General features: G+C 37.7%; 2 protein-coding genes across 3 annotated transcripts; both read left to right on the top strand.

Moving 5' to 3' along the window:
- Window positions 1-72,819: 72,819 nt before the first annotated feature.
- On the top strand, window positions 72,820-103,750 carry Prps2 (phosphoribosyl pyrophosphate synthetase 2). Of its 2 annotated transcripts, none has more exons than XM_005315967.5 (7): window positions 72,820-73,075; window positions 79,550-79,733; window positions 87,668-87,766; window positions 88,610-88,734; window positions 97,497-97,670; window positions 98,503-98,662; window positions 101,154-103,750. In XM_005315967.5, the coding sequence occupies exons 1-7, from the start codon at window positions 72,954-72,956 to the stop codon at window positions 101,244-101,246; spliced, it is 957 nt and encodes a 318-aa protein (XP_005316024.1). In that variant the 5' UTR covers window positions 72,820-72,953; the 3' UTR covers window positions 101,247-103,750. The 2 variants fall into 2 exon arrangements, with proteins under 2 accessions (XP_005316024.1, XP_077891246.1); XM_078035120.1 differs by lacking the exon at window positions 72,820-73,075 and adding an exon at window positions 73,248-73,437.
- A 16,543-nt stretch (window positions 103,751-120,293) lies between these two features.
- Window positions 120,294-138,277, top strand: Tlr7 (toll like receptor 7). The gene is made up of 3 exons (XM_013356282.4): window positions 120,294-120,473; window positions 120,785-120,885; window positions 134,325-138,277. The coding sequence occupies exons 2-3, from the start codon at window positions 120,883-120,885 to the stop codon at window positions 137,463-137,465; spliced, it is 3,144 nt and encodes a 1,047-aa protein (XP_013211736.1). The 5' UTR covers window positions 120,294-120,473; window positions 120,785-120,882; the 3' UTR covers window positions 137,466-138,277.
- The last annotated feature ends 5,902 nt before the right edge of the window (window positions 138,278-144,179 follow it).

The following is a 144,179-nucleotide window of genomic DNA, read 5'->3' as shown; positions in this document are numbered from 1 at the left end:
CAACAGAGCATTCTGTTTCCTAAAACACTTCCTTCCTAACACTGTCTGAAACCACAACAGGCCCTAATTCAGGGCCTTAGCTTTGCTCTGCTCTGTCTTCCTCTTTCTACCTGTTCTTGGACCCAACTTATTCTTGGTTGAATTTCAAAACTACTCCCAAGTTGTTCATTCAGGTGTGGACCAATACATTCTGCCTGATGTCTGTGTGTGAGTGTGTGTGTGTGTGTGTGTGTGTGTGTGTGTGTGTGTGTGTGTGTGTAGTATAAGGGAGACCCAGGGCCTCATAAGGTAGCAACTAATGTTTTGGTTGGGCTGTATTTCCATCCGAAGTCTTGGCTTAGGATGAATCTGCTTCCAAGTTTATTCATGTTTTTGGAAGAACTTATTTCCTTGCAACTATATGACTGAGTTCATGGCATTTTGCTGGTTGGAGACTGGAGGCTGCCCATATTTCTCTAAGGCATGTCCACTATGGCTGCTTATTTTATCAAGCCCAGAAGGAGAATCTGATCTCAAAGAGGATCCCTCCTTTTAAGGATTTTCATCTGATCAAGTCAGGTGCACCTAGGATAATCTTCCTTTAGATTATCTAAAAATTAACAGATTTGAGACTTTAAATGTATCTTCAAAATTTCTTCTCCTTTGCCATACTGATATTGTTTAGAAGCACATCACAAGTCCTGCCCACCCTCAGAAAGAGAGAATTGTCTAGGACATGAACACCACAGGGAAAGAATCATGAAAACCACTTTGGGGTCTATTTGCCATTCCCACCAAGATCTTTCCCTCAACTACAAACTCAACAGATCATATATTCCTTTGGACAAAAGAAATTGTGGTGACATTGCTTCTGTGTAGTGAGTCATTAAAGGCCACGTGGGAAGCCTTTGTCTGTCCTGGTCCAAGCCCATTCTCTAGATATATTTCTCTTTTAATATGCCATGTTGCTCTGGGAATGGAAATGCCAATAGTTATGATGTACTGATCTGTGTAAGTCAGGATTTTATTAGTGCCAAATCCATTGGTAAGCTTTTTGTGGTAAGACCACTTTTTTCATTATACTCATTTTAGAGTTAACTTCAGGATCAGGTTAAACTGAATAATACAACTGGCAGATTAATTGCTAGAGATGATGACCTTTAACCAGCATTACTTATCACCTTTTCTTCTTCTTACCTTTCTGAAGTATTTATGGGCAGGAGAATAAGGATAACTCAGGTCACTTGCTCCTAAGCTATCCATCTGTCAACAGAGCCTGTGCATTCAAGTTCAACTCCCCAATAGGCCCCACTTGGAACTCCTGGCCACATACCTTAAAAAGTTGCTGTTGCCTTCATGCATCATCCAGCAAAGATGTATATGGAATAGAAATCATTTCTTTATAGATTTCATGCTCCTTTATTCTCTCCATTTATTTTCCAAAGCTATAAAAACTGTATTATTGAATCAGATTTACTGGAGTACCCCTTCTTTAGGATTTCTGAGAAAGGGACAGTAAGGCAAACACAACCCCCATACACATAGTTGTACAAGATGTAAACAAATATAGAATATTGCATCACCCAGAAATACATGTAGGGACCACATTTGTTTTCCTGCCCCCATTCTGCCTATGCCTCCCACTCCTGTGAATTCAATCTCCAATCTGTTATCAGTGTGGTTATGATAACAGCAGCAGCAGTAACAGTAGTAATAGTAGTCAACATTTATTCAGGTACTGTACTAAATGCATAATTACTGCACCTATTTCATAGAAGAATCTATAAGAAACTACTATTATCTTCCTACTTTTTAAGAAAGGAAATTGAGGTTAGAGACTCCAAATCACTTGCCCAAAATCACAGATGCTAGTCAAACTCAAGATTTGAACTCATGAGTTGCAATACGTGAATTGCAAATTTGTTCAGTAGCTTTTAGTCAAGTAGCTGGCTTTACTGCTTTTAATCAAAAGAATACACGCATGTCTTTTTTAAAAAATCAAATTCCACCGGAAGAACTTACAACAAAAAGCTACCATCTCCCACCCCAAGCTTCTCACCCTTAGTTCCAGTTCCAGGTGATAAACCTGTTCGATCATGTTTGTTGTTGTTGTTGTTGTTTTGGTGGTGCTGGGATTAAACTCAGGGTCTCCTCTTCTGATGCTAGTGGGTACTCTACCAATGGGCCTCAGCCCTGGCTTTTGTTTTTAGTTTTCTAGTGGTTTTGTCCATAGTTGTGATTAATCCAATATTTTGACTTGCTAACTTTGTATATAATGGTTTTTATCAACTACCACTTGAAAATAAGGAATTCACTTACATATGTTACTCATCACATTTCCTTCTCCTTCCCTAACCAATGTTTGATAGGGATATTATTAAGTTCTATTGTTGGCATTTATTTAGCTTTAAATATTATAAATACATTGCTATTTCTGGTTCAATCATATTTAGACAGTCTCCTTGACTCCCCACCTATAAGAAGTGAAGTTCTTTGTGCCCCCAGCCTTTCCTTCCCTCCACCCTATCACTTCTTTACTTACTCCTCTATCTTAGGCCATCAGAATCTTCCCATCTACATAATTAATAGTGTTATTAAAAGCAATATTTTCCATGGTGTTTAAGGATCAAAACTTTGTAAACCACTGCAGCCTGGAGATACAGCATGGTCAACTACTTTCTCAAAGCTCTGGAGGAAGTTATCCAGAGCTCTTCTAGAGGGTAAAACAAAAACAAAAACCCTAGGCATGGAAGAAGAAAAAATTCACTGTGAATTCAGTATATCTTAAGTTGGTTATTCTCAAAACATGGCCCTTGGACAGAGAATATCAGCATCTCTTAGAAACTTGGTAGAAATGCAACTTCCAGACCTACTTAATCAGACACTCTGGAGTGGAGGCCAGCAATCTGTGGTTTAAAAAGTCATACAGGGGTTTTAAATCACACTCAAGTTTAAGTACTACTGTGTTGAATGATTAACAATGAATACAATTTAAGCACCATGACTTTCTTGCATTGAATATTGTCTTATAACTGAAATTGGTTAAAACATGCTATAAAAATCAAAATCCATTCAGATGGACGATGATTAACATTTCTAAAAGAAATTACTACAGGCTACATACATATTTAAGAGAGCTCCTATGATATTGGAATTTTATCATCATAAGACATCAAGGGAAAAAGTTTCACAAGACAAAAGTAAGTAGAGAGAACACAATTTGAATCACATCTACTCTGAAGAAATACTTTATAGGTTGTTTAATTTTTTTTTCCTGGAGTTTCTCCAGGTTTTTCTTTCTTTTTACTGACAAAATTCAAAGATGCTGTTCTGCATATGTACTGCATTAAAAACCACCCCAGGGGGCTGAGGGTGTAGCTCAGTGGTACAGCATTTACCCAGTATTCTAAAGGACCTGTATTTCATCTCCAGAACCATAAAAACAACAAAAATAAATAAAGACCACCCCAAAGTATAGAAACATAAAGAATTATTTGATATCATCTCTTCTGGGTTCAGGAATGGGCTCAGCTGGGTGGTTCTTACTTGCAGTCCTTTACACAGTTATTATCAAAGGATGACTGAGTCCACTTAAAGATTGACTGGGTTTCAACAGGACTTCTCATGTAGGTAGTAATTATTAGGGAAGGAAACCCAGCTGAGGTTGATAAGCCTAGTCTTACAGGTGACCTCCATGAGGCTTGTGCTTCTTCCAGCATGGTTTTCTGGAGCACTTCTTACATGTTTACTGGCTTCTAAGCATAAGCATTCCAAGGCAACCAGGCAAAAACTGTGAGACTTATTCTAACCTAGATTGGAAAGGCATTCATAGTGACTCTCCACTTGTCACCTGAGTCACCAGGCCAGACCCAATTCAAGAAGAAGAGAGTGGACACAGAAGATAGTGCAGTAGAGAAAAGCTGCATTCCAAGCTACACTGTTGCATGGGACCAAAACAGCTGGTGTACAGCTTCTGAGAGAGGTGAGTGAAAGAGGGAATTCACTAAAACTTAATATTGTACACTCAGGGACTCAGAAATTTGGGTACAATAAAGAAGAGAGAAGATGCTGGTGCTGACATGGAGGCCCCACAGGCACCACTAATGCAGATTCACCACACACAGAGAAAGAGGAACACAGTGATGATGCAGACAAAGCCAAGTTCAAAAATACTCCCCAATATTAGCTGATCTAGAGGCTGCACTGAGTGTTGGTGCTTGAAAAACACACTCTGTATCTCAATTGGCAACAAAGAACTGAGGCAAGAGCACCACTACAGTGACATGGGGCAAGTACACGAAAGAAAGAAAGAAAGAAAGAAAGAAAGAAAGAAAGAAAGAAAGAAAGAAGAAGAAGGAAGGAAGGAAGGAAGGAAGGAAGGAAGGAAGGAAGGAAGGAAGGAAGGAAGGAAGGAAGGAAGGAAGGAAGGAAGGAAGGAAGGGAGGGAAAGAGAAAGAAGAAAAAGAAAGAAAGAAAGAGAAAGAAAGAAAGAAATAAGGGGGGGAGGGAGGAAGGAAGGAAGGAAGGAAGGAAGGAAGGAAGGAAGGAAGGAAGGAAGAAAAAACATGGCCACAATATTCCAGCAGGCACCTATCAAGTGACCTAGGCTGTGCCTGGAGGAACATGAGTGAAATAGGTTCATAGTAGACTGTATTCAGGGGAATTTCAGTTGGAAGGGCAAACTTCACCTTTTTGTCTAGCAGCTCACGTGGTGACCAGGTTAAGCAGACAGGGAGTCTGAGTGGGCTGGGTGAATATACTAAGGGACTAAGCCCAGGAAGGCTGTGTTCTTGGCAGCAGTGAATGCAAGACCAGCCCCACTGACCAACTTTGACTTTCCTGGGAGGCTCCTGAGAAACAAACCCACAGAAGAAATCAGCTACTGTCTACCCCTAGAGGTGGTTCAATCAAGTCTCTCCAAAGAAGGCCCAAACCAACAAAGCCTGATTAGACCTGTGGCCTCATTAGACCTCATTCCCACTTGCTGGAAGTCCCCTCACAGAAACTTGCAGCATTGGTATCCTGGGGGTACACCAAACTGATCCTAATGGACAATATGCCAACTAAGAATATATCATAACCCATCCCACTTCATATAAGTGAGAAGGGAAGCTGACTGAGTCTTATATGAAACAGCTTCAACCTTAGGCTACTCCAACTGGCAGCTCAGAGAACAACACACAAACAAGAAGTGGTTAACAACCACCACCCCTTGCTCTTTCTATTAGTACATAACTCAAGAATTGGAAAGTCTGTTGAACATAGAAAGTGACCACCAATCAGGTCAACTATTCTGACCACCTCAGTGGAGAAGATTCCTTCATTCTTCACTAAGATTTTGAATGTTTCTAGTATTTTTTTATTTATTTTTATTTATTTTTTTCTCTGTGTAAGTATATGGGGCAGAGTATGCATGTAATTTGTGTGAATTCTTGCTGTGTTGATTGGTTTAAGGCCACACACACATACACACACACAACACACACACACACAACACACACACACACACAACACACACACACTTATTTGTTTCTTTTTCTCTCGTTTTTAGCATTTTTAATGTAATTATTTTTCCTAGTATTGTCTTTTGAGGGTTCAGGTTTTTGGATGGCATATTTTGGTTTAGTTTGGTATTATTGTCATTTGTTTATTTCTCATCCTTCTCTTTCTCTCTTCTCTTCTCTTACAAATGGCCAAATGCTATTACCCTCTCTCCCTCTGTTCCAATACCTTGCTTCTTCAATTTTCCCCCTCCCTTCATATAAACATTACTTGCTTGATACTTTCTTCTACGTTGTCTCTATTCATGTTTCATAATTGTAAAGTCTTTTCTAATTCCCCAACCCATTTCCTTTTTCCCTAATTAACTGTATTTTTACCATCTGTTATGGTTTGGATGTGAAATGTCCCCAAAAAAGCTCATGTGTGAGACAATGTAAGAAGGATTAGAGGAAAAATGATTGGGTTGTGAGAGTCTTAATCCAATTAGTCAATTAATCACCTGATAGGGATTAACTAAGTGATAATTGAAGACAGGTGGGGTGTGGCTGAAGGAGGTGGGAATTGAGGCTTTGGGGTATATATTTGTATCTGGCAGGTCGAGACCCCTTTCTCTCTGCTTCCTGATCCCTCTGCCACACTCTTCTGCCATGATGTTCTTTGTAACCTGAAAAATGGAGCCTGCTGTCTATGGACTGAGACCTCTGAAACCATGAGTCCTCAAATAAACTTTTCCTCCCTCTACAATTGTTCTGGTTGGGTCCTTAAGTTACAGCAGTGAAAAACCTGACTAAAACACCATCTTTCAGGACTAATTGGTTTAATAACTATTGCCCCCACCATTAATGGTAATACAATCATTATTGCAATGGATGATATAGTTGCCACCTGCTGTTTGCTTTAAAGCCAGATCTAGCTCATGGTTATTGTTTTACTGTTGACAATTGCTGATCCCACCATTCCAGTAAGACTTCAAGTAGGAACTTTGTGTTGTTTGTTGTTTTCAGTGGTTGTTGCTGTTGGCTAATTTGCCCCATTCTGTGAGGTGCTAGAAACCTACAGGGACACTAAAAGTCACAGGTTAGAGACTCTGCTGATGAACTAAAGATTCCCTGATGTTACTCCAACCCAAAGTGAGACAAAAGCCCCAAACCAACAACAAGGATGCAAGGAGGAACCATTCAAAGAGGGAACACAGGTCCTATCCCTTAGCATCTACTCATACATCAAAAACAGAGAAGTCCCAGAACAAATAAGATAATTAGACACAAAAAGTATAAATGCAAAATAAAAAAGGAGGTTGGGGAATCCACCTCAATTGATGTATAAGTCCAAGACCTCTGAAAAACATGATGAAACAGGCAAACAAATCTCTGCCCCAAATTCACAATCCCCCAACAAAGGATCCTACTGATAGTGAGGTGGATGAAAACCCAAAGAAATATTATTTTAAAAAATTATTAAAGCATTCAGTGAACTAAGACTAGCAACACCACTCTGGAAAGCAGTGTGGAGATTCCTCAAAAATCTGGGGATGGAACTACCATATGGCCTAGCTATTCCACTCCTTAGTGTTTTCCCCAAAAATCTAAAATCGGCATAGTATAGTGATACATCACCTCAATGTTTATAGCAGCACAATTCACAATAGCTAAATTATGGAATCAACCCAGATGTCTATCAATAAATGAATGGATTAAGAAATTGTTGTGTATACACACACACACACACACACACACACACTCATAAAATGTAGTTCTACTGAACCACCAAAATAAATTATGGTAGTTGCCAGTAAATGGATGGAAATGAAGAATAAGTGAAGTGAGCCAAACTCAGAAACTCAAAGCTTGAATGTTTTCTCTCATATATGGAAGCTAGAATAAAATAAAGGAAAGGGGAAGAGAAGGACAGGATAACATAAAGAACCAATTCAATATAAATTACTAGACTGAGTTTTGTTCATGTATTAGAAAAGAGGAAGGTGAATGGGAGAGGAGATTGAGGATGGGAGAGAGAATGAAAGGTAAAAAGGGGAGGGAAAAGGGGGTGAGTCATGAACTTTAAGTCAAGTTCTGTGCATGTATGAGTTTCTCAGGAAACTCGGTATAATGTAAAGCTCTTTAAGAAAAAGACTCTGAAATTATGACATTTTCAGGGAAATGGATTGAACTTGTGAACATTATGTTAAGCAAAATAAGCAAAACTCAGAAGGTTAAGTGTTGTATAATTTTTTCTCATACGTGGAACTTAGGTAAAAGGAAAGAAGTATGGTGGTGGGGGGGGGGGGAATAAAAGGAGAGCAATAGAATAGAGGAAAGAGGACAGGACAGGAAGGAGGAAAGGGAAAGGATAAATAGTGGGGAGTGATATTGGCCAAATTGTTACATGTTGTGCATGTATAAATATGTAACAACAAATCCCACCATGATGTACAACTGTAATGTACCAATAAAGATGTAGAAAAATACTGAATTGTATTATCTTTTAAATGTAAAATTAATTAAATTAGATTTAAAACAAAATTTAAAATTCAAAAAAAAAGGGAAAAACAGGAGAACTACTCTCCATCTCTCATGGGTAAGAAAAAGAATTACATGGGTGAGAAAAAAACCTTTAGCCATCTTTAATGGGTCACTTGTGCTTCCCCCAAAGCCTCAACATGATCCAGCATCTCAGGTGTTTTATATACTTTAAGAAATCAGCTCTGCAAATGAAGACAAAAGTCATGAAAGTGTATGGGTTTCACTAGGCCACCAACATTGGGAAAAGGTGCTGCTTTAGAATGTGGGGTAAATTGAGCAGTTAAAGCCCTTCACTAATCAAGTACTGACACAAACATTCTTCCTATATACTAATTTTTGTATAATAAATTATTTTTTCCCAGGCGGGAAGAAGAAATCAGCTCTTCCTGGAGACAGTCATCCCTGCCAAAGCCTTTTGACTTCCTTTTCCAGTATGAACCTGTTTTTGTCTGTATAAATACCATCCTAGGACTTCCCTTCCCAGCTTTCTCAGAATAAACCTCACAGTTTCCTGTACCTAGTACTATATAGAGGAATTTTCTCATAAAGATTATGTAGAATGTAACATTTCTAAGTTATTGCATATCTGAAAATTACTTTACCCATATGTTTTAATTGATAATTTGGCTGCATGTGGGATTCCAGATTCAAAATCACATGCCTTGAGAACATGGATGTCATTACCCAGAATATATTAGTAGCAATTTGTTAAGTTTTTCTTGTTTCATTAGAGCCCCCTGTAAAAGATGCACTTCTGTTTATGCATAATCTTAATTTCACAAGGTTGTGTATAATTCTGGAATTTTCTCTCATTCTTTCTGCCTGGAATTTAATGGATTGTTTCCTTCTGAAGTTTATCTTTCTTCATTTCTAGATTGCTTTCCTTCTATTATAGCTTTTTCTGTTTACTCAGTAGCCATTATCTAGTATTCATTTAAGACAGCAAACCATTAGGCAGATAATCACAGATAGTGGTTCAGAGATATCAGCTATGTTATTTTCATTTAAAAAATCCTATTTAGCACATGCAGAGCTGTGGTTTGTTATTTTTATGATTTTAGTTATGATGTGACCAGTGGAATTTATGCAAGTATCCTATCATGATATAAACATACATAAACAGGTAACTTTCTTCCTATCTCTACTTTAGCAAGTATTCTGTTGATATTGTGATTTTAATGTGGCACAGTTGAAGCATATATTATTCTCTATAATATTCTAAAATAAATTCTCGTGTACCTACTACCCAGCTTTGTCAGATCCTAGCAACTAACCATATTGCTTTGGATCCTAGTTTTTCAGAAATGCACAGAGACAGAGTTAGAATACCCTCCCCACTACAACATTCCTCTTTCCCTCCTCAGAAATCATCAACCTGTTTTGGTTGTTTTGGTTTTGTTTCTGCTTTTGTTATTGTTTTGTTTTTTGTTTTTGTTTTTGCTGTTGTTGTTTTTGTAGTTCCAAGCTGTTCTGCAAATATATACTACATAATTACATGTTCCTTACAATGTATAATATTGTTAGGCATGTTTTAATACTTTATCTAAATGATATACTGTACATATCCTTCTAAGATTTCATTATTCAATATTAGTTTTTCAAGATTTTTACCTTTGATAGGTATAGCTCACATTCATTTATTTTCATTGATTGACAATAGTGTATTGCATATTAAATTTACCTTCTATTAATAGACATATAAGCTATTCACAATGTTTTACTATTTTTAATACTGTAGTGAATGTTCTTGTACCTGGCCTTTTGTATACATATGTGAATGCCTTTAGAGTGTATGCCTAAGTTTGGAATTTGAAAAATAGATAGATCTTCTTTAACTTTGCTAGATATTATTCCCCTCAACTGGTCAGACCCAAACTTTTACAAGAGCAGTGAAAGTAATCCAAGCAGGTTGCCTACATTGCTCTGAATGTTCTTCCTCTGGTAGTCAGTTTCTTGGTATCTAAGTTGTCCTTCCAAGCAGGCTACTGAAGCAAGTAGGCTAATTATATATATATATATATATATATATATATATACAGAGAGAAGTCAAGAGATGTAGATATAGAGGGGCAGAGGAATCCAATGATTGATTTCTCTCTGAAACAAATTATATATGGCACTCTCCAATACTAACCAAACCCAAGTACCCATAAGAATTTCCAAGTACCTAGGCTTATGTTGAATTTTTTTAAAAAATATTTATTTATTTATTTTAGTTTCAGGTGGGCACAATACCTTTATTTTATTTTTATGTGGTGCTGAGGATCGAATCCAGTGCCTCACATGTGCCAGGCGAGTGTGCTACCACTTGAGCCACAACCCCAGCCCCAAGGAACTTATTTGTTATTTATTTTTATGTGGTGCCAGAGATTGAACCCAGTGCCTCATGCATGCTAGACAAGTGCTCTACCACTGAGCCACAACCCTGGCCCCTTGAATTTTTTAAAGAAGTCATTTTGTTCCTGTTAGGGTATCTGGCACAAATATCCATGAGAGAGACATCTCTGAGTTCAAGCAAAAGTTTATTGAATAAAATATCTGCCAGGCTGCCCTTCTGCAAGGCACAGCAGCCTGCTGGACAAAACCTCTTAACTATATAGTCAAGTACAATGGAGTAGTTAAAAAATAACCAATCTGGTCCTGTGATTGTTAGTTGTTATCTTTGCTGTGGTTTTGGTAATTAGGGACTCTTTCAGGGTGGGCCTAATGGGAAGGTCATGCCTGGGTGAGCAGGTGCTGATTTTCAAAATGGAGTTATTTTGGCCTAGGAACCTAACAGTTCCTCTTCATGACAACATGACTACAGTATAAATAAATGTTTGTAGTGGCTTTATACTAATATATACAAGACCTGGATAATTCAAACAAAGAGATGCAAGAGGGGAGTGGAGAGAAAGGAAGAAAGGGGAATGGAAGGGAAGAAATTAGGTGATCAACTCAGGAGATCCATCATCTGAAAATAACACAGCTTTGAAGAAAACTGTATTACACTTTTGTGTGCATAGAACATAATGTACATGGTACCATATGATAGATCCTGTTCTAATTGTTGTGTGTTTTTGTGTATAGAATTATATTAGTTGTAGGTGGACACAGTACCTTTATTTTATTTTTATGTGGTGCTGAGGATTGAACAAACCCTAACCCTCATGCATGCTAGGCGAGTGTCTACCACTTGAGCCACAATCCCAGCCCTATAGTTATATTTTTTTATCTTTGCATTGTTATTAGTGGAAAATAGGTTCCCTATTACTCTGTAGACTCTATGATCAGATCTTGGTTACCAATGACTTTATAAATTCCATAGCATGTGTTCCTGCCTTTATTTGTTTCTCATGAGTGGGATACCTAGATGATCTTCAACTCCTGCAATAATTCTTAAGTGAACATCCTCATACACACTCCTATAAAACACACACACACACACACACACACACACACACAATCACTCACACTCATAGATACTGAATCACAAGGTATATGCGTACCTTGTCTACACTCTCATAGGGTGTTAATTTATGTAGATCACCAAAAATCCACATCATACAAATTTCTGACTTTGTCTATTGATGGATTTATATTTCTTTATTGTTTTAATTTTCATTATTGCCAAATGGGTCCTATTTTTATATGGTCATTGACTATTTGGATCTTTCTTGTAATTATATTTAATGTCCTTTTCCAAATTTTCAATTGAATTTTCTATTTTTCTATGTTGATTTGTAAGCTTTCGTGCTTACACTCACTGATTGGGGTATTGCAAATATCTACTCCCATTCCATCATTTGTAAACTTTGTATATAATTTCCTTTATAAAATAGAAAGTGTTAGTATGAAAATAAGAATAATAAGTCAGAAGGTTAATGATTGGTACATTTATTTTCATGTGAGTTTTGTTTAAAAGGCATTTTCAATTCTTCATGAGAAATATATTCTCTCACATTCTCTTTTATTTACTTTAGAGTTTCACCATTCATACATAGATCTTTATTAGGTAGAATCTACTCTTATTTATGAACATAGGTATTGGCAATTTCTTCAAAATGGAATCTCTTGTCAGATCCTATGGGACAAACAGCACCTGTAGAGACTTAGATGTTAAAGGGTGACAGACTGGGGTTGGGGATTTGCATCACTTCTAGGTTATATAATTTGGTCTTTGGCCCACTTCGGACTCTAGAGGGCATGCTCCTGATCATGACACTGTGATGATTGTGGACATTATGAAAGGCAGAGGTGCTCTCTGCCATCTCATAGGGTAGAGATCACAAGGATAAACTGAGGCAGAAGAACATGGTGGGTGTCATGCCTTCTAGGCAAACTGTTGGTGAACTCATATGAGACACTATCAAGAACTCCCAGGAAAACCCAAGACATTAATGAAAAAGAAAAATCCTACATTACCAGTTGGGCACATAAGGAGCCCAATTATGGTTAATTACTATTAAGTTCATCCCTCTATAACCAGAACTGATGAGGGTCAAAGGAAATAAAACAATGCATGTCAACTGCATTCACTAATGTTTGATGGTATGAAACTACCATTTTATTTTCAGATTCTTTACATAAGAATTATAATTCTGGGACTAAATTGTAATTCTAAAAGAGAAACCTAGCCTGTATATATCACCCATTCATGTTGTTATGAGTAAAGGATTACTCTATACAATTATTTTTCTATTAGTTAATATTCATACTATTAAAGCAAATGGATATGAAACAAGATGTTATAATTATACAGTTAAACATGTAAACCTATTACTAAATCACACTTGAAAGTATCTTAAATAAAATGGCACAAGGGAAAGAATAACTGAACCCAGAAAGGCATTTTTATCTGTCTTTGAAAATATCGTACAGAAGGCAGAGTAGAGTTCCTAAGTGCCTGTGGCAACACATAAATCAGCGCAAATTAAAAGTATCATAATGATTGAAATTTGATCAATGCATCTTGAATTTGTAATTATAATTTTAAATGAGTTTTTCCAGGAAAATTGCTAAATTTCTCAGAAAGTTTCTCATATCACTCATTGTACGCAGAATGCATTCAGTTCAAAACACATCAAAGTTCAGTCTCACAAAACTTAATTTTCAGATTTAATTTGATGTAGCTACACATAAAATTATAGCTGATGATTTTATAATCCCTTGAGTCATTTTATTAATTAGTCCAATTGGCCAAATACAACAACTATTAGAGAACAAACAGTCAAGCTAATGAGACAAGGCCCCATAATACTTAGTCAAAATTACTTCAAGAATCTTATAAAACTGAATATAGATATATTGTTAACAATCCAGAAAGTTAAAAAAAATTATGTAGATGCTAACATGTAAGCCTAATGTCATCATAAAAGGGCCAAAAGGTCTTCCCAGAAGCACAAGAGACCTTCATTCAGACACCTCAGCTTCTTAACATGTCACAGGAAATAATTTAAGCATGTATCAGGTTTTAAGGATGTGTCAGCAAAGAGGAATAGCTTTATTAGATATTATAAGGAGAAGATGCATGCATTCTCATAGCAGAATACTGTCTATGTGAAGAATGAGAAATACTTTTTGTTTCATAGGCTCTTTTAAAATAAATTTGCGGGGGTTGGGCATGGGAAGGCATGTGGGAACAGCATCAGCCTGCTGAACTCAGTTGTTTGAACTCTAAATCCAGACCTTGATGGTGGTATGGTGGTATGAAGATCTTTCAGGATCTTCAGGTTAACATTGTCTCTTCTATATACATGATGTTTAGAATGTGCCTATATTATAGGTTTCTTTTTTAAAAAATGTTTTATTCTTTTTAGTTATATGTGACAGTAGAATATATTTTGACATACATACATGGAGTAAGTTTCTTAAAATACATCTCCCTTTGCTTCATCTAATCTAAAACACATTGTTTGGGCTAACAGTGTACTTAAGCTTTAACCAAAATGAGATAATTTTCACAGATGAGTGGATTCACAGTAATAATAAGATTTGTAGATTTCTCCAAAATTTTGGAGTGACAGGCCTGGGGGGAATAAAAAACAGGTCTTGGGGAAAACAAGTCTAATTAGGGGGTTTCAGATTTGTGACTATTCCCTTTAACCTGTTCTGCCTATTTCTTCTTTCCTAACTCACTATCACTCTGGGTAATAACTATTATGAACAATTTGGCATAATCAAAGCACTGACACTGAAATATTTCATATCTCTGTGTGATCATTTCTATCCAAAACCCTATAATTGAAGTAGAAGGAATAAAAAAATAGTAGAGAGGAGACATAAAGGAAGACAAGGAAAAAATTTTTAATTCAGAAGTTCTGTATAGTATCCCAGGCCTGTCTCTTCCCAAGCCTGTCTACCTTATAGACCTGTTACTCCCCAAATTCCTGGGAAATCTATAAGTATACCTATGCCCTATTAATTAATGCCCCAGCAAATAGATTAAGCAAAAATAAATATGATATTGTGAGGAACCCAGAATTTACGAGACTTGCCAGCACCATATATTGCTCAGATAATAAAGGCCATGTCAATCTGAGGGTCTTGAGAATGAGACTGAGCAGACCACCAGAACCCATCTTTTGAGATCACCAGACTAATATCCTTCCTACCATTATGCTTTGAATATTGATGTATCCTGCCAATGCTCCTGTTAATATGGGAATATTCAGAGGTTAAACTATTGTATTATGATAGTTGTAACCTAATTAGTCTATTCTAATTTAAATGGACTAAGTGATAATTGTAGGTAGGTAGGGCATGGCTAGAGTAGGTGGGTCACAGGAGTGTGCTCTGGAAGGGTGCAATGCTTCTTTGGCCCCTTCCCCTCCCTTTTCTTTTATCTGCTTCCTGACCCCACCATGAGCTGAACAACTTTGCTCTGCTGGGCTCTTCACCTATGATGTGCTGTCATACCTTGTACCTTAAGTATTGGAGTCAAGGGTCCATGTACTGAGACTGCTAAACCAAGAACCTCCAAGTAAACTTTTCCTCCCATAAGTTGCTTTTGTCAGTTATTTTGGTCATAGGAATAATAATTCTGACTACAACAGAAACTTGTACCAAGAAATGGGGTTGGTACTGTGACTAATCTGAATATTGGTTCAGAAGCCTTTGGAACTGAATTTTAGGAGGAATTTTGAAAAGTTTAGATATAAAAGCTGGAAAAGCATAATAATGTTGGATGCACAGCTTAATTTTCTGTGAGGCTTTTTTTAAAGGTGATGTACTAATCAATCTGGCAGAGGAAATTTTAAGGCAGCACAGAATTCAGGCAATGTCATGAATATTGCTGGCAGCTTTTAGCCATATTTACTGTGATAATCAGGAACAGAAATCAGAACAGATAGATTTGAAAAACTTGCAATTTACCCAGAAAAGTACATAAAATTAGGGACTAGGAATCTGTGGTTGTTGAAGTGATTACAGCCACTAAAGAGATGCTAATTGTTTTACACAAAACAAAGGGAAAGATGGCTAGAGAGCATCTCAGGAATTGGCAAGAACATGTCCATGCCAGGCTCCAAGGTTTAAAAGTACTAATTCCTTTAAGAAGAGACTATAAGGAAGAATAGCACTTTTTTTCATTGTCCTCAGCTGCTTAGGCACTCAGAGGCTGCTACAGCCATAGTCCCAGGAGTCTTGGATATTGCTCAAGATATTGGTAGACCTTGGCATCATCCATGTGGTGCTCGTTCTGCAGAAATGCAGGAGTTAGGGGATCATGGAGGCTTCCACCAAGATATCAGCCAGGTAAAGTGTAGCAGGTTTGTAGCCCCTGTGAGCTTCCCCTGAGAAGGCAATGTGTGAAACTGATAGAGAAGGCAAAACTGTAATGGAGATCTCAGGAACTGAGATGCCATTAATGTGGACTGTCCGGCAAGAAAAGCTGCTGGCTGCAGAGAAGTTCAGACAAAAAAAAAAAAAAAAAAGTCCATGTGCACTGCAACTGGCCAGGCTAAAGGGGCAGGGCTTCCCAAGCCATTTGGAGAGCACATTTCACAGCCATATGTCCTAGATGCTATACATGGAGTTAGGAGACCTGTTTGCTTGGCTGGGTTTGGTCTTGTTTTGGCCCCATCCCTTATTTCTATATGCCTATTCCTCCCTTTTGGAAATGTTTACTCTGTGCCACTCTTTATTGGAGATATATATGGAGATATATTGAAAAACCAGCCTCTATCTCAGAGCAAAGCCTGTCCTTGGAAAGACCCACAGAGCACTCCTAAGCACATTCCCACCCTGCTAAGTTGTTTATCTACAAATAACAGGAGAGATATGCTGCGACAGGTGTCCCTGACTCAGTCAGGCTAGGTGGGGAACCATAGCAGCCCCCTAGCAGCCACCAATCAGCATGAGACAGGGAAATACCTGGGATGCCAGATGACCCTCCCAGTAGTTTATGGTGGTTGATAACGTGTTGGGAAACCGTGTAGTTCAGCATGTACACCCCTCTTGGCTTAAACCAATCAGTTCAAATGAATCGCCCTCTTGTACTGACCAATCACCCCTAGCCAACTTGTTCCCGCCAGTGAATGTGCTAATCATGTTTTAGAGTTGTTATTTGATTTCCCGCGGTGTGTGATGATTTGCTAAGAGATGCTATGATGTATGTGGGGGTCCCTGCCTTCTCCAAAGAGTGTATAAAACTGCTGCAAACCCTGGGCTTGGAGCAAGCTAGCTTGCAATAAACACCTCTTTGCTGTTTACATGGATCTTGGTCTCTGGTAGTCTTTGGGGGTCCTGAATTCGAGTATAACATAAGCAAAAGAGTTGACCCTTACAAAAAGGGTAAAGGGATTAAAATTGGGCTTCTGGGCAGAAGGGAGGAGGCACAATCTGTGGATGCTTGGGGGAAAATATGCACAGTAAGCAAGGTCTGTCTTATTATGCAGATGAAGTATCTCTTGCAACACCCACCTGTGGTTATCTCTGGCTGAGCTGTCAACCCTCAATCTCTTCTTTGCGTCAAAGGATCCACCCAGGCTGAAGGAAGGTGGAGAGGACAGAGGCTCATCTTCTCTATCTGCATTTGCTGTTTACTTATGTTGATAGATGTAGATTTCTTTTTACGAAAGAACACCTTTACAGAACCATTGCCTTGTCTGCCTAGGTTTTTGTTCTCTCTGCTTAATAACTAGAAAGAGGCCCTGTGGCCTTAAGAGACCTTCCAAATATCTTTCTTATTTCCAGTGGAATAGTCCAATCAGACTGGTAAACTGCTTTAATCTTTTTGTTGAAAGGTGTCAGCATGATATGGGGGGGGGGGCGGGGAGACTGGGAGATAAGATGAGCTGAGAGGGAAAGTGGCAGCAGAGAATTCCTGGAGAGCTCCAGCACAGATCTTGACAAGTACCACATTCCCTTAGGAGTATGGTCTTCACCAGGCTAGAGCTAAGGAAACCCACTACTGATAGTCTTTTCTGTTGACCTGGGAAAAGCTGTCCAAGTCTGTTCATGATAGTGGATCCAGTTTTAGAGGCCTGAAACTTATACAGTTGGTGGGGTCCTCTGAATAAAAATGATTGAAAACAGAAAAAACAAAAGTAGCTGGGTGCAGTGGTACAGGTCTGTAATCCCAACTACTTGAGAGGCAATTAGCAGGAATTTGTTTTAAAATAAAATTAAAAGGGTTGGAGATGTAGGTAAATGATAAGAGCACCCCTGCATTCAATCCTCAGTACTGAAGAGAGGGAGAGGGAGGGAGGGAGGGAAGGAAGGAAGGAAGGAAGAGGGAAGAGGAGAGAGAAAAAGAAGCAAGCATGCATTATTTATGTTATTTATGATGAGAAATAAATTATAACAAAAACCAGTTAAGAAGTTGACAAATAAGATAAACATAAAAATTCATAAAATGTCAGTTATTTGTGTTAAATAACTCCTAGATTAATTGGTAATAATGCCTATTTGTCCATTGTGTTTATATTCTTTAATTGCCTCTCCATAGCTTAGGAAAACTTCTTTCAGACATGCAACACATCACTATTAAGGTCAAGTGAATTTTTAGAATTGTGAACTTCGGGAAAACTTCTATCAAGGTTTTTCAGCTATAAACTAAGATTTGAGGGTATTTTGAGAATTCTTATGCAGTGACTAATATTAAATGTTTTGCACTGACAACATTCATTAACTGGTTAGTGGTTAATGTCTTCATTGTGGTAGCATATTATGAATTTTATTGTTTCCTTGTCAATATTTCAAGTCAGATCACTGAGAAATAAAATTGTAAAGTATAGAGTTTATTTGTGACAGGAAGGAATTTCTATTTTGAGTAGTTAAAAATGAGAACCATTTCTCCTGCTTAAATTTTTACACATTGGAATAATTAGAAGAATTTTTCCGGACTAGCTTCTGGCTATTTCAAGCTGGTATTTTAAGCTTTTTATCTCTACTATTCATATACTTTGGGTTCTGGTTTCAATAGGACATATCTATATTGAGATAAAGCTACAATTTCTTGTCAAGTCAACTCAGTGGGTGATAGAAGTAAAATAGTAAGGGACCATAACAGGACAAAATGGTGGATAAACTCTGGGGCCTTAATTCATAATCTGTTACTAAAGGTCTTTTCCCACTCCCCTACTCTAACAATGTATGTAATGTGCCTTTCCTAACTCTCCTATTCTTAATTGAGGAAGCATAAACACCAGGTGTAGGGTGATTCCAGAGATATCATTAACTCTTGGGCCTTAATTCATTATCCCTACTTTCCAAAGTCTTTTCCTACTTCCTCACTCTCTTTATGTTGGGAAGATGCCTTTCTCACCCTCCTGTTCCTAATCAGATCAACCATAAACACAAGCTACAGGATGGCAATAATAGCTTTCCATGAGAAATTCCTTTAGAAAATGCTACAAAAAAATATTAGACCCTTTCACACCCTAACTGCTCATTAAAAGACTATATCCTTTCTTTGTTGGGGGAGGTCATCTTGAATTTTCTTCTCCTCAGTTCTATCTCCCCTCTCCTGGAGGTAAAACTCCCAATTAAAGCTTTGTGTGTGTTCATATTCTTAGGCTTGCTTTCATTCCTATTACCAGGGATGGGAACTTTTGACCCATGATATCAGAGACATTCCTCAGCGCTCTTCCCACACTATGGTGACAAGCAATAACTGAACAGCCCGTAGAAGCAATCATGTAAATATATCCCACTATGTCTAGACTAAGTATATTCCTGATTTATCTTCCACTTAAACATTTCTCAAAAAATGTTTACAGTAGAAAAGAGGGAAAGAGTAACAGAGGGGATGTCAGAAAGGAAACAGATAGCTATATTTTAACCAAATCCTGTTGAAATATATTCTTCTTGTAATTTTTTATAAAAAATCCATGACCTTTCAAACACATAACTAAGATTCTTTACAAGGGCTTAGGAATAGACCTATGGAAACAAGGGTTCCTGAAGCATAAGCTTTCTTAACTTCACAAAGAAAAAGGCAATGTCATCTCTGTCCTAGTGTTATGGCTTGAGTGTGTCCTGCAGAGCTGGTATATTGGAAACTTGACCTCCAATCCTGAGATGTTTAGAGGTGGGATTTTAAGAAAAGTTTAGGTCATGATAGTTCTGCCCTCATTAATGAATTAATGTTTATTAATTAGGATGAATTTGTTACTAGAGTCCTAGGCCCAGAGCCTCACTTTGGGTGTCTCAACAGACCAGATTCAGCCACTTACACCAATTACTGAAATAAGAGAAAAGTGGAGGTGAATGTAAAAAATAAATTTATCTAGTGTGGTCCCACTGGGAATCGGTGAGAGTAACACACTAAGCTCTGTTTCAGGTCACTGACAAGAGTTCTGGGTTCTGTAGGGGAAGAATTAGGGAAGGGCTCACAAGCAGTAGTCAAGCAGTCTTGGTCAAACTGTGGTTACTTTGATTAGTATTTTAGGTCTGCTTCTGGCAGGTTCTGCTGGCAGTGGGAATTTGTTGTTGCTTGAGCAGGCAATTTGGTTTTCTTCAGGAGATGATTGCTCCCACTTGGGAAGCAGCCTCCATTTAGTCATAGGGTATAAGTCTGCAGGGCTCATTGTTTCTGAAATCTGAGATAAGGTGAGAAGGAGGAAAGTGACTCAGAAAGACAAAAAGGCAGAGACAAAGACAGAGATCAAGTCAGAGAGGCAAAATGGAGATAGCTAAGATGAGGGCTCGATTCTTCTTCAGAGTCATTATATTAGGAGTGGGTTCTTTATAAAAGGAGAAGTTCTGCCCCCTCCTTTTCCTTTCTTGCTCTGCTTTTTGCCATGTGATGATGCAGTAGGTAGGTCCTCACCAAATTTTTGTTCTCATTATAAATGACCCAGTCTCAGGTATTCTGTTATTGCATCGGAAAACAAACAAAAACACATAGTCTTAGCAGTTGTATACCATCAATTCAACTGTGTTCTTTTGGGTTCATGGACCAACCCTGATATAGTACCAATGAGACATACATAAAGGCATGACTTTTAGGAGGCAAGTCATGGAAAGTCATCTTGTAACCTGGGTACCACACTGAATGATCTTGAACTAGTGAATCAAAATTTTGAGCTCTCTTTCATTTGCTATTATTATTGTAGGTTATTTTATCCAAAATCAATTCTTATGAAGTTAAGAGTCTTGTTGATTCTTATAGATGAGCCAACAAGGGAAGTTGGACTAGGAATTAGGTAGTCCCCAAGTTAAATGTTCAGACTCTCCAGGATTCTGATCCTTGAAAGACTCTTCTACAGCAGATACCTAAAGGAGAATGTTTTTAAAAATATTTCACAATGACTACCAAGAGCTCCTTATGGGCAACCTGAGCATATCAAAGTGAGGAGAGTGGTAAAATCACAACTACACTTACGAATGAGATTACCAGAATGGTTGAATGGTGCAATTAGTGAGTAAGTGAGTGAGTGAGTGAGAGAGAGAGAGAGAGAGAGAGAGATCGATATTGATTGATGCACGGTGGGAAGTGCAATCTGGCAATTAAAAACTAGGCCTCTGAAACCAGACTGCCTGGGTCTGAACCTTGTCTCTTCAGCTGATTGGCTATGTGACTGCAAGACTTTGAGCACTAATTAACCTCTCTGCAACTTACTTCTGAATCAGCAAGAAGTTCCACTGGTTCCTAAGACTTCTATACAAGGTTCTTCAACACCCATACCTAAACACACACCCCTATGTGGACTTTCTCACATGAAGCAATATACACACAGCCAGCTACCTGAGCATTAGAGAAGGTATTCTGTCCTAGGATTCAGCCACAAAAAAGCCAGAATTGGGGCACTTGTAAATAATCTGCTAAGAGAAAGGAGAAATAAAGATGTCATATACAGTGTTGTTTACAATATCATCATTGAATCCTTTGATATATTGCTTATATTTAATATTCAGTTGAATGAGTCAGACACATAGGAAGGCTGACTTGGCCCACTGATTCACTTGGTTCTATCAAACTCATTAAGCCTGTCTACTGCTCTTCTCACATCTTCAATCCACTCTTATAGGTTTTTACCAACCAGACTCTGCCCATCCCAGGGGCAGTGCTCCCCTCTGGGTTAGTTAGAAAGACACAGCAAGAATTGTCACTTAGGGCTGGGGATGTGGCTCAAGTGGTAGCGTGCTCGCCTGGCATGCGTGCGGCCCGGGTTCCATCCTCAGCACCACATACAAAGATGTTGTGTCCGCCGAGAACTAAAAAATAAATATTAAAAAAATTCTCTCTCTCTCTCTCTCTCTCTCTCTCTCTCTCTCTCTCTCTCTCTCTCTCTCTCTCTCTCTCACTCTCTCTTTAAAAAAAAAAAAAAAGAATTGTCACTTAGAAATCCTTAGCCAAGACTTTCTGTCAACTAGAGGCAGTCTTGCCCACCAGGAGCAACTTTGGCAATATCTAGAGATATTATTTATTGCCATGAACTGAGGAGATGCCACTGATATCTAGTGGGTAAAGGCCAGGAATACTGCTAAGAATCTTAAAATCCAGACGGTGCCCACCCCAAAATTATCTAACCCAAAATGTCAGTACAACTGTCATTGAGAAACCCATTACTCAAATCCCTTTATAGGCCTACAGTACCCTTAACACTCAACACATATTTTGCCTTTTTCATATACACAAATGTGATTAGCAAACTGAGACTTTCTAATAAGTTCTGCCAAGATCTGTATGCATATTTTCTTTTTTAAAATATTTTTTAGTTGTAGAAGGACATAATGCCTTTATTATCTTTATATGGTGCCAAGGATCAAACCCAGTACCTTACCTGTGCTAGGTGAGTGCTCTACTACTGAGCCACAACCCCAGCCCCTGTATGCATCTTTTCTAGAAGACAATTTATATATATTATACATGTTTTGCAATTTATACAGACATACATATTCTGCAAGCATCACACATTCTGTGAGAAATCTCTCTAGAAATTGCTCCTGCTTGCTGTTTTAATGATGAAATTAGGAAGTAGATGGAGACTTTCCCATAAATGTTCTGTAAATGAGATAATAGTTATAGCTGGATGTCTGTTGCTGATCTTGTTTGCCTTGGGGAGATAATAAAACCAGTCGACTTCTTGTGTCCAAGGAGCTTGTCTAAAGCTTATGGGCAGATCCTTCTTAGGGAAAGTGGCAAGGAAGAGTAAAGGAATGTGGGGGTTTCATTCCAGAGTTAGTGAAACATCCTAAAATAGATGTGGTTGTAGATGCACAACTCTATAAAAATACTAAAAATGATCAAATCGTATACTTTAACTGTATGGCATGTGAATTATATCTCAAAAACAGTTATATTTTTTAAATCCACTTACAGATTTTTGTGAAAGCATAGTGAAAGGGAAAAGTTTCTAAGCTGCAAAGCCTGAGTTAAAATGTAAAGGACCAGGTATTGTTAAGTTCCTATGCTACACTCAAAACCTGAAATTCCTGTAGCTGTTAGGACAATTCCCGGGACTGCCCAGTAGATATTCCCCCTGACCAATTAGTTGTTTAATAACCTAGGACCCTGTGCAGCTTGGCACGTAGGCATCTCAGGGCCCAAACCAATCAGTTTAAATGTACCCCCCTTCTTAGGACTGACCTATCACTCCCGCCCGACCTGTTCCTGCCAATGAATGGACTAATCATGTTTGAGAGTTGTTGTTCAATTTTCCCGCGCCTCATGATGATTTGCTCTGATGTATGTAAAGTCCCTGCCTTCCCTAAAAAATTGTACTTAAGCACTGCTCAACCCCTGCTCAGGGCTCTTGGCTGCTCTCCCATCTTGAGTGAGCCTGGAACCCCAGCGTGCTGGATTGGATACTCAATAAACCCCTTTTGCTGTTGCATGAGTCGGTCTCTTGGTGGTCTCTTCCTCCGACGTTCGCCAGACCCTTACAATAGTTTTTAAAAATTCAAAAATAAAAAATAATTCTCTCTTTCTTCCTACCTCCTTCCAGGCTTCCATCATCTGCTTGTCAGAAAGAAGGAAGTACCTTTTCTGGTAGAAGCAAGGTGGTCTTCTTTCTACTGTGCAAGGAACCCAGATTTTGTGGGTGATGTCACTGCATCAAAGTGATCTTTCTGAAATGCAAACTTGACTGCACTTCCCGTGCTTAAAACTCTTCTTCAGTTCTCATGGAACACTCCAAATTGTTTTCTGTCTCTGTGTCTTTCATCAAAGGAGCCCCTCTATCAGGTATGCCCTTCCACCCTTTGTTTAACTAATGAAGTCCTCTTCATTTTTTAAAAAAAAATATTTTTAGTTGTAAATGAATCTTTTATTTTATTTATTCATATGCAGTGCTGAGGATTGAATCCAGTGCCTCACACATGTCAGGCAAGAGTTCTACCACTGAGCCACAACCCCAGCCTCAGTTCTATTCATTTTTTAAATCACCCCTCATAGGTCACCTCCCCAGGTAGCCCTCCACCACTTTTCTCATCATACCTACCCTTAGGTAACCACTAATCTATTTTCTGTCTCTATAGATTTCCCTGTTCTAGTCAGTTTATGTAAAAGGAGTAATGCAATGTGTGACCTTTTGTTACTCACTTCTTTGACTTAGCATCATATTTTCTAGGGCTGTTAAATTTTAGATCTGAGGTCTCCCCCAACTGCTCATGTTAGACAATGCAAGAAAGTTTAGAGGTGAAATGAGTGAGTTATGAAAGCCTTTACATAATCAATGCATTAATTCACTAATAGGGATTAACTGGGTGGTAATTATAAGCAGGTACATGTGTCTGGAGAAGCTGGGTCATTGGGGGGGGGTGCCTTTGGATTTTTTGTTTGTTTGTTTGTTTTGTCCTTGGTGAGTAGAGCAGTCTGTCTCTGCTTCCTGGTTGTCATGACTTGAGCTGTTCTCCTCCTTCACACCCATCCACCATGATGTTCTGCTTCAGAGCAAGGGAGTCGACCATCTGTGGGCTGAGACCTCTGAAACTATGAGTGCCAAATAAACATTTTCCCTTCTAAAGTTGTTCTTTCTGGGTCCTTTGGTTATAGCAAAGAAAGAGCTAACTAAAACAAGGATCATCCTTGTCCTCGCATGAATCAGAAGTTTAGTTTACTCCATTTGATTACTGAATAATACTCTATTGTATGTTTAGACCATGGCTATGGTCTCCAACCCCATTCAAAAGCAAACTTTCCCCCGTGAGCTGTCTTGTTAATGTTTCTGTTACAGTCTTAATTTGGAGATTTTGGTGGTGGTGTTGCTGTTTATCTGTTCTGCTTCATAGAGTATCTGCATCTAATTTATGTTTGTATTCCTGAAGCTTAGGATAATAACTGGCATACAGCAAGCACTAAAGTAAGTGTATTTTAAAAAAAACTGGACTTGAAATTCTAAGCACTTGGGTTTTTTCCCATTTTTGTTAGTTAGTTTGTTTCTGATAATGGGGATTGAACCCAGGGCACTTTACCCCTGAAATATATCCCCAGCCCATTTTATTTTTTTAATTTTGAAACAGGTCCTCACTAAATTGCCCAGGCCTGAAACTTGCTATATTCCTGTCTCAACCTCCCCAGTCACTGGGATTGCAGGAATGAACCACTGTGCCTGGCCCTAGGATTTTCTTTATGTATTGACATAGTGATGAAACAACCTTTGTAGGGGGATTATATTTTTTAAAACATTTAATATAACTAGATCTGTGACCAAATTGAAACTGACAGGAATATAGAACTTGAACTTTGGAATTAGATGTTATCTAGTCCAATGCATCTCCAACTTTAATGTGCATATAACTTGTATGTGTGTGTGTGTGCGTGTGTGTGTGTGTGTGTGTGTGTGTGTGTGTGTGTGTGTGTATGTATGAAAATTCAGATTCTGATCCACAAGGTCAGGGGTAAACCTGAGACCATGAATTTTTCAGAAGCTCCCAAATAATGTGGTACTTTTGGTCCATCAATCACATGTGGAGTAGCAAGAGCCTAGTACCCCCTGCCTAGTACCCCCTGCCAAACGCATGAATTATAGCTACAACATCTGAGCACCTGCACAACAAGCAAGCAAATGTGAAAGTTACACTTTCTCAATTTCTCTAAGACAGCAGTTCTCAAAATTGACCTCCATCAGAATTACCTGAAGAGCTGTGTTGAAGCACAGTTGGTGATATCCTTGCCAAGTGTTCCTGGAATGGAGCTGGGGATTCTGCATTGCTGCAAGTTCTCAGGTAAAGCTGCCACTGCTGCCAGCACCACACAATTGGAATCTCCACTGTACCTATCATACTGAAACCACCACAATCAATGATCAATTTACCCAAACATTTGCACATGAACACATCAGAGTATCTTGGAACCATCTGTCATCTGAAAGTCAGTTAGTGACCCATTATATTAAGAATCTTCCAACACTGTAAAGAGAAAAGGGCTCTGGAACAGAAGCACAAAGATCTGACTTCTAATCCTGAATCTTGAACTTGGAATTTACACCCACTAGGAAGTTACTGAACCTCCCCAACCTCAGTTTCTCCATATCCTCAATATCTGTACTTCAAGATTCAGCCAAATAGGCTCTGCTCCGTGGACCTAGCAGAGCTCATCACCAGGCCTCAGGCAACTCTGAGCTCCTATCTTATAGGAACTTTACTCCTGAGTGATACAATGCCCCTTGAGGGCAGGGATGAGTCTTAATTATGTTTATTCTCAAACAATAAGAGATACCCCTAGTAAATAGCAAATGGCAAAACACTCATTAAATGTTACTGTTGAATGAACAAAAGTAATATCTGGGCTCCAATAGTTCTTTAGGTCCTGAATTTATGCTAATTTGATCACTTTAGCTGCTTTGAAGTAACATTAGAATAGAACACCCACCCAAGTAGTGTTGGGAATGAAAGATACATAATTCAATGCTTAATATGACTCTCCAGAGAGCAATACATTGGTTGGGCTGCTGAGCTGTGAATGATTTTTTTTTAATTTTCAGATTTAATGAAATGTAGAATTAATTATGCAGGTAAATATTTTTACTACTGCTCTTTAGCACAAGTTTTCTTAAGTACAGTGTTCCGAACAGAGTCTTGCTTTTATAAATAAAGCAAGTCTTTTATTATTGTAAGTTTTCATTAATAAATGAAACCTTTTGAGCTTAGATGTTTGTTTTTAGATTCTATTTGCTTTTTTGATATTTTGTTTATTTAGTTGTAGTTGGACCCAATACGTTTGTTTTATTTTTATGTGGTGCTGAGGATCGAACCTAGGGCCTTGCATGTGCTAGGCAAGCACTCTACCACTGAGCCACAACCCCAGCCCTAGATTTTATTTTTTAGTTAGAATCATTTTGCTGGTTAGTATAATAATAAATATCTATTTGTCCTTTTCCCAGTTCTGCTGAGTCATAGCTGTGACTTGGGTGAGGCACCTAATGTTTAGGTACCTCATCTTCCTTTATCTGAAATCTAGGGATATTATAATTTTTACTTTATAGTTTTCACATGACATATTAATTAATAGATGTGTTTCAAAGAATTTCTGATATATAAGCCCTAATAAATAAAAAGAAATTGTTATTTTCAGGGTTTATAAAATAAACATATTTGCAGACGCTGTGACAGTTTATCACCAAAGGGAAGTTTGCTCTTACCCAGGTCATAAGCCAGGCAAAAGGCTTGTTGGGGTGGTTTTCATGAACACTTAGGAAAAAAAAGAGGGGGCTCCCTAAGTCATTCCTTTGTTCTTGGCTTCAAAGTGAACAGACTTCTTCACTTCTTGTTCTTTCCCTGAAATTTACTAGTCTTTAAAGATTTTCAGGGATTACACAGTGTTTTCATTTCAATGTCTTCCTTAAGTTCTCTGAAGAATTCTATGGATAGCCCACTTCCCATCTGAAGAAATGACTCTACAGATCAGAGAGGATTGTGAACCTGCCCAGGGGCCCAAGAAAAGGGAAGCAGTAGACACAAAAACATGCCTCTGGTCTTTGACCTAAGGATATGGGGGAGGTATGAAGGACAGAAATTCATCTTTTTCCACCAGAAAAATTCAAGTTTTGACTAATATCCCTCACTAGAATCCACCAAAAATTCCTCTGCTCACCTCCTTGCTTACTACATCATAGAGAGGCCACAAGCCTCTCACAGCTGTCTCCAGAATGAGGAATATGCAGAGAGGAAGAAGGAATGGAAAAGTCTGCAAGCCAAGCTGTAGATTGTAGGAATGTAGGGTTAATGAGGGTACTTCCAATTACCCCAATGAGTCAACTGAACCCCAGGAACTAAGAGGAAGTAGTTGGCCTTGATAGTCTGTGGGGTGGGGTTTCGCCACTCGGTCTGCATAGGCAGAGTTGGTGACTGTTAGGAACACTGCCTCCTTGTTGATGCATTGCATAAGGCCAGAAGCAGTTGCCAAAAGGTTCAAAGGCTGACAAAGGAAGGAAAACCAGCTAGAACCATAGATTAGCTAAAGATGTGGTACCAGCAAGTCAGATCTGTTTTTCAGATCTGTGGGATTTTCACAAGGATAACTGAGGTAATGAAGTAATGAAGCGAATGGAAAAATAGGGCTGGAGGCCCAGAAAAGAGAGGTGACCATGGAGAAGGCTGGCCCTCAAACTCCATAGTTAGGAAACATGAAATTTCAGACCAACCTGCCAGAAGAGATGAGACTTGGCCCATTTGCCTTTGAAAGCTTACCTGATAATGGCTCAACTGACCTGCAGCTAGCCACAACCAAATGAGGGGATCCTATGGAAACCAGGACTGCCTAGTCAAGCTCAGATTACACTGCTGATCTAAATAATCTCTGCCAAGGCCAATGTCTCGGCTTGGCACCAGAAAATGCCAAGGCCAATGTCTCGGCTTGGCACCAGAATCACGAGGCACTCACAGCTTTGTAGGTTCAAACAGCAATTCTTTATTCCTGCTCTCACACCGCCTCCACACAGGTCCAGGGGCAAACGCGTTCTGCTGTCTCCCGCACCAACCACCTACTCCACGAGGCTCTCTCCAAATCCCATTTTAATCTCACGAGAACTCAATGGGAACAAGCAGCAGGAACACCCTAATCCCAGCAATAATCTTCAACTTCCAACTTCCTTAAAACCCATTATCTTAAACTGGCAACGCCTTAAACTCAAGGAGCCGGTTACTTCCTCAAACCTGATCAGCTCTAAACCCGGATCTGCCTTATTCCTTGAGCAAGGTCACCTCATTAAAGCATGCATGCAATGTCCCATCAAATGTCCTCTAAGCAGCATGGGGTACGCTTGGCAAGGAAATTTCGATGCGTCATTCCTACTTGGTAATGGCCCTCAGCAAATCTCCATATAAGTACATAGTTGGTGCATGGAGGTGCAAAATTTTTAGAATGTTTTTACACAGCAAAAGACAACTGATACAAGAAACAATTATTGAGCTTCAGATATGGACTATATATTATATCATATCTGGCCATTATTAATTTTCTTCAGTGTGATAATATTATTGTGATTATATAAAATATGTCCTTATTAAGAGACAAGGGGTGACATAATGTCTACAACTTTCAAAAGTTTCGGCAAAAAAAAAATGTAGAAAAGTATTGATAGATGGCTTGACAAACATAAAGTAAATCTGACAAAATGTTATTAATTTTTCAATAATGGTAATATTTGTATGGGGGATTGTTATGTAAGGGTCCGGCGAAATGTTGGAGGAAGAGACCACAAGAGACCAGCTTCATGCAACATGCATAAGGGGATTTTTATTGAAGAGGATCCTAATTCAGCACGCTGAGGCTCTAGGCTCACTCAGGAAGGGAAAACAGCCCAGAGCCCAGAGCAGAGGTCAAGCAGAGCTTAAGTACACTTTTTGGGGAGGGCGGGGGGCTTTGCATACATCAGAACAAATCATCATGAGGCACAGGAAAATTGAACAACAACTCTGAGAGATGATTAGTACATTCATTGGCGGAAACAGGCTGGGCAGGGGTGATTGGTCACTTCTAAGCGGGGTACACATTCAAACTGATTGGTTTTAGGGCCTAAAGGACTATGTGACAAACTACACAGAGTCCCAGGTTATTAGACAACCAGGGAGTCAGTGGGAATATTTACTGGGCACTTCCGGTATTGTCCTAACAGAGGATTTTAACAATACCTGGTCCTTCACTTTTTAACTCAGGCCCTGCAGCTTGGAAACTTTACAATGCCCTGTCTTTTACACGTTAACTCAGGCTTTGCAGCTTAGAATCAGCTTAGAAATTTTACCATTACAGTTATGGTATGGACCTTTAATGGGCCATGAAAAGCTCCTGTGTTCAAGCAGTTCAGAGCTGAAATGATTAGATTTTGAGAGCTGTAACCTCATCAGTGGATTGATTAATGGGTTAATAATTTTAATGAATTACTTGATAGTAACTGTAGGCAGGTAACTGTAGACTGGAGGAAGTAGCTCACTGGGGACATGGCCTGGACTATATATATCTATGATTCCCCTCACCACTGCTTCCTGGCCACCATGAGCCGAGAAGCTTTCTTTTGCTATGCCTTTCCACCATGATCTTCTGCCTCTCAGGCCCAGAGCAATGTAGTCACCAAACATGGACCAAATCTCTGAAACCATGAGCCAAAAATAAACTGTTCTTCTAAGTTCTTGTCAGGTATTTTGACCATATCTATCAAAAGCTGACTAACTCTGGGATCATGGTACCCATCTTTCAACTTTGCTATATGTTCAAAATTTTTCATAGTTAGTAAAATGTGTAAGTTTTTAAAAATCACCTATATCCCACATTAAATATACATTTATATTTTATTGTTTAAATGTTTTGTTAGTGCATTATAGTTATACATAATATTGGGAATCATTTTGACAGAATCTACATGCATTAAATATAATTTGCTACACTTCAGTCCCCAGTGCTCCTTCTTTCACTTCCTCATCCCTCCCCCTATTCTCTTTTCCCTACTCTTCTGGTCTTTCTTCCATTTATTTATAGTTTTTTTTTTATTGGTGCTTCATGTTTTAAAATGAAATGTATTTCATGTGTGTGCACGCGTGTGTGTGTGTGTGTGTGTGTGTGTGTGTGTGTGTGTGTGTGTTTTGGGGGGTACTGGGGATTTAAACCAGAGGCACTTAATCAATGATCAATAAGCCACATTTCTACCCTTTTTTATATTTTTGAGACAGGGTCTTGCTAAGTTCCTTAAGGCCTTTCTTCTTTTAAATTTTTTTGTTTTAATTAGCTATACATGACAATAGAATACATTTAAGCACTTTGATATATTATACACAGATGGGATATAATTTCTCATTTTTCAGAGTATACATGTTGCAGAATCATATTGGTCATGTAGTCACACATATACATACAGTAATAATGTCTGTTTCCTTCTACTATCTTTCCTATCCCCACATCCCCTCCTCTCCCCTCCCATCACTTCCTTCTACCTAATCTAAGGAAATGCTATTCTTCCCTAGGGCTCCCCCACCTTATTGTAAATTAGTATCTTCATATTAGAGAAAACATTTGGCCTTGGTTTTGTGGGATTGGCTTATTGTGCTTAGCATAATATTCTCCAACCCTAACCATTTACTGGCAAGTGCCATGATTTAGTCTTTTTTAAAGCTGAGTAATATTCCATTGAGTATATCTACCACATTTTCTTTATTCATTCATCTATTGATGGATACCTAAGTTGGTACCATGGTCTAGCTATTGTTAATTGAGCTGCTATAAATACTGATGTGGCTACATCACAGTAGTATGCGGATTTTAAGTTCTTTGGGTATAAACCAAGGAGTGGGATAGCTGGGTCAAATGGTGGTTCCATTCCCAGTTTTCTGAGGAATCTCCACACTGCTTTCCATATTGGCTGCATCAATTTGCAGTCCCACCAGCAATGTATGAGTGTGCCTTTTTCCCCACATCCTTGCCAACATTTATTGTTGCCTGTATTCTTGATGATTGCCAGGAGTAAGATGAAATCTTGGAGTAGTTTTGATTTGCATTTCTCCAGTCAAATACATAGAAATTTCTATGCAATTTATGAATTTTTGGATGCCAAAAGTATGTTTAACAAATTTAGAAATACTTGAAGCTGGCATACTAAATCTTGTGGTGACTTAATTGGACTATAATTTTTTATTAAAGTTTTATACTTGTACATATTAGTTCTATGTGGTATACATACTATGTAGTTTATCATGCCAACAAACTCATATATGCATGGAAATCTATTTCAGTTCATAACCTCCTCATTTTTCCCTCCCCTCTTTCCATCCATCCTCCCTGCCCTCTCCCATTCTCCTTCCTCTACTAGACTTTTGTTTGCTCATCAATTTATCTATATTTTTTTAAAGAGAGAGGGAGAGAGGGAGAGAGGGAGAGAGAGAGAGAGAGAGAGAGAGAGAGAGAGAGAGAGAGAGAGAATTTTAACATTTATTTTTTAGTTATCGTCAGACACAACATCTTTGTTGGTATGTGGTGCTGAGGATCAAACCCGGGCCGCATGCATGCCAGGCGAGTGCGCTACTACTTGAGCCACATCCCCAGCCCAATTTATCTATATTTGATCGGTTCATTATACTATCCTATCCTTCCTTCCCCCTTTCCTTTATTTTACAATAGCTTCCACATATGACAGAGAACTTTGAACCTTTCAGTTTCTGAGTTTGGCAAAATTCACTTAGCATAATATTCTTCATTGCTATCCATTTACTGGCAAATGCCATAATTTTATTCTTTTATATGGCTGAATGTAAATATATATATGATCACAATTTCTTAAACTGTTCATCTATTGATGGGCATCTGGGTTAATTCCATATTTTAGCTATTGTGAATTGTGCTGCTATGAACATTGAGGTAGCTACATTACTGTAGTATGCTGATTTTAGATCTTTTGGGAAAATACCAAAGAGTGGGATAACTGGGTCATATGGTAGCTCCATTCTAAGATTTTGAGGAATTTTCATACTGCTTTCTGGAGTGGTGTTACTAGTCTGCAGTCCAATGAACAATGTGCAAGTGTATCTTTTTCCACACAATCTAACCAGCATTGATGGTTGTTTGTATTCTTCTTCTTCTTCTTCTTCTTTTGGTACCAGGGATTGAACCCAGGGGCTCTTAACCACCAGGGCACCTCCCCAGCCCTTTTTGTATTTTTAAAAATTTCCAGACAGTGTCTCACTGAGCTGCTTAGCACCTTACCTTGTTGAGGCTGGTTTTGAATTCATAATCCTCCTACCTCAGCCTCCTGAGCCACTGAGATTACAGGCATGTGCCACCGCATCTGGCCAGTTGTTCATATTCTTGATCATTGCCATCCTGATTGGAGTGAAGTGAAATTTTAGTGTAGTTTTGATTTGCATTTCCCTGATTGCTAGAGATCTGGAACATTTTTCATATATTTTTTAGCCAATTTATGTTTCTTCTTTTGAGAAGTTTCTGCTTAGTTCTTTTCCCCATTTGTTGATTGAGTTATTTGGTTTTGCTGTGTATGTGCATGCTAGGTTTTTGAGTTTTTGTATATTCTGCATATTAATTTCCTATCAGAGGAGTATCTGGACAAGATTTTCTCCCATTCTGTAGGCTCTATCTTCATTCTCTTAATCATTTATTTTGTGTGAAGAAGCTTTTTAGTTTGATGGTATCCCACTTATTAATTCTTGGTTTTGTCTTATACTTTGGGGTCTTGTTACAGAAGTTGGTTACCAGCACCTATATAATGGTGTTGACCCTATGTTTTCTTCTAGCAGTTGAAAAGTTTCTGGTCTAATTCTTATATCTTTGATCCATTTCTATTTGAGTTTTGTGCAGAGTGAGAGAGAAGGATTGATTTCATTTTTCTTTTTTTAATTTATATTTTTATTCTAATTTGTTCTATATGAGAGCAGAATACATTACAATTCGTATTACACATATAGAGCACAATTTTTCATATCTCTGGCTGTGCACAAAGTAGAGTCACACCATTCTTGTCTTCATACATGTACTTTGGATAATGATGTCCATCTCATTCCACCATCTTTCCTATCCCCATGCCTTTTTCCTTCCCCTTCTTCCTCTCTGACCTATCTAGAGTTCATCTAATCCTCCCATGCTCCTCCAACCCCATTATGAATCAGTATCCTTAAATCAGAGAAAACATTTGGCATTTAGTTTTGGGGGATTGGCTAACTTCACTTAGCATTATATTCTCCAACTCCATTCATTTACCTGCAAATGTCACTTTATTCTCTTTTAATGCTGAGTAATATTCCATTGTATATATATACATTTATACATTTATATATATATTATATTTATATACATTTATCCATTCATCTACTGAAGGTCATCTAGGTTGGTTCCCCAGTTTAGCTATTGTGAATTGTGCTGCTATAAACATCGATGTGGCTGTGTACCTGTAGTATGCTGTTTTTAAGTCCTTTGGGTATAGACTAAGGAGTGGGATAGCTGGGTCAAATGGTGATTTCACTTCCAGTTTGCCAAGGACTCTCCATACTGCTTTCCAGATTGGCTGTACCATTGGTCTACCAGTCTGTTTTGGTGCCAATACCATGCTGTTTTTGTTACTATTGCTCTGTAGTATAGTTTAAGGTCTGGTATAGTGATGCCACCTGCTTCACTCTTCTTGCTAAGGATTGTTTTGCCTATTCTGGGTCTCTTATTTTTCCAGATGAATTTCATGATTGCTTTTTCTACTTCTATGAGGAATGTCATTGGAATTTTGATTGAAGTTGCATTAAATCTGTATAGTGCTTTTGGTAATATTGACAATAATGATTCTACCTATACAAGAACAAGGGAGATCTTCCCATCTTCTAAGGTCTTCTTCAATTTCTTTCTTTAGTGTTCTGTAGTTTTTGATGTAGAGGTCTTTCACCTCTTTTGTTAAGTTTATTCCCATTTTTTTTAGGCTATTGTAAATGGGGTGGTTTTCCTAGTTTCTTTTTTCAGAGGATTTTTCACTGATATACATAAATGCCTTTGATTTATGGGTATTGATTTTATATCCTGCTACTTTGCTGAATTTATTAGTTATAAAAGTTTTCTGGTGGAATTTTTTGGATCCTCTAGGTATACAAACATGTCGTCTACAAATAACGATAATTTGAGTTCTTCTTTTCCTAATTATATCCCTTTAATTTTTTTCATCTGTCTAATTGCTCTGGCCAGTGTTTCAAGAACTATGTTAAATAGAATTGGTGAAAGAGGGTATCCCTGTCTTGTTCCAGTTTTTAGAGGAAATGCTTTCAATTTTTCTCCATTTAGAATAATGTGGGCCTGGGACTCAGCCTAGACAGCTTTTACAATGTTGAGGTATGTTCCTGTTATCTCTAGTTTTTCTAGTGTTTTGAACATAAAGGGGTGCTGTATTTTGTCAAATGCTTTCTCTGAGTCTATTGAGATGATCGTATGGTTCTTTAAGTTTATTGATGTGATGGATTACATTTATTGATTTCCATATGTTGAACCAAACTTGCATTCTGAAATGAACCCCACTTGATTGTGGTTCACTATCTTTTTGATACTTTTTTGTATTCTATTTGCCAGAATTTTATTGAGAATTTTTGCATCTATGTTCATTAGCAATATTGGTCTGAAGTTTTTTTTCTTTGTTTCTTTGTCTGGTTTTGGAATCAGAGTGATATTGGCCTTAGAGAATGAGTTTGGATAGAATAGAATGAGTGTTCCCTCTTTCTATTTCATGAAATAATTTGGAGAGTATTGGTATTAGTTCTTCTTTGAAGATCTTGTAGAACTCAACTGTGTATTCACCTGGTCTTGAGTTTTTCTTGGTTGGTAGGCTTCTGATGCCATCTTTTATTTAATTGTTTGAAATTGATCTGTTTAACTTGTGTCTATCATCCTGACACAGTTTGGGCAAATTATATGACTCTAGAAATTTTTTGATGCCTTTAATATTTTCTATTTTATTGGAGTACAAATTTTCAAAGTAATTTCTAATTATCTTCTGTATTTCTGTAGTGTTCATCATGATATTTCCTTTTTCATCACAGATGTTAGTTTCAATTTTCTCTCTCCTTTTCTTTGTAGACATGGCTTAGGACTTATCAATTTTATTTATTTTTTCAAAGAATCAACTTTTTGTTTTGTCAATTTTTCCACTTGTTTCTTTTGTTTCAATTTCATTGATTTCAGCTCTGATTTTAATTATTTCCTGTCTTCTGCTACTTTTGGTGTTGGTTTGTTCTTCTTTTTCTAGGGCCTTGAGATGTAATGTTAGATCATTTATTTGTTGGCTTTTTCTTCTTTTAAGGAATGAACTCCATGCAATGAATTTTCCTCTTAGTACTGACTTCAGAGTGTCCCAGAGATTTTGACATGTTGTGTCAGTGTTCTCATTTACCTCTAAGAATTTTTTACTCTCTTCTTTCATGTCTTCTGCAACCCATTGTTCATTCAATAGTATATTATTTAGTCTCCAGTTGGAGTAGCTTCTATTTTTTTATTTTATCGTTGATTTATAATTTCACTCCATTATGATCTGATAAAATGCAGGTTAGTATCTCTACTTTTATGTATTTGCTAAGAGTTGCTTTGTGGCATAGTATATGGTCTATTTTAGAGAAGGAACCATGTGCTGCTGAGAAGAAAGTGTATTCATTTGTTGATGGATGAAATATTCTATATATGTCTATTAAGTCTAAGTTATTGATTGTATTATTAAGTTCTACAGTTTCTTTGTTTAGCTGTTGTTTGGAAGATCTACCCAGTGTTAACAGAGGTGTATTAAAGTCACCTAAAATTATTGTGTTGTGGTCTATTTGATTCTTGAGCTTGAAAAGTGTTTATTTGATGAATGTAGATGCTCCATTGTTCAGAGCATACATATTTATAATTGTTATATCTTGTTGATTATAGTTCCCTTGAGCAGTATGAAATGTTCTCCTTTATCCCTTTTGATTAGCTTTGGCTTGAAGTCTACTTTATTTGGTATGAGGATGGAAACCCCTGCTTGTTTCTACAGTTCATGTGAGTGGTATGTTTTTCACCTTCAGCTTGTGGATGTGTTTTCCTATGAGATGAGTCTCTTGAAAGCAGCATAATTGTTTTTTGTTGTTGTTGTTGTTGTTCCATTTTGCCAGTCTGTGTCTTTTGATTGGAGGGTTTAGGCCATTAACAATCAGAGTTATTATTGAGACATGATTTGTGTTCCTGGTCATTTTTGTTTATTTCTCCTTATTTAACTTAAGTTGGTTTCTCTTTTGATTGTTTTTCCTTTAGTGTAATACCTCCCCTTGCTGATTTTCATTTCCTCCTCATGGAATATTTTGCCAAGGATATTCTATAGTGCAGGCTTTCTAGTTGTAAATTCTTTTAACTTTTTTTTACCATTGAAGGTTTTTATTTTATCATCAAATCTAAAGCTTAATTTTTCTGGATATAAGATTCTTGGTTGGCATCCATTTTTTTTTCAGAGCTTGGTATATGTTGTTCCAGGATCTTCTAGCTTTCAGGGTCTAGGTTGAAAAATCTGCAGAGATCCTAATTGGTTCCCCTCTATAATCAGATTCCTTTCTCTTGTGGCTTTTAAATTTTTATCCTTATTCTGTATGCTAGGCATTTTCATTATAATGTGTCTTGGTGTAGATCTGTTGTAATTTTGTACAGTTGGTGTCCTATAAGCTGCTAGTATTTGATTTTCTAATTCATTCTTCATGTTTGGGAAATCTTCTAATATTATTTCATTGAAGAGATTATGCAGGATTCCACCTTTTGGGTCCCCTTCTTCCTCCGGGAGAAGTCTTTTCTTCTGTCCTTTAATAAATTTCTACTCTCTACTCTGGCCTTGCCTCGGCGTGCTTCTTTGGTGTTATTCTGCACCGAGGTAAGCGCCTCTCTACGCACCCCATGTCTGTTTGAGGTGCATCTTTCTCTTTCTTTCTGGAGGGTAAAGTGGGCACCCGTCGGCTACTTAAACGCAACTAGTGCAGCCGCCACTCTAAACAACCACACTTCCACGGATTCCACCTTTTGGGTCCCCTTCTTCCTCCGGGAGAAGTCTTTTCTTCTGTCCTTTAATAAATTTCTACTCTCTACTCTGAAAAAAAAAAAAAGAGATTATGCATTCCTTTGGTTTGAATCTCTGTGCCTTCCTCTATCCCAATAAATCTTATATTTGGTTTTTTTTATGTTATCCCATAATTCTTGGATATTCTTTTCATGGTTTTTTACCATCTTCACTGTGTGGTCAACTTTATTTTCAAGATTGTATATTTTGTCTTCATTATCTGATGTTTGGTCTTCCAAGTGATTTAGTCTGTTGGTGATGCTTTCTTTTGAGGGTTTTTTTAAATTTCATTTGTCATTTCCTTCATTTCAAGGATTTCTGATTTTTTTTAGAATCTCTATTCTCTTTCTTGAAGTAATCTTTTGCTACCTATATTTGCTCCTTTTTCTCTTTCTAGGTGTGATCAATGGTTCCCTGTATTTGCTCCCTTATCTTTTTGTTGGAGTGACCAATGTTGCATGTATTTGCTCACTTAGGTAATTCTTTAATTCATAGATCATTTTAATTATGCACATTCTGAACTCCTTCTATGACATTTCATCAACTGCACTGTCCATGGATTCTATGATTGTGGTATCTTGGATTTTGGGGGGTACTTTCCTCTCTTGTTTTTTCATATTGTCTATATATCTTCCTTTCTTGCAGTGTGTATCTGAGGTATTACAATTTCTACCTTTTAATCTTACAGTGTCCCTACAGGTTACCTGTACCTCACCTTGGTATTGGGCTTCCATACCCTAGATGGTGTCCCATGATAAATGCAACTAAAGGTGGTGATGGCAGTAGTGGAGATAACTCAAAATAGCAGTGGGGGTGTTCCAGGATGGATGCAAACACTTTCAAAGATGAGGCTGAATGGGTGGGCTGTCTGTTCAGAGATGCAGCTGCCTCTAACTCCTATCTGTTGATCCAAGGTGGAGGCTATTGCATGGGAGGGCTATGGCAATGATAGCAGTGTCCCAAGATGGAGGTAGGGTAGGCCTGGCTTCAGAGTGGATCTGCCAGTCATTGGCAGGGCAGTCCTGGGGCTGGGGCTGGGGTCTGACTTGGGTCTGCCAGTCAGTGGGGCAGTCCTGGGCTGGGGCCTGGGTTCTGGCAGCCAGTTCTGCTTCTTAATAAACTACAAGAACCCTAACACTTCAGTTGGCAGAGTGGTTAGAGTTGTTCCTTGTCAGGGACCAGTGAGCTCTAACACTGTTCTCGGGAACCATAGAGACTTGGGATCAAATCCCACATATGCTATTTTCAAGAGACCACTTAACAACTCTGAGCCCTAGATTCCTTAGGTTTAATGAAGATCAAAATGACCATGTGCTTTGATTTTCATGATGCAAATTGAGAATACATGATTGAATTGATAAGATTGAAAAGAAAGTGGGAATCATGTAAGAGCTGCACATCACACCTGGTGCCTTATGATTTTTACTTTCTAGAAACTGAGTGATTGCAAAGGAGGAAAAGAAGGAATACATCTGGCAGAGTTCTCAGCTCAGCTCTAGATGGGATTGGAGGGCTTTTAATGGAGTCTTGAAGAAGCATGTACAGTTTTGCCTTCTACATAAAGCAGGGACAACACAATAGAACAGTGGGCAAGCACCACAGAGTACCTCAATAAATAGTTGTCAAGTAAATTAATAGGACTTGTCATAACACTGCTTAGAGGGAATATTGCATTTGGAGGGTGTTCCAGGAACAAAGGCTTAGAAGTTGATAGCAGAAGTAGCCAGAACATAACCACTTAAATAACCCTGTCACTACTAGACTGCCATTAGTCCAAATGACACTTTTGTGAAAAGCAGATAAAGCTCTGTCTTCCTACATTATTTAGTGTGTTGGAACGTTGCTGAAATATCACAAATTATTTTAGGCCAATTTATTATTGTCTGGTAGGTAATTGTTATAATAAATACACAAATTAATTACATATGCCTAAATTATAGATATAAATGTTGCTTACTTTTGTGGCAATGCCTAGATATTCAAATTTGGAAAATATATAAATACACACACACTGCCATAGTCAAGACCAACAGTGTAATATCATTCATGTTCATGATTTTCCTGAGCAGCTGGGAAAGTGTAAAAATCTTAATCTCAGTAAAATTTAAGATTTGTAGTGCTAAACCCAGAAAGAAGAAAAAGCAAAATCAAAGAAAAAACGTACCTTATACCTGTCATAAAATTATTTCTTCTCAGACTTTTTTGGACCCAGACCAACATTTGTTTCCTGTTTTATTTTTAACTTCCTGAAAAAAAAAATGCAGCTTGGATTCATTCCTATTAAGCTGTGAGCATTTGCAAAAGTGAACAAAAACAACCTAGTCTAGTCCAGCAGTTTCTCAAAATAGCTAAACACCATAATCACCAAAAAAGTTATTTTAAAAAGGAAGGAAGGAAGGAAGGAAGGCAGACACAGGCCTGTTTCTCACTTCAACAAGCTTTGGAACACTTTGAGCTAAGCTAATAAGTGGACTATGAAGAAATAAGATGATGGTGTCAACTGGAGACCCTGAGTACCTTGTTTTCCCATTACCCATTCAATTTCCTCTCTGGAACTTTCTGGCATGCTGACAGAGCCTGAGAGCATCCAAGGTGTCAGATTGGGCAGGGACCTCTAAGCTAGTGGTCTGCAAAGTGGGGTACAAGCTCCCTAGGGGCATTGCAAGACAATTTAATGGAGTAAAAGAAAACTGGGCTTTTTTCCCATATTTTTATAACCCAGTCCCTATATTAATAAAGTGGCCCATTTATGCAATTTACATGTAAATATATGTGATATATTAGATATATTGGTGGAATGGTACAAATATATAATTTATAAGCACACTCATTCTTTCATTTCAGAGTGATTTTTCAACCTATTTTTAATCATTAATTTATTTATTCTAATTAGATATATGACATCAGAATGCATTTTGATTCATTATACACAATTGCAGCATAACTTTTCATTTCTCTGTTTATACACAATGTAGCATTGCCCCATATACCTCCGGTAATGATGTCTATCTCATTCCACCATCTTTCCTGCCCTCATGCCCCTCCCCTCCTTTTTCTTCCCTCCCCATTTAAAATCAGCATACTATAGTAACTCAGCCACATCAGTGTTCATAGCAACTCAATTCACAACAGTTAAACTGTGGAAGCAACCTAGGTGCCCTCCAATAGATAAATGGATAAAGAAACTGTGGTATATATACAAAATGGAATATTATTCAGCATAAAAACAAAATAAAATTATGGCATTTGCAGGTAAATGGATGGAGTTGGAGAATGTCATGCTGATTGAAGTTAGCCAGTCCCCAAAAACCAAAGGCTGAATGTTCTCTCTGATAAGTGGATACTGACCCACAATGGGGCGGGGGTGGGGAATGGGAAAAATAGAGAAACTTCAACCTATTTTTTAAAGGGGGGGAGAATCTGCTGTCCTAGAGGAAACATTATTTTCTAATTGGACCAAGAAGCAGAAGATGAAGCTGCCTGACCAAAAACAGAATTTCAATTCTCTGGAGAGAATTGTGTTAGGTATCATTTTGTAGAGCCACGGCATCAGTGAAATGTGTAAATATATACAAAAAGGTTTATTATGAGGAATTGTCCCATATGATTATAGAGGTTGGCAAGCCAAAATCAGCAGTCAATGTACCAGTTTGAATTCAAAAGCCATTAGGTAGGGTGCTATAGAACAAGAAAAGAGTTGATATCCAATTTGAAGACTGTCAGGTGGTAGAATTACCTATGGAAGGAGGGTCAGCCTTTTTATTCTATTGAGGTCTTCAACTAATTGAATGTGGCTCACCCACATTATGGAGGGTATTCTGACTTACTCAGTCTACCCATTTAAATATCTACTTTATACAAAAAAAAGTATACCCCAAATATCTGGGCACCCTGTGGCCAAGTGTCATTGACATACAAAATTAAACATCATAGGATGCTGCAAGTACACACAAAACCCTTCCAGTGGAGGCCCCTCTGATTATGCCACTTCCAGTTACAACACTTCCATTCCCGGTTGCTAAATTAAAACTTGTGTGGTAGCTGTTTTTAATAACTTCTAACATTGCTTTTTCTATCCATTTCCTACCCCACAAGTGGCTATGGTTCAAATATCACCCCCCCCAACCCAAAAATGTGAGACTAGAAGAACTTGTACGTATAAAACAGGTTAAATTTTGAAAATCACCAAAAGGTTTCAGTTTTGGAGCAAGCTTTGCAAACATTTCATACATATTTTCTTTAACAGGAATGGAATGTACACAATATATTCTAATAAGCAGTGTAGAAGTAATATAGGGGCTAAATATTCTGGAGTTGCTGATGCATGAATCCCTTTTGGGAAGTGTGTTATCTTCCTGTGCATGTATTAACCTAGGAGGCCACTGATACTTTCTGCTCCCCAAAAGTCAGTGGGTGCTCAAGTAGGCCTAGTTACTCCTATCCCTGAGATGAAGATAATAAATAAATAATAAACAAAAAGGCTATAAACAGTGGCAACTGGGAAGAGCAGTGTGTTGCTGATGGGAACCTAAAATCCTGTAGCCACTGTGGGAAATACTATGGAAGTTCCTAAAAACATTATACATAGAATTACCTTATTCAGCAATTCCACTTCTCAGTATATGCCCCCAAAATTAAAGTCAGAGATTTTTAACATCATATACTAATATTCATAGCAGCATTCTTTTTTTTCATCTTTATTGAGGTAAAATTGAAGTACAATAAAATGCACATGTTTGAGCTGGGCACAGTGGCACACACTTGTGATCCCAGCAGCTTGGGAGGCTGAGGCTGGAGTATCATGAGTTCAAAGCCAGCCTCAGCAACTTAATGGGGCTCTAAGCAACTCAGTATAGACCCTGTCTCTCATAAAATACAAAAAGGAGTTGGGGATGTGTCTCAGTGATTAAGTGCCCCTGGGTTCAATTCTCACCAAAAAAAAGCGCACATATTTGAAGTATGCAATTTGATCAGTTTTGGCATATGTAACCAATAAAATCAATATAAAAAGCATTCCCATTACGTTTTAAAAAAATTAAATCTGTTTTCTGCATGATTTATTACATTAGAAATCAATCACCTTAACACAAATAGAACCCTACCCCCACATATCAACTATTTCAAAATTAAAAGGCACACTTATAAATATCTTGCAGGTCAAGAAAGAAAGCACAAGAAAAGTAAATGAAAAGTGCTTTGAAATAAATGATAATAAAAGCTTAAAATATCAGGATCCCTGGCTTGGGATGTGGCTCAGTGGTGGAGTGCTCACTTAGCACTTGTGAGGCCATGGGTTTGATCCTCAGCACCATGTAAAAAAAGGGGGCTGAGGCTGTGGCTCAGTGGTAAAGTGCTTGCCTCGCATGTGTGAGGCACTGGCTCAATCCTCAGCACTACATAAAAATAAATAAAAATACTGTGTGTTCATCTACAACTAAATAAATATTAAATAAATAAAATAAAGGCATTGTGTTGAATTACAAGTAAAAAACATTTAAAAAATAAAATACCAGGTTCTCTGGGATGGAATAGTACTCATGAACATTAATAGCTTAAAAACTTTTATCAGAAAAAACTAGAATAACAATCAAATTATTTTCAAATTATGTAGTAGAAAGGAAAAAATAAGAGTAGGAGCAGAAATATATAAAATAGAAAAGATATAATGTAGCTAAAATTTGATAAAAATCAAGTCTAATCAAGGAAAAAGCAAGAACACAAAACTTAAAATCTATGGAAAGGGACCTATCAAAATAACCCTACAGATGCTAAAAAATATATGAAGGAAATACTATAATCGTATGCTCACATATGTGATAACTTACATAACATGATCTATATTCGAGAAGGATCTGTGTGCTGCTGAGAAGAAAGTGTATTCAGACATTGATGGATGAAATGTTCTATACATGTCTGTTTAAGTCTAAATTATCAATTGTATTTTTTCCTTCTGTAGCTTCTGTATTTAGTTTTTGTTTGGAGGATCCATCCAGTGGTGGCAGAGGCATGTTAAAGTTACCCAGTATTATTGTATAGTGGTCTATTTGATTCTTGAAATCATAACAGCATTCTTTACAACAAGCAAAAGGTGGAAATAACGAATGTCCATTGACAGATCAAAGAATAAATATGATCTATAATATCCATACTGTAGAATGTTATTTAGCCTGAAAAACAAATGGGGTTCTAACACATGCTACTACATGGATGAAACCTGAAGACATTATTTTAAATGAAATAAGCCTGACACAAAAGATTACATATTGTATAATTCTACTTTTATGAATAATTTTGAGTACTCAAATTTATAGAGACAGAAAGTAGGAGGGTAGAGTAGGAGGATGGTTTTCAAGGGCTGGGGTAAAGGGTGAATTGTCTAATAGGTACAGAGTTTCAGTTTGGCAAGATGAAAAAGTTCTGGGAAAAGGATGTCAAAACAGAATTTATGAGGAACAAGATGAAATACATGAAGAAAGATTGGGAGGACCTAAAATGTAAGTTACTTAGTTTACTCTTAAATAACAGGAATAAAGAACCATAGTGAAGTAGAAAATTAAAGAAATAATGGAAAAAATGATTTTCCTGGGCTGAAGAAAAAGAAGTTTTCAGATTGAAAGGACTCAGTCTAGATGGGATTAAGAAAAATCAAAGGCACTTGCCTAGCAGCATTTTGATTATATTCCTGAGCTCCAGGGGCATAGAGAGACTCTTTCAAGCATTATTGGGAAAGAAATAATATTTTACAAAGGCAGAAAAAATCACAATTTTCATAAACAATACTAAACACTAAAGGGAATAAGAAAATGAAATAACATCCATAAACTACTAAGAACAAAGAATTGCAGATGAAAACTCCAATATCCACCCAAGGTGGCATTGACCTATCTGGGTAAAATATAATATTCAAAGTGATGATATTGAGCACTTACTATGTTCCATGTATTCTGCTATGGGCACATAAATAAAACCCTCAGCCTCACAACAGTCACACTAGGTCAATACTTTTATTATGATCCTAATAGGAAACTGTAGCACAGAAATTAAATTGCTTAAAAATTTAAGTAATCACACAGTTCAGAAGAAACAGAGCCAAAATGCAAATTCTGGCATTTCAAGTCTTACACCATTCTGCTGTTCCTAGAATTTTTGCCTTTATGAGGGATGGGGATAGGTCAGAAGGATAGTTTGGAGAGTAGGGAGGATTGGGGATAGAAGAAAAAAAGATATTGAAGAAAATACATAGTACAATGTACACAGGAAATACCAAACATAAAATATTTTATTGTAGCTGAGTTGGGGATGTAGCCCAGTGGTAGAGTGCTTGCCTAACATGTGCAAGGCCTGGGTTCAATCCCAAGCACTGTAAAAACAAAATACATTTTATTGAAAATATACATATATTTAATGTATTATTGACAAGAACTCAAATGTGATTGGACATATGGAAGTGTAAATTTGATCCTGATATCTACAAGCAAATTGACCCTTAGATTCCGGTTATTTCAATATATTGTCTGCAATTAAAGAGTGCAAGAAGAACAGAGTTTCAACTTTGGAGACTACCTGCCTAGATTCCAATTCTCATTCTAGTAGTGTAGTAGCAGAATACTCTTGGGGATTTCTGGGGTATTTATTTAACCTTCAAGTTTGTTCCATTTTGAGGAAAAGGAGTCTATTCATTTCTTCTTCTGCCTCCATCAATCATTCCGTAGCTGCAGCTTCCCAAGGAAGATGTATGCTGTGATGGATCTTGCTGTCTGGCTACTATAACTCCAGTGGCAGACCTCAAAGGAAGACCACAGACATGAACAGTAAGAAGCAATGTGAATCAAAACTAGAGAAGTAGCCAGGTGTGGTGTCACATGCTTGTAATCCCAGCATCTCAGGAAGCTGAGGCACGAGGATCACAGGTTCAAAGCCAGCCTCAGCAACTTAGTGATGCTGTAAGCAATCTAGTGAGACACTGTCTGAAACTTTAATAAATAAATAAATAGGTCTGGGGATGTGGCTCAGTGGTTAAGTGCCCCCAGGGTTCAATCCCCAGTCCCCTACTACCACCAAAAATAAAAAGAAAGAAACTAGAGAAGTAACCCTCAGAACCCATAAAGCATATTCAAGGAAATTTGGGCAGAATGCTGTGGTGGCCATATGGGATTTATTTTTCTCCCATAGCAAAAAAGACAGAAGGAAGCGGTTGGAAGAGTTAGATAAGGGGGATGATAATGTTGTTGAGAAACAAAGCTCTTCCTATCTTGCAGCTCCTGCATCCTTAGCAAGTTGGCTCTTTGCCTTAGGGGTTGAGATGCTGAGCAACCTCCAGGCATAACATCCATATTTCAAGCAGGAACAAGTGGGAATGGGTGACAGTCCAAAAGTATTCTTGACAGAGCTTTTGAAAAAAGTTTAAAGCTCTTTATATTAGAAAGGAAACTCCTAAGCAAACTTCTTTCATCTCATTAGCCAGAACTGGAATAAATGCTTACCCCAAAGTAATTAATGGTTGGGTTTTTTTTTATTTTTTTATTTTTGTACTGGGGATTGAACCCAAGGGCACTTAACCACTGAGCCACATCCTAGTCCCCCCGCCCTTTTTTTTGTATTTTTATCTAGAGACAGGGTCTCACTGAGTTGCTTAGGGCTTCACTGAGTTGCTTAGGGCCTCACTGAGTTGCTGAGGCAACTTTTGATCCTCCTGTCTTAGTCTCCTGAGCTGCTGGGATTATAGGCATATGAAACCAAGCCTAGCTAATGGTTGATTTTTGACTAACCCTGATTCAGGTCATGGGACTGGGGCAAAAGCCTACCTTCCTGGATATCAAGGGCTGTGATCAGTGACCTTAATAAGCCAGTGTTCATCAGTAGCATCAATAGCTGTTGATGGGCTAATGGGATCTACCCTATCCTTTACACTGATAGAGAGCATAAGAGTAATGAGAAATATGTGAGCCAATGAAAGGATGAAGATATAGAAAGAGAAGAGGATAGATGGCTGTTATCTATTATTGCATAGCAAACCACACCAAGGTTGGTCCTCAATATTTCTATCTCATGGCTTGGGGCGCTGGCTGGCTCAGCTGGGTGATCCTTTTTTATGTTTCTCATGTGGCTGTAGCTGGATCAAAGGATTCTCACTCTCACATTTGTTGGAGTTAGGAAGGCCCAAACTGATGGAGCTTGGACAAGATGAGCATCCTCAAACATCCCACTCTCTCTCTTTGTGGTCTTTCTACATGATCTCTGTCTCATGATAGCCAAACCTCTTATGGCTTCCAAAGACGTGTGATCCAAGGAGAGAGCCAGGTGATTCTTGCGCCACCTTTGATGACTAGCTTCAGAAATCACCAAGTATCACCTCCTACTACATTCTCACTAGAACCCAGGGATGAAGAAGTTCATCTCCAAAAGCTCTTGATGGGCCCCAAGGCATAGTTTCTGGATGTGTTCCGTAACTCTTATTTTATCCTGCTGATTGGTTAGCACAACCAGAATGGTACATAATTGCTAGAAAAGTGCTAGCAGTCCCAGACCAAGGATATGAGTCCCTTTTAATGTTGCTATAGGAAATAAAGAACCCGCAAGTCATCTACTCACAGAAGGGGCCCAGTCTCATGCCCAACTGGAGAGACAAGCTTCACTAAGCTTTATAGTCTCCCATGTTTTCTGGCTGATAAAAGAGAGGAGCACATCAGATCTTTCCAGAAGCTCATGTTTACCATTCCCTCAATGTTGTTTTTCCCCCTACTCTTAAGCCCCCATCTCACCAAATATTTTGGAGTCTTTCCAACCTGCTCTCAATGCAATTCACTGATATCAGCCCCTGCACACTGCATTCTCCTCAGTGTTTACTCCAAACAATGATCAAAGGTCACTTCTCTAATCATGGTTTCTGCTAGCTGGCCCTGCCCTCCAGGCTGCCTGCCACCCTTGGTGCACTTTATTATCTAAAATCTATACCTTGCCTGTTTCCAAGGGCTTTGAGGCCACTCACACAATCAAGCAAAAGGCACAATGAGGTAATTAGAGAATAAAGAGACCCATGTGGAGAGGACAAAGGGGGCAGAGAATTATTGTACAACTTTAAATTTCCTGACAGTGAAACCAAAAGGGCAAATGTTGGATTATAATTTTTTAAAATTCTTCAGAGACACATTTTTCTTAAGAGTAAGCTAATTTATCACAACAGAGCACTATATAAAGGATACTTGCTTGCAAAGGTGACACAGTGCCTTTAACTACAGTTGTGCAAGAGTCATCAGCTATCTGCATGATGGAGTCTTCTATTGATCCCTTATAAAGATTAAAGATATATTATGCCCAATCAGCTGGATCTTCCACTATCATGTGTCTTAAGTGACTATTTCTTACGTTCCTTCTCTGAAAAATTTATTGTATGTCTTCAATATGTCAGATAACTATACCAGGTTCTGAAATAGCCAATCTATCCCAGAGTCCTCTAAAATAGAATTTGTCCAACTTGAGTGTGTGACATGATCCCCTGGAGAGTTTGTTAAAACTTTGGGACCCTTCCCCAGAGTTGCTGATTCTCTAGGTGAATTTGCATTTCTAACAAGTTCCCTGATGGTGCTGATGCTGTTGTCCAGGAGCCAGACTTTGAGAATCACTGCTCTAGGAGTATTCTGCAGAAGTAATGTTCCTAAAGGATGATGTTAGGTATTATGCATGGTTTGGATGTGAGATTTGGGAGGGAAAGTGGTAAAATATATACATGCATCTGAGAAAGATTAAGAGTCAGGTTTATTTTCAGCTAGACAGAATACCATTTCACTTCATGAAAAGTGTAAGAAATAGTGGGGCTCGTTAAAGTATGAGCAGTATTTTTCTCAGCCAAGAATTTGGGGTCTTTTTGAAAAATGTGAAAGGCCCTAAAATTACTGTCAAATAGCATGTGATACTGTGATAATATAAAGAGATGATATTTGGGCTGAAAGATCATTTGAAACACCTGTTTCCTTCTTATAGCTTAGTCCATAAAAGAACCTCGGTATTGCCTCTGGGAATATTTTATCTTTATGAAGACCATCATCTTGATGAACTTGTGAGAATGGATTTAAGTTCAAAATGCACTCCCCATAGGCTAGGATGAATTGAGCATTTAAATGGAGGTTAAAACACCCAACATTTTCTTGCCACATGTTCTCCAGATAATTACTATGAGTCCCTTTCATCACTTTCTATATAGATTGCAATAAAGATCATTCAAATACAGTGATTTTGTGCTAATTCAAAAATATTCTGTTATATTTCTTTTAAATACTTAAAGAATACTGAATATTATAGCTAATTTGACTCACTTTCAAAGGATACTATGTAAATTTGAAAAATCTGATTTTCCAATTTTTAATTTCTTTCAGTCTCAGTTAAAACACACAAATACCAATTTAATAACCAGGACTTCCAGTGAAATGTGGGCCATTAAAATCCAGTAGTTATTTCTTCTCCATTCAAAAGTCCCCTCAAGCAAAGGATTTGTGATGTATTTTTAAGGTATACACTCACAGACAAAGGAAATGGAAGAAGAGAATATAATATCACAGTGTTGGAGGTGGGAAGGCAGGAGGTCAAGTGGGAACTGACTTGGTAACTGGAGATAGACAAATTCTAATCCTGTAAGGGAAGAAACCATGAAACAATGATAATTTTCCTGTTTCCTACAGGTCCCCCAAAAGGCTCAGAAATAGGTCACCCCATTTATCTTTAGAAGTGGAGATAAAAGTGGTGTTAAGGGCTGAATTTTGTCCTCTCTCCCAAAATTCAAACATTGAAAATCCTCAGATTGTCACCATATTTAGAGTAAGGTTCTTAAAGAGGTAATTCATGTAGGATTGCTGATCAGGGTGGGCCCTAATCCAGTAAAACTGGTGTCCTTTAAGAAGAGGAAATTTGAACAGACATGGACAGGGTGAAGACATTGAGAAGACACAAGAAGGTAGTTATCAGGAAGCTAAGAAGAGAAGCCTAGAACAGAGTTCTCCCTCAGGGCCCTCAGAAGGAACCAAGTCTAGAAGCACCTTTATGTCAGATTTCTAGGCTCCAGAACTGTGAGAAAATAAATTTCCATCAGGTAAGCCACCAAGTCTGTGATACTGTATTACAACAGCTCTAGCAAACTAATTTAAGATAGAATTTTACAAAAAAAAGTGGTTGAAACAATTGATGCTACAGATCCTCTCCTTCAATTACAGAGGCTGGAAATGTCCTTTCTCCTACTCTGGGGGACAAGTCAGGTTCTGTGCTATTGAAAATATATAATAGAGGTTCCTACCCTTAGATAAAGCAGCTATGGTTAAGGGTAAGGGGACTGTGATGACAACAGGAGCCTTAAGTTAAATCCATATATGCATGCAGTCAGGAGATTGGAGAATTCTTCTCTGGAAAATTCTACCCACTCAAGTGAAATGATAATGGGGCTTTTGTGACAGAGTGTGTCATGTATTAGTTCCTACTGCTGGAAAAATTACCACAAACTGAGTGGTTTCAAATAACACAAATTTATTGTTTTATAGTTTTAGAGGTCAGAAGTTCGAAATGGATCTTTCTGGGATAAAATGAAGATGTCATTAGGGCTGTGTTCCTTCTCAAGGCTCTAGAAAAGTGTCATGACCTGTTTGATTATGGTGTGTCCCCCAAAGGCTCTTCTGCAGGAAGCTTCCCCACCCCCCATTGTGGCAACATTGAAAGATGGTAGAACTTTTAAGGGCCTGGACATGTTGGGAGGTAATTAGGACTTTTGTTCCTTTTGCAGAACTGGAGAAGGAACCCAAGGCCTTGAGCTAGGCAAGCCCTCTACCATTGAGCAACATCCCCAGCCAAAGGAGGTGATGATTAGTTCTGTAAGTAGAAGTAATACTTTTTTCATGGGAGTATCTTCTTGCTCTTGCAGAAAGTCCTATGAGAGCAAGTTATTTTAGAGAGAACTTGGCCTTTCCCAGTCTCTTGCTACCTATGTTGCCATGTGATCTCTTCCACATGCAATCCTGCCCTTGCCATGCTGTTTGCTAAGTGGCCCTCACCAGAGCAGATCAGATGCCAGTGCCATGCTCTTGAACTTCTAGGACCATGAGCTAAATAATCTGTTTTATTTTATAAAGCTCCCAGCTTTAGATGTTTTGTTATAACAGTACAAAATTGACACAGATATGAAGAATCTTTTTTCCTTTCCCAGATTCTAGAGACTGCCTCAGCTCATGGCCCCACATCACCCCAACCTCTGCTTTGATTATCATCTTGTCTCTGATTCTTACTCTTCTGGCTGCCCCTGTCACTTACAAGGACCCATTGATCACATAGGGCTCACTTGAGTGATCCAGAATACTCTCCCCATCTCAAATTCCTAATTACATGTGCAAAGTCCCCTTTTAACTTGTGAAGCAACATATTCACAGATTCCAGAGATTATGGTGTAGGCATCTTTGGGGCTATTATTCTGAGAACCCAGGAAGCTCCATAACTCTCAGTGAAACCTGTAGTTGACTAGCCCCACTTACTGGCACAGAGCTTCTGTTCCTCTGTTTGGTGTGGCATCTTATATATTGACAGACAACTTAGATATCTGAACCTCCATTTCCTCATATCTCAAGCAGCCCCTACCACACAGGATTGTTGCTAAGATGAAATAAGTTTATACACATAAAGCATTTAAAAGAGTTTCTAACAGACAATAAGCACTACAAAAATGTCTGGTATATTATTGATATTATCATCATCTGAGGAAAACTTCTAATATGAAAGGCAGAGAACAAAACAATTATGTAGTAAAACACAACTGAGAAGAAAGACATCATAGGAAGATGAAAATGTACAAAACATCTGCCATTAATATATTCTCAGAGAGATCAGAGAAGATATTACTTCCGATGAAGTTAGAACTAAATGCTATCAAAATGGGGGAAAAATCAGAAAACATGAGTGTTACAGTTTAGATATGAGGTGTTTCCCCAAAAAGCTCGTGTGGCGATGCAGGAATGTTCACAGGCAAAATGTTTAGATTATGAGAGCTGTAACCTAATTAGTAAATTAATTCATTTGATGGATTAATAATTTGAACGGATTACTAGGCAGGTAAGGTATTTAAACTGAGCAGCTTTCCTCCACCGTGGTCCTCCACCATACTGTTCTTTTTCACCTCAAGCCAAATCAATGGAGCCTACCAAATGTGGACTGAAACCTCTGGAAGACATGAGTTTAAATAAATTTTTCCTCCTCTAAGTTGTTGTTGTCAAGTATTTTAGTCACAGTGATGAAAAGTTGACTAACACAATGAGCAGCTTTTACAAATTAAAAATATCAGTCTGATGCACAAAAAATTTGCCAATTTTGAAGATTTAAAATCATCAAACATTGCCAATTTCATATGGTTAAATTTAATATGAACACAAATGGAAAAACTCAATAGAGTAAAAAGTTGGGGAAATTTCTCAGATAGTAACGGAAAGACAAAAATAAATGAAACACAGAAAAAAATATAAGAAGTATCATTCCAGGAGGCCCAAAAACTAGATGGGAGAAGTTCCAGAAAGAGAAAACAGGAAAGAAAATGAAGGGAAAGAAATCCCAGAAGTAATTCGAGAACCTAGCCCAATTTTGAACAGCATGATTAGTAAGGTTCCTTGGGTGACTAATATAATGAAGGCAAATAGAACCACATGCCACAACAAAAGAGGATCTCACAGATGACCCCATAGAGTAAAAGTGGGGAAAAACACAATCTCACATAGGATTTGAAATTTTGTCCTTTTGAACAGAAACAATAGAAGCAACAAGCCTACATTTTTGAAGGAAAACAATTTCCAATCAGTAAGTCTACTACCCACTAAATTTTAAGTGTGAAAGTACACTTAAGTCATTTTCAGATGTGCAAAACCTCCAAATGTATTTCCTGTGCACCAGTAGTTTCCTGTGCATCAGGAAACTACTGCCCCCCCCCCCGCCCTCCCACAAACAAGGGAGTCTAAAAGAAAGAGGAAGACACGGTTGCAGATAAATTCCGGAAATGATGATAAAATCAGGGCTAGTAACGAAAGTACAGGGCTCAAGAGAAAAGCAAACATATATTTAAATAATACCTTAAACATATATTTTAAAATATATTTACAATAATGTAACAGAGAAAATCCTCTGAAATATGTTTCTCAAACTTGAATGAGTCACTAGGAAGTCTTGTTAAACCAGAGTAAGCTTTCTAGGTATAAATCGTATCATTGAGAGATATAAAGCTTAATTAAGAAAAAAATTAAAAAGTTGAAAGTAGTTATATCCAGGGAAGAAAAAGAGAAGATGCAGGGAGTAGGGGTGGGAAGGTACAGTATAGGAAACTATCAACAATAACCACAATAGTTCCTTACAAGAAAGATATTTGGTCTTTTAGATGAGATATCAGAAAATTATGCCCAGAAAAAGCCAGCTGCCTATGTTTGTAAATTAAGTTTTATTAACAGGCAGATATTCCCTCCCCCTTTGTTTTTGTTTTTTTTTTGTGTGTGTGTGTGGGGGGGGGTGCTGGGGATTGAACCTGGAGCCTCATGCATGCTAAACATGCACTGTACTACTGAGTTACACCTTCATCCCTATTTATACCCATTTATTTATCTATCTTATCTATGGCTGCTTTCCCACTGGAATGGCAGAGTTAAGCAGTTGCCACAGAGTCTGCATGGCCCACAAAGCCTCATATATTTACTATCTGGTCCTTTAGAGAAAAAAATTCACCAACTCGTTTTAAACTATTAATGTGTAATATGTAGAAATAAAACATAAATTTTGAAAAAGAAAAAACAAAAAAGAATAACTATAAAGTCATAAAATGTGGGCTTGGGGTGGGCTCATTGGTACAATGCTTGCCTAACATGTGCAAGGCCCTGTGGTTCCATTCCCAGCAATACAAAACAAATCATTAATATGTTAGGGTGGGTGGAATGAGATGGACATCAGTATTCCAGGTACATGTATGACTGCCCATATGGTGTGACGCTGCATCATGTACAACCATAGAAATGTAAAGTTGTGCTGCAATTATGTACAATGAATCAAAATGCATTCTGTTGTCATATATACCTAATTAAAATAAATTAATTAATTTTTAAAAATGTAACTATAGGGGCTGGGGTTGTGGCTCAGTGGTAGAACGCTTGCCTAGCATGTGTGAGGTACTGGGTTCAATTCTCAGCACTGCATATAAATAAACAAAACAAAGGTCCACTGACAACTAAAAAATATTTAAAAGGAAAAATAGGGTGGAAAAGAGCATCTCCAATTGTGTTGTTTTACAAGTAAGAAAACTTGGGTTTAGGAAGATGATATAGTTTATCCACTACCTAGGAATAGTGGGAAGTCCAGCAGTATAACCCAGTCCATTCATTCTGGCTCAGATCCACGTCAACCACCATGTTGCTATCTCTCAATAATCTATGATCAAATTTAAATAACTTTCCATCTAGTCAGTCATACAAAGTTACTAAAGTAAAGTATTCATGAATTAAAATTCACCTGTGACTAGAGTACACTGAAAATTCTAATTAAGCATTCTACAATGAAATCCATGAACCATAAAACCTTTATGCAGCTGAAATTCTCAGACTTATCAAAAACAGTGTTTTGAGTCTGTTGTGAGTGTGCGATGTTGACTTAAATGTGATTTTCAATTGCTTTCAGTTGTAAAATGTGACTCTACCTTATTATCAGTCATCAACCCTAGTATGTAATATTTGCTGATTAGGGGCCCATAATTTCCCCCAAGGTAGGATTTAAGGTACCTAAGATTTATTTGAATATGAGTTGTCCATATCTTTTGTTATAACCTAAACTGCTGTAATAGTAGAACCAAGGGGCTGATGATATAGCTTAGTTGGTAGAGTGCTTGCCTTGCATGCCCAAGGCCCTAGGTTCGATCCCCAGCCCACAAAAAAAAAAAAAAAAAAAAAAAAGAGTAGAACCAAAAATGTAATGGTTCACACCGCTTCTGATTTACATAACACTTTGAAGTGAAAAAAGTGGGGGAGGATGCAAGTTGGGGGAGGGATGAGAGAGGCTCTGGTCCTTGTGATCATTCAGAGGCATAGCCTGATGGAGGCAGTTCTATCATATTCAACATTCGACATCCAAGAAAACTGCTGTCATTATTCCAGCTGACAGGAACTAGAAGGGCCATGCAGGGATATGTGACTTTTAATGCTACTTTTCCTCAAGTTCCACTGACTAGAACTCAAACAGTGACACCTAACTGACTAAGTGTGAAGATAATTGGGAGATTTACTAGTAACATGCTCAATAACTTTCATCAACTTCTAAACACTTTTTCATGTGTGGCCACGGGCCTGGGAAGGAGTACATGGATTTTGGTAATCTTTGCCATTCTTACTGCTATAAGGGTTTATGGCCAAAAATGCTTGCAAAGTAGCATTCCATTGTTATCATTTCAATCTGATTGTTTCTCCATTGGAAAGTATAAATGAGACAGATGGGTTTGCAATGGGGGGGGGGTCTTTTGTTCCACTAAACTGTATCAAAAAACTGAGTCATTGCTACTGATGAGCAATTACAATTAATAACTTGATTGACCAAAAGTTAGAAGAGGGGATTTTGGTTGAGACCCAGAAAGTGAGTGGTCTCCCCAAGGACTCAGGCTTATGGAGAGAGTCTACATGCCCTGAAGCTAAAAATTAATTTTGAAAGAAACCGTAAGAAGTCATATTCACCTGCAAGCACAGACAGGTAATAGTCAAGAATGATTCTAAATAACTTTATCTTACATCTCTATAATTGTTTAAACCTGGAAACAACTCTAATCCCAGGTAATGTTGTCTGTATACCCCAAGCCAGCACACTTACTGGATGAAGGTGGCACAGATCCATGGCTTCCTTCTCTGATCAGGTTGGCATAACTCATAAATCCTCCAGCAGCACACCTCTCTTTTCCTCCTGGTTCTACTAGTTGTATTGCTGCCTGGAAGAAGCTATGGATTGAGAAAAGGTACAAACTCACTCTGTCTTGTATAAATTGATCTGGAATTGGCATAATCCAGGTGTTCTGTCATTTGATTTCCTCTCCCAGGCCTTCCTGGTTACAGGGAGAGTTGGAATTCTCAGAGGAACTAGTGGAACAGAGAGCGTATGTGCCAAAGTGGAGTTGGTGGTCCTAATAGCAATAGAGTCTCCCAAGTGGAGGGAAGACAAAGAAACCCGACAGTCATCAAATATCAACTGCATCTCCCTTAAAATATGACCTCAGCCCATCCCACTGTCACCTAGAAGTCAGTTATTTGATTTTGTAGTAAGAATGTTTGGATTTATTATGGACTTTGGTTTATGTTCATTTTAATTTACAAATTCCTGCCATCTAGTGGCCAAATTAATAACATTTCCTTTGAACATTCTAGTATTTGCCCAACTCAAATCTCTTACTCTTGTAATTTGAGTTTTTAAAGATGCTTAATGCAAAGCATATGTACAAAGATATTTGATGCAAAAGTGACATGTAGTTCAACCAAAAGTTTCAGGATATGGAATATGACACCCCAAAAATGAAAAATAACCATATCTGACAATATTTGTTGATAAATTCTTTTGTCAATGCATTGTAATTCAGTATGGATCTCTCCTAAGAAAAATCATAGAAGAGCAAGAATAGCAAATTATTCTATGGACGCTATCTTCACCATCATCATCATCACCATCAACATCATCACCATCCTTATCCAGACAAAAAGGACCAACAACAGGCTTGCCTTGAGAAAAAGGGGAGAAATGGACTATAAGGGTGATTCCAAAATCTGCATATTATAATCACCCAGGGATCTTTGAAACATTCTAAAACCCAGGCCACGTTTCAGACCAATGAAATCACAATCTCTGGGAGTGGCCCATGCATCAGTATTTTGAAGCTCCTGAATGATTCTAATGCTCAGCCACATATAGGGATCATGGATTCTGAGTTTTTAGCATTTACATCATGCAGTGATATCATATATGAGCATGGCACTTCACAGTTTACGAGAGCATTTTGGCATGGAATATCTCAGCTAAATCTTGTGCAGTAAGTATAATTCCTAAATAATAAGTACAATGGTCTCCTTGGTGGTTCTAAATTTCTGTAGAAGGATAGCAAATTGGTAACCCAAAAGCTTGGGGAATGGTCTAAAAGCTAAGTTTGTATAGCAAGCCTGCTCCTCTTTCCTATATTATATGGTTTCTTGGGGTACTGGGGTAAGAAAACTGATGAAGGATGTGGCAGCCTAAAGATTCCCCTCTATGGTCTCCTAAATGATTTACTATCTGTACTTTTTAAGAGATGGAGGCTGTCCTTAAAGATGCAAAAAAGTATTCAACAGAGGCAACCCTATGACCTAGATTGAAGTTTCCTGAGAACTCTTCAGATGCTACTGGTTCTTTTCACTCACAGAGCTGGGATCTACACCTTGTAGTGATCTTCATTTAAAGCAAATTGGATGTAGAAAATACAAATTGTTCCAATTACATGAGGTTATTACTTTGTGAAAGTTGTTTTCTCTTTATGAAAAAGCAATTGTCATAGAATTTCTTAGGATAACAACTCCCTGTCTATATTTTAAATTATTCCATTTAAAAGTTCAGTTCTACATTCATCTTTTCTAGTAATCATTTTTGGATTGAGGCTAAGCATGCCCAAATATTTGTTTATGTCATTGACTCTACATTTTTATACTTGTCTGTCCAACACACAGTACCACAGAAAGAGAAACTTTCCAGAAACCAAAGAGCTGACCTTCTCTCAGGGTTGATGTTATGGGTGTGTAGATTGTGTACTGCAGAACCCCAGAGGGCACACATCATGTGAACAGTGATGTGAGTCAGATTTCCTCATTTGTGTGATAAAGTATGGCTGCTATGATGTTAGGTATTGCTGAAGAAATAGAGGTGCCTGCCTTGTTGTGTGTTTCTATTCTGAATGCTGGTGATGCACCAGCTCAGTCTGGGAAGACCCCACAGCCAGACCTAATGGTTATCCCTTTAAATCCAGTGCTGAATCTCCTGGAGAGGCTTCATGTTGGTCCTATGTCATATCTCCAGTCATGTAAAGAGCATTTCTTCTGGTATTTAAAAGAATTTCTCTGAGAACATTTATTTTTAAAGATTTGTCCCAGCTCATCTATATTCAAGAGAACTTCAGGCCTTTTACCCTAAACCTGAAAAGCTCAGTTAACAGAAAGAACATAGTGTCCCCTCTGCCAAACATATACCATGGCCCCTTACCGACCCTCAGTGCCATACTTGCCATTGTTGTTTTGCGCAAACACTGATTCCCCTTGTATTCAAATACAATTTTCACCTCTTCTGAAGCATCTGATGAATTCTGTTTCTCTGCAGTTTGCTTGCCTATGAGGGTAAGCTTCCCCACAGTGGGGTCCCCAGCAGCTTCTGGAAGGGGAAGGGCAGATCTTGGAAGGCTTGTTCTCCTATTCAATACAAAGCTCACAAAAATGAATGTGTTAGGGCTGGTTGTAGCTCAGTGGCAGAGCGCTTGCCTAGCACATGTGAGACACTGAGTTCAATCCTCAGCACTACATAAAAATAAATAAATAAAATAAAGGTATTGTGTCCGTCTACAAAAAAAAGTTTAAAAACAATGTGTTAAGAACTGAGGGGCTAAACTCATCATGGCCTATGGTCCTTTCATTTCTTCATACAACCAGATCTGCAGTCAATGCCAAAGCCATCTTTGGAATCCTTAAGTCTGAGGGCTATTCTCTGCACCATCACCAGGAATCATAAAGACCACATTTCCTTCTTAGCCTCCCTTGGTTGCCTGGAAGTTCAGAGAGGTTTAGAGCTTCAAATTTTCTCCTCTAACGTGGCTTTCTAATGTGATTCATCCAAATTCATTTGGTCATTTTAATCTTGCATTAGTATGTTCGATTTGCTTATTTTGGTGATTTTTATCTTGAGGCTGACTCAAATTCCTCTAGGAAGATCAATAGAACTTTTAAAACACATATATTGAGCTGCAGATGTAGCTCAATCATAGAGCACTTGCCTAGCATATGTGACAGCCTGGGTCCCATTCTTAGTATCATAAAAACAAAACAAAGTGAACAACCACACACATTGAAAATATGCAGTTCTATCTCCAAGCCTTTCAGATTAGGTCAGAAGGCAGGAGACCCCTGAACACTGCTTCCTGGTCATGACAATGGCAGGAGTGGTTAGAGAAAGGAATGTACTTTTTCCTATTTTCTTAAATACATAGGAATCATGGGTTATAAATCCATAGCAATAAGCAGGGGCAGCGTGTGCAGTAATTCACTTGATAGGATTGGGAGGTCAAACCCACCTGATTTCAAATCACATCTCCGCCACTTACCACTCCTTGATCAAGTTACTTTTTCCTCTCTGCCCTTCAGTTGATTAATCTGTAAAATGGGGGTATTAATTCATACCTCTTCAGCTTTTGTGAAAATTAATTGAAATAATGCAAACTCTTAACACATTGCTTAGAGTATGTATAATATGGGCTTAATATATGTAATAGGCATATATAATGAGTATAGTTTAATAATTGTTTTTTTCCAGGAGAACCTGGGTAACAATTATATGCAATTATATGACTGGGTTTATTGTTAGTCATCATTCTAAATAACAGGCACAATTGAAATTGTTCTTTATAAAAAGGTTCAGGGGCTATGGAAGAAAAATTTCTAGAAATAACTTTTTTCCCTTTGCAAAATTTTTCCCAGTTTATGTGTGTGTGTGTATATATATATATATACACACATATACACATATTCCTTTGAAATAATATGCATTTGAAATAATATGCATATCTTTTAAGTGTAACTGCCCTTAAACACTAATTAGGACAGTTGAATGTTTCATTTGCATACAGTAATCTTTGATTCAAGACTACAAAACACCATTCCTTTGGGGTTTGTTTCTGAAAATAAACATTAAAAATACATGATCTCAGTGCACATTCATTAAAATAACCAAGAAATAATATATTCTTAAATTTCATTCACTTTTAGAAAAACAAGTTCACTGGAAGATTCTCTTTTGGATAATTAAAATACTGAGTCAATAGCTTAACCAGGAATGCCACATACTTTCCATACTTTAATTTCTTCAAATTCTTGAGGAAAAAATACAATAAGATCAAAATTTTACCAAAACAATAATGATACAACAAACCTTTTTCTGGAAAAAAATGAAAATATATTTCTAAAATAAATATTTTTTTAGAAGTTAAGCTAACCCTGCAAATCTCAAGCTACATGGTTATAAGTCATATTGCTAACCAACAGCTTCTGACACATAAATTTGAATTTTGACATTTCCAATATTACCTGTTTTCTTAGGTTGCATTATTCATTTTAAAGTTGATTTTTTTTTCTTCTCTAAATGTACAAAGAAGGCAGCAGATGCTTTGCCACGAGGAGGAGCACAAGTCCTTTGACCATTTAGATCTCTGTCCCCTATCTGCAATGCTCTGTTGAGGCTAGTTCAGAAACAAGAGCATAAGAATAGCCTCCATGTTAAGAACATTTTACCAGACCTATCTGATATGCAGTGTGTGTGTGTGTGTGTGTGTGTGTGTGTGTGTGTGTGTGTGTGTGTATTTCCTACAACAGTGAAAGCACACTCTCTCTACAGCAGGATAATTAAATTTCTCCAGCCTCATGCACGTCCTGAGCTGCATTACAGGCCCAGGATAATTGGAGACAGGCAGCTATTTGCCCTCTAATTTAAACAAGTCCTAAGGCTTAGAAGCACACAAGCAAAACCAGACACTTGGAGGAGTCTGGATCCATGGAGAGGGGTGACTATGAGATGGCAACACACAAACACAGGCATGACAAAAGAGTGCAATTGACACATGACCTCCATGGGGCTAAAATAGAGATTGCTGGGGTAGATGGCAGAGGCAGAATGATGCCCAGGTCAAAGATATCAGACCAGGTTCAGGGACAGAGGACTGTGGCTATTGGGAAAAGCAGGATTGGTGTTACCAGATCATCTGATTTTTTAAGTTAAGTCAAAGGTCTGGTAGTGAACATTTGAAAGTGAACATCTCATTCAAATTAAAGGCTGCAACACAACCACAGCACTATGCAGACCAAAGAAAATAGAACTGCTGGACACTGGTTTCCCAATTTTGGCTTTGAGTATGTTTTCCAAAGGCTTGCAATATTCCTTGAAATATACATTGAGACAAATGCCATTCTTTTAAAAACTCTTCTCTGATGACAATATTAAAGAAAAAATCTTGCATTCTGGATTGGACCCTGCAAAAGAAAAAAGCCCATAGTCATAAGGAGCAAAATCCAAATCAAGTCTAGAGATGTTTAGAATCCCACTGGTTCCCTAAGGACAAATTGCCTTATCCAACATTGAAGAGTGAGTGATTATCATCTGTGTTTCAAATTTTTAAAACATCCAGCTTACAAACAAACAATGGAGACAAGACTTCCAATTCTTGTCCCCCCTTACTTGCTAGGTAACCTATGAGGCTCAGTTTCCTTATCTGTACTAATGGAGCAATACCCAACAGGGTTATTGTCAGAGTTAATGTGACTCTCTGAGAAGGAACTTGACCTATAATAAGGGAGTCATGATCCTTTCTTGGGGTCTCATCAATGAATGAGTCAACAAGCAAACTTCTTCTATATTAAATTGATATGATTTATTGTTATTTGGGTTTCATACAATACTGGTGTTTGTTAAATATATTGTATTGACTTCATTTAAAGCAATCTGGAACTGAAGGTCTAAGTAGCAGAGAGAAGTGTACAAGAACTAAAATTCCTGATGGTGACTGGCCAGTCCTTCTCTCACCTATGACAGTGTGACCTTGAAACCATGCCAAGAAAGTTAATCATTTACTAAGCATGGCTTTTTCCCTAAAGACGCTTGAGCTGAGGCTTTTTCAAGCCTGAATAAAGTCACATTATTTATTCTTTTAAAAGATTAAGAAAATCACATCATGCTTTTGAAAATCAATGTGGAGATAGTTGTTATCATGTGTTGGCATTTGTGGAATTTTTTTTTAATAAACTGTGGTTGTGAATCAGATTATTATATATGCTAAGTCTTCAGAAAATACATACAAAATTCTTACCTCCTTTACAGCTGTAATTTGGAGGGGAAAATGTTTTCAACAATTATTCATTTTCTCTTATTCTAAATAAATACTTGTTTAAATGAGCTACATAAAAAATATTGAGAAAGCTTTGATTTCGATGTTTCCCCATGACCATGGCTAAATTAATTAGGCAGGATAAATAATTTACATCTTCTTAGCTGACACTCCCAATACCTGAGAAGCAAAAGATACTGAACATGGGAGAAGGAGAAATAATGTCAGAATCATAGCCCTGATAACCTGATTGGGGAACAGCAGAGTTTGATGGTCTAAAGATCTACATAATAAATAAAACAACGACAAAGAAGGCAAACACCGTTAAATTCGGTGCTATTCTTCCAATGAAAGGAGGCTTAATATTCTGAGGGGAAAGAAGAAGAGAACAAGCCATTTCAGAATCTAGAAACACAAGAAACTGAGGGGAGAATTGGAAAGGTGGTGGTGGTTGTTATTGGGGTGTGTGTGTGTGTGTGTGTGTGTGTGTGTGTGTGTGTGTGTTCCTTATTATATAATGATCGGAAAGACATGCTTTCTTGGAGTTATTTCTCATTGCTCTAAGAAGTTTCTAGAGGTCACTGGATGCTAATTCCTATCTTATAGCTAGATTATTTCTGAGCGTATCTATGTGAGTGCAGCATAAAGAGACATGGGTTTTCAGAAAGATGCCAAATGCTGAACAGTTTTTTGTTGTTGTTGCTGTCTACCTTGATCACATCAATTGCAAAATAATCACATTTCCAATTAACTGTGCACTGTGCCTTCTCTGAGAACAAATTTAAGGAGCATTTGTTGGAGAGCACTTCTAGTTTTTTAAAGTTTTTGCCTGCATCCCTCCTTTATATTTTATGATTTTTGTATGAGAATCTGCCAAACAATATGCTAGATGAAGGATTGGCAAACTGCTTATGGCCTGCTGGCCAAATCCTGCCTGCTCCATTTCTATACAGCCGTCAAGCTAAGAATGTTTTTTATATCTCTAAGTGGTTGAAGGAAAGAAACCACAAAAGAATAATAATAAATAAGAATAAAATAATAATGAGAAGCAGAATATTTCATAGCACATTAAAATTAAATGAAATTTAAATTTCAGTATCCATAAATAAGGTTTTACTGGAACACAGCCACATCCATTCATTTGTTTGTGCTACGGCTGCAGACTTGAATCTTTGGAACAGAGATCCTATGGCCTGCAAAGCTGAGTATATTTACTCTCTGGCCAAACATGCTTATGGGCTTAGGATGTAACTGTGATCAAGACTGACCCAATCCCTGGCCTAGTGTTGCTGATTTTCTAGTCACTAATGGGAAAAGACAGTCAATATTCAACAAAAGACAACAAAGAGATAAATGAAGATAAATGGTATAAAGGCAACCAGCACACAGAACAATGTGATAGAGAAAAGCTAGAGTGGGAATGGGGAGGAAAGGGAGTGATTATATATAGGGAGGTTCAAGAAGTGATATTTATAAACTGACTCAAAGAACAAAAGAGCTGAGGCTATGATGTAGAAGCCATGGAAAGAGCTTCTCAAGAGAGGAAGGTCAGGTGTAGAGGGCCCATATCCAGAGAGATTTTATATGTTTTAGAAAGGGGTTGAGAGGACCTGAAGGTCAGTCAGAAAGGTCACATGAAGTTGGAGTGCAGGAATGATGATTCACTTACTCTGATTGTTAAAAACAAAAACAAAACCAAAAAACAGCATTGTGATTGTTGTGTAGAAAGAGGTGGGAGGGAGGCAAAGATCCTGGGAAGAATGCCCTGAGGAGGCCCCTGTAAGGGCTGACTGATAGCCATGGAGATGGAAGAAGGTAGGGAGACTTGAGGTCCAAACTTGGCAAATAAAACCAACAGTCTTGGAATTGGAAGGGTGAGAGTCAAGTCATAGTCAAGAGTAATTCACACATTTTGGACTTGACCAGGTGGATGATGGTGGCACCATGTATTCAGGAAAGAGCACATTATTGGGAGATGGAGCATCTTGCTTCCCATTGGAGAAGTTCAGCTTTTCCTTGAAATGACCAAATACTAATGTGTATTCAGAAGGCCAGTGTCTCAACCACAACCCTTCAACTCTGGGTGGCACAAGAGCAGACACAGACAATATGTAAATGAATGAGTGTATAAATATGTAAAAATTGATTTATAAAAACACGTTGTAGACATGATTTAGACCCTGGGCCAGAGATTGCCAGCCCCTGGAGTATGTTTATTTAACTCTGACCCTTACTGGAGAAGTCTAAGCTTCTATAAGTAAGTGTTCAAGATTGTCACTGGCCTTGATGACATCAAGGAGGACATATAAAAAGAGTGAAGGTAAGAAAGTCCAGGATCCAGAACTGGGATGTAGCTCAGTGGTAGAGCTCTTGCCTAGTATGTGTGAGTCCCTAGATTGCATCCCCAGGATTGGAAAGAAAAAAAAAAGAAAGGAAAAGAAGGAAGGAAGGGAGGGAGAGTGGGAGGGAAAGAAAGAAAGAAAAAAGGAAAGAAGTAAGGGAAGGAGGGAAAGGAAGGAAGGGAGAGCATAAGAAAGAAACAAAAAGAAAGCAAGCCCAAGGACATACATGGAGGAATTCCAATTTTTTTGGCTTGATGGAATAATCTTTATCAAAATTGCATTACTGGAATTATTTAGAAGAAGAAAGCATTATCAGAAGGAAGGAGAGGTACTCTTTATACACCACATTAATCTAAAATTGAAATTCTTTTCAACCACATTCATTTACATGGTGGAGTGAAGTAGAAGGCAAGAGAGAGCCATAACAAAGAACTGTCTGGCTCGTGTTGACTTGGGCAGGTTACCCAATATGTCTGTTCCTCAGTTTCTCTACACATGTGAGATGAGATTGATCATAATGAGACTGATCTCATAAGATTATTTTGAATGTTTTCTGTATAGTAAATACTATATACATATGCAAAATTATTATTTCTTCTCTTAAAAGCTACCTTATTCTAGAAGATTTGCTGAAACTTGCTTTTATTGGTCCTTACTTAAGACTCTCCAATTTTTCATCAGATTGGTTCATGCTAATGTTAAGCTCAGTCCAATTTCAATGACTTTATATTGTTCCTCTCATCAGAATATTACCCTGCCTCCTTCCTGAAAATCCACCTATCCATGAATTAGTCTGCTTTTAATTTGCTATGATAAAACACCTAAGTCTGGATAACTTTGTAAAGAAAATAGGTTTATTTCATTCCCAGTTTTGGAGTCTGAAAGTCCAAAGAGTGTGTCACTGGTTTGGGCAACGGTTCTGCTGGTTGCATTACCTCATGCAGATGACATCATTATGGGGCGTATATGAGTGATCATGTTGCCAGATAGGAAGCCAAAGCACACAGAGAGTGGCCAGGTTCATTCTTTTATAACAACCTTCTTATACATCCTCAATGACCATCCACTAGGCCTCACCTCTTGTGTGTGTGTGTGTGTGTGTGTGTGTGTGTGTGCATGCGTGTGTGTGTGTGTGTGTAGCAGGTATGCTGGTGATTGAACCTAAGGGTGCTATACCACTGAGCTATATACTTTGCTCTTTTTTACATTTTTAAATTTTGAGACAGGGTCTCACTAAGTTGCGTAGAGCCTCACTAAGTTTCTGAGGCTGGCTAAAGGGTAGTTCTGTACTGAACAATTTCAGCTAATCTTTTTAGACAGGAAGGATTGATAGAATTAGAAGTTTCCCATTTTTCAAAGGTAAAAAAAAAAAAAAACAGCCTTTTAAATGGAGGAATCAGAAAATCATCTTAAACCAGCGATCAATCTCAATATCACTAATAGCAGAATAATTTGACATGTTAATGTTGGATGTGATCATGATATTGGAGTCATAAAGAAAAATGTCCTAGTTCCCTTCACATCCATTCTTGCCCCAGATCTCGAATCAGCCAAATCAGCCAATGATGCTTGTGTGCTTTCTGTGGAAGATAGTACTACAGTTTGGATCTGGAGTGGCTCCCAAAGGCTCATGTGTTGAAGTCTTGGTCTCCAATGCAATGATGTTTAGAAAAAATAAAAGTTTTATTTAGATTTAAATCACATACCATGCAATTCACCCATTTAAAGTGTCAGATTTGATGGCTGTTAATATATCCACAGAGTTGTACAACCATCACCACAATCAATTTTATAACATTTTCATTACCTCCCTAAAAGAAATTTCTCACTCCTTAACCTTCACCCACCCAATATTCCTCCATCCTCTCATGCTCCAAACATAAGCACCCTTTAATTTACTCTATACATTTGCTTGTCATAGACATTTTATATAAATGAGCTCATGCAATATGTGTTGTTTTGTGTAGAATTTTTTTTTTACTTCACATAATGTTTTCAGGATTCATCCATGTAGTATTATGTATTCGAACTCCATTTCTTTTTATTACTGAATAATATTCTATTGAATGTATATACCATATTGTGTTTATTCAATCATTAGTTGACGGACATCTGTGTTGTTTTCTCAGCTTTTGACTGTTGTGAATAATGCTGCTGAGAACTTCTTGTAAACTATTTGAGTACCAGTTTTCAGTTTTTTAGGGAATATACCTCTGAGCGAAACTGTTGGCTCATATGGTAACTCCATGTTACCTGCTTGAGGTAGTTTTTCAGAGCACCTCAACATGTTACCTTCCTGTCACCAATGTAGCAGGCTTCAGCTTTTCCACATTCTCACAACCATTTGGCAATATCTGTCTTTTTGATTATTACCATCATGGTGAATGTGTAGTGGTAGTTCATTGTGGTTTTGATTGGCCTGAGGGCCAATATGGCTGCCAGCATTTCATTTATTAGCCATTTGTATATCTTTTATTTATTTATTTATTTTGGTACCAGGGATTGAACTCAGGGGCACTCAACCATTGAGCCACATCCCCAGCCCTATTTTGTATTTTATTTTGAGACAGAGTCTCACTGAGTTGCTTAGTACCTTGCCATTGATGAGGCTGGCTTTGAACTCACAATCCTCCTGCCTCAGCCTTCCTAGCCACTGGGATTACAGGCATGAGCCACTGCACCTGGCCCATTTGTATATCCTTTGGGAGACATGTCTGTTCACATTCGTTGCCCACATTTTTTTTTCATTGTTTAATAGACCTTTACTTTTTAGAGAAGTTTTAGATTCATGCCAAAATGAGTAGAAAGTACAGAGTTTCCACAACCCCCCTGATCTTAGACCTGCTCAGCTCCACCATATCAATATTCCACATCAGAGTAGTACATAGGCTACAATGAATTTTCATTGACTCTCATTATCATCCAACACCCAAAGTTTATATTATGGTTCACTCTTGGTGTTGTGCATTCTATTGTTTTTGACGAATGTATAATGTGTATCCACCAATAATAGTGGCATGCAGAACAGTTTCACTGCATTAAAAATCCTCTATGTACTACTGATTCATCCTTCCTTCCCCTCAAATCCTGGGCAACCACTGATATTTTTAGTGTCTCTGTAGTTTTGCCTTTTCCAGAATCTTATACTTGGAATCATACAATATGAACGGAGCTGTCTCAGGTTTACTTCTTTCACTTAGTAATATGTTTTTAAGTTTCCTCCATGTCTTTTCATGGCTTGATAGATCATTTCTTCTTAGTGCTGAATGGTATTCCTTTGTATCTATGTATTACTGTTTCCTTACCCAGTCAGCTACTAAAGGACACCTTGGTTGCATCCAAGTTTTGACAATTATGAATAAAGTTGCTGTCAACATCCATGTGCAGCCTCCTTTGCCAATTTTTAAATTGGGTTATTTGATTTTATATTATTGAATTGTCATTTTTTAATGTAATACAAGTCCATTATGAGATATATGATCAGTAAACATTTTCTCCCATTCTTTGTGTTGTCTTTCACTTTCTTGATGGTATCCTTTGAAGCACAATATTTTTTAAAATTTTGATGTACAGTTTATATATGTTTATGTGGCTTCTACTTGTGCTTTTGATGTTATATTTTTGAAAGCATTGCCTAATCCAAAGTCATGAAGAGTTGTACCTATGTTTTTCTCCAAGTGTTATATAGTTTTAGTTCTTACATTTAGATCTTTGATCAATTGTAAATAAATTTTTGTTTATACTATGATGCCCTTATACAGATATAGGCTGAAGAGTATAAAGGTGAATATATGACATCTTCAATTTACTTTAAAATATTTCCCAAAAAATAAATGAAGTAATTTTGGCAAAATTTTTGATGGTTGCAAAATCTATGTGATGGTTGTATGGGTGTTCATATACTCTCCTCCCTGATTCTGAATTTTTCTTTAAGCAATAGAAGTTAAAAAGGTAAGATATATAATTAAAAATCAGAAAAAAACTATTTGATTATGTGTGAAAGTGTCACTAATAACGGAGTAACATTGAGTCCACTTAAACTTATTTTTAAAGTGATTTGTTTATAAGCTTTAGCATTTTATAATTAGTCACAAATTATTTGCCATATCCCTGGTAGAATTACATAAGAGAATGAATGTGTTGGGGCATCTTGGCATAAGTCTTGGAAACCAGTGTTCTAGAGCTTCTACCTCTAATAGAGCAACTACTCGACATATGTGGCTGTTGAGCACTTCAAATATGGCAAGACCAAAGTACAATGTGCTATATGTGTAAAATATACATCAGATTTGATGCCAAAAAAAGAATGCAAAATATCTCTTTAATATTTTATATCTATTACATGTTGGATTCATGTGTTAGATTAAATAATGTGGATTATTAAAATCACCTGCACCTGTTTCATTACACTCTTTTTAAAATGTGCACTCAGAAAAATGAGAAATTATACCTCATTTGATTCAAATGTATGATATGTCAAGATCATTGTACTGTCATGTGTAACTAATTAAAACAAATTAAAAAATAAAAAATAAAAATAAAAATGTGGCTATTAACAATATAAAATACAAATGTTGCTTGCATTAGATGCCTTTTGGATAGCACTGTTCTATAGAGGAAAAGACCAAGCTAGAAGACCTGCAGCCTAATTTTTTGCTGCTTTTCAATAGCTGTGTGACTTTGGGCCTTTTCTTCCACTTTGTAGCCCTAGTAAAGAGTAAATTCATTCAGCAAATATTTAGAGCTCTTACTACATGGAAAGAACTTGCCTAAATGAAATGAGAAGTTCAAGATGTGAAACTGCCCACAAATTTAAATCATTGTTTTCCCATTTCATGCCTATACATGAAGACAGACATCAACAATGGAAATTATTTCATCACTTCATTCTTTTCCACATTTTATCTAAAAGAATGAAAATTGTATAAGATGCTCAAAATCAGAGATCCCATATACCCAGAGTATATGTTCTTTTTCTCCTCTGAGTCTTGAGTTTTGAGTACATGTTCCAGTTTTCCCAGAGCTCCCACAGCTCCACATTTACTTCAAAAATAAGTGCACTGTGGCAGACCTTTAGTGGACCTCATATTTGTGCTTTTATGTTGTCCCATAACACAATGACTCAGATCTTAGCTAATATGAATTACTTTGGCCAGTAAGATTTTTTTTTCAAGAGAGCTTGTCTGTTTTTAATGTGACAGATATTAATCTTATAGTTCATTGTGAGTCCTTCCCACCCCTGTCTCAGCTCCTAGGAAGCTCAAAGTCAAATTTACAGGCGATCTTTTTCTTAGTAGAGCATTATAGTTATACACAGTAGTTTAGTTCATCTTGACAAATTCATACATGCATGGAATTTGATTTCAGTTCATGTTCCCCCTGATTTTCCCTTCCTCTTCAATCCCCCCCCCACTCTCTTTCCTCTACTCTACTTATCTTCCTTTTGCTCATTTTTTATTTTTGATTGGTTCTTTCTACTAATGCATAAAGGTAAAATTCCCTGTGGTATATTTATATATGCACATATCATGATTTTTAAAAATTTATTCTGCATTTCCTCCCCTTACCGACTCCTCCTCTCTCCCTCTGGATCTCCTTCCTCTACTCTACTGATTGTCCCTATATCTTTATGATATCTGATCCTCCCCTCCATCCTTTCTTTATTTTGCTGTTGCTTCCATATATGAGAGAAATATTTGACCCTTGACTTTCTGAGACTGGCTTAGCACTTAGCACTTAGCATGATGTTCTCCATTTCCATCCATTAACCAGCAAATCCTATAATTAAATTTTTCATTATGACTGAGTAAAACTCCATTGTGTATATATACTACAATTTCTTAATCCATTCATCTATTGATGAACATCTGGGTTGATTCCAGAATTTGGCTATTGTAAATTGTGTTGCTCTAAGCATTGAGGTGAATTCATCACTATATTGTGCTGATATTAAATCCTTTGGATAAATACCAAGGAGTGGAATAGCTGAGTCATGTGGTGGTTTCATTCATAGTTTTTTGAGGAATATCCATAATGCTTTCCAGAGTGCTTGCAACAGTCTGCTGTCCTACCAGCAATATATGAGAGTATCTTTTCCCCCCACATCCTTGCCAGTGTTCATTATTGTTTTTGTTCCTGAAAAATGGTACTCTAACTGGACTGAGATGAAATCTTAGTGTACTTTTGATTTGCATTTCCTTGATTGCCAGAGATGTTGAACATTTTTTTCATATATTTGTTTGGCCAGTGGTATATTTAACACACAAGATAAAAGTAGAAGGCTGATAAGCACTTGTTCTCTGAAAATTATCTTTTTGAAACACTTCTTGGACCCCCACAGCTATGCTGTGAGGAATCTCAATCAGTCCCTTGGGAAGGTCCACTTGGAAGAGGAAATAGCTGGGGGTTCATTCACACAAATGATTCTTAGCCTGGAGTGATTTTTCCCCCTGGGAAATATTGGACAATGTTTGGGAATACTTAGGATTCTAAAATTGGTGGAGAGGTACTACTGGCATTTCATAGAAACCAGGGACGCTGCTAAGCTTCCTTCAAAGTACTGGACAGCCCTACAACAAAGAATTATCCAGCCTATCAGCTGTGCTGAAATTGTGAAATCCACCCAGCTCAAGGTTTCTGCACAATCTGGCTCCTGTGAATCAAGGAAAAAGAGGCTTAGGAAAGAAGGTATTCATGCAGAATCTTCTAAAGCTACTCTTTTGAGCATGTACATTTCCCAATGATGGCTTTCTCTACAGTCCGTTACTCATGTTGATTTTTGATGATCCCGATTAGTATTCTCTATTGCAATGGTGTATTTTCCCTTGTTTACATTCAGAACTTAAGCATAGTAAGTCATAAAACCATTGAAACAAAAACCACGTTTTTAGTTACCCCAACTCAGATATTGCTTCAACCTGGTGTTATCAAGGTCATGGGATGGGTGAGTCACAATTCAATGCTGGCATCCAAATCCCAATCCATTAAGCAGCCCAGTGACCAGGGGCTTTAATTTAAAATCCACTGGCCTTGTCATCAAAGAACCATGTCCCTACTATACTAACAGAAAGTCACTTTCCCTCTGAGTAGAACACATATATATTTAGAAGAATTCCATTATTAATCAATTTTGTTCATAAGTGAAACTTTAAAAACGAAAATTACAGTAATATTGCTGAGTAGTAAACTTTATTGGCAGAGTTTAAATATAATTACATTAACAGTCTCATTCAATAAACATTTTAGACATATGGTTGAGTATAAGTATAAATCTCATTGATATGGTAATTTAGTATGCAAATTTAATTTAATCTGATTTATTATGATACATAGTCATGTGTCATTTAACGTCTGGAATGTGCTCTTAGAAATACATCATTAGGCGATTTCATCCTTGTGTGAGCATCATAGAGTGTAAAGGAACTAACAGTTACAACAGCACTAAGCAATATAATCTTTTGTGACTACCTTTGTATTTATGGTCCATCATTGAACAAAACATGGTTATGTGCTGCCTTACTGTGCATAGATTATAAAACACAGCAGGTAGGTTTTTTTCTTAATATAACAAGGCATATAACAAGCAGAATAAAAAGGGGCAGAAATGCTACTGGAAATGGTGCTTGGGGCAACTTTTTGGTAAGCAGGAACATTCAGATGTTTAAAAGAATCACTGTATGTGTAAGGCATTCCACTTTGCAAAGTGATATGATAATTGCAATAATCTCCTAAATCCCAATAATATGAAGTTGAGTTAGACAACAGCTCAACTACAGGTGGCTTTCACTATGGGTAGAAAGCCAATTCTTGCCAAAGTTTGTAAAACCCAGCCATTTCTCTATCAGACTTAATAATCTACAGTGAATTGTTAAAACTGTGACCACCATCACTAGTGCCCATGCCTCCATGGAAACAGGACACATTTCTTCCCCTACACTTGATTTATGCCCAAAGGTTGGCTCTGGTACTGCATTAGCTTTTTGAGAAAACATTCTGGCTGGTTTCTGCCTGGAGAGAAGTGAGGGAGGTGCTGATTCCAGGGACGTCAAGAGACTGAGGCTGGGGGCCTATCTGGGTGGTTGGTGATCCTGGGATCAGGTTCTTGAGAATCCAAACGGCAGGAGGTCCTGATAGCTGGCCCAAGGACACCCACATTTACCTAAAAACGAGGTATCTGAGGGGATTTGCTTTGATCCAAGGCAAATCTTTCCACCTCCACCTGTGGTCAGGGTTCAAATAGTGGCCGGATATCGCTGGTTTTTGAGGACATGGAGCAACTCTATAGTTCAAGGATCAACATTTAACTATTAAGGACAGGAAGGTAAATATTTAAAGTCTTGTGAACCAAGAGGCAAAAGGGAAGATATTTTACAGGTACTTTTAAGAGACAGAAAACCAATTTTCAGTTTTATTGATAAAACCCAAAGTATAATAATATCTGAGTACTATTTTTGTAGTGAACATCTACTAATGAGAGAAAGGAATTCTTTCTATGAGGAAACATTTCTTTTAAATTGGGATTCAAAGGTGGTGAATGCTACCATCAGATAACGTGCAAAAGTGCTTAGCTCTCTGGTACAAACATAGGCAGCTCTGAGGGTTCGTCCCTCTGGCCAGAGTGTGCATATTCCTGCTAGAGAAGAACACCAGTGTTCTGCACTGGGTTTGGGGCGCACCACACTGGGAGGTCGCTCTTTGCTCCGCGGCACCTCCGTGGCCCCTTCTCTCATTTTCTCTGTGCCCTGTTAGTCCGGTTCTTCGGATTTCCCCTGTGAGGCAGGTCAGAGAGGTCAAGTGTCGGGTGGGAGTTCTCTCACGGAGCCAGAGCGCCTTATTGGTTCAGGACCACCCAGGGCTTCACAACCTGCCGCCTGGCCCAGTGGGCAGTCGCAGCTTCCCGGCACCCTCCAGCTGCCCTGCCACGCCCGCTCCTTCTCTCTCTCTCCCGCGTCCCCGGCTCCTCCTCCAGCTCCGCCCCTTTGCTCCGCCCCTCTTTTGGGTCCAGCCGCCGTGCTTTCCCGCTCCCGCAGCAGCAGCCGTCTTGTCGCTGAAGTTGTCGCTGTCGCTCTTGCTGCGCGCCCCTCGGATCCCACGCCTCACCATGCCCAACATCGTGCTTTTCAGCGGCAGCTCGCACCAGGACCTGTCCCAGCGTGTGGCCGACCGCCTGGGCCTGGAGCTGGGCAAGGTGGTCACCAAGAAGTTCAGTAACCAGGAGACCAGGTGGGGAACGCGCTCTGGCGGGCGCTCCGAGCGCGGCTGCGGTCCGGGACAGGGACCGACGCGTGCCCCAGCCACCTCCCCGGGCGCCGCGCTCCCCCTTCCGGGGCGGGACGGCGGCAACGCGGCCTCTGAGCCATAGCGGCTGCGCCCAGGGAGAGAAGTCTAGGAGGGGCACACGCAGCCACCCGGGCGTCCCTGCGTACGTCCGGGCTATCCCTCCGCTGGCCCGGTCTCGGGCCCCGCGACCCGTCGACCCCCAAGACTTTAGGGTCCTTCCAGTCACGCTGCTCAGCCTGATTCCCCAGTCCGGAAGGGCGACATCGCGGGGTCACAGACCATCGGAGAGAGAATGGACACAATCGGTGGGAACTGTATCTGTGTTGGGCTAGGAGGAGGGATGTCCCTGGGTCTGCCTGTCCTGGTTTCTGTGACCCTGCAAGGCTGAACTACAGACCGGTGCGTGGAGAGGTTCCCCTCACGTCCGGTGCCCTGGCTGGTTTTACCTGGAGACCTTTCAAACGCTGTTTCCCGGGCCTGCCCCAGAGGTTCCAATCCAATGGGTGGACTGAGGATCCGTGTTTTTCCAAGTCCCCAGGTGACTCTCACTAGCAGCTAGGGTGCTTAGCACTTCGTTATCCAGAATCAGGTGAAGTTGTGCTGCGAAAGACTGTAAGAACTCCAGGACGCACGTGCTGGGCTCCCCTAGGCTTCCTCTAACTTGGCTGCCTTTGAGATGATGGACTTTCATCTTCTTTGTCGTTCTGAAATCTGCTGTGTAAAGCAGCAAGGCCCTAGTTCGGTATAAATTCCATCCATTTTTCAAGTCCACAAGTGGTCACCTCTGCTCATTTTGGTCAGGTGGTGTCCCTCCTCAGAAACTGGGCTGAGGGACTCCTTTTTTCATTTTGCCTGAGTCAACAAAGTGTTTTCACTAATTTCAAATTGGTCTCATTTCCCCCTCCCTCCTCAAATGTCTAGTACAGTTAGTTAACTGTACACAGTTACAGATAACTTTTATATCTGGCAGAGTTCCACTTCCAATTCAACCTTTTAAGAAAAGGTGCTGAAACAGTTGGACAGCCAGATGAACAAAAAAGGAACCTCCATTTATACTTTCCATTAAATTTAATTCTATTAAATTAACTTGGAATGGATCATAGAACTCTAAAGCTTTAAAATTTCTAGAAGAGAGTATGGGAGAAAATCTTGATGACTTTTTGTTCAGCGAAAATTTCTTATTGAAGAGTGACATTAATATTGATGGCAAAGATGCTTTTATTTGATTTTTAGGATATGTGAATCCTTTGTGACTTTATCCAGGTGGTGAATTCCAGTTACATGGCTCTGACAGTAATATAAGTGAATAGACTTTGTAGTTAGTGAGTGGCCTGTGGTATTACTGCCCAGAAAGCTCTGGCTAAATAATTCCACTTTGCAGAGTTTAGTGCACATGACCTGGAAGATGGTCAAGGGCTGTGGAGGACAAAGCTGGGTTTTAGTATTGCAATATTTGCCAGTCCTGTTCACGTTTCAGTAGTTCTGAGAACACCAAGAGTAATAGTTTTTGTTCACAAAGTGTTGTCATATAAATAAATGAGAAATTTCTGGATGAAGTGGGTTTTGAGAGCAATTATGTTGCCTTTCTGTGTTATCTCAGAACAGCACAATCCTTTGCTAAAGAGCGGAGTTAATCTATATCAGTTCATTGCTAAGTCAATGTTGTATTTCTGCTAAAAATATTTAATGACTGTTGGGTGAGACTCACTCAGACATTCAAGTATGATTGTTCATGCATTTGTTTTAAATATAAAGCAGACTCAATTTTTATTTGATTTTGAGTGCCATTAAACCACTGCTTGATAATTAGAAATCATAAGGTCTCAAAACCCACTCAACATGAAGACTCTGAGAATTGCTTGTATAGCTACATTTTATGTTTTTATTTTTTAAATTTTTATTTTTTAATTGTATACAATACCTTTATTTTATTTATTTTATGTGGTGCTGAGGATCGAACCCAGGGCCTCACACGTGCTAGGCAAGCACTCTACCGCTGAGCTACAACCCCAGCCCCATTTTATGTTTTAATATGTAGAATATATAAAAAATAAATTTCTGAGTTTTCTATTTCCCACAAACTGTATAGGTACAGAGGTTGATTTTTACCAATAGCCCTCTCAGTGCCAGGTGCTATACTAGTGATCTGGATTTCACAGTGGTTCTAGCAATGAGAAACAGAAGGGCAAAACGAAGAGAAATTTGATTCCATTCCCATAAGAAACCTTTTCCCACATCTCTCACTGATCCAGGACCAGAAATCTGATGTGCAGGGAGGTCTACTCCAGCCACACTGTAGACCACAACACCCTTCAATGACTTCCAGGACAACATTCATGGTTCTAGAGTCTCTATTGTACTTTTTACCCTAGTCAGGTAAAAATGTGCTAGCTGTATTGTGGGATGCTTAGCTGTATTGTGGGACCCAATGTTCTGGTTACCATGTAACAGATCACCCCCAGAAATTAAGGAGTTAAACCAGTAATTGTTTATTTGGCTCACAAATCTATAGTTTGGGCAGGGTTCAGCAAGGAAAGCTTGTTTCTGTTTCATATGGTGGCAACTAGAGTAGCTATGAGGGCTGGAGGCCATTTCCAAGGTAGCTGATTCACACGGCTAATAATTCACACTAGCTTTTGTCTGGAAGCTTAGAAACCTAAGTTCCTCTTCCTATTAACCTCTTCACAGGGACACTTGAGCTCCCTTCTAGCATGGAAGTTAGATGGCAAGAGGAGGTGTTTCAAAGGACAGGAAGTGGTAGCTACCAGTCTGTTAAGTCCTGGTCTTGCAAGTTGGTACATCATCAGTCCTATCACATTCTGTTGGTCAAGCTCAGAGCCCTCCCAAATTTGAGAGAAGGGGATAGAGACCCTGCTCCTTGACATGAAAAGTGTTAAGGAGTCTGTGGCCATCTTTCACCTACTATGCCTGTTGTTGAGTCAGTTATGCTCTTCAGCCTTCTTATTTGGGGTCCGAAAAGATCTCTGGTTGAATGGCAAGTGATGCTGCCTTCTATCCACAAGCTGTTAAAGACTTTGAATATGGATCAGGAGTGATAATCTTTATGAGTAGAAGCAGGACCATCTTTGGAAAAAATGTTGCCATGGCATTCTCTGTCTTTCCCTGGACTCATGTGAGGTTTGAGGTTCCTATGTGAGGGAAAAAAAAAAACCAAACAGGACAAAAAGTCTAATATTGTGGGATCAAGAGTCATAAGACTGGGCTGGGGATGTGGCTCAAGCAGTAGCACGTTCGCCTGGCATGCGTGCGGCCTGGGTTCGATCCTCAGCACCACATACAAACAAAGATGTTGTGTCCACTGAAAACTAAAAAATAAATATTAAAAAATTCTCTCTCTTTAAAAAAAAAAAGTCATAAGACCAGGAGCCAGGAAACTTTCTGTAAAGGGCTAGATTTAAAATATTTTAGGCATTGCTGGCCACATGTAATCTCTATTGTTGCTATATCGTACCGTTATTTTTGAAGTCCATGGTAGGTCAGCAAGGCTGCATCCTCTCCTGAAGTTCTCAAGGGAAATTTGTTCCTATTCCTTCTAGATGCAGCCCACATTCCTTATCTCTTGAACCCTTCTTCCAGCAACAAATTATCTCTCTGACCCTGTTTCAGGCATAACAACTCTTTCTGTCTTTTGTCTTTCTATTCTATTTTTAAGGACCCTTGTGATTACATCAGACCCATTTAAATAATCCAGTATAATCTCCCTATTTTAAAATCAGCTTGTTAGCATCCTTAATTCCATCTGCAAATATGCAAGTTCCTTTGTCAGGTAATCAAACATATTCAGAGGATTAGGGCATAGATTTCTTGTGGTGGGGGAGGCAGTCATTACTCTATCACACCATTTGTAGCTCATGGACCATACAAAAATAGGCTGTGTGCTATATTTTGTGAACCACTGAGCTATATAATACTTAATTTCCAAATTAAGTTCATCCTTCAGTTTATGTAATATTCCACTGTTATGTTAACCCCTTAGAACCCAAAACAAAAAAAAATACACATTGAATTATTTCTGTCTCTTTAATCCTGAGTGTACTAATAATAGCCATAGCGGAGAGCATGCAAGAACAAGATCGGATGTTATCAAAACTTATTTTCAGAAATATCAACTTAAACATCTTCATTTTTGTCTTCTGATTATTCTCTTTGAAGTTGTATATAAGCTTCTGTTTGTTTGAATAGACTACATAATATCTCAAATGTTGATTTGTTTTTAAATTGTCATTATTTGTAATTGGCTCTTCTAATAAAGTAATTTTATTGAGTACAATTGGCTTCTGATAGCAAGAGAAGAGAGAAGGATAATCATGTGTCTCACTTATAAATTCATTGTATTTGATTTTTGGATGAATTTGCTTATATCTAGTTCTGCTATAATATGACATATGGGTTTCTAAAAATTATCATGCTATGAATCATGCAATCAAAAGCCACAGGACTTAAGAGAAAAAATGAGGATGGGCATAACATTCAAAAACTTCTTTGATGACACTTGAAAAAATGGTAATGTAATATGAACAATAAACCACTTTTACAGGTATTACATATTTTAAAAATATATAAATGCTACAAGAAACATGGCACTTCCTCATGAAAAATACCTTCCCTTTGTTGGTCTCAGATGGTTACAGCTTTTGAGTTATTAGGAAATGGTAGAAGGAGGCAAGTTGGGACACCAGATGGGGATAAATGTGGCTCATTGCCCTTTTGAGTTATATGCTTGTATATGCTTAAAGGATTTCTCAGGGACTCCATTCAGCTGGGCTTAGTGCCGTTTTCTGCATTCTATCTCAAGATAAGAGGTTGTGCATAGTAAGCAAATAGAAAATTCACATTATGCTCAAATTGTTCCAAATATGTCAATTATTGGAACAAATTTGCCTGCTCAAAACAAGCACTAATAACAATATATGTTCTTGATTCTTACACAGTGCTCTGTGAATGAACTACCAAAGCACATGAAGCTACTTTGCTTTTCTTTCCACAGAGGGCACAGACCAGGGATGGGCTGACTCTCATGTTGAATACTCAGAATTCTATACCAGCAATTTCAGAAATTTTCAGACATGCAATTTAAAAATTTAGCTCCTATTTACTGTTCCTAAAGAAACTGGTGGAGGATACATACCAACAAGCCAAACAAGGAAGTACACCATAAAAGAGGATACAGAAAGTGGGTATTTGAGTGCAGGACAGAGGCAAAGAGAATCCCCAGACAACTGTAGGGCACAGACAGGAAGATAAGTCAGGTCATCCAGCTCTAGAAGGAACATACGCAGGATGATGAAATGTAGATGGGACTTGAAACAGTTGACATTGGGAGACTGAAATTGTTAGTGAAGTGTTCAGAATATAATCTGAATTCAGTATTTACAAAAAGTAGTAGAAGAAAGATAAGATCATTACCTATAGGGAAAATAGAACAAAACAGAAGTTGTACATGGCAGGAGAATATGAATGTTGTTAAGTTTACTACATGGCTCAGCTCTGAAGAACATTTATACAGTTCAATTGAAGTGGTCAGTTTTGAGTTTGAATATTGATCTTTATTGGGACGATGACGTTTTGGGAAGGATTGTACCCATGTGATGGGACAGAGAATACATTAGAATTAAATCCTCATCTTCCATAGCAAGAAGTCAGTCATAATCAAGACATAGCAAGACTCACATATTAGCCAGAGATTTGGTAAGTATGTCGAAATTGGTTGCTTCCAGGCTATTTATCCATTATCAATCTTACACAACAATGTGAATTTTAAAAGTTATTTTTATATATAACTTTAATAAAAATAGAAAACTTAAAACTAAATATAGTATTCTGCAGAGAAGTGTTATCACACTAGGTCTGGAAACTTAAAAGGCCTGCTTGCAAAGTTGGCCCTCAGTTGGCAGCTAGGAACTTAGATTTTGCGAAGCTTCCCACTGTTCCTTGATAAGAAAGGCTCACTAAGCTGTTAACAACTGGCAAACAATGCAGCTGATGCTGAATGCCTAGAGTCTGGCATTTTGATTTGCACTAGGCAATGGGTCCCTTCGTGACCATCCCCCAGTAAACTCCTGGGCCTTGAGTCTCTAAGGTGGTACCATGCTAGACAACACTTTGTACATGTTGTACCCACTTGCTACTAAAGACCTTAAACTCACTTTCTGTGATTCGTCTCTAGGAGAACACTTGGAATCTCACCCCATTTCCTCCAACTTCATTTCATGAACTTTGCCCATTTACTGATCTTGTTCTGTGTCCTTTCCCTATAATAAATCAGAGGGAATGAATGTGACTGTATGCTGAGTCTTGTGATTTGGCCTGGTGTATCATTGAACTTGGAGGTAGTCTCAGAGACCTCTGAGATACAGATATACTTTACTATTAATCAATGGCATTTTCTTTCCCTAGCGTCGAGATTGGTGAAAGTGTGAGAGGGGAAGATGTCTATATTATCCAGAGTGGCTGTGGAGAAATCAATGACAACCTGATGGAACTGCTCATCATGATCAATGCCTGCAAGATTGCCTCATCATCCAGGGTGACTGCAGTGATCCCATGTTTTCCATATGCCCGACAAGATAAAAAGGACAAGGTAGGAGAGGTGTCTCCTACCCTTGAAACCTGTTCTAGGTCACCATTGTTTCCTCACATGTGGCCTTGATTGGAATGTCTGGAAAATGTTGGCTTTCTCTTTTAATGATAATGTAAATACATATCCTCACTTATTTTTCAGATTTGCCTTTGAACTCATCGTAATGTTACTATTTATAGATACCAAAACAGGTAAAGCATGTTTTGCAGATATTAAAATACCATTATTTTCCTTATGATAGAATCATTGTGTCTCTGTGGTGGACAGAACTGAATATGCACACATGCACACACACATAAAAACACACACAACTCAGGGAATCCAAGTCAAACAGGAATACCCAAATCAGATCACCGGATTGTATCAATTTCAGGGTCCTGGTTGTAATGTTGTGCTGTATTTTTGGAAAATATTATTTTGGAAAGACTCTGGTAAAGGTCTCTAGGATTCGTGCATTACTCCTTACAACTGCATGTAAATTTATAGTTCTCCCCAAATAAAAAGTTTAATTAGAAAAATACTGTTGTCCCCTTCTAGTCTTTCAAGAAGAACAGAGTTAATATTGGTTAATTATTCTTTTAGCAACATTAGCATTGGAGGAGGCACTGTAAGTCTCTAGGAGAATTTGAAGAAAATACTCTTGGTCTTATCCTTCAAGATATATCTGGGATGGAGTTTATGGGGAACTTTGAGATTACATTCATTTGCTAGGACTTCCTTAACAAATTAGCATGAACAGAGTGGCTTAAAAGAGCAGGAATTTATTCACCTACAGGTCTGGAGACCCCAAATCTGAAATCCAGAAACTGGAAAGAGTCATGGAAGCCTCTTGTGTTCCTTATTGCCTTGGGCTTGTGGCAGCATCTCTCCAATCTCTGACTCTGTCTTCACATAGCTTCTTCCCCATGTCTCTGTATGTCCTTTTGTCTCTAGCAAGGATATTGTCATTGGATTTTGGATCTACCTTAATCCAGAATGATCTCATCTTGAATTTTTACCTTGGTTACATCTGCAAAGACCCTATTTCCAAAATGAGGTCACATTCTGAAGTTGTGGGTAGATGTGAATTTTTCAGGGATACCATTTGACCCACTACAGGGATCAACTCTAAACTATTGTTTCATTTCCAAAACAACAAAATTTGTGAAAACAGCACTTAAGATCCCTGCAGATTTGAAAAAAAAAAACTATATAAGTCTGAATTCATATACCAAGGTCTTCCTGAATTTTAATCCCTACCTCCATAATTATAACTCTGGTCCTTCTATTGAACATGGCTCATCAGTAAATTTCTTGCTAAAACTTTGATATCCAGAACTCCATTCAGTACTTCAGATGATTTACCTTATTTAGATTAGAAGGGCCAGTCTACTTTTCTATAAACGAAACCTGTTGCAGCTGCTGAACTCTGTGCCTCAAAAGCAATAGCAGACAATAAATAAATGAATAGATGTGGCTGTTCCAATAAAACTTTATTTGTAGACACTGAAATGTGAATTTCACATCATTTTCACATGTTATAAAATACTATTCTTTTGATTTTTTTCAACCACGTAAACGTATAAAAATTATTTGCTCACAAACAACAGAGTAGTTAGTATAAGCAGTATCAAAACAAATGGCTGGCTAGATTTGGCCCATGAGCCAGTTTGCCAACCCCTGCAATAGATTACTGATTACTTTTCTTAATCAGTTTTGCATTGCTATAACAAAATATCTGAGACTGGGTAGCTTATAAAGTAAAGGTGTTTATTTGACTCATAATTCTGATAACTCAAAAGGTTCAAACAGCATGGCCACTGGCATCCTGGTGAGGTTCTTCCTGTCTGTGTCACAACATGGAGAAGGGGAAAGGGAACTAGCCACATGCAAAAGGGGCACGTGTGTGAGCAAGGAACAAGAAAGTAGGGAAGGGCCAGGCCCATTCTTTTTATAATAACCCACTCTTGCAGGAACTAACCCACTCCAAGAAATCCACATCAATCCCTTCTCCTGACTTAACCATCCTCTGCTAGGCCTTAACTCTTCACCAAAACTTTGGGTCACACATGCTTCTGTGAAGCCATGTCCTCCCACTGGTTATTTATATAGTTTCTTTTATTTTAAACTGGATTCTGAAATTATATGTGTTAGTTTAGCTGCTAAATTTCAATTTTTAAATTTCATCCCATCAGTATGGTGTGAGCGCTTCCACCCATCTTTGTGTTATGATAGGATAGTTTAATATCTTTATCCTTGTCCATGTAAAAAAGGACCTAATTTTCTGCCACTTTTTCTATTCCCTGTGACAAGAGATTTGGGAAATTCTCATCTCATTTAGCTATTTTAATGAAGTCCTTCTATTTCCAGTAAGTTCTACATCCTGTATTTGGCTGAAATATTTGATACATTGTCTCTTAACTCAGTAAATTATTTCTTTAATCATGACAAGGTCTCCATCCCACTGTTTAAAAATTGGAAACATGAGGAGAAAAGGGTACTCTTGTACATTGCTGGTGGGACTGCAAATTGGTGCGGCCAATTTGGAAAGCAGTTTGGAGATTCCTGGGAAAGCTGGGAATGGAACCACCATTTGACCCTGCTATTGCCCTTCTCGGACTATTCCCTGAAGACCTTAAAAGAGCATACTACAGGGATACTGCCACATCGATGTTCATAGCAGCACAATTCACAATAGCTAGACTGTGGAACCAACCCAGATGCCCTTCAATAGATGAATGGATAAAAAAAATGTGGCATCTTTACACAATGGAGTACTATGCAGCAATAAAAAATGACAAAATCATAGAATTTGCAGGGAAATGGATGGCACTAGAGCAGATTATGCTTAGTGAAGCTAGTCAATCCCTAAAAAACAAATACCAAATGTCTTCTTTGATATAATGAGAGCAACCATGAACAGAGCAAGGAGGAAGAGCAGGAAGAAAAGACTAACATTTAACAGAGTCATGAGATGGGAGGGAAAGGGAGAGAAAAGGGAAATTGCATGGAAATGAAGGGAGACCCTCATTGCTATACAAAATTACATATAAGAGGTTGTGAGGGGAATGGGAAAATAAACAAGGAGAGTAATGAATTACAGTAGATGGGGAATAGAGAGAAGAAGGGAGGGGAGGGGAGGGGGGATAGTACGGGATAGGAAAGGTAGCAGAATACAACAATTACTAATTGGGCATTATGTAAAACTGTGGATGTATAACCGATGTGATTCTGCATTTGGGGGAAAATTGGGAGTTCATAACCCACTTCAATCTATTGTATGAAAATATGATATGTCAAGAGCTTTGTAATGTTGTGAACAACCAATAAAAAAAATAAAAAATAAAAAAAAAAAAAATAAATAAATTTAAGCCAGCTCTTCAAAAAAAAAAAAAAAAAAAAAAATATTATTCTGAAAAAAAAAAAAAAAAAAAAAAAAAATTGGAAACATGAAGTTCCTCTTTGATACCAATATTGAGATTCCTACATTTTTTTTGTAAGCACGTATCTGACTTGAAGTAGCCTCTTTTTTTCAAAGTTATATTTTTCACAATTTGTATCTTATTTTTATTCATAGTGAAGTCTTTGCAATAGAGAAACTAGCCATCCATTCTCTGTCCCTTTAAGTGCATGAAATGGCAGCTCCAATTGCTTGTACTGCTCCCAGCCACTATGCCAAAAAGAAGAGCCTTACAGCTTTCCAATAACCAGTGGACCTGTTTTGTAGAACAGCTGCATTATCTGACCAGCTTTTTACCAGTTTTCCTGTTGTTGGATATTTAGATGTGTTTTCCACTTGGGGCCATTTGAACACATTTCTTTCTGAATTTAACTGCTGAAAGAGATGAGACTTGGATCATCCATCCAGGGAACTATGGATATTGAAAGGGGGTACTATGAGTAAGTATGCCAGAAAAGAAGTGCCCACCCACACGGCCCTAAGCAAAACTGATACATAGCCACTCTCTGTATAGGTCTTTATTCTCTGAACTGAACTTGCAGGTGGCCAAGACACATAAATTGTTCTGGCTTCATTATTTCTGACACATCTATATAGTCCATGTGACTCATCTTATAGGAAGGAGACAATTTCATTCTTTCTTCAGACTTGTTGAAAGGAGAATTCTTGATTTCATCTATCACTTGAGGTATTTTTGAAGTTTCTGACAGTTTTTCTAACTGTTTACTTCTTCCCTTGGATTGAGCAGCTTGGTTTTTGTACAGGGAAACTGCCTAGAGTAGGGCAACCGGAATTTAGTTAGCACTTTGGAGAAATAGTCAGAGCCTGTTAGTGTATACTTTACTTCTTGGCAAAGTGCTTACATTTACCAGTGTGGACAAACTGAAAGGAGACCAGGTATGATTTGGAGTGAGGGTGCACTTCTACCTTTTTGCTTCACTTAGGTAGGTGGAAGGCCATGTGGTATTTCTATGAATGTCATAGAAAGCCAAGGGCTACGCTTGATCTTGGACATAGACAGAAAATTGTCCTCCTTGGCAACAGATAAAGCTCTGGGCAGACCTCCCAGGCTTTCTGTTTCCCTTTTCCCTTCCTTTGGGACTCTATTACCTATGACAACTGATGACACACTGAAATTCTGTGTAATTTCTCTACTTAGAAATACCTGCAAAGAAGCTCAGAAAAATCTAGACCCTTTAATCATCTTCAAAGCTTGTTTATTTTTCTTTTTATTATACGCTTCTTTTTAAGAAAGTCCTGCAAATATGTAAGGTTTTATTTTGCCTTTTATTTGTATGTACAAGAACCCAGGGGCAGGTTCTGACAATGAAGGAATGGTTTTATGATACATCGCAATGTAATATTTACAAGGAAAAGTGATTATATAATATTAATTGTACAAGATGTGGTGCAAAGTGGTCTGAGATTTGGGTTGTACCTTGGGAATGAAGTGGACTCAGATTTATTTACTCAGTTTGTCCTTTGTAAAAGGTATTTAAACTATGTATCCTTAGTTTCCTCATCTGTAGATTGAGGATAGTATTAGCTAGTATTGATAAAGCACCTACAATACAATATAGGAGTGAGCAGACTTCCTCTGAAAAGAAACCTGTGTCAAATATTTTAGGCTTCATAGACTATTGGGTCTCTGTTATAACAGCTCAACTTTTGCCATGTTAATGTGAATGCAGCCATAGCCAATATGTAAACAAATAGGCATATCTCTTTATGCACAATGAGATAGGAATTTTATAAAATCTTCAAATGTCTCAAAATATTGTTCTTCCTTTTTTTTCATAACCATTTATAAATGAAAAAAGAAATCCTTAGCTCTCAGGCTGTATAAAAACAGGCTATAGGTGGGATTAGCCTATGAGCATAGTTTTCTGTCTCCTGCCGTAGTAGACATTCCATAATTGCTAGTTCCCTTCACTAGTGAAAACCATAGATTGTGGGTAAGGCAGTGAATAATTACTTTCTGAAGTAGGTGAAGGACTTTCAGCTTGGAATTTTTTTTTCTGTTTTCAAAATCACTTTTTAAAGTCTGGTTTTTATTTTAATTATAAAATATTATTTTTTATTTTTTAATGATATGAATCTCTACAATCTTGTAATTTCCTTAAAACTTTGTCAGATTTCCCTCAAAGCAGGGTTGCATTTGATGCTACAATTTAAAATTCTGAGAATACTTGACTGACTTGAAAAATGTTTCACCTGTATACATTTTACATTAGAGGGACTAAAATTTTAATTTTTGTCTACTGTGCCTTTACTCTACTTTGTTTAAATGCTATACTAATTTTTTCTCTGTATAGGCTATAAAGTTAGTTAACTTGTTAATCACTCTTTCTGCATGATTTGGTTGGGTATCAAACCAAACTATGAAACACAATACAAAACCAGATTTGTAAACAAGGGCTGAAGAAGGAAATCAGAACATATGAGTTTAGAAGTTACCCCTATGGTTTGGATTCCAAAAGTAAGAAATACTTGATGCCACTGAGGGGAGAGAAGATCCTTTTTGCTGGTGTCTTATTCTATTTGTGCTGCTATAATAAAACACCAGAGACTAGTAAATTTTATTTATTTATTTATTTATTTTGGTACCAGGGATTGAACTCCGGAACACTTAACCACTTAGCCACATCCCCAGCCCCACTCCTTTTTTGAGACAGGGCCTCACTAAGTTGCTTTCAGGTCTTGCTAAGTTACTGAGGCTGGCATTGACCTTGCAGTCCTGTTACTCAGCCTCCTGGGCCACTGGGTTTACATGCGTGCACTACCACACCTGGAAGACTAGGTAATTTATAAAGAACAGAAATTTATTTTCTCACAGTTCAAGGACCTAGAAGTCCAAGGCACTGCTGTTTGGTTTCTGGTGAGGATCCTATCCTCCAAAGGGAGGAATTCTTTGTCTTTATAGGGTGGAAGACAGAAGGGCAAGCTCCCATGATGCAACTGGAAACTTCTTTTATCAGGGCATTAATCACATTAAAAAGGGTAGAATGGAGCCCTCAAGGCCTCATGGTCTCTAAAAGGATCTTCTGCTTAATGTTATCATGTTAGCAATACCTGAATTTCAGAGGGACACTTTCAGTCCAGAGCAGCTGCTTATAAATGGAAGAAGAGTCCCAAATTGATAGCATTGTGAATCAGATTTTATTACAAAGAAGTCACAGTGACCAATTTGTTCTTTTTATTATCCTGGCAAGGTGGAACATAGCATAGAAGAGTTAAATAATGAAAATATGAATTGTGATTAGTTAGTAGGAAAGATTGAAAAGCTTTTAATAAAGAAAAAAATTCTCCATTTTCTCCACAGTTTTTTTTTTTTTAAAAATCTACTGTTAACATTTTGGGATGTTTCAGTCTTTTCTTTATATTTTAAGTTTATACACAAACATATATATGTATACATATATATATATAAATAAAACAAAATATTATACACATTTCCTTTTAAGAATCAGAATGGTGTTAGAGAAAATAAAAATATTTTGTTAACCTTTTGATATAATTCTTTCCTCTGTGTTTTTACATGAATATACTGTGTATGTGTGTGTGTTTAACAGGATCATTTATCTGTTATTATTTTGAATGAAATCTTTTTTAAACTTCTATTTTCTTTTTTATAGCTAGTATTATACAGAAATACCATTGTTCACAGCAAATTGCTGAACTCTTCTTCAATCATATCTGTATAGTTTCTTGAGTTTTTTTTAATGTGGACAGTTTTATTGTCCATAATTTATAATGTGAAAACTAAAGCTATAAAGAAGTTTTTTGAAAAAGACATAATGTCAGTGTGTCTATTTCTCTAAATATTAAATTATCAATCACCATAAAGTGTTCTTTCTTTCCCCTGGTTTTTGTTTAATTTGTAACAGCAGTAGTTTGCAGCTGTCAGTACATGAATGCCTCTTTAATAACTGGGCTTCTTTCAGTCCCTGGCTGTGTGAAGCTCTTTGGCTTCAGCCGTCTCACACATACCATTGTATCCTTCTAGAACACTGTTCTCCCTGCCTTTGTCACCTTGTCTTAAGAGCAATTTCCTCTAACACCTACCCTATTTAAACTTTCTGTCCTTTCTGCTGTCGTCTCTCATTCTGTGCCTTTTATTTTAGGTCTAGTCACTTCTTACAATTTGAATAATACAAATTGTGACATTATACATATAGTATATAGACGTATCTGTTTGCTTCTTTGACATTTGTTTTCTATACCCAGTGTTAAGCACGTTGTTTCACAATGATTTATGTAAATATTGAATAGTCAGTGAACAAAATGGTATGGATAGATCTTTTGCTGTCACAACTTGTATAATTTTCCTTATTGTGCTTTGTTGATTTTTCTCCATTTTTTTTCTGCTATCAAATCCATGTCTTTTTTTTTTTTTTTTTTGGCAGTGCTGGGACTTGAACCCAGGGCCTTACACAGGCTAGGCAAGCACTCTACCACTGAGCTACATCCCTAGTCCTATGTCTTTCTTTTTTAGAGTCGTGCTCCAATTTCTGCAAAACTTGTGGCTAACATGCTCTCAGTTGCTGGGGCTGATCACATCATCACCATGGATCTGCATGCCTCTCAGATACAGGTACCAAAATTTTCTTTCTGCCAAGGGTTTTATCTTAACACTCTGTTAAATTAAATAATTTTAGGAGGCAACATTATTCATGTTTGAATTTGTGTATGGCTACTCTATGGATTTTTTTACCTTTTTTGAACCTAGAAATGTAATTTGATGTTGATATCTCCTGTCTGTATCACCACCTTGGCTCTAGTTATGTTTTGAGGAGTGGAGATGGTGTCTTGGAGTATATACTACATAATTCCACCTCACCTTTGAGAAATGATTGGAATGGCAGAATCATAATGTGCATTTTAATCTCTACATTACTTAGTTTCTTCATCCTGAAAACAGACCACATTATACCATGCCCACTTTACAATATATAATGAATATAAAGTATTTGGTTTGTAATAGGTGCTAAAACAAAAGAAACCTCCCCACCTCCACCACTGCCCTACAAAGAGGATAGGCCATCCTAAGTGATTTATCATGTCTTGAAGGTGGGTTGGATTGAAACATGCCCTGCAACATATCTATATTGATTTGATTCTGTTAACAAAAGTGAATCTATTATAATGATCTCTTTGGAATTAAAAATTTAAATGTTGGGCTGGGGATGTGGCTCAATCGATAGCACGATCGCCTGGCATGCGTGCGGCCCGGGTTCGATCCTCAGCACCACATACAAAGATGTTGTGTCTGCCAATAACTAAAAAATAAATAAAATAAAAATATTAAAATCCTGTCTCTCTCTTTAAAAAAATAAATAAATAAAAATAAAAATTCAAATGTTATTCAATAAAGACAATTAGTTGTTTAAAAAATAAATAAATAAAAAATAAAGGTGACACTCATTTTTCCCCTTAGGGATTCTTTGATATTCCTGTGGATAACTTATACGCAGAGCCTGCAGTTCTGCAGTGGATTCGGGAGAATATCACAGAGTGGAAGAACTGTATCATTGTTTCACCGGATGCAGGGGGAGCCAAGAGGTAACTCACAGGCAGAGCCATGCAGATTTCTCATTTTTGCGAATTGCTTTTTCCTTTCTATATTTCTCTATGTCCCCCTGCCCCTGAACCTTGCTGGGGATCAGAACATAGGCTAGGCAAGTACTTTATCACTGAGCTACACCCCAGTCCCAGGAATCATGCTTTAAATTATTTATCACTTTATTTTTCAAATGAGAATAAGAACACCACAGACTTCACTTTCAGAGCAGAAATTTATCCTCTTTGACAACATTTCATCATGAAAATTTTTTAAAAGGCACATACGATATGTATATATTTATTTGTTTTCAGCAAAAATGGATGTATTTTGTTTTTTGAAGTTATTTTCTGATTATAAAAATAATGCTCTTAATTGAGAAATAAGGCTTTTAATGAACATCACCATTGATGGAACTACCTTGGAAATGGTAGCCTAAGTTGAAAAAAATTTTTAAGAAGACCAAGAAACCTGAGGCCCAGAAATAAAGAAGATGCTGACACTGCATTTCTGGTGCTGGAAGGGGAAGAGGCAGGCTGGCGGCCTGGCTATGAAAACTCATGTTTGGACCTCCATAAAGAAAGGAGCTAGAAGCCAGAACTCTAGCTAGCAATCTGAGCCTTTTAATGGAAGCAGAAAATAGTCCCCCATTAGGAATCAAACCATAAGCCTATGCCACAGGCAAATGTACAGTGGAATATCCACTCTACCTGAGGTGCAGAAATCCCTATACTAAAAAAGTTAACCCTGAATATAGGCCTCAAGCTGCAGAACTACTGCAGAGGAAGACTCCCAGTTGCTCAATGAGCACTCCCAACTGAATGTGAACGTGACCAGATGGATGCTTGATGATCCAAAGTCAGCAATCCAAGAACACATGATTCTCCCAGACCCATTGTATGCAGACAATAGGGCGGCAGGCAGCCAGTAATGTGGGGTGATAAAACAATTACAATGCTATCAAGTGAGCAAGTTTCAAAGAAAAGTAAGGAGAAAGAAGAGATAAAATCCAATGTGGTACTAAAAACGCCCAGTAGAGAAAGTGATGCTGAGTAACAAATCTGAAGGGGTTTTAAAGGAGACTCAAGGAGGTAGTGAGCCATGAGGACACAGGGTGTTAAGAATCAAGGCCCAGAACAATAAGTGAATGCTGATCTGATATAGTGTTGAGACTGGGGAGTAGCCTTGTAGAACTTTGCAGCAGCTATTTAGGAAGAAAAAGACAGTGGAATGTGGGAAGAAAAATAGAAGTGGAATAGAGTTATATTGCCCATTTAGGGGCCACCATAAGGTAAGGAGGTAGGAGACACTTCTACCTACCAGCCCAGTGCAAAAGTAAGGAGGCAAATAGGTATGTGTGACTAGTGCCGAGTGGGCATCAAGTCACAGGAGGACTTTAAAATGCAGGGGCTGGGGATATAGGATGCTTGCCTAGCATGCACGAGGCCCTTTCAAGCCCCAAAACCAAAAAAAAAAAAAAAAAAAGCAAAACAAAAGACTGGCCCTCATTTGGCACCCTCATCCACCTGCAGCCCATCTGGGGACCTAGAATCACACTTAAAAGCTTAGGAATGGCCCAGGAAGTGGTCACAACACCCATGTGAGGAAATGTAAGACCTGATTCTCAGAAGAGCCCCATTTGTTCTGCTCTCAGCTATCTGTCCAACGGCTGCCTAAGTTCCCAGCTCTGAAGAGGAGGAAGAAATGGGCCATACAGCTGGAGATGGGCCTCTGACAGCTGCAGGAAGTGGCTGTGGAGAGGAAGGAGACACAAATATATAAATGATAGCACAGAGAATTAGTTTGCAAAGCCCTCAGAGGGACAGCAATGGTGTGGAAAGCAGCACCGTGTTATGTGGCTTGTTACAGTACATGATGGGCACACATATGCCTTCATCGATCTCATCAGAGTTAAATAAAAATGTGAGCAACTTTTCAGAGTCATTTCTACTGAAAATGCTTGCAGTTTTCATGGAAACTTACTTAAGTCACATGATGGAATCTGTGTTCAAATATTGCTGATCTACTGGTTTGGGGTGAGGAAGTAGGCCAAGGGGTCCAGGTGCCTAAGTTGTCCTTGGTTTATAATAACAGCTGTATTAAATTGTAATTCAAATATCTACAGTTATTCCATATACAGTTGAGTGCTGTTAATATAGTCAGATTTGTGCAAACATCGCCACTATCTAATTCTGGAACATTTTCCTTGCACCAAAAGTAAACCTTATATCCATTAGCAGATGCTCCTCCCCTGAGCCCCTGGCTACCACTAATCCCCTTTCTGTCTCTATGGAACTATGTCTTCAGTTTTCGTATCAATTGATCATAAAATATATGACCTTTGTGTTTGGTATATTTCTTTTTTTAACCCGAAAATGTAACTTTGATGGCTACTAAGCCCAAATAGATTCCAAAGATTTATATTGCCTTTTTCTTTCCTGTCTCATCCCTATTTTTATACATATGGTAAAAAAAAATACAATTGCTATGAGTAAAACTTGAAACAGTACAAAAGGTGACACCTCTCTTCTTTAAGCACCACTATTCTTTCCAATGTCAAAATGATGTTATTCAAACATATATTCCCCCTATTTCTTATAAACAAATGTCAATGTGCTATATATACTTCGTCACTGTGCTTTAAAAAAAAAATACTTGCTATAGTTTAGCGATAGTTCCAGAGTTGTATAAAAGGTCTGCTTGACTGCTTTTTCTTTTACAGCTGTGTAATGTTCCCTTATGTGCATACATTATAATTCCTGTGGCCAGTCCCCTGTTACCCACTTGTAGATGCTATAATTTGGACACTCCTTAAGCATTACTCTTTCTTTACCATTTAGTGCATGGGTACAGGTGGGATACATTCCTAAAAGTGGAATTGCCAAATCAGAGAGTACCAGCCTTTGTAGTGTTGATGTACAGTGCCATAATGTGGTCATTCAAAACAGACTCAGAGGCATTCCATCAAGTACAGATGCCAGTAACTTTTTCAAGCCTTGCTCACACAGTAGATTATCAGACAGTTTTACTTGACGAATCTGGTGAGCAGGGTTTGCTGTCTCCTGGTGATGGAAAATGCTCTTTGTGGCATGGCAGATTCCTGAGTGACAGACCTTTTGCCTGTGGCTTTATGGCTGGAGATCTTGCCTATGGATTGTCAAGAGTTCTGCATGGATATGAGATCACAGCTTTGTTTCTTTTGTGTGTTGCAAATATTTCCCCAAGTTTTTCCATTTCTTTCCTCTTTTTAATTTTTATTCTCTGTGGGACATTTAAAATCTTCCTATTCACTCATATTTATCTTTTCTTCATATTATGGCTTCTGGGTTTATAAAGCATTTGCCCTTCTCTTACAAATTTTTCTTCTATGATTTTGTATGTTTGGGGGGCTCCCTTTTTTATTTTTGGCACTAGGTATTTGACCCGAGGGCACTTCACCATGGAGCCACACCCCCAGCCCTTTTAATTTTTATTTTAAGACAGAGTCTTGCCAAGCTGATTAGAGTCTAGCCAAATTGCTAAGGCTGATCTTGAACTTGCAATCTTCCTGTCTCAGCCTCTCGAGTGGCTGGCATTATAGGCATGTGCCACCATACCCAGGCCCTTTTTCTTTTTTAATGTTGCAGTTTTTTATCTGAAATTTATTTTGGAAAAATAAAAGAATGAAATTAGAACTCAACTCTTTCACACCCCCCATTCCCTAGAAAATAAAAGAATGAAATTAGAACTCAACTCTTTCACACACTCCATTCCTACCAACTGTATAGTTGTTCCAAAACTATTTATTACATAACCCATCTTTTCCTATTGTTTTGAAATGTAATGTTTTTTATATACTAAGTCCCCTCTGTCTGTTTGCTAACTCCTAAATACAGAATAGACTAACCAGAGGAAATGGCCAGGTTTGAGATTCCATTTTGTTCAGATCCCTTCAAATAGCCCCATTCATCCACCCCTCTCTCTGTCCCAGGAGAAGCCAGTGTAGGAATTTTTGCCACCTCCTTTCCCTTTTCCCCAAAGTGACAGCTATATTTCATTGTGTCTTCCTCATGTTCTAGAATGAACTGTTCTCCTACTGACAGTCCCCCCAGAACAACCTTTCAGGTAACAAGTAATCCATGCAGTAGTCATTATCTCTGATTTCTTTGCATAATGTAAAAAGCATATTTCCCTAGAGAAAATATATCTATATGTCCAATTGGAGCTTGTTGCTTTGGAAAAAGCTTTGAGGCCCAACTCTTTCTAGGTAAAGCTTAGTATTGCCACAGGAGGTCACTCTTGAGTAGTCTTTGAAGCTTGATTGGGTTGAAGAAACAGACCCACCCCTATTGACATAGTAAATATCAACCTGAAAGTGACAAGGGAAGTGAGAGAAACTAAATTCATATTCGACTTGTTTCTGATTATGTAATCTTTGAACATTTTCTATAAAAATTTTTGAAAAATTAGAAGAAAACTTTGACTACCTCCCATCTATCAATGATAATATGTTGAACAATTTGGTGTTATCATGTATCTGTCCCTCCTTGGCCTGTCCCCTGACATTGGTACACACACACACACACACACACACACACACACACACACACACGAAAGAATGTAAAAATTGCCAAATAACAAACCAAAATCTAAGAATATGATATTTTTGTTCTAGTTCTACCCACCTAAGATTTCAACATGACATGTTGTCTTAACCTCATTTTAGGAATATGTATTGTGTATCCATCATATACCCAGGAAAGAAAAGTTATCTGTAGCTTTTTCAGGAAATAGTGTTATAGTAACCCAGAGGGCTTTTTGCAGGGATGCTTTCATTTTATCTTCTACCTTTGACATCACTACTGGGTACCTGATGTTGCTGGAGCTCTTCACCTAGATCTAGATGTCCCATGTCCCCCACTACCAAGAACCCCATAGTTCAACTTCTGTCTGAGACAGGCCTCCGTGCCTTCCAACTGTATAGTTGTTCCAAAACTATTTATTACATAACCCAGCCTGTAAACAAGCTGATGAGGACAGGAGTCTCCTGGCAGACAGGGGAAAGCAAGTTGTGCCTGGTCTTTGCAGACTTAGAACTTCAGCCACAAGTGGCAGTGTTTCCCAAGCTGCTCTGTGGACCAGGACTGTTCCTGTTCCTTACCAAATAAACAGATAAATAAAAAATTAATGCAAATGTACATTTTGTGTAAGGTATTCAAGTATCCTTTCTTGAGGAAGCTTCTTTCATATTTTAAGAAACACGCTTTCCTTAATTTGAGTTTAAATGACTTGTCTCTTGTAAAATTGGCATGTAGATCGGTAGTATATATTTGAAGGTGATTATGGGGTGAAGTTTTTGTCTACCTTCGAATTACATTTTTTTTCTTTCAGTGAAATCCTTAGGTAAAGAAACTATTGAAACTTTAGAAACTAAAGGTGCCTACTAGGGCTACTGTGATTTTGGTTCCTGCTTGAAAAAAAAATTTAAGGGGAGCAGAAACATTGACTTCATCTTAGTAATGCTTCCTTTTGCTTCTAAAGATATTTGAGAAATCTAAAATTAGTGTCTTTTCATGACAAACAGTCTGTTTTACTGGAAAGTTTGTTCCCTTTTCTGTTACATGATTACTAACATTTGGATTTATGACCACAATCTTATGCACTTTAAAGCTGTTGCCCAGTATAGCTTTTGTTTCTTCTCCACAAATTGGACATTATCATTGCAGTTTTACACAGTCAACATTTATTAAGAGCTGTTCACATATCAATCAATATATTTACTTGCTTTTGTTCCCTACCACATCTCTGTATAATTTTTCTTTTACTTAAATTGCAATCTTTAAGTCATATGTTAGAAATTAATTCTCAAGGTATATAATTCAACCGAAAATATCTTTAGGTCGTCCTTGTTCTAGAAAGACAGTTTTGTTGGGTATAGAATCCTAGTTTGACTTTCTTGGTAGAATTTGAGAATTTGGATGCCAGTTTGATTGTTATTCCTTTTTAGGTGACTGATCTTTATCCTTTGCCTTTTTGATTTCTTGATCTTCCATAGTTTCATATGACTGTTTGGGGATTCGTTGGTTGAGTTTGTTGGATCAGAGAACTAGTGTCTTCCAATAGTTCTGGGAAATTTTCAGTCATTGTCTTTAAATATTTTCACTTCTTTGTTCTTTTTTCTCTTTCTAGAACTCCATTTATTCATGTCACCTTGTTACTCTGCTGTTCATGTCTCTTAGCATCTTTTTCGTGTTTTTTCTCTTTTGTCTCTTCTACTGCATTCTGGACAATGACTTTATCTCCATCTTCCAATTCACACATTCTCATTTTGAATATTTTCCATCTATTTTCAGTTGTATTTTTAATTTCAATAAAATTTAAATATAATATTTCCCAAAATTCTCTTTATTCATTCTTTTCTTGATGGGATGTTATTTTTCATCCTTTTGTTCTTATCCAAGATTCTGTTTTATTTCTTTAAAACAATCGACTTATATTCCTTTTCAGCTAATTCCAGTATCTCATTCTTTGTTCTTATAATTAGGTGACACTTGTTTCTGGTGGCTCTCAATTTTGCTGATTTGGGTATTTTGGGCTCTGTTCTATAATCCCTCAATTTCCTTAGAATTTTATTATTGTAATCCTTCTGAGAGGGTGTGCATGTGTTGTCGCCAGCTCCCTTGGAGAACTACCCCCAATATTCACTTTTAATTAAACTCTCTACTTGAGGGTTTTCATCAGACACATAATAGGAATTTGGACAAGCAACCCTCACGAGAGCTAGAATGTGCTTTTGAACTCTCTAGTAAGAGATAACCTTCTCTACTCAGCATCGAGTTTGAGACAGGTAAGCATCCTTCCTGTTTCCAGGTGGGCAGCAGGTTTATTTTTTATTGTTTGTTACTCTGAAAGAAGAGCCTATGGTGTCCCTGTGTAATAGGAGGGTTTCTTGTTAGACCTACAGTCTTGGCTGAGCCCTAGGCTTATTCTCTCATCATCTGCCAGGTCCCTGCCAGCATAATGGAAGCTTAAGATTGTTAGGGTTTCTCAGAAGCCCTCAGAAGAAGCACTTTACTGCTTGCCAGCTTCTTAGAATCATTTACTTCTACATCATTTGCCTCTGCTGATGTCTGCTTCTGAGTTGGTGATGTATTTGTAAAGATAGTTTCCTTGGCTTACAGTATCATCTAGCATTGTTTCCACTTGGAAGGGTAATCAGGCTACCTAGTCTGACAGAGTACCACAATGCAACTCCAAAATGTCATCTGGAAGTAGAGATGTGTATGTATGGAATAAAGATGGCCTTCCCTGAGGTCTCATTTTCATATATGACCCTTGCTTACAATGGCAAATATCCTTGCTTTATAATGTAGAAAGAAAGTCTGAAGGTTTGAAAGAGGTTGCTGCATTCTCTGTTCACATTTAGAAAAGGTACCTTGAAACTGTTAAAATACTGACCAAATAAGTTATATACAGTTACATATGTTATGGCAATTCTACTCCCAGGTATATGCCCAAAAGACTCAGAGAAAGGAATTCAGTGTCCACAGCAACACTGTTCACCATAGCCAAATGGTAGAAATAACCCAGGTGTCCATCAGAAGATGAGTGGAGAAGCAAAATGGTTATATCCTTTCAATGGAATCTTACTCAGCCATAAAATCAGTACTGATATATGTTGTAACATGAATGAACCCTATAATGTTAAGAAAAACACCAGACAGAAAAGTACACATATAGTATATTCTATTTATATAAAAAGCCCAGACTAGGTAAATCTATAGAGACAGAAAGTGGGTTCTTAACAGAGAATTGCCCACTCTGCCCATGGAACACACATGGAGGTCCATTACCTGTTGCAGTCTGAAGATAATATGATGACTAGGACCAGTGCTTTAAAAATAATGTCTAGAGGTGTATACTCCATGCACTGCATCCTAAATTGGGTGAGTGGGCTATGAATTGGTCCCATGAATATTTTTCAGCTGAGTTGCCTAATGACTGTTATGTTAAAAACTGGAATAGGAAATTGAAGTGTTATACTATATCCATGGCATTGTTTTGAAATATGTTTCATCATTTAAGTCTAATCTTCATGGGCAAATCCAAAAATGTGCCATGCTCACCAACTATCCAGGCCTATGCCCTTCTCCTTCTCTTTCCAGCTCAGCTTTTCCTGAGCCAGTGACTTTGAAGCATTTGCCTTGAATGTACAGAGGGACTGGACTCATAGTTTACAAATCTTCTTAGGCCTTAAGTGAACAAAACTCATTCTCATAAGCCTACATATTACATGGATGTATTAACCAGTACTTTTGTCCCTGCTGTCTGCTCCACAAATGCAGCAAATGGTAGTTCCTATATAACCTGTTTTAAATTGTGCCTATGATTTAAAAAATGTACCCCCCATACTAACAAATTGAATATCAGTTTCTTATCCAGTAGTTTATCCAATGGTCAGGGTGCCCTGACCTTCATTACCAGCTGTCACAAAGGCAGAGGTTTGTTTCTCATCAGCATATTTCTCCCTGTGGATTGCTTATTGTGTACCTCAGAGTATGCTGGCTTAACCTGAGTCATTTCATTTTATTGACTGTAGTTTCTTGCCATGTTACTAAAATACAGTTTCAAAGAAAAGATTGTCTTTTTTTTCTTTTTTGTGTGCTGGGGATGGAACCCAGGGCGTCACACCTCCTAGGCAAGTGCTCTATCATTGAGCTACGTCCACTGAAGAATAAATTCCTAAATGGACTGTATTATCATGTTCCTTTGCATCTTTGCACAGGGTCACATCAATTGCAGACAGGTTGAATGTGGAATTTGCTTTGATTCACAAAGAGAGGAAGAAAGCAAATGAAGTGGATCGGATGGTTCTGGTGGGGGATGTGAAGGACCGCGTAGCCATCCTCGTGGATGACATGGCTGACACGTGTGGTACCATCTGCCATGCTGCTGATAAGTACGTGGGAGCAGTTTGGAAAGCATGAAGACATCTCCTTAAAAAAATCAGTTTTTAGAAATTGAGCCTGTTTTTCCTAACTATTGATGATGCTTTGTGGTGGAATTTTAGACCAAAGGACATTCTAGGCCCATTTGGTTTTATAGTTGTTGTTCGGTTTGTTTATTTGTTTGGTACTGGGGATTGAACACAGTGGCACTCTGTGCTGAGCTACAATCCCAGCCCTTTTTATTTTGTATTTTGTGATAGAGTCTCACTAAGTCACTAAGGCTGCTTACAGTCCTCCTGTCTCAGCCTCTAGAGTTGCTGAGAGTACAGGCATACACTACTATGACTGGCAAGGTCCATTTGTTTTTATTCTTTTTATGGTACAAAAGAAACCATGGACCTTTTTATTTTCCAGGTTGAGCTTTACGTGTATTTTTAAAAGGGTCAGAGAAGGTACTTCCCTGGAAACTGAGCACAGAAGAAAAGTGTTTTGTGGCTTCTTCAGTGCCTTGCTTCCTTCACTTTGCCTTTGCTCCAACTCCCATGACAGCATGGGTCTCCAGAGGCTGCAAACTTGCACAGTCCAGTGCAGAGACCTTGCCAGCCACTCACGGCTGTCAAGCACTTGTAGTGTGGCCACTCTGACTTGAGATGCACTGAGATAGCTCACTAAGTGTTTTGCTAACACATACCTTTAAAGATCCTAGTTTGGGCTAGTAAATGTGAGTGAAGTTTGTCACATCTTTTCCTTTATGTGACAAACATTTTGCTTTTAACACTGATACTAAGGCAGAATATCTCAAAACTATTTGTATATACTTAACTTTTATCTTCCATTTTACAGACTGCTCTCAGCTGGGGCCACTAAAGTTTATGCTATCCTTACTCATGGGATATTCTCTGGGCCAGCTATATCCAGAATCAATAATGCTTCCTTTGAGGCTGTTGTTGTCACAAACACAATTCCGCAAGAGGACAAGATGAAACACTGCTCCAAGATTCAGGTACTATCCCACAGGCAGAACCAAGCAATGAGGCACCTGCTTTAGATTCCTAAAAATTACACCCAGTCTTCTCTGTGTGACTGCTTGCTAGTGCAGGTGCTCACTGATATTGCAGCTTCTCAGCACAGCAGGGTTTCAGTCACCTTAGATCTCTGAGAAAGGCCAGGGTCAGCAGAGATCAATTCCACTATTTAGAAATAGCAAATAAATAAAATCACAATAGAAAAACAGGCTGTGCTGAAGTTATGTACCAAAGAGTTCCACCCCTAGGTATATCCCCCAAATTTGGGAACATGTTCAAATAAAAACTCGCATATGAATAATCATAGGAGCACTATTCACAATAGCCAAAAGGTGGAAACACCCAAATGTCCATCAGTAGATACAGAGAAAGCCAAAGTGTGGTCTAGTGCTATAACGGAATATTATTTAGATCTAGAAGGAAGGAAATTCTGACATATCTTATGTCATGGATGAATCTCGAAAACATGTCAACTGAAATAAGCCTGTTACCAAAGCAGGAATATTGTATGTTTCTGCTTATATGAGGTACCTACAATAGGAATATGGTTAGAGACAGAAAGTGGAATGGTGGTTGCCAGAAAGTGGAGGAGGGCAGCTGGGGAGTTAGCATTTAATGGGTACACAGGGGTGTTTTTCTGTTATTTGTTTGTTTATTTCTTTGTTTTTGTTTGTCTGGTTGGCTTTTGGTACCAGGGATTGAACACAGGGTGCTTAGCCACTGAGCTACATCCCTGCCCTTTATATATATATATATTTTTTTTTTTTTTTTTGAGGCAAGATCTCACTAAGTTGCTGAGGGCCTCATTATGTTGCTGAGGCTGACTTTGAACTTGAAATCTTCCTGCCTCTGTTTCCCAAGCCACTAGAATTATAGTTGTGGGCCACTACACCCAGCCCACAGTTTTTATTTGGGATGATGAAAGGTTTTAAAAATAGATAATGGGGATGTTTTTTCACATCATTGGGAATATAACTCTGTTATATACTTAAAGGTTTAAGTGGCAACTTTAGTTATATAAATATTTTAGTATAATCAAAAAGCAAGGGAGGCAGTGGAAAGCAGCAGACTATACTAAGGATCTTTGGCACTTTGATCTTTTGTATCCCTCCTAACTACTTAGTGGCACACAGGCCACTGAAAGCTCTTGGCTGTCACTGACACCAAGTAGCCTGGAATCAGTCTAAAGGTTTTGAGTCATCATTTTGCCTCTGTGTTTATGTGAAACTTGGCAAGTCCTTTAATTCCTCAGAGCCTGGGTTTCCTTCAGTAGAATGTGTAGGTGGGTCAGATTGATCTACCTCATGATTTTTAACCCATTAGAGAGAAAAAGAGTTCATTTGAAACAAGGAGGTAAGTTTGAAAATGGTCAAAATACTGGTTGCTTTTATATGTATATATATGTATTTGCAGGGAGGGGGGATTGAACTCAGGGGCACTCAACCACTGAACCACATCCCCAGCCCTATTCTGTATTTTATTTAGAGACAGGGTCTCCCTGAGTTGCTTAGCACCTTGCTGTTGCTGAGCCTGGCTTTGAACTCACAACCCTCCTGTCTCAGCCTCCAGAGCTTCTGGGATTATGGGCATTTGCCCCCCGCCCCCGCTGCGCCCAGCTAGTTACTTATATTTTAATGTGTCATTAGTGGAATAATTTAGGAGTTGGCAAACTGTGGCCATAGGCTAAATTATTGTTTTTATAATGAAGTTTTATTGATCACAGCCACACCCATTCATTCGTACATTACCTATGGCTGCTTTCATACTACAATGGTGGTAGCCTATCTGGACTGTACATCTACAAATGTTAGATGATCACATTTATTGTGCTCTGAAATGGCACACAGAGAGAAAAAAAAAAAAGCTTCTACCACCTTTTCTGAAACAGAGAAAAAAGACTCCCATTGATGCTTGTGTAAAATGAATTTTAAAACAACTCCATATCATGTACAACCACAAGAATGAGATCTTAATTAGAATAAGTTATACTTCATGTATACATGTCAATATACTCTCTACTATCATGTGTATTTTTTTTTTTTTTTTGGTGGTGCTGGGGATTGAACCTAGGGCCTTGTGCATGCAAGGCAAGCACACTACCAACTGAGCTATATCCCCAGTCCTTACTATCATGTATATCTAAAAACAACAAATATTTTTTAAAAGAATGTAAAAAAACAACAACAAATTCCTAAGATAAGGATGTCTCTGATAGGGATGTCTCTGATTAACAGCGGTCCTGGAGATCCTTTAGATGTCTGCACTGAAAATCTTCCTTCCAGGTTTGGTTCAGCAGGTTGTAATGTGAAAATAGATCCCAAAGCTATCTGCCTTCCCAAAAGAAATGGGTGTGGAAGCGTTTAACAGTAACACATGATGTATACTGAAGAAATCATTTGTAGACTTTTTGGATTTTAATTTTTTAAAGAATTATAACTCCTCCCCTTCTGTTTTCTCTTTGGCGTTCAGGTGATTGACATTTCAATGATCCTGGCTGAGGCGATCCGAAGGACACACAATGGGGAATCCGTGTCTTATTTGTTCAGCCATGTGCCACTGTAAATGCAAAGTGAGAAGTGTCGAGCAGGCCTCCTGAGACTTCTCACTTGATTTATTTGCTTTTTTAGTGTTAGGACTAAGCAATGGTAGGCTAATCACTGGCAAAAGCATCAGATTTTTGTATACTCTGAAGCCCAAGACTATTTCTTTCTGGTTTATTGGGGGAAAGGTGGTGGTTATTTGGTATTTAAGTGAACCATCTTAAATGAATAATGTTTTTATCATCTTGACTTCTTCTGATAAGTGATGTTTTCTTTTGTCCTTTTAGTATTTTGAGGCGACAACTTTCAAGTATAAAATTCCATTGTGGAAATTCATCTTTTATGTATTTTGAGGTTGCCAAAGGTGACTTCACATTAAAGTCTTCTGTGTAAATATATAACGATAATGCCTATGGACATTTGGGTAAAACCCTGTATAGCCCTTTACTTTGGAGTGAATCTTAGAAAATTTTTAATACCAAGAATTTTGAATTTTTTTTCCTTCTTTAAAAATGGTATCTGGGTTTTAAATAGACCACCTTAACTGTTCCCCTTTTGGACCAAATTTTATTTAGCTAAATATGGCCACTGACACGTTGATTTTTGGTAGACCTTAGACATTTCAAAGGCAATATAGTTCTGTATCATTTTTTATTACCACTTTTAAGTGATATTATAACTATCACTTGAAATACCATGTCCCAAAACTTCAAAATTATGTTCTACAATTGTTCTAATTTATAAACCATTTTGAGTTGTGGTTGCTGAGCTCAGGGTCATGTTTATACTCTCCTCTGTCCACCCCAGATAGATAATTCTTTAGGATGTACCTTGTGTCCCTGTTCCTGTCATTATGTTTCTTTACACCATATTTTTATTCATAGCTTTCACTTTGTATTTTTTCCAGTAATTTTGCTTGAGGATTTTTACTAAAATCAATGACTCTTAAATTCCCTCAAATTTACTAAGCTGATCATTATTTTCTTTTGACACACATAAATGTGAATTTTTTATGAGTGCCACCAAATGTTTATTTAAACATGAGCTTTGAGTAAATGTTCTTTTGCCCATGGAAGTAGTAGGTCTCTGGCAAACAAGTATCGTAACTAAAGCTGGTACACCAAAAAAAAAAAAAAAATGTGTGCAGGAGAGGCCGATGGAAAGTAAAAATCAATTGCTTCATTAGGATAATGTTCAAAAAGTGGCTCAAAAATTATTGTGAAGATTGTGAAGGGAAAATTCACTGAGGAATGCCTTCTCTATAAATGGCCCTTGATAACATCCTCTTAAGTGAAGTGCCTTGCTATCTCTGTGGCAGAAGCCAAGTGTTGACTCTCTGAATTTATTATATGCATGTTGGTAGACAACCAACTGAATTCATCATCCCCCAAAGAACAGGATTCTCCTGCATAGAAAGCCTAGTAATGAGAAAAACAATCCCCTCTGCTGAATCTTTTGTCCACTGTTTTATTGGAACTGGAGATTAAAACCTCCTCTGCTGAGTCTTAAAACTGATAGAAAATAAATGGTCTGATAGAAATCCTTCAGGTAGAAAAGTCAAACCTAATTCATTAACAAACTTGAACAGCAGTTTCAAAATTCAAGACAGCAGAAGTTGTAATTAGAAAATATCATTTAAATTGTTACTGAAACTAGCATTTTGTTGTACCTTAAAATGGTTTCTGAGAAAGAGTGATGGAACCTGATAAAAAGTCAGCTCTGCAGTGCAGATTGACTCTGTCTAGAAAGAGTTGACTGGAGATGGGTAAAGAACCTATATGGATGCTTTGGAATTTTCCTTTTTGATAAATGTCTAACATCTGTATTTCATGGGATTTCTATGCTTGTGTGAAATGAAAACAATTGTAAATGTTTATGTAGACAGCTTAACATACAAGTATGCAAGTTCAGGTGTGTTGACTAAAGACACTTGATTTAAAGGTGACCATTTTATCTAAGATACTGAAAGTCTAAGAATTTATAGACCTAGTTTTCTAATAATGATTTCCACGTATAAAAAATGGTTACTATCATTATTTAGCCCCACTTTTGCATTTCAAAATACTCCTGAATACATTTATGAACTAATTAGATTAGACTTGGCCTTACACCGTGGAAATACAGGCTTTAACTATTCAGTGGTTTCCAGTTGACAGAAGTGATGAAGAGTGCCTTGTGAACAGCCTAATCCTAGAACATTCTCATTCCTTGCTGTTCATGGTGTAAAAACTTAAATGAAACCACCAAAATGCATCAGTCCTGTCTAACTCTCCTGAATGGGAGTAAACTTTGCATATATCTAGCCAAAAAGGGGAGCCACCAAAATATGAATATACCAAAGTTGTTTAGCCTCCAATTTAAATTATACTAGTCAACTTATAGATGTTCACATGATAACTGTTCTTTATTAGATATGATGCCAACTAGATTCATGAATGTATCATTTGCAGTGCTTGCATTGGTTAGAATCTAGGATTCTAAGATCCTACAGTGTACTAAAACATTTCAATAAAATCCTGCTGACTACTTTGTTTCATAGTTTGCATCATTTTGGTAGAGTTTTGGGTTAATGCAGTACTGAAGGTATTTGCTACTTTACAAGTATAGCCCAATTTACAAAAACAAAAGCCCGAAGTTACTTGAAGTCAGCTCTTCTCCATTTTGAATGGTTTTCTTTGTGAAGGACTTCCTAGCAATCTCTTACCCTAAGGCATAACAGCTATGCCACATAAGACATCTAAATTGGTAATTATAGATATTCCCCTTAAAGATTGCACAGTGTGTTTAGGCATTGAAGTAATGATGTTCAATACCCATCTATTGGAGCATAACAAACTTAAACATAGGCCACATAAAAGTTGTTCATGTGTTTTGATGTCAGAAGCAACCGAGAACTCTTTCTGACCCAGAGAAGACACACCTGTTCAGTGTTGCTAAGTTCCTCCAGTGAAACTCAGCTTGGAAGTATGGATAACACTGTAAATAGCAACCTGATGTCTTAAAGTCACAGGGAAATATGAAGAATAACAACCAGTCTGAACAAAAGTTGATCACGGTGTGATACAGAACATATAGAATGTACTAGAGAGAAGGAAGGAAATGAAGGAGAGGTCAAAGCCAAAAACAGATGCTTTACAATTCTACCTGCTAATTCAGTTACATCTGAAGGTGTTTCACTTCCTACCCAATCCACTGGCTGAACTACAGCCAGGCAAGCTAAGTCGGGAAGGGAAAGATGGATACTAAAGAATTTCAGAGCATTGAATCAGGCTGGGGAGATCAGGAAGGGCTTTGTGAAGGAAGCAGCATTATAGATGGTACTTCACAGCAGAATTTTCCAGAACCTAACGGCCAAGTTCCAGCATGGACTGAAGCAGGACAGCACAGGTTGTTCAGTATGTGATGTGTTTGAGTGAAGATAACCAATGAAGATGGAAACTAGGACCTAAAACATACTACCATATCCTTCATCTGAATTGCATGTCAAAGTCAACAGAGCACCTACTTTTCACTACAGTCATCTATATTACTGATCTATGGTTCTGTCCCCCAGGAACACATCCCTCCACCTTTTTCTTGCCCTTGCTTTCCAAGACCACATTCAGGATGCTTTACTTTATTGCAGTCTTGGAGCTCCATTTTCTCTTCTAGAAGAACATAATGTTCATGAACACAAACTCTACCACTTGCCAGATTTAAAACAACAATTTGGGCTGGTTACTTAACCTCATACAGTACCTCAGTTTCCCTGTATGTGAAATGAGGATAATAATATTACCTCATGGGAGTGTTGAGGATTAAATGAGATTTATCTGTAAAGTGCTGTGAACCCATCTATTTATACATTAACTTAAACTTTTAGATGGGCACCTTTAATCTCCCCTTGGAAAGAATGTAAAGAACAAAGAAACCAAATTTCTTGCATTTTTTAGGTGTCAAACCTAGAAGGTAACAATTCTGTCACCTGCCTTTTAGATGGGGTATGTGGTCTTGGCACATGACTGCCTTAGTCAGTGTTAGCATTTAGGTGATAACAAATAATTGCATTTTGGAAATATTTGCAGTGGGCTTGGAGATGACAGAAGTGAATATCCCCAGATCACAGAGATGGTGATCCATTGAGGCCATTCAATGACCTAATTCTATTCTAGCTCTCTTTCACCATCCCATCAGAAATACAACTAAAAGTGATGCCCAATATAAACCAGAAGAACAGTTTTCGCTCTTCCAACAGCTGGGTTCTGTGGCCAAAAGACAAGCCAACTGAACTTACTTTACATTTTAAGAGGATGATGAAAAGAGAAGGAGGAGACAAAAAAGAATGCAGTGGGAAGCACCCTAAATTGGGAATGTGGCAATCTGGAGTCTGGTTCCTGATATGCTACTAGCATGCTATATGACCTTGGGGAAAATGTCCACATTTCTCTGAGTCTGAGTGTCTCTGTTATGGTTTAGATATAAAGAGTCCCCCAAAAGCTCATGTGTTGAGACAATACAAGAAAGTTCAGAGGTGAAATGATTGGGTTATTAGAGTTTTAACCTAATCAGTGCATTAATCTCCTGATAGAGATTAACTGGATGGGAATTATAGATAGGTAGGGTGAGGCTAGAGCTACCGGTCTCTGGGGGAGTGCCCTTGGCATTTATATTTTGTCTGTGGTGAGGGGAGCTCTCACTCTCTCTCTCTCTCTCCTTCTGCTTCCTGGCTGCCATGTCCTGAGCTGCATTCTTCCTCCATGCCCTTCTACCATAATGTGCTGCCCCATTTCAAACCCAGAGCAATGGAGTTGGTCATCTGCACTGAGACCTCTCAGACAATGAGCACCAAATAAATATTTCCTTCTCTAAAATTGTTCTCATCTGGACTTTTGATCACAGCACAGAAAATGCTGACTAAGTGAGGGGGAAATTATTGCCAAAATCATGAGCATTTTATAGGCTATGGCATCTACTCTAAATTCAGATGAAATTGTTCTACTAACTAAAGGCTGTGGTTCCAATGAGGCAAACGTGGGTTGGTTACTTCTTCATCAAGTAACCATCTTGTTTGGGTTTGCCTGACACTTGACTCAATTTTAGCGCTGAAAATTCTACATCCCAGGAAATCATGAGCAAATTAGGATATTTGGTCACCTTAGTTCCCTTGCTTGTAAGACAAAAAATTCTGGATTCCCAGTACCAGGTTAGCTAAGGAATCTCATGAACAAGACTCTGCCCTTGTGCTGATTGCAAAAAAAAAAAAAAGAGAGAGAGAGAAAGAAAAACAGATTGTATGTCAAGCTCAACAACGTGCCAAAGACCTGCACCATTATAGTTCTTTTTATATCTGTTTTCAACCAACTATAGAAGCTGCACAGCTGCAGGGAAACAATTAGAGAATATGTTCAAGACCTGATATGTTCCATAGTCATTCAGCACAGCTACCGTTAATGCTGTAAATGGCCTGTAAAGCCCTCAGGGCAGAGTCCAGGTGGAGAGCACTGAATGTTTGCTGTTGGACATTTGCCCTTCGGTGCACTGAGGGGTCCCTAAACTAGCCAAGAGGTGTTAAATCTAGTATTGTCTTGCATTGAATCTAAGACTGACCATGAATTATGGGAAAATATTTTAATACTAAAACTGAATTAATATGCACCTTTAAAATCACTGATGAAAAGGAAGACTGTGCAAACCAGCTTTTCCCTGGGGTCAGATACCTCCCCCTCGAGGAGAGTCCCTCTGCTCTTGACATTAAGGACTGGATATTTGCTGTGGGACTTCCCTGTACACTCTAGAATGCTTAGCGACATTCCTGGATACCCATCACTAGCAGTTCTCAGTCCTCAAACCTCATTTGTGATAATGTGACAATCAAAAAGCATGTCCAAACAAAGCCAATGCTCCCTTGGGACAAAACTGCCCTCAGTAATAAAAAAAAAAAAAACTGCCCTCAGTTGACAACATGGTATATTTTAACCAGGACTTTCTTCCTTAATCTTCTTTCCAGAAGATTGCCATTAGAAATAGAGTCAGTTCAAGTTGGCCTCTATCCTAATCACAAATAGAAAAGCATTTTAGCATACAAAGGATTAGACATGGCAATCATATATTATTTTTTAAAAATTCAACACCACTGTTTTATTACAACATGAAATTTATATAGAAATAATTGCATTATCCTCTTTATGCAGGGTCACAAACACCCATCCTTAAAGGAAAGATTTTGAGTAAGTGAATTGTCTGCTCAAATTCCTCTAAGAATGGTTTCAGCCCTTGTTCTTCGCTTTAAATCAAGAAATTGACATACTGCTAACAACAACCTTATAAGAGGTAACTGAAATTTAGCCTGCCTTTAACATAGATCTTGAGAAAGCAGATTTTTTGATATGCCATGCAGGTATGGTTACCTGACCCTTCAGTTATTTTTCATCCCACTATGAGACCAGAATGAAGATGAATCATGGCAGCATAGGTAATTTAACTCTTATGCGCTAAGATGGCAAATGTGGTCCATGGTCAAATCACATAGCCCATTACCTGTCCTGTCAAAGATCATGAAATTGATAAGATTTTGGAGTTAGGTAGAACATTGATGGCTAAATGATTCCCATCTCATTTTACAGACAAGGAAAGTAAGATTCAAAGAGATGAATTGACTGTCTTAGGAAGGTCACACTCTTCCTTAAAGACAAACTGGGATTAGAAAATGGGTTTCTTGATTCTTCACATGAGGAGGTTTGCTCTAAACCAAGAAGCTTCCAGTGATTCTAGTGGATAGCTCCTAACAATGAAGGAGCATACCACTAAACCTCAGGGTAAAAAAAGAACAAAATATGGCACAATAATTTCCATCACAGCCTGGACTTCTTGCTTCTGCTAACTTATTAGTTATAAGTTAGTTAACTTAGTTATCCCCATACTTCCTCCCACCCTTCAAATTCTTTATTTTACTTGCTGCATTCTTCTGGTCTTCTTATAGATGGTCATGCTAACAAGCAATCCAAAATAACAACACTAGGTAATAGAGGTTTTTTTTATAAATAATGGTAATTTATGAAGTGTAGTGCTGAACTAGCAGCATCTGCATCAACAGAAATTTAGGAGAAAGTTGAAAACCAGCCCTGATGGTTAAATCCATGTGGGTGCTAGTGTGATGGTTCCTGTTATAGTGAAGGGAAGATCCTTTCCTTCTCTGACAAAAAAAGCTTCAGACTCTGGTAAGTTCCAGTCAAATTTAATCATGTTTAATTGTAAATCTTGCAATTCCCTGAGAAACTATGTCAACTTGGTGGACATTTGAAGAGAATAGAAGCTTCTGAAATATGTAGAGTTTCACAATTCCTAGATTAAAAATATCTGATATTTGTATTCACTCACCTGACAGTTATAATTGCCAGGGGCTGTTTTAGTTGCCTAGTATATTTCAGTAGCTACTAATGCTTTGGTTGAATGAGAAGAAAAATGTAATGCTGGTGTTCTTGGAACACATGTATAAGGTAATGCTTCTATATTATTAATATACCACTAGTGAAAATGCAGTTATTAAAAATGTTGCAATTGAAAATATTTAAATCACTTGTAATAAGGAGCTTAATAAAAACACCTTAATATTTAAGTAAATCCATTTTAGTGTTTCATATTTTAGTAACATGAGAATAGTATCTTTAGGAGTGAAGATAAAAATCAAGAGAAAATGATCAATATCCTTTTTTTAAAATATTTTTAATTTTAGTTGGACACAATACCTTTATTTTATTTATTTATTTTTTATGTGGTGCTGAGGATCGAACCCAGTGGCTTGCACATACTAGGAGAGCACTCTACTGCTGAGCCACAACCCCAGCCCCAATTAATATTCTTTTATTTAACACCATGTTTAAAAACACTATTGGTCAGTTAAACAACAAAATTAGTTAAATCAGGGAGTTAATTTTTTTAAATACAAATCTGCAACTTAATCATTTTATGTTAAATTTGAATACATCAATGAACTTGTTTCAAGGTGATAATTCTCCATGGGTCTTTTGCATTTCCATATTTCTTGTGAGCAGAGGCGTTGACTGTCTTTATTCTAGAAACACTCATCAAAGATGTTGGTATAATGTACAGAAAATAGTGGGTAGTGTTGGAAGATAAAGTATCTTCCTCTGGCACAGTTGGCAGATGTGTTTGCTGTCTAGTATAATAAAGATGATTTCTAATAATGTCTTCCTTATGGTAAAGTTCAGGGAAATTTGCTTACTGCCCACTATAAAAGTTTCAGTTCTCTAAGCATAGGTTCTCCAGCTGTGGTGCAAACCTATGTGCACAGCATCTACCTGGTGAACTCTGTGGAAGTGGGGCGAGGAGGAACCAAGGAACTTATGTTTGCTGTGCCATTAAGAACTAAAGTCATTTGTCTTTTAGCCAGGGTCTCTTATACTCTACTAGCTTCCAGACAACTCTGGTGAGTTAACTTATTAACTGGCAAGTAGGATGAAAGCATGAATATTTTATAGTCTTTGACAATCATATTCATCAATTGTTTTAATGTAAGTCAAAGGCCCTTTGAATATGGATTCCTTGGTTATCTGCCTTCCAGAAACCATACTTGGGATACATTAGCAGTTATTTATCTTGATCTTTTTTAAAAAGGGAGCAAAAACTTTTAAAAATACCCCATAGTGATCTAACTTACAAAATCCTTCCAGATAGTTTCCCCTTTATAATTATATACATCTAATGTGGTAGCTGTATCAATCAAGGGTCTTTGGAGATACAAGACCAATAAAAGATGATATAGATACATAGATTTATTCTTAGGAGTAATGGGAACTGGCAAGTATGAAATCTATAGGGCAAACTGTACACTGAAAACTGAAGCAACAATGGGTGTTACAATATGAATATGAAATGTGTAGGGTGGGTAGACAGGATGGAAACTTAGGCAGGGTTTCTATGTTCTTGAGGCAGAATTCCTTTTTCTCTGAGAAACCTTGGTTTTTGTTCTTAAGGCTTTCAACTGGTTGGATAAAGCTCACACACATTATCAAGAGTAACTCCTACTGACTGTAAATATTATTCACTTCTATACAATACCTTCATAGTAATACCTAGACTAGTGTTTGACCAAACAACCAACCATGTCCTAGGCAAGTTGACACTTAAAATTAATGCTCATAATAGCTTTTTTTCCTATTTTAAGCAACTTACTTTGACTGTTTTTCCAAAATATCCAGCTGTTTCTTTTTATACTCTTATTTAATGGAGCTCTAGTATTACAATTAAAAATATACAACTGGCATTAAAAGGTTTAGAAACAAATACGACTGACTCTGGGAACACAACTTAACCTGTGGGAGCAAAAGGGAATATGTACTAGTACACTACCAACTTGAGAGGTTAACAGATCCAGGAAATCAGTCGATACTTGTTTACAGACAAGAAGGAGAATACAGGTGAGCCAATCAGATTAGAATTCAGATCAGTTAAGATAATTTTGTCTATGCCTGGTGGTCTTAAAATTGGCTATCAACTTGAACCATGTGGACAGTGTTAAAAATATTGAATACTCAAGCCAAACCCAAGAGTGGTTAAATCAGAATCTTTGGGTGCCAGGAATCAGGGACTTCATAGTGATCCTTTTCAAAAAAAACTGAGATGGAGAACCTCAGGTCATGGCTGCCAAACTTTCAAGTTCTGCTGCCTCCTCTCAACATGACAGTGTATCAGCTTTGGGATATCACATTTAGAAAGCATAAAGATTGGTGGAAAGATATAAAGAGAAAAAACACCACCATTAAGACCACAAACCAGTACAAGTCAGAACCTACATTTTGGAGAATTATTTTTTTCTCTCCTTGGAATTCCTACAAACAGAATCCTTCTATTAAAACAAGGCCTATTTTACATTCTAATCTATTTGCTCATCAATTTGTACTCCCTCCTAAAGTGTCTAAATCCTGGCCAACAATATGAATTGATAATCTTTTTTTCTTTTTTTCCAATGTGATAATTTAAAAACATACTGGGGTATGGTTGTATGTACATTTTTATTAGAACTTTATTCTATTAACTACAGATACTTTACAGAATCTATAAGCAATGTATCTATTATATAGATGTACTATCAACAATTGTTGCAATACTATTTTTTATTTTCCTTAATTATAATATCACTTTATTATTGATTATGAAATTATATGTATTCCTTGATGTAATTTTGATAAATACAAGGACAAGAAATGAAAACAATCAGAAATAACAATGGCTAAAAGCATGATGGATATCCAAAAAAGTATTTATTTTAGAGCTTTATTTTTGGTTTACTTTTAGCATATTATATTTTTTCTATTTCATTTAATATTCTAATAATGTGATTTTCAGAGGTTGTGTAGTATTCTAAAGTAATATTGAAGTCTGATATCCTTCCAAGAATCGGAAAAGACAGATCTTGACTTAAATACTAATCCCTTTACATTTTACAAGTGATGGATTGTGACTTTGATAGTTCCTAATGAACCATTCCTCCCATTATTCATGCCACTGCTGAGTGCCTTTTCATATTGACTTTGGTCATGGCCAATAAATAGGATGTGAACAAGAAAGACACAAACAAAGACTTCATAAATGCTGATTCACTTGAACTCATCTCTCTTGAAATGCTACCACTTAGGATCTAACCACCAAGGAAAGAATCTCAAGGTAACTGTGTGGAAAAAGAAAGAGGCATAATTTTCCAGCCTTCAGCATGGAAGCAGTAGACAGGAGAAAAGGCATCAATTACAATCTCATGGGAGACTCCAACTGAGACCAGCTTAAGAGCTGACCAGTAAAGTTGTAGCCAATTCACAGAATCATGAACAAATAAATGGTTGCTGTTGTAGACCAATAAGTTTTAGGAGAATTTTTCACACAGCAATAGATAAGCAAAACATGACAGTATCTAATATGAATAGTTGCATTGATTGTGGAAAAGAAATCCTTAGAATCATAAACTCAAAAGAACTTTTTCTTATCTACTCAAATTGCTGAGGTCCTGGCAGCATAGATGTCAGAAAGAACAGGGGCAATGGAATTAAGACATGAGTTGTAATGCAGTTTGGTTCATTATTAGATCTAAGATTCTTTGAACATCAGCTTCCTTATGGGAAAATAGCTGTCTTGTGGGTATTTTACTCTTAGGCTTTAGGACTAATGGAGCCTCTAACTCCATAAAATCATAAACAGGATGAAGGCATTATTTAAAAAGTAAACCAAGGCACAAAATTTTCAAAGTGTTTATGTGGGAAAAAAGAAACAATGATTTATGAATCAGGCAGTTCCAAACCAGAAGTGGTTCAGGAACTCAATGGAGGGAGCAACTGGGGAGCTTTTATAGAATGGATACAGAAGTAAAGAAATTATTTGATTGGTTACACTTATATAGTTGCCTTATTTGGTCTGTACCATTAGGAAGCCGTTAGCTATATAATGCTAAGTTTATTGGCTGCTTTAGACTGCTTAAGTTCTATAATTCATAAATATAGGTGTTTACAAGAAATGATTCAAGTTTCACCTGTGTTTACAAATCAAGGAAAGTTGAGGACTAACTGCTTTTCAGGCCTGGACTCCATCTTGATTTACTTTAATAGCATGAACAGGTGTGAGTTAACATTTTTATTAGCTAGCCATATCTCTTAAATCCCAAGCAAGTGCTCTTCCACTATACCTAATACTGATAAATCACTTATGGGTCTATGGAGAACAGATGGTGAGATGGATTGTGTAAATGCCCACCTTAGGAAAGCTGCTTTGGAGTTTCCAAGACAGCAAGAGACCATTACATACAAATATAGCCTTTTAACCAAGTCAGCTACTTGATTATTTGCATCAGTATCATGAACTTTAGTCTCATTTGGTGAACTCTGGTATGTATTGAGGACTAGCCTTCAGCACAAAAGAACGTTTTTGTCATATTAATTTGCATGTCCTGTCACGGACATATGCAGAACACTTTCATTTCTTGGTAAAATGAAACTTAGACAGAAATTAAGCAGTGAAGTGCTTCATGTTTCAGTTTAAAGAGGGAATGAGAAACAAAAGACAAGGTTAATTATGCCACTGGGGCTTTACAACGCTAAAAATATACCCTCTATAAAGGAATATGTAGGCTGTGTTCTTTTTCCACATGTCATTTACAAAGAGCAGGCTCAAGGTACCTGCGAATCTCTAATAAAGCACATTATTTTTAAAATATCCATAATTGTATCTAACTGAAGGGGTTAAAATTTCAGACTAGTTATAAAAATCCCGTAAGGCTTGTGGTTGAAGTTCTGCTTCCTTTTCATCAAGCAAACCCTGGCTTACAGAATCTCAGAGTGGAAATAGCCAGCAGAAATTGTAGAAGTGTTGGGACTCATCCTTACTTCTCATTTACAGGCTCCCCCAAATCGTGTAGAAAGAAACCAGAAACCTAATATTTCCACATGTTGGGGATGCAGCATTAGGTAGAATCCAGCAAAAATCTTTAAAATTAATTAATCTTTAAAAATCTTTAAAATCTTTGAATTAAGATTTTATTTAGTTTACCATCAGTAAAAAGGTGTTTCTCCGGCTGTGGAAAAGTATGTATCATGCTGCTTCTACTGAACCATTTAGATGTCTGTGTCTGAGACCAATGGTAGAACTGAGACTCAAACCTAGGACTCCATCCCTACCCATATCCTTATTCAGTCACCATTCTGGATAAAGCTCAAGTCTGATCTTCCTTTTCATCTCAGAGACTTCACTCCAAGGAGTCTTTCAATGTTTAAATCTGTGGACCTAAAAATGGCACTACACTAGGAAGGGTGGACAAAATACAGGACATCCAGTTAAGTTTAAATTTTAGATAAATAACAAATGATTTTTCAAGGGAAACATATCCCAATTTGTTAAGTTTGGCAATCTTACACTAAACCTTACCTGCCCACTAAGGACTGTTTCCTATCTTCTTCATTTTTACCTGAAGGGAAAGAAAAAAATTCAGTGAGACTGAGAAGCCAAAGAAGGAGGCACCTCAGCCAACAAGAGGCCTGTTCTCACAAGATAAATAGAAGAATTCTATCCTCTTCATCCAGTGATTTTCCTCAAGCTAACTTAATAGCAGAGGACTTGGCCAACCACATGGGATCTGTGGGATCAATCAGACTGGGGTAATTCATAAGAACCACATGGACTCTTCAGAAGAAGGCTTCAAAGGGCCAAAGTTAGTCATTGTAGTAAGCACTTTTTCTCCAAAAGATCACAAATAGCCCAAATGTCTGTAATAGAAAAAAGGCAAAGTAAACTGCAGAATATCCAAATAATGAAAGCTATTCTAGCTTTGAGAAGAAAAAATGAAGGTGTAGAAGGGACTCCAAATAAAATAAGTAAGAGAAGAGCAAAGTATACACTGACAAATTATGCCCTTCTAGGGGGAAAAAAAGGTGATAAGAGTGTGTTTTCATTGATTTGTATGCCTAAAGAAACTCTACAAAAATAAGCAAGAAACTAAATAACAATGGTTTCCTGTGGGGATGGGTGTGATTAGGTGGTAAGAGAGTGGAAGATGTTTTACTACATATTCACCTATGTATGTTTGCATCCATGTGTATATGTATGTACATGTCTGTACAGAAAACAATTAACAGTGGGGCTGGGGTTGTGGCTCAGTGGTAGAGCATTTGCCTAGCACATATGAGGCACTGTGTTCGATCCTCAGTACCACATAAAAATAAATAAAATAAAGGTATTGGCTCCATCTACAACTAAATTAAAAAAAAAACAGTTAATAGCAGGCCTGAGACTGCTGTGATGAGAAAGGTCTGCATGCAAAGTTGGCCCTTGACTGGTGCCTGGGAACTTGGCTTTAGGAGTGGTTCTCATCATTTCCAGAACTGTCAGGAGTAGTTCACTGTACTTAAACTGTATAAGCAATGTGCTAGGCAGAGGAAGCCTACATGACAGCCCTCAGTAAACATTCTAGGCACTGAATCTCTAATGATTTTCCCTATCAGAGAACATTTTGTGAGTATTTTCTCAACTGGGCTGCTGGAGGAAATAAGGCCATCCTTTGTGACTGCATAGGAGAAGACTCTTGGAAGCCTGGGCTTGGTTTCCCTCTAACCAGTACCCCAGGCACCTTTGCCCATTGCTGATTTGGATTTGCATATTTTCACTATAATAAATTGTAGCTGTGAGTAGGATCATATGCTGAAACTTGTGACAACTCCTAGTGAATCACCAAACCAAGGGTGGTCTTGGAGCTCCTACCATGATATAGTGTCTCTCCCTTTCTCTCCCTGTATCTATCTTCATATCTCTATATAAAAGTTAAGTACTACATGAATATTTATTACCTATTGAAATAAGTAATTGAAATCAGAGAAAAATAAAAAGGGACTTTATGTTTGCCCAAAAGCCCCATTTGATCAATTCCCTCTTTCTTTATATTTCTGTTTCCTCTCTTTTTTCTATTTTAGAGTTTTAAACTCATGGCTATTATTTTCCATAAAAATTAAAGAAAAACCTTTAGAAAATATTGTCTTATATTTGCCAACTAAAAACCCCAATCAAAATTTTTTGCAGAGAGGAAGGGAAAGAAAAATGAAAGAAATAAAGAATATAACACACTTCAGTGCCTTGATCTCCAAGGAGATAGAAAATTCTTGTAGCTTTTAAATGACAATGGTATGTTTAATTTTTAACTTTTTTCAACTTTTATAAGTTAACGTTTCAAAATCTTAAGGCTTTGTTTTAGAATAATATGGTTCCTCTTTGTACTTACAAAAACAGTCCAGTCCATTACTGGAAAAACAGGTCTGCCATTCATGAGAAAGTTTTTGACACAGAGCTTAGAATAAACTTTGAAGGTATTGTATTTTTTTCACAAGTTTTCATATAAACGAAGATTTAAAGAAAACACAGATCTCTGAGAGGCTTTTGAATCAGAAAAAAATAAATATAATTTAAAAAGTTATAAAAGATGTTTTCGAGACAAATTGGGGGAATTTGAATGCAGAATTGATGAGATTATATGAATTATTAGTTCTCTTTGATGTCATCCTCATTTTAGGAGATATTGCCTTAGGTATTTAGGGGCAAAATTTCATGTTGTCTATGAATTTCAGATGATTAAGAAAAATATATAAGTATCTATCCACATGTAAAAGGATAAAATCAATGTAGCTCACTGGTAACAGTTGTTGAACTTGGACAACCAGTGTTCAGGTTATACTGTGTAATTCTTTCAAATTTTCTATATTTTGGAAAATTTTCAAAACAAAATGTTGGGAAGAAAAAGGAAGCTTTTTTTCTTTTTAAAGCAAGGATATTAATGTAATTGAAGTCAAGACAGAATGATGCCAGTGGGGACGGGCTTTGTAGTACAGCATTTGCCTAGTGTGCACAAGGCCCTGGGTTCAATTCCCAGCACTCCAAAAAAATTAAAAAGTAGAATAATATAATATCAGTTAGAAAATCAATATCCACTCTGCTAATTAATTTACCATACTGAGTTAAGAAGGAATTAGTATCTTTTGGTGGAAGGCTTACTGGGGTTTGAACTCAGGGTGCTGTACCACTGAAATACATCCCCAGTACTTTTTATTTTGTGATAGGGTCTCACTAAATTGCCAGGACTAGCTTCCTACCTCCACCTCCTGAGTCATTGGGATTATAGGTATGTACCAAGGCACCTGGCTTGAAAGGACTTAACATCTTTTGAATAAGAAAAGAGAGGCTTTGTTGATGTTTGATTAGTAGAAAAGTTGCACTTGACAAAAATGCTAGTTAATTCAACCAACTAGTGAACCCAGTCAGATAACTGATTACTTCAATGGGTTAATCTGCCTAATGATCTTCCTCTCAAAATCTGTCTAATTGATTGAAATGTTCTTATTTTCATGATCACTTTTCTTTTCTTTTTAAAAAATATTTATTTTTTAGTTGTAGTTGGACACAATACCTTTATTTTATCTATTTATTTTTATGTGGTGCTGAGGATTGAAACTAGGGCCTTGCATGTGCTAGGTGAGTGCTCTACCACTGAGCCACAACCCCAGCTCACGATCACTTTTATCTTCATCGTCATAATGAGCAATTTCTTAAACACCTACTGTGAGCAGGATGCTGGAGACAACATGTTCTTAACTCAATGGATCTATAATATCACTGGGAAACTAGGAGATATGAATAAAGAATAAATACCCATACAAGAAAGCATAATCAATATGCTAAATGCATAGTATCATGATCTCTCAGCACCTTAGCAAACAAAACCTGGACGTGTCATTACTTGTCATTCAGCATTACTCAGCCTTATCTCTCATGTTACAGATGAGTAAGATTTATTTTTATGTATTCAACTTTCTCAATGTTTTCCTTAAGACATTGAAGTTGTTGCCAGTGGGGTTTATTTTTGTGTTTATTGTTGTCAAACTTAGAACAAATTTCACACTTCAAGATTATGAAAACATTTATCTAGGGTTTCTTCTAGCAGTCTTAGTTCAACGTGTTATATTTAAATTTTTGAACCATGTGAAATTCATTTTAATATGAGAAACAACGTTGGATGGTAGGGTGGGTTTTTTTTAAAATTTCAAGCCAATTGCCCAACATTATTTGAATAATCTCTTATACTCTACATGTGCTTTTACTTAATTCTGACTTCTCTGTTGTATTGATGAGCCAATTTTAGGTTCTATACCATTCTAGACAACACATCATTATAGTAATTTATTATAGATCTAGAAGAGAAACCCTTCACTTGGTACTTTTTCATTCAGAAATTACCTGGCTGTTCTCTTGCCCCAGTCAGGCTAAATTCCTAAGAACCAATAATGTAGCTTTTATTATACAGAAGGAGATGACATTCATGGATAGTATTGCCCCAGTCTTTGTAATAAACAAAATAGCTCAACTGATTTTCCAAATGTCCCTCAGTTTCAAATCCATCTGGTAAGTGTCTTAAAAAGTCCTATTGGTATCTGATGGAGATTGCACAACATCTACAAGCAAAGCAAAATTTCCATTTTTTTACAATGTTGTGGCCCCTATTCCCAATAACAGCATATTTCTCTTCCTTTATTTATGTCTTTGCATGCTCCAGGGCCTAAACAGGAAACAGATGTCACACTAACATGAGAAATTGATGAGCTCAGCAAAGTGACTGTATTACTTAGACAGGATCTAAGGAAATCACAAAGGGTTTTGCACTTTAGGGAAAAGCCTCCTGACTCCAGGCCTAAAACAGCAAGGGGGGAAAGCAATTACTGGAATTCAGGAAAGAAAGCATCACTGAACAAGAGCATTATTAGATAATGGTTGCAGCTGATTCTCAACCAGGCAGCGAGAGGCAGCCAGGGGGAGAGAGATCCTGCATTCAGATATCCAACCCAGGTCTCCCAACCAGAAGGCAGTGAGCTGAGAACAGTTGTTCATATAGCTCAGCCTCCAGGGACACAGAACAGGATGGGAAGGATGGCAGAGCTGGGACAAGGTGAGGGCTGGCAAAGGCACAACTTGCAGCCTACTTGGTAGGCGAAGCTGCTTCCTCTTCCACCTTGCATTTCCTGTCAAATTTTCTTCTCAAGCATTTCTGACTTTAGTGTTCTGGATGGGCTCTCCCCTTCCAGGGCCTCTTTAGGTCACTTACCATTTATATGTGAGAAAAATATTAATTTTTGCATATTACTTGCATAGCAGAGATCTTTGATAAGGAGGTGTTTGATTTTTAAAATTGTTTTAGTTGTTGATGGGCCTTTATTTATTTATTTATATGCAGTGCTGAGAATCGAACCCAGTGCCTCATACATGCTAGGCAAGCACTCTACCACGGAGCCCCAGCCCCAGCCCGAGGTATTTGATTTTTATGCATATGTGAGTATCACTTGTTATGTGACCCAGGGGAAGTTCAATATCCTTTCTGCATCAATTTCAGTATTTGTAAAAAAAAATGGGTAATAAGGGCTAGGATTGGGGCTCAGTGGTAGAGCACTCACCTAGCATGGGTGAAGCACTGGGTTAGATCCTCAGCACCACATAAAAATAAATAAGTAATGGTATTGTGTCCATCTACAACTAAAAAAATATTTTTTAAATGAGTAATAAGATATTTACTTCATTGTTTTCAATTAAAATGTTAATACATATGAGGTAGCTATAATAGTATCTAGCTCATAATAAACCCTCAGTAAATGTTACCTATTATTATTATTTTTTAAATATTTATTTATTTATTTTAGTTGTAGATGGACACAAGACCTTTATTTTATTTATTATTTTTATGTGGTACTGAGGACCAAACCCAGGGCCTCTCCCATGCTAGGCAAGTGCTCTACCACTGATCCACAACCCCAGCCCCTGTTATTATTGTATCTAGTAGTTTTTCAGGCAATTTAGGGCACCAGCAACTTTTCAACCCAGTGTATTGATCCTGGTCATTTTCAGCTGAGTTTTCTATGCCAAAGCCTGAATTTACCATTTTTTTCAGACAGAAAAGGTGGATTAAATAGCTTTAAATATAGTTACAGTATCTTGGCTTTACTTACTAAAGACTCTAATAATCAGTTAAGAAAGGAATCATTCTCTTGGGGACCATGGTCTCAGAAGCAAGGCTTTATCTGACACTAAAATGCAAGTACGACTGGCCTTTTTTAAACTAAAGTGAATGAACCAAATAGTAGCTTAAAAACCAGCTTCTCTTCCAGCTGGGTCCAAAACAAAATGAGGTAAATTTAGACATGTCTCTGAGATATCTATAGAACTGGTGGTTATCAACCTGTGGTATTTTGTCCCTTGGGGGATATTTTGCAATGTCTAGAGACATCTGTGATTATCACAACGGAAAGGAAAGGAGGCAGTGCTGATGGTATCTAGTAGGTATAAGGCAGGGATACAGCCAAACACCCTGCAATCTAACAAAGAATTAGCTGGTCAAAAATATCAATACTGCCAAAGTTGAGAAACTCTGTTATAAAAAAGAAAAGATTAGTCTGACCAGTGGTTTGGACTTAGACGAGATATTGCCCCAATTATGGTGGTAGAAATAAGAGGAACCTAGTGGTTCTGCAAACCCCATGTCTGGGTGGTTTAAATAGTCATGCTCCTCCTTGCTGCCCCCTCCCACATCATCTTTACACTTGGAAACTCCAGGGCTGACAGCCTAGAGTCTCTGTGACTCTATGTTTCCTCCTGCCTATCTCTTCATCTCAGAAGACTCCAGATATAGAATCACTCCATGCAATCAAGAAAAGTATTTTAAGCATTGGAACAAATTGGAATAATTTAAGTAAGTTGATGTATGCACTGCTATAAGGGAGTGGGGAGGGAAAGAGAGGGAACCCAAATCATATGCAAACAATTTTTAGAATATAAAGCAAAAATGTGGTAGTCTAAAATGTCAATTATTCAAAGATAAAGACTTTTAGTAACATTAGAAATGGTTTTCTGGAGTTCGTCTCTTTTTTACCTTTGAGGAAATAAATACTATTAATAGGTATTTTCAATAACATATTTTAAAGCAATGTTTACAGCATGTTTTTAGTCTACAGTATGTTGGTGTCTTTGTGATGTCAAGTTCAATGTCTGTTTTTATCTTAGTTGATGCTATTGAGTCCATCTCAGGCTGATCTTGGTACCTCTCATGCTCTTCCCTCTTCCACCAGACCTCTATATTCCATTTTGGAAGAAGACTCAAAATGGTAAGAAATCCAAGAGATCTGTAAAATTGTTATCTGTGATCTTTGGGGGAAGAACTAAAACCAGCTGGAAAGAATAATACTTAACATTGTATTTTGGCTATTTCCCAGGGGAAAACAGTTTTGTGATATTTCATAATAGAGGTTAATTGGGAAAGCATTTCATAATTTCAGATTAATCAACACTTTCTCTGTCCAACTTCCTACAAAAGTTATATATGTGTGCTGTAGTGAGCAGGGGCAGATATTTGGACTGGAGACATGGCTTCTATAGATCTCATTTCTTCATCCTACATTTTTAGCTTTGAAGCAATACCAATCACTGAAGTTACTTTGAGCTTCATGCAGCATATGGTAGGTTGAATGACTACATAGATAGGACAGGGTGGGATGAATATAGGACTAAGATTCCACCAACCTCCAAGCTTGGGTGCTGTTAAAAAAAGAAAAGAGCTGGCAAATAGTTAAAGTGGTACTATCAGAACTATTGTAACAGGGGACGAAAGACCTCAGTATAGAACTAGACTCAATTCCAAATATAGCAAGAATAAGTGGGAATTTATAGTCAGGGAGCAGAATGGTGTCGGGGGATGGAAAATTATTGAGAAGAAACTTCAGGGATTGGGAGATTCTGGTTAAACTGATCTGGAAAGATTCTTGCTGGAGGCAGGCCAGGGGGATCAGACATTTCCTGGGGAATGGTGGGGGATGAGGAATTTGATCAAATACTAAAGGTGCTCACAAACCAAGGTATGGGGGAGGATTCTCAAAAAAAAAAAGAATTCTTGCTCAAATAAGGCAATGCAAAGATGGATAGAGTGGTCCTTAGAGGCTTCTGGGCTTAGAAGAGTTTTGTCAAGGAGAGTCTTTGTCAGTACTGACTCTCCCAATCACTATCTGGGGGAACTTGTGCCTATCACCAAGGCTTCTGAAGCTTGATTTCTATGATTATAAAATGAGCATTAGAATACCCTCCTCAGTTGCCTTCAGAGCCATTGTGAGGTTCAAATAAAAATCTATTTGTTCAAGTCCTCTGCAAGTGGCATGATGCAAGTATAAGCAAACAGGTATGCCGAAATTAAGTAAGAAAGAGACATTGGTGGCCTTTTCCTGAAATTGTTTCTCATCCAAATTAGATGTGATGAAGAATATTCACCAGGAACCCTCTGCAACCTCTGGATCTGAATGTTGGCTCTTGGGCTTATTTTGTATCTAAGGTCTCATGAAATGTTAACCATAAGGCTATTCTGCTACAAAGGAAATGACTGTTTATAGTTTCATTTCCTCGAACCCCAGATGTCTATTTTATTGCACACATGTGCATACAATTGTCTTTGCCTCTTGAGGGATGGCATGATAGGAGTGATGAGAATCAAAAGAGCTCACATTCTTGACCATTTAGTATAGATCAAGCATCATGCTAAGGGCTTGATACACATGCTTCTGTTTCAGTCTCAAAGCAGTCCTGTGAGGTACAGATGAGGAAACTGAGACCTCACAAGAGTAAGGAGCTTGAGGATGTGGCTTGGGCAGCCTGATTCTTTGAAAGGGGGGCCCAAGGTCTCTAAGTTTTTAAATCAAGCCTGGCATGCACTTTTACCCAGCAGACACTCAATAAATGTAGGTTTGATTATGATCTTACTATTTAAGAGAATAGGGGAAGTTGGCATATCTCTTATACAAAAAGAAATTTAAAATAATTTTCAAAAGAATAAATATACAGGCTGGGCATGCAGGCACGTGCCTGTAATTCCAGTGGCTTTAGAGGCTGAGGCAGGAGAATCTCAAGTTCAAAGCCAGCCTCAGCAAAAATGAGATGCTAAGTAACTCAGTGAGACCCTATCTCTAAATAAAACACAACATAGGGCTGGGAATGTGGCTCAGTGGTTGGGTGTTCCTGAGTTCAATCCCCAGTACCAAAACAGAAAAAAAAGAATAAATATACCAGGCCCCCAAAACACAGAGAAAATATTCAACCTTACTAATAGACACATCAGATCCTTTAATCTGGAAATCTGACTTCTAGGAACTCTTCTCAAAGCAATGATTAGGTTTGTGGTGAACCATTTACCAAGACAATGTATGCAGCAGGGCAAAGGATGTATCTCAGGTCCCTTGTTGGGGAGGGCTTAATTCATTGTGGTCCACCCATTAAATGGAATCATATGTAACCATTTAAATTCTATTTTTAAGAGGATACTGAATGACATAATAAAATATTCATGTTATAATGTTGATTTTAAAAAGCAAACTAGAATCAGTAACTGTTGTGTATTCCTGATGTTTTTAATGCACATCTTAGATAAGTGCTGGGTGATTACTAAACGTTAGACCATCTGTGAAGATGTTTCACATACATAAATATGTTACATATTTTAATTTCACCAAAAAAATCCCTGTATTATGATCATTTTACAGTTAGGAAATACGAGTCTTATGAGGCAAAATTATTTATGAAAGTCTGAGTGCTCTTATGTGGTAGAATATGAATTTAACACCAAATCTTTCCACTGACAAAGTCCTGGCTCTTACTAAAATGTTTCTCACTATGTGAAATAGATGCATGGATGGGAAAATCCACATTAGAAGGAAACATATCAAAATGTTAAAGATAAGAAATTTTTAAAAATAAAAATATTAAGTTACCTTAACTATAGCTAATTTCTTTACAGCTAAATAAAGGGAGAGTAAAGTTATCTATTTACTAAATTAATAATTATTTAAAAATTCAAAGTAGCAAGGACTGAAACAACTTACTGAGACCCTGACTCAAAATAAAAAATAAAAAAGGGCTGGGGATGTGGCTTAGTGATTAAAGACCCCTGGGATCAATCCCTGGTACAAAAAAAAAAAAAAAAAGAAAGAAGTTTGAAGGGTTTGCTGAAATCAAAAATATCATTACAGATTAATCAACCAGACTCTTCACAGCCTGAGTATAGAACATTTTGAAATCAGAAGTTTATCAAAGCTTAGGATTAAGAATGGCAAGCTCTGGCCTGTGGGTCATATCAAGCCTGCCATTTGTTTTTATACAGCCCACAAACTAAAAATGTTTTTTTTATGTTTTTAAATGGTTGAAACATAATGAAGAAAAATTACTATTTCATGATACCTAAAAGTTATATGAAATTCAAATTTAAGTTCCCACAAATTAGCAAGGATGGTGGAATGTAATGGACATCATTATACAAAGTATATGTATGAAGACTTTTAAAAAAAGTTCCCACAAATAGTTTTATCATTTGTGTACTTGTTTATATATTTATAACTGCTTTTGCACTCTAATGGCCAACTTCTCAAAGAATTGAATAGGGAGAGAGACTGTGTAACCTCCAAAGCCTAAAATATTTACTTACTTGCCCTTTATAGATAAAATTGCCAATCTGTAACTTATGGAAAACAGGGGATAAGGTTTAATGTCACATGTGATTTAATATCTTAGCGTCTTTGGTGACTGTTGTAATATATAATAGCTGCTAAATTCCTAATATACATAAAACCACTTGATGTAATTATATTCTTTTCATTGAAAACTAAATCCATTAGACTAAAATGGAAAGGAGCAAATGATTTTTAAAAACTATTTATTTATTTACAATACTGGAGATTGAACCCAGGGCCTGGCATGCGCTAGGCAAATTCTCTACCACTAAGCTACATTTCCAGTCTTTGTTATTTTGAGGTAGGATCTGACCAAATTACCCCGCTGGCCTTGAACTTGTGATCTTCCTACCTCCGCCTTCTGAATCGTTGGGATTACAGGTGTGTACCACCATGCCAGGCTAAGATGTCTCTCCCTTTTAAAAAGTGTGTTACACCATTGTATTTCAACTTTGTTATTGTTATAAAATGGGACTTTGATACCAATGGTTTTTACACTTCACAGAGATTAGCCTATGATTAGAAATATTTCAGAACTCTCAAAAAGGGGATATTGGGTGAGAAATCTGTTAGGGAAATTCCTAGTAGAAGTTCAGTGTATAAATAAATATCACTTAAGCAACTTCCCTAATTCAAAGTTCTTAATTAACCCCTGGAGAGACATACAAAGCACAAACCTAGTTACCAAATAATTCAATAACATCAACATGTCATGAAAGTAGAAGTCCTCTTTCCCTAGAAAAGGCGTCCCTCATTCCATTCCCCAGAAGAAATTGCTGCTAAAGGTCACTTGAGTAATCTTCCACTTCTCTTTGCAAATACAAACATATGTACATATATTCAACATAAATTGATCATATGCTACATATGATTTTGATACTGCTTTTAAAATCTACTTTATTTTTATAGTCATAGTAGGTCTTGCACAGCTTGTCATGTCAACACCTATAGCTCTACCACATTCTTCTTAGGGTATATCCCACTATTGGTGATTTCTCATTTTTAACCATTCTGCCAAATTGATTGGTTGTTATCCAGTTCTTTCCATTCTTACTATTTCAGAGAGCTTAATCAAACTAATAGTCTTATCTGAAGTCATATAATGTTTAGTTAATATTATCAAAAGGTGCACTTGCTTGTTTTCCCCTTCTGTGGAATCCTTAAGATGTTAATGGTGTTTAAAACTTTGCTTAGGCCATTTTGAAATGGCAGCAGTCTGAGGTTCCGGGGGGCTATGAAGACCCATTGACTAAACTGCACATCCACATTATACCATGTGCATTTGCAGTAGATAAGTTTCAGGGAACTCCAAGCCAACAATCAGTCATAGAGTCAGCACACTAGAAAAGGACTTTGCAGGCCCATTAGTTCAACCCCCATAGTCTATAGATGAAAAAGGCAAGGTTTAAAAGAATTCAGTCAGTAGCTCTAAGAGGCTGAATCCTGGCCTGTCTGTTCACAAGATTGATAACTCCCAAAATAAATAAACAAGAGGAGAATTCAGATGAATCCTGGCATGGCTCTAATTTGTTACAAGACACAAGCTACTTGACCTCACTTCCTCATTTTTTTGTTTTTTGCCATCTACTAGTTTCCAGTTACATGCATCTCCTTCTCATTCCTGATATCACAACCATATATCTCTTACAAGCTTGCAAAGTTTTGAAGATAAAAATGCTATATGCAAAGCACAAAGTTCGGAACATCTTGGTTAATGTTTCTTCCTGTTGGTAATCATATTTCTACAACTGTAAACATTCTGGTGGAAATATAATATAGATCTAAAATCAGGAGAATTCAGTTCAAATACAAACTCAAGTCCTGCCACCAAAATGGTGCATCTGAATGAACAGGTTTTGCCACTTTGAAGATTTATTTATTCAAGCTTTTGTTTGCAGGGTGGGCAAGCAGCATTACATTTAGATGTAACTAAATGTTATTGTCTCACCATATATTTTCCTGATAACAGAGGAAGTTCTGTTCACAAGAGAAAGTCAGGGCTTCTGGTGACTCAGCCATGGTTAGTAAATGAGCAGGAATGGGGTCTGACTCATCACCAGTCCCCTACTTTGTCTAACACAGTACCTTGCACAGAGTAGGTTCCCAGTTCTATTTGTTGAATGATTATATAAGGATAGAATTTCCTATTATGAAGGTAAAGCTCAAGGTGCCTTTAAGAATATAAATTCATAAATTGCCCCCAATGTAGCACAGCTATATCCTATGTCCATAGGATACAATTCACAAGAAATACAGCATCTGAAAAAATGTTTCTGCTTTTTTCCCTTCAACTTAGTTCTACTCAAAACATAAATACCACTTTTTTAATATTTGGAAATTTTATTATGAAAACATACAGTCCTGCCCCCCACCCCCCTAAAAAATAGAACAAAACAGAAATATTAAAGTGCCAAGAATCACTAATTGAAAAGAAAATTGACTAAACTGCAGATCCACATTATACCATGGGCATTTGCCATTAACTGTCTCAGGCAACTTGATCATAGATGGGTCAAAACCGAGTTTGAATCTTGGTTTGAAATTGACTCTCAGATCTGTGCTTCCTCATCAGTAAAACAGGAATATTTACATGCCTTTTCAATTTCAGTGTGAGGGACCAGTGATGCAATAGAAGTAGTGTGTCTGCCTTAATACCTGGCATACAATAAGTAGGGAATAAAAGTCACTATTTTGATACTAACACACATACACACACACACAATTGAAGGCCGCACAATCTGAATTCTACATTTTCCACTTTAACAAATGATGTGATTTAGTAAGAGAATAGAAATACCTGTGCATACAAAAAATACACACTCCCATTTCTACCATAATTAGTTCACTAATTGAGCATCCAAATTTACCCAGTGTATTTGCATGTGTAATTAGCTATGATTCATCAGCAAAGCCAGGCCTATGTCATGGTGTACTATGCTATTTTACAAATCAAATTACTAAACGATGCATGACTTTAGGCACTCATTGACCCAAAAAACAGGCAAAACAAAATTACATGGATTGTTTACATCACTTAAAAAATTAGATCTGACTCAGAATGGAACTTTTACATTTTAAAATAATATGATTTGAAACTAAGTACGTCTGAAGCTGGTTGGAAAGGGGGAATTTCCACACTTAAAAAGTTCCATTGGCATAAAGGAATATTTCACATTTTGAAACCATGCTCTCCAAAAGATCCCTTAAGTTAGGAAGCCTCAAAGGTATCTTTTTCTTTAAATAATAAGTTTAGAAAGGCTTTGTTCATTGAGCTCATTTTCTCCCTCACCTGCTAGATCAGAGCCCAAATTTCTCATTGTAGTTGATCTTCCTCTTGGCATGAGTCCTAGAACGCTAACTTGTTGGTATCTTCAATTCCCAGTCTTTCAGTCCAGCCATCCGGGAGAGCTAAGAGACACCTTGTTTGCCATATAACATTCCAAGGGGTTGGGCTCAACTATTGAGCATAAAACAGGACTAGCCTTGTCCTGATTGTGCCTGTTCCCAGGTGAGACAAATAAACCCTGTACTTCCACTGGTGGTTCGGGATGGAAGGGATAGAACTTCTGAGAAAAAGGGTGAGGATGGAATTTCCCTGATCTCCACTGCCCATACCCTTCTAATGACACCAGCTGCTTTTCTTCTGTGACACTATTTCCACTTCAACCCTTCCTTTAGAGGACCCAGTCCTTTCTAGTCTCTCCTTATCCACTTTATAAAATCTGACCTTCAAAAAAAATAAATCTTTCTAGTGATGATAGTTTAATATGGGACTTCTATGGGATTTTTTTTAAGTTTCAAGCTTTGATTTCCTCAGCAAATGCTGATCATGCACTCACTATGCAGTATTATGCTGAAGTGTAAATAAGGTGTCTGAACCTAAAGTGTCCCTTGCCTGTAAAGAGATGAAGACAGTATAGTAGAAGGGCTAGAGGGAAGGCTCTGTATTTGAATTACCTGGAAACTACCTTGGTGAGTTGTAGCATCTTTGCTTTTCACTTTCTTCACTGAAAATGAACATATCTCTTAGAATTGGGAGAAGGAGTAAATGATTTTGAAATTAGCCACATGTGAATGGATTTACACGCTTTTCAGGTAATCCCACTTCTCCTTGTTAGACTTGGATTGAATTTTCTTCATGTTAAGTCTATGCACAAGTTTAGCACAGCATAAAATTTTATCCAGACCAAGGTTCTGCAAACTGTGACCTGCAGGCTACATCTGTTCTAATACCCATTTTTGAAGAACTGAGTTGAGGATGGTCTTGTAATTTGAATCATATTAGAATTACATTCTACGTAGTTACTTAAGTATCTACATAAGATCCTCAATTTCACCTAAAGTATTATGTTTATATAGAAAGTTTGCCAACTCTTGGTCTCGACAAACCTCTAACAGAAATTTCTGGGATGATGAACACATTCTGTATCTGTATCTTCCGATACAATAACCACTAGCTTAATGTGGCTTTTGTGCAGTTAAAATAGAGTTAGTGTGACTGAGAGACTGAATTTTAATTAATTTAAAACTAAATAGCAACATGTGACTAATGGCTATCACATTAGAGCAGCTCTAGACAACTTCAAATGCAAAGACTTTGTTTTCTGTCTGGCCTCTGGGTTCTGTGCTCCTCACTTTCAATTTAATCAACTATCCTGAGGCTCTATAAGTCAATGGGGAGGTAACACTCTTAATCAGATTTTTGCCCTGAACTGGCTTTTAATGTCTGCTAGAAAATGCTTAATGGAAAGTGCTTGAAAAATGCATGTGGACATAGGCTTATTTTCTCTAAGGCTGCTACTTTGATTCTATCCATTACATCTGTCTTAGTTTGGGAAAAAGTAGTTGGCTTTTTCAACTTAACCAGGCCTCAAATTTTAAAAAGTCATAATCAACTTAGTGTTCAGGCTGCAGGCAGACAAAATCTCTTTTATCAAAGTTATGTTTCCTTCCAGTTCTTCTTTGAAGACTGTCCAACTTCAGCACTAGTTCATTTCTCTCATAGGACTGCTGAAAAACAGCAAGAAGCTACCAACACATAACCATCATTATGAATATTGCCAAACCATTTCTCCTAGAGTAAAGTTATAGTTGGCATATGTCCTGCCTTCCAAGATTTTCCAGGTGATAGTTTATGAAGTGTCTTTCAATAGTATAATATGGGCCATCAGCTTTCCATCCTCCAATACCTGAGTCTTTCTTGCTTATGGACTGATGAAATCAACATTAGATAATTTAAATTCTCTCATGGGTAGCAATTTATTTTCAAATTCTATATTGGTTAAAATTAGGTTTGTGTGCCAAGCATGGTGGTGCATGCCTGTAATTCTAGCTACTTGGGAGGCTGAGGTAGGAAGATCACAAGTTCAAAGCCAGCCAGCCTCAGTAACTTTGTGAGGCCCTAAGCAACTTGTTGAGAACTTGTCTCAAAATTAAATAATAATAATAATAATAAAGGCTGGGAATGTGACTCAATGGTTAAGACCCTCTGGGTTTAATTCCTGGTACTAAAAAAACTATTAGGTTTGTGTTTGTGCAATGAAAATCCAGTTAGCATTGATGTACCATAACTATTTTCTGCTTTATCATTAACTCCTAGAAATCAGTAATTCAGAACCATTATTTCTATTCTGCTCTATGAGGTCACACAGGAATGATCTGGACACTCTGGATCATCCACCTTGTTGCTTCACTATCCCTAACTTGTTTCCCTCATTTGCATCATCTAAGATGGCTGCCTACAACATCCACATTATAAGAAGCCACATGGAAGTAGATGGGAGGAAGGGGAATAGCTCCACTGTTTAAGGACATGTGCTGCCAGAGATTGCATGCCTCACTTTCTCTCACATCTCATTGACTTAGTCATAGGTTCACACTTAACTGCAGTGGAGTCTGGGAAATATAATAATTTTACAGAGTGGTGGATGCCCAACTAAAAATGGAGAATCTGTCACTATGAGATGAGGCAAGTGGGGAAAATGTATTGGGAATATATTGCAATTGCTAAACTCTGATGATAATAGAAAGAAGTAATTGTTAGTATTAAAAAATACCAAATGGAATAAGAAAAACATACATTTAAACTACACATAACACAAGTGTCAGAATCTTGTCTGAAAAGAATTAATGGTTTTCTACATTGTAGACCCCTGTTGATTCCAGAAGTATAACCTGAAGGAACCTTCTCTGAGGGGAATTATTCTCCTGCAGAATAAACATTAAATGAATAAGCCTATAAATCAGTAAGATAATTTCTGACTGTGCTAAGTAGTATGAAGGAAATAAAGCAATGTAGTATAATACAGTGTATGCCTCTCTGTGTCTCAATTGACTCATCTGTATAATGAAGACACACAGGTTTACAATTCCAAAATCCCAAAGCTGAAAGTTGTGTCCTAACTCAGTTGAAAGCAATATGTCATGATCTGAGTTGCTCTCTGGGCCCCAATATGTATCATATATACAGGGTATATGTGTCATGTTACCTTCTGAAATCAGTAAAAATCTGAAATCCAAAACACAAAGGTTTTGGATAAGCGACTGAAAACCATTAGAACCCTCTCATTTGGTTATTGTGAGGATTAAATGAGTTAGTATATATAAAGTACTTAAAATTATACCTGATAAATGCTTTCTAAGTTCACTCCTATTACTATCATCATCAATACTACTACATAGGAGGTTATTTAGATTAGTTGGTCAGGGAATTCTTCTCTGCAGATTGTCACCTGAGCAGACCCCTAAGAGGTGGTAATGACCTGGCCATGGGAAGAGAAGGAGAAAGAAAATCTCAAAAAGAGGGAACACCAAGTATCAGGATTGAGAAGGTTACAAGCTTGGCTCCAATGCAGAAATGAAAAGAGGTGGCCAGATGGCTGATATGTGTTGAAAGAGGGGGAAAATGGTTCAAGGTTAGAGAGGTAGGCTGGAAGAAGAATATACACACACTAAGGAATGGAAAAACTTTGGATTTCATTCAGAGTGTAATTAGGAAGTCAGTTGATTGGATTTGTGTTTATAGAGAATGCTTTGATGCTGATTAATAAATGAATTTTAGAGAAGGGGAAGCAGGGAGATCCATTTAGAGTCCACTGCAGGAGTCCAGGTAAAATTGAATGACTACTTGGATTAGAAAGGTGGGAGTAGATGAGCAAAAAAGTAGATACATAAAGAGAAAATTTAGAAGGTGGTAAAAGTTTTCTAATTAATTTTACACTTGAATTTATAACACCAGTATGTAAAAGCTAAAACTTTCAGTCATTGTCAGGTGTGTTAAACCAAGTGGTATGATGCACTCAGTACATACAGGCTTTACAAAAGCAATTCTGTATATCTCTCCCCATCGCACAAGTAGCTTGAAATAGGCCATGGTGAAAATATTTACACCATGGACATTGACACCTGCTATGAATCAGGACTTGACAAGTGAGAGCATTTTGCTGGCAGGGGAGAAGGAAGGCCAATCATTAAACATTTATCTGCACACCACTGGTTAAGATGTGACTTTATTTTCTAAAATAATACTTCTTTAGTGCCTCCATTGTAATTGATCACAAAAGTACTTAAACTAGAAACACCCTGGGAAGCTTGGTTGGTAATTACTGGCTCAATCATTTCATGTTTTTAAATCAGTTAATTCAGGTATACTCCCACTTCTACCTAGGGTCTCATATATGTTCATGGGAATGGGTTGGGAAGAGAGCACCTGTTTCATGATTGTCCTTTATTCATGTTGGGCCCCTCTGGAATAGAGCGTGCCTCCCTGGACCACAATATCACTCTTAGCAGCAGGATCTATTGCCTTCAGATAGTATGATCCAAGCACCCATCATGCTTTTTAAAGAAGCATAGCCAGGGTAGGGGTCCAAGGCCTGGGAGCCTATAATCAAGGCCCATGCATAACATTCACTCTACTTCTCTCCTTTCTCTCTTCTAAAATATTTCCTCCTATCTTGACTCATCCTCTCCTCCCTGAGTAGTGAACACTTTCCCTGTATGTTTGAGTAATTGTGATGCTCTAGGAAGATGTGCTTATATTTATCTAAGGTCTTCTTGTATCCCCTGGCCCATTACCATATATTCCCAGGTATCTGCATGTTAGAGTAACATAGCCTTAAATAATTCTGGTGGATGAAGAAGGTAGGAAAGAGTATGGCAAGTGGGGGGACTTGAAAGTCAGTGAACTTGGGTTTAGCAGTGAGAAAAGCTGGTACACGAGTTATATCAGGTAGACCTAGACAAGGAGACAAGGGGAAAAGTTATGGAAGACTTAGAATCCATGATAAAAATTTGAGCTCATGCTATAAAACGTGAGAATAAAACAGATAAAGAAAATCATTTTAAAGACTACACAGCAAGACAATCACTGATTAATGTTTGGGAATCTGGATGGATAATGTGGATTGGAAGAGTGAGGGCACAGGGACTAGGCTTTGGAGTAGACCAAGGCCCAGCTGGTGTTGTGTCAGCTAAAATGGGAAAGCAAGGAGGGTGTTGAGAAGTGTAATGGAGGAAGTCAGCTGTAATTGATGAATGGTTTTAATGATGTGGAAGAGAGGACAGGGTTGTGAAAGGTAAATAGGACAATTTTGTTCCCTTAACTTCAATGCACTTGTGGGTTTCATGTAAAGATGGGTTCAAAAGCCATTTTGAGATCCTTCTGAGCTATATTGCATCAGAGAGTAAGAAAGCTGGGGTAAATTTTGCTTATTTACCTCCTTTTAGTGGAATTAAGGGAAGTAGGAATTTGATTTATTAGATATCAACATGATTGATTGTCCATTGGGAGTGCAAAATCATTAGTTGAGCCAGAGCCTACTGTAGAAACATAGTCTGGATTGTTCCATGTATAATTACTAGTAAAACTAACACCAGCATTTCAAAGTAAAATACTGATTGAAATTCTGAAATATGACAACAAGTTCATGTTTGAACCTCCTTCTAAGGCAGGGCCACTTGAAATTCATATGCTGATCAGCGAAGTTCTTCAGTGCTTCTCATCTTGCCATTTAAGGCTCATTTTTCCAGGGTTGCAGTGTCTTTCCTGCTAAATCTAAATGCCCAAGAATCATCTTTCAGGGTAGATTCCTATGTGTCCCATTTTTCCCATTTTGCCATTTTTTGGTTATTCTTATAATCTCAGCATAATCCTTTATGACTGATCCCCTTATCCCCTGTAAGTATCCACTTGATCAATTGTATTACTCTGATTATGGATCACCCAGGTATATTTATGTAATGTAAACCTAATGGATTTGGAAAAACATTCATCCTCAAATTATTTTGGAGGTGATTTCTGGAATTATTTCCAAAAACAATCCATGAGAAGAACCAGTTTATAGAATGGCAGTAAGGCAGTGCCAAAATGGCAGGAGTGTATTTGATAATCAAATGCCATTTGTTAAGTGGGTGACCTTGGGAAAACCAGTTAATATTACTAATCTGTGCCTTAATTTGTAATATAGGGAAAATGGATCTCTTATATTTTCTTATTTAGAATATTATGAGGTTTTAATATTATGAAAGTCTCTTGAAATGTGTACCAGGGCATGGTGAGCAAGTAAACATTAATTGTACTTAAGTCCTTTTATTTTTCCCATGCTAAGGATGGAACCCGGGGCCTCCCACATACTAGGCAAATATTTTACCACTGAGCTACATCCCTAGCCTGTACTAAAATCTTAATGTGTGGTTCTTTTCAGATGCATATGCATTTTTCACATTCCTTGACCCCCAAAATTTAAGTCTTCGAAAGCTAATTGTTGACTCTTTCTTGTTATGGTATTCTATTTAACAACAAATCAGAAAAGTCTACTTTTGCACAATAAAAGATATTTTGCTAGAAAGTTAAGGTGCCAAAAACTGAATATGTGACCAAATTATGGAAAACCTCAGTGATTGACAAATACAGTCCCGAGGTATGCTATTTAGATAGCTAAGAACAAGATCTAAATTGTTTATTTTTACAGTGTAGCAAAAGAGAGGTAACAAATGGGACTTCCAAATTCTGATTATTAGCATATTTTAGAACAATGGCTTGTTCTTTTTTATATTTTCAGGTGTTTCCAATGTGGACATTGAAGAGACAATTTCTTATCCTTTTAAACATGATCCTAATTTCCAAACTCCTTGGGGATAGATGGTTTCCAAAAACTTTGCCCTGTGATGTCACTTTGGACGTTCCAAAGAATCAAGTGACTGTGGACTGCACAGACAAGCATTTGACAGAAATTCCTGAAGGTATCCCTGCCAACACCACCAACCTCACCCTCACCATTAATCACATAGCCAGCATCTCCCAAGACTCCTTCCATAGGCTGGACCATCTGATAGAGATTGATTTCAGATGCAATTGCATACCTCCTCGAATGGGGCCAAAAAACAATGTGTGTACCAGGAGGCTGCAGATTAAACCTAAAAGCTTTAATAAACTCACTTATTTAAAATCCCTTTACCTGGATGGAAACCAGCTTCTAGAGATACCTCAGGATCTTCCTCCCAGCTTACAGCTTCTGAGCCTTGAGGCCAATAACATCTTTTTCATCATGAAAGAGAATTTAACAGAACTTGCCAGCATAGAAATGCTCTACCTGGGCCAAAACTGTTATTATCGCAATCCTTGTAATGTTTCATTTTCAATTGAGAAAGATGCCTTCCTAAACCTGACAAATTTAAAAGTGCTCTCCCTGAAAGATAACAACATCACAGCTGTCCCCACTGTTTTGCCATCTAATTTAATAGAACTGTATCTTTACAACAACATCATTACAGAAATCAAAAAAGATGATTTTAGTAACCTCCACCAATTGCAAATTCTTGATCTAAGTGGAAATTGCCCTCGTTGTTATAATGTCCCATTTCCTTGCACACCCTGTGAAAATAATTCCCCCCTAAAGATCCATGATAATGCTTTTGATGCATTAACAGAATTAGAAGTTTTACATCTACACAGTAACTCTCTTCAGAATGTGCCCCCAGCATGGTTTCAAAAAATGAAGAAACTTAAAGAACTAGATCTTTCCCAAAACTTCTTGGCCAAAGAAATTGGGGATGCCAAATTTTTGCATTCTCTCCCCAACCTCATCCAACTGGATCTGTCTTTCAATTATGAACTTCAGGTTTATCAGGCATTTATAAATCTATCAGATGCATTTTCTTCTCTGAAAAAACTAAAGATTCTGCGGATCCAAGGATATGTCTTCAAAGAGCTGACAAGCAGAAATCTCTCTCCATTACGTGATCTTCGTCATCTTGAAGTTCTTGATCTTGGCACTAACTTTATAAAAATCGCTAATCTTAGCATATTTAAACAGTTTGAAGGATTGAAAGTCATAGACCTTTCAATGAATAAAATATCACCTTCAGGAGAAGTTGGCTTCTGCTCTAACTCCAGAAGTTTTGCAGAAAGTCCTTGGCCCCAGGTACTTGAAACATTCCATTATTTCAAATATGATGAGTCTGCAAGGAGTTGCAGGTTCAAAAACAGAGAGGCTCCTTCTTTCTTGCCTTTTAATGAGGATTGCCACATGTATGGGCAGACCTTGGACCTGAGTAGAAATAGTATATTTTTTATCAAGTCTTCTGATTTTAAGCATCTTTCTTTTCTCAAATGCCTTAACTTGTCAGGAAATAACATTGGCCAAACTCTTAATGGCAGTGAATTCCAGCCATTAGTCGAACTAAAATATTTAGACTTCTCTAACAATCGACTTGATTTACTCTATTCAACTGCATTTGAGGAACTTCACAAACTGGAAGTTCTAGACTTAAGTAGCAACAGCCATTATTTTCAATCAGAAGGAATTACTCACATGCTTAACTTTACCAAGAACCTAAAGTTTCTGAAGAGATTGATGATGAATAACAATGGCATCTCTACCTCCACTAGTAGGATCATGGAAAGTGAATCTCTTCAAATTCTGGAATTCAGAGGAAACCATCTGGATGTTTTATGGCGAGATGGTGATAATAGATACTTACAATTCTTCAAGAATCTAATAAACTTAGAGGAATTAGACATCTCTAAAAATTCCCTGAGTTTCTTGCCTCCTGGAGTTTTTGATGGTATGCCTCCAAACCTAAAGACTCTCTTCTTGGCCCAAAATAGGCTTAAATCTTTCAACTGGGGAAGACTTCATCTTCTGAAGAATCTGGAAATTTTGGACCTCAGCCACAACCAATTGATGACTGTCCCAGAGAGATTATCCAACTGTTCCAAAAGTCTCAAGAAACTGATTCTTAAGAATAATCAAATCAGGCATCTGACAAAGTATTTTCTAAAAGATGCTTTCCAGTTGCGATATCTAGATCTCAGTTCAAATAAAATTCAGGTTATCCAGAAGACTAGCTTCCCAGAAAATGTCCTTAACAATCTGCAGATGTTGCTTTTGCACCATAATCGATTTCTGTGCACCTGTGATGCTGTGTGGTTTGTCTGGTGGGTTAATCACACGGAGGTGACTATTCCTTACCTGGCCACAGATGTGACTTGTGTGGGGCCAGGAGCACACAAAGGCCAGAGTGTGGTCTCTCTGGATCTGTATACCTGTGAGTTAGATCTCACTAACTTGATTCTGTTCTCATTTTCCATATCTACAGCTCTCTTTCTGATGGTGGTTATGACAGCAAGTCACCTCTATTTCTGGGATGTGTGGTATTTTTACCATTTCTGTAAGGCCAAGATAAGGGGGTATCAGCGTCTGCTATCAACAGGTTCTTGCTATGATGCTTTTATTGTATATGACACTAAAGATCCAGCTGTGACAGAATGGGTTTTTGAGGAGTTGGTGGCCCAATTAGAAGATCCACGAGAGAAACATTTTAATTTATGTCTGGAGGAGAGAGACTGGCTACCAGGGCAGCCAGTTCTGGAAAATCTTTCCCAGAGCATACAGCTTAGCAAAAAGACAGTGTTTGTGATGACGGACAAGTATGCAAAGACTGAAAATTTCAAGATAGCATTTTACTTGTCCCATCAGAGGCTCATGGATGAAAAAGTAGACGTGATTATCTTGATATTCCTTGAGAAGCCCCTTAAAAAGTCCAAGTTTCTCCAGCTCCGGAAGAGGCTCTGTGGGAGTTCTGTCCTTGAGTGGCCAACAAATCCACAAGCTCACCCATACTTCTGGCAATGTCTGAAAAATGCTTTGACCACTGACAATCATGTGTCCTATAGTCAGTTGTTCAAGGAAACGGCCTAGTTTTTTTTTTTTTTTCAAAATGTGACTAACTTACTCAGGAGATGCCTGGTTGCCTGAATTTTCTCATTAATTTTTCACCACAAGACTGCTTTGATATTCTCCAAGAATTAGAATTTCCTATGTTGGAGGAAAGTCACCAATGTATGACAAAGAAGTTAGAAAGATGGAATTTATGTAATATATCAAGTCTTCTTTCTTCTTTCTTTGTATCTCCATTTACATTTCAGCTTCTCATATCAACTCTTGTATAAAGTACTTTTGGAAGACAGATGGCAAGGAGAGAACATGAGGCTCTGATTCACCTGCAATTATGATCATTAACTATATGCACAATCTTGAAATTAAGAAGAACCATACTACTACCCTTAAGAAGTTGGCATATGGGCTGGGGCTGTAGCTCAGTGGTAGAGCACTTGCCTAGCATGTATGAGGCACTGGGTTCAATCCTAAGCACCACATAAAAATAAATAAATAAATATATTGTATCCATCTACAACTAAAACGTTTTTAAAAAGATGTTGGCATGTTCAGAAATAGGTAAAAATACTAAATCTCTATGATACCAAACTGTACCAGAGTGAGTTTAGTGAAATAAAAACCCAGTTAACTCCTCAACAAATTGCTTGCTAGTGCCCCTTCTGTGAAGACCAAATGTTGGTACCACACAGACAGTTACTGCTTTTGTATCTCTTGTTCTTGTAGCTTGGGTCTGTTGATGGGTTTCATAGGAAAAGAGAAACATCATTACTATCCATGAACATGGTCTACCTATAGGTGGAAAAATAATTAAAACAATTTACCTTTATGCAAAATGATGTTCTTTACCTTTGATGATAATTTACTTGTGAAGTACTTTTATCTGAACTGCAAAATACTATATCCAAAGTAAATTAGCCTCATCAAATGATCTTTCAAACTACTTTGTTAACTAATACTATATATTTAAAAGTATCTGCAAACTTGATGCACCAATATTATGTGGTCTTGATGGTAAACCCTAAAAGAGGATGAAAAGGGCATGTATTTATAGTTATCAAAGATGACAATTAGATGGTTGACAACTATACAAATTCCTTTTTATTTTTGAAGACAGGAAAAGAAGAATCAGAGGTTGATAAATCTTAACATTGAAAAAGTTTCATTTTCAAAAAGAATCAAAACATTCTTAAGACAAACTGAGTATAAATTCACATGAGTTCAAAGTTTGAAATCTGAAATCTGGCCAACTTGCTTTATTTTATAAAATAAAATTTCTACAAATTTATCTGTGCCATTTGGAAAAATAGCATGCATATATTCAAATCCTAGAGCATTAACTTAAAGAAATTACATTTTCCTCATATGTGAAGGTGCCAAAAGCTGTACTGTAAATGAATGCATACTATGTGAATTAATATAGTATAGTATATAAATTATCATAGTATCTGAATTACTTGCACAAGACATTTAATCGATTAATAGGAGTACACATTCCCAAAGGAATTTTTGGAATGATAGAGAGGTGATTAAGTTGCTAGAGTCAACTATTTCACAGCTTCTAGTAGCTTTGTTGTGCTCAATAGATTTTCCTGTTTTGTGAAAACAAAGATAATGTTGGCTTTGGGCCATTATAAATTTTCTACTATTAAAATATAAAGTCATAAAGATTAAGCTATTTTGGTGATTTATAAAATCATAAGTCACTTGAAGACAATTTAAACATCTTCTGAAATGGATTAAGAAGAAGAGAAACTAAAAAAATAAGACAACTCAGAAACCACAGCTTCTTTTGACATGAAGTTAAGTACGGTGGTTTGATGCAGAGAAAACAACCAAGAGCACACCAATCATGTTTTTTGTTTAATTCCTTTATGACTTTGACAAGTCACACTTTTAAATGAGGGCCCTCTGTGAAGTTTTGTGAGGCTGGAGCTGTCCATGGATGGCTCTGATCAAAAGCCATCACCTCAAGGTTCCAAGAGAACATGACTCCTAGGTCCCTCCATAAAGCTCAGAATAAAGAGCTTCTCTGCTGACCCACCTCTGGTTGGTTCTACCCCAGAAGGGACTCCTAACTTTTCCATAAATCCTGCTCCACCATCAATATTTGGCCCCCAGGTCCTTTCAGCTCTGTGCCTGCAAAGGTTTGTTCTTCCTGCTCGGATAAATGCTGCACCTGAGCAAGACTTAGACATTTTTAGGATTCAAGCCAAGGGATACGTTGGGCAGGGCATATATTACAGTTGAGGGAAAAGCAAAACAAGTGTCTAAAGTTTTTAGGGGAGAGAAAAGATGAATTTGATTGTAGGCCTATTTCTAAGTCAGGTTCTCTGGGTCCCAGCATCCTGTTTACTTCCAGTAATATCTGCCTGAATCCTCTTAGGTCCAGATGGTCTCTCAATTGTAGTCATGGAGTATAGAGTACATGAAGGGATGTAGTGATCTGAAAATGTGGACATCTTGTTTAATCTCCTAGGAAGCTGTGGTAAAGGTAACAAGGACACACACTCTTCTTTTGAGGACGTCTTTTCCCCTTCCATAAAACATGCCTTTTGTTTACTTCCTTTTCATCCTAATCCAGGTAAATGAGAAATCCAGGATGCATATCCTGCTAGTTATTTATGGTCCAATTATTAAATGGGGGTGGAGCTGAGGTTGGAGTTTTTCCTATACCTCATCTGCACATGCTCAGTAAGAAGAGAAAATTGACTTGGGAAATCACTCCTGCTTGGAATTTTGAGGTGCCAGGTCCCAGAAGCAGTTAGTTATGGGACATGCTGCCAGTTGTATTTGATGAAAGGTTGAGTGCTTCGCCCTAAGGAACATTGGGAACTTATTTGTAGCATCTGAAACATAAATAGCCAGCTGTGTGGGAGGAAAACAACCAAATATGATTGAGGAGACTCAAAAGTTTAAGGACACCAAGCAGAATTAATCCATTTAATTGAGTTAATCTAATGAAGAAAACATGAAACCAACCTATTTACCAACCAACACATTGAAGGGGAATCATGTAGGAGAAAAATTCCCAAGCCCACAAAAAGATTGTAAGGAAAAAAGCCCTGGTGACATAGGGGCCATCCATGCTGGTGAGAATGGAATTATAACAGGGCATTTTTATGCAGTTCTATGTTTTCTTTCTTTCCCACCATCCTTTTTCCTCCCCTTCCCTCTCACTTTCTTTTTGGCTATAGACACACACAGCAAGCCTCATGAAATGCACAAGAATGAAAAGAAGGCAGCTATACTTGCAGGTGGATTCTTCTGTTTGGAAAGGTGGTCACATGTGTACTTTTGGTTTAAAACCTCTCTTTCCTCACATACACAGAATAAATCCCCACCTGCTTCAGTGAGCATGACCTTCTATAATTGGCTTGGTGAAAACTTCCTGGGTGACATTGGCTAGATTTTCTGCCACATTCAAATTCATATTTTTCTACTTTCAAGCATGGGAGGTAAGAAACTGGATATGAACTGGTGCTCTGCCTTGAGGATTGCCCTAATCTCAGATTTTAATTCTTTTCTAACATGTTTGTCATGACATTTCAGTGATTTCATTTCTTCATATGTTTATCCTTGCCCCTTCTTGATGACTTATATTAATTAAAAGTTTTAGAAGTGTGCAGAGTTAAACTAACTGTGGAGGTTTGAGTCACAGTATCTAACAACAAGCACCCTCTGGAAACAGTCTGGTGGGATCTGGAGAGGAAAAAGGAAGTCCTACTGCCCTTGTGGCAGTTTTCAAATATCCCTTAGTGCCCACCACTGGGCAGGGGGAGGAAGGCAGTTTCTTCCACAGACAACAAATGGCTCTTAATGTTCTTCTGGTTGATGATGACTCCCAAGGCTAAACCTAGACAGAAATGGCCAACTTGGATGCCACACTGCTCTTTCATGATACACATGATGGCTTAACATCACCGGTGAAGGTAGCACAGTGGAATATAGATTCCAGGGACTTTTGTAACAGTGAATTGCATGAATTGACATCTTGAGCAAACTTTGTAGTAACATCTACATGAACCCATTTTTGAGGCCCATTGTCCAGGGGGACCACACTGTTAAGATCTCTTAAGCTGTTTTGGGAGTTAGGGCTTGGCTGTTGTCCGGCTGTTGCTCTGAGATTGTGAATAACATCTCTGGGCAAGGTTTTAGTGGGACCCAACACACAGGACTTAGATACCTGGTGTTATGCATTAAACAAAATAGCTTTCAGCTTCTATCTCTCATTTTTAGGACTGAATTTGCCACAACGTAGTTGCCTTTGGATTGAGGCATCATAACCAAAGTTCTCAGTTAACTTATAGCCTACCAAGGATTATCCTAACACAGTGTACTTAATCATTAGTTGATTATTTTATGAGATGATTAACTCTTCAGAACAGGTCACCTAAGAAAACTGGACACTGGAAGAACATTTTGAATGGGGAGGTGCATTTTAAAATAATCCCAATTTGGGTTCCTACTCATGAGAGCAGATCCACAAAGGAACTGACAGACAAGGAGAAACTGAGGAGGATTTTAGGAAGACAGATGCAATATGAAGTCTCTGGGACCCCAACAATGTTATTGAGTGGGGGGAAGTCACATATATTATGCAGCAAATGCAAATTAAAGTTTAATTTATTCCATTAAATCTTCGTATCGCCTCTACGAGGCTAGTATCTTCAGTACCTTCATCTTAAGCATGATGGGTTAACTCAGAGATGAAGGGGCATTAGAAAATGAGCATTAGCTGCCCAAGGTCACAGAGAAACTAAGTGATAACACTAAAGAATTGATCTAACTTTGTCCAAAAGGTCCTATTGCATCTTGAATTCTACCAGGAGCTGATATCAACTAAGGAGCTTGGAAATCATGTAGATTCCAAGTCCCCACACCAGAGATTCTGATAACTAGGCTCAGGAATCTACATTTCTAAAACTAGTGCAGGTATATATGAAGCAGCTCACCTGCAAAGCAATTTTGGAAGACCAATCCCCCAACGTATGTTCAATTATTCTTTTTCCTTCTGTGTATAAACCTTGGTGCTTGTAGTCCATTGCCAGGGAGTAGAGTTTCACTTGAACTCCAATTGTTCCCCACTGGAAACCTTTGGTGGGGGACTATAATTTAGGTATGACTTGCAATTATGTTCAAGGCTAAAATGTGAAGATAACCTGGACAAAAACATTGGTGCTAGTTTAGGCAGAGAAAAGGGCAGATTCAGGGTAACTGAATCTCAGTCCCATAATTCCTGATAAATGGAGCTACTACTTACAATTAAGGTGGGAAAGGGTATTTTTACCATATTTTTTTTCCAAATGTCTTACTGAATGAGTACATACCAGATGTGGTTCTACATATATGTCACAGGGTGCCATCTAGTGGAACGTGAAGCCCTTCATGGGTGCTAATGCTCTGCTTCTAAGACCTTATCTGGGTCTCCAAACTGGGATCTGGAAAGAAAATACTGTGTAAGAACAGATATAATCATCTTTTCGAAAATGTTTGTGGCTACTTTTATCATATATCCAGTGTATTAGTACAGAAATTAATAACACATATATCCAGTGTATAATTACAGTAGGGGTGTGTGTTAAATATTGTTGACTTGTGGGGAGACAACATAAAAGGGTGAAGACAACACACCATCAAGGCTTGGTTTCTCCTACTTATTTCCAAGGTTTTTGCTTGATGTCTCAAGATGGAGCTGATCATGCATGTCCCTTTGCCCACACAGATATAGATGAGTAACTAAGTTAACTACATGAGTGGCCCTCTTTTCCCCTACAACACTTTTCCCTTTTTTTTTTTTTTACAGAACATGCTCCCCCGATATTAAACTGTGGTGGAGAATCAATAGAACCCCTCTTTCATATTCACTTCTTGAGTGCACTCTCTCATATTTCTGAACAATCCAATCATTAACACTCCTCTCCTACCACTAACTCCCACCACTCTAGAAATGGCATTTTGGAAGCCTGCTGTAGCTTGACGGTGTCTGAGGGTTAGTAAACTTTTTCATCCTCCTCCGTGCCAGTTCATGACAATGGGATGGGCTTGATCAAGCTGAATGGGCTTGATGCTTAGATGTTTCCTGCCTGCTTCCTGAAAAGTTAATCAAGTCAAAGATGATGGAATGCTCACTTGCTGAAACTGTATGTGTGTGTGTGTGTGTGTGTGTGTGTGTGTATCCACATATTTATTATATAATTGTATATGTATCTGTACATATATGTTTGTGTATATATGCATATGTAGTTATGCAAGTATGTATATATTTGTGTTTGTCTGTGTGTATTAGAATCACTGAAGTCCATGCCACTTTCTACATAGGTTAGTTGTAAACCTAAGGGAGAAAATCCATGAAAAGTATTCAGCATAACATATAACATCTACCAAGATCTCCATAAAGATTATCTTCTGTTATTTTATTTTATTGCTTTAGACAATCGATTTTATCATCTCAAGAGAATAATTACGTGTTCTTCATACAGTTACTATTTTAATCTTTTTATTTTAGCAAACAATATTTGGTAATCCCTTCCTACTAACCATTTCTACTCTGTATAAAATTTATGCTCAACATTCCAAGTACTATGTTCATAGATTACATAATTTTTAAAAAAATTTAAAGGATAGCACTTACTTTAGTCCTTCCATGCATTACATATTCTTAAACACTGCTTGATATACTCTTGCTTTTTCTGGATTTAAGTTCATTAAACCTTCCAGAAAAGTCCCAGATACCCA

Source organism: Ictidomys tridecemlineatus, chromosome X, assembly GCF_052094955.1.
Source record: "Ictidomys tridecemlineatus isolate mIctTri1 chromosome X, mIctTri1.hap1, whole genome shotgun sequence".
NCBI classification, from domain to species: Eukaryota; Metazoa; Chordata; class Mammalia; order Rodentia; family Sciuridae; genus Ictidomys; species Ictidomys tridecemlineatus.
The sequence above is the reverse complement of the archived record's forward strand: the minus strand, read 5'-3'. Positions and strand labels throughout refer to the sequence as shown.

Coding starts and splice junctions, on each gene's coding strand:
- Prps2 (XM_005315967.5), top strand. CDS start 72,954: ATGCCCAACATCGTGCTTTTCAGCGGCAGCTCGCACCAGGACCTGTCC. Junction 79,734..87,667: donor GACAAGATAAAAAGGACAAG/GTAGGAGAGGTG, acceptor TTTCTTTTTTAG/AGTCGTGCTCCAATTTCTGC. Junction 88,735..97,496: donor GATGCAGGGGGAGCCAAGAG/GTAACTCACAGG, acceptor ATCTTTGCACAG/GGTCACATCAATTGCAGACA.